Source organism: Dermacentor andersoni, chromosome 3 (assembly GCF_023375885.2).
Source record: "Dermacentor andersoni chromosome 3, qqDerAnde1_hic_scaffold, whole genome shotgun sequence".
NCBI lineage: Eukaryota > Metazoa > Arthropoda > Arachnida > Ixodida > Ixodidae > Dermacentor > Dermacentor andersoni.
Genome location: NC_092816.1, coordinates 74,175,247 through 74,315,810, shown reverse-complemented (window position 1 = coordinate 74,315,810; position 140,564 = coordinate 74,175,247). Strand labels below are relative to the sequence as shown.

The 140,564-nt window shown below is 45.1% G+C and overlaps 2 protein-coding genes and 1 pseudogene across 2 annotated transcripts in view; 1 reads left to right on the top strand and 2 right to left on the bottom strand.

Moving 5' to 3' along the window:
• Positions 1–34,924: 34,924 nt before the first annotated feature.
• On the bottom strand, positions 34,925–83,902 carry LOC126545180 (cytochrome P450 3A41-like). Its single transcript, XM_072287208.1, has 14 exons — positions 83,645–83,902; positions 77,139–77,235; positions 76,165–76,217; positions 69,313–69,409; positions 63,473–63,592; positions 59,080–59,168; positions 55,291–55,433; positions 53,445–53,560; positions 51,988–52,078; positions 48,356–48,513; positions 47,211–47,299; positions 39,048–39,185; positions 38,176–38,338; positions 34,925–35,153 (listed from the first exon to the last, which is right to left on the bottom strand). Exons 1-14 carry the CDS (start codon positions 83,695–83,697, stop codon positions 35,052–35,054), a joined length of 1,509 nt encoding a protein of 502 aa, XP_072143309.1. The 5' UTR covers positions 83,698–83,902; the 3' UTR covers positions 34,925–35,051.
• LOC126521008 (U2 spliceosomal RNA) lies at positions 74,195–74,374 on the top strand (annotated as a pseudogene).
• A 4,062-nt stretch (positions 83,903–87,964) lies between the features above and the next one.
• The window catches only part of LOC126545110 (uncharacterized), an 81,458-nt gene continuing 28,858 nt past the window's right edge, over positions 87,965–140,564 (bottom strand). The window contains exons 14-28 of the mRNA XM_072286842.1: positions 135,747–135,839; positions 134,058–134,203; positions 127,552–127,648; positions 126,590–126,642; positions 124,601–124,697; positions 121,439–121,558; positions 114,367–114,455; positions 110,621–110,766; positions 108,481–108,596; positions 107,717–107,807; positions 101,297–101,454; positions 100,158–100,246; positions 95,972–96,109; positions 95,123–95,285; positions 87,965–88,090 (exon numbers count right to left, since the gene is read on the bottom strand). Of these exons, the coding sequence (XP_072142943.1) occupies positions 87,989–88,090; positions 95,123–95,285; positions 95,972–96,109; positions 100,158–100,246; positions 101,297–101,454; positions 107,717–107,807; positions 108,481–108,596; positions 110,621–110,766; positions 114,367–114,455; positions 121,439–121,558; positions 124,601–124,697; positions 126,590–126,642; positions 127,552–127,648; positions 134,058–134,203; positions 135,747–135,839 (1,698 nt within the window). The 3' untranslated portion in view covers positions 87,965–87,988. The remainder of the gene's footprint in view (positions 88,091–95,122; positions 95,286–95,971; positions 96,110–100,157; positions 100,247–101,296; positions 101,455–107,716; positions 107,808–108,480; positions 108,597–110,620; positions 110,767–114,366; positions 114,456–121,438; positions 121,559–124,600; positions 124,698–126,589; positions 126,643–127,551; positions 127,649–134,057; positions 134,204–135,746; positions 135,840–140,564) is intronic.

The following is a 140,564-nucleotide window of genomic DNA, read 5'->3' as shown; positions in this document are numbered from 1 at the left end:
AAAAGATATCTAGAAGATCAAGAATAAGCATAAGTTCGTCGAATTTATTTCCGCCATAGTATCTGTGGGCACCATGACAGAAGTAGCGTCGAGTATAAACAGCGGGTAACCTAATCCATCGTGTAGACGGCACCCCCGGACTGACCCACCCGGGGGAAATCGGCAGTCGCCTTTTCCTGTCCTCCTCTCTAGTCTTCGTCTTTCTCTCTCGCCTTTTTCATCTTTCCTGTCTTCTCATCACTTCTCCTCACTTCCTAGTTTCCCGGCGGCAAGGGTTAACCTTGTGTAGCTAGCCAGCCTTGGTTATGCTGTATTTGGTTATAGCAGCGATGTACGGCTGGCGTTGGCAGGGTTCCTGTCACGCAGGAACTCCTGTCACGTCCCCCTGTTGGGCTCCATGGTGGGTGGTCGGCATCGCGGCCGAAAACCCTACTGTACTTATGGAAAACGCTTTTCCTAAACTCCCTGATCGCCCTCACAAACGAGGGCGCACCGAAGACCTCTTTCAGTTTTTCGGACGACAAGTCCAGAACTTTCCTAGATACCACGTGATTCACTCGGAAAACCCAGACAAACTAGTGCGCAACATTTCACCGTTCCTTGTTTCGAAGTCTTTAACTGAAGTTTTTGGAACAGGATATAAGGCGTCCAGAGTGACAAGTGGTTATCTTCTCTTGGAGCTCCACGATCAGCAGCAGTACGAGAAACTGCCGAAACTTGTGTCATTTGGGGAGACCCAAGTAACAGTAACCCCGCACCGTACCATGAACACTACCCGTGGCGTTGTCTCGGACGATGACATGCTAGAGCTCACTGAAGCTGAACTCTTGGAGGGCTTCAGCGAACAGAATGTCATAAATGTTAAGCGAATTAAGATGAGGCAAGATGGTAAAGAGATCAAGACGAAACACCTGATACTCACTTTCGGTTCTAGTGTCCTCCCCGAGTCCATCGAGGCCGGTTATATCAAACTCCGTGTTAGGCCATACGTGCCCAATCCTCTTAGATGCTTTAAGTGCCAAAGGTTCGGCCACAGTTCACAGAACTGTCGAGGCCGGCTGACATGTGCCAAGTGCAGTGACAAAGAACATTCTTCCGAAACGTGCCAGAACACCCCACATCGTGTGAACTGTGATGGCGAGCATGCCGCATACTCGCGGTCCTGCCCGTCCTGGAAAAGAGAAAAAGAGATTGTGACAATCAAAGTCAAAGAAAACATATCTTTCAAAGAGGCACGTAGGCGGGTGTCATACCTGTCTAAGAGCAGCTTTGCCGATGTGGCGCGTAAGGGGGCAGCGTCACAACGGCCTCCGGCGGCTGTCCGACCCACAGGCAGTGAGTCGGCAGTTACGCCATCTGCCCCCGCGGCCGTTGCAGCTAGCGCTGCTCCGTCAACACAGCAGAGGGGACCATCGACCCCGAAGGTGGGCGCAGCCGAGGCTGCCCCAACATCCCCGGCCCTTTCCAGCGCTGGCAACAGCCGGCGCAGCCAAATCCCTCAGGGAGCCCCATCGACCTCCGGGCTGGTGGGCGCAGGGGTCTTGCAATCCAAGGCGGGACCTTCCCTGGTAACTTCTCGCTCGCAAGAGCATGTGTCCGGCGCCTCACAAGAGGCAATGGACACTAAACATGTCCTCAAGCCGCAACAAACGCCTAAGGAGCGGCGAGGCTCCCTCGAACGCTCCAGAAAGGGCAGAACTCCCGTTACAGGGCCTCGAAAGAAATCTGTAACCTAAGGCATCACCTCCGTTTCCGTAAACACAGCACAAATTTTTCTTTAAATATGGATACACAAATCATCCAATGGAATGTCAGAGGTCTTCTCGAGAATCTCGATGATGTGCAAGAACTCATCCATAAACACAATCCAAAAGTGCTGTGTTTACAGGAAACACACTTAAAATCAAAACACACAAACTTTCTCCGACCGTATGTCAAGTTCCGCAAACATCGCGATGATGCTGTCGTATCATCAGGCGGTGTTGCCATTTTTATTCATAAAGGTATCTCCTGTCAGCGTTTACAGCTACAAGCGCCCCTTGAAGCAGTGGTGGTTCGAGCTGTTCTCCTAAACAAACTCATCACCATTAGCTCTCTTTACATACCCCCACATTACAAATTAACGAAACATGAATTCCAATCCTTTATAGATCAATTGCCAGAACCTTATGTTGTTCTTGGCGATTTCAATGCGCACAGCTCCCTGTGGGGAGACTCTCGTATAGATGCGCGAGGTCGTCTTATTGAACAGTTCCTTTTTTCCTCTGGTGTGTGCCTTCTGAATAAGAAGAAACCCACATATTACTGTCTTGCGAACAACTCCTTTTCTTCAATTGATCTGAGCTTAGTTTCCCCGTCCATACTGCCTGAATTCGAATGGTAAGTTACGAAAAATCCTTACGGAAGCGACCATTTCCCCATACTATTAAGAACACTTAAAGAAGACGAATATCCACCACAGGCTCCTAGGTGGAAGATTGAGACAGCAGACTGGGAGAAATTCCGAAACTTAACTAGTATATCATGGGATGACATGTCCTCGTTAGGAATTGATGCTGCCGTGGAATATTTTACAGCCTTCATAATAGATGCCGCAACTAAATGTATATCACAAGTAAATGGATTGGCCTGCAAACGGCGTGTCCCGTGGTGGAACGACGATTGTCGGATCGCTCGTAAGAAACAAAACAAAGCGTGGGGGTTGCTACGCGCCTCCCCCACTGCGGAGAATCTTATCAATTTTAAAAAAGTAAAATCCCAAGGCAGGCGAACCCGCCGACAGGCCTGAAGAGAGAGTTGGCAGAAGTTTTTATCTGGTATCAACTCCTATACAGATGAGGCCAAAGTCTGGAACAGGGTTAATAGGATAAAAGGGCGACAAACATATTCAATTCCTTTGGTGAACACACAAGGTGAAACACTTAAAGATCAGGCAGACTCACTTGGAGAACACTTTGAACGCGTGTCGAGTTCAAACCATTATTCGCAATCCTTTTTGAAATACAAACAAATAGAAGAATGTAAGCCAATAACACGAAAATCCAGACAAAATGAACCTTATAACCGGCCGTTCAGTATTGCTGAGTTGAGAGCTGCCTTGACCGCATGCAAAAGCTCTGCACCGGGACCTGATAGAGTCAAGTACGAAATGATCAGAAACTTACACACTGACACCAAACTTACACTACTCACGCTTTTCAACGCTATTTGGGCTACGGGATACCTCCCATCCACATGGAAAGATGCGATTGTGCTCCCTGTTCTTAAGCAGGGTAAAGACCCTTCCTTGGCGGCAAGTTACCGTCCGATAGCTCTTACAAATTGTCTTTGTAAGCTTTTTGAAAAAATGGTTAACCGCAGACTTGTGCATTTCCTTGAATTCAACAATATCCTCGATCCCTTTCAGTGTGGCTTCAGAGAAGGGCGGTCCACAACGGATCACCTTGTGCGCATTGAGGGAAGCATTCGCGACGCCTTTCTACATAAAGAATATTTCCTGTCCGTATTCCTCGATATGGAGAAGGCGTACGACACTACGTGGCGCTATGGAATCTTGAGAGACTTGTCGGGAATTGGCATCCGTGGCAATATGCTCGTCCTAATAGAAAGCTATTTGTCCAACCGTACATTCCGCGTCAAAGTCGGCAATGTATTGTCGTGACCTTTTATCCAGGAAACTGGTGTACCTCAAGGAGGTGTACTTAGCTGCACGCTCTTCGTCGTGAAAATAAACACCCTTCGTGCTTTATTACCGCCAGCCATTTTTTATTCTGTTTACGTAGACGACATACAGATAGGCTTCAAATCCTGCAACCTTACTGTATGTGAGAGGCAAGTTCAACAGGGCTTGAACAAAGTGTCCAAATGGGCAGAAGAAAACGGATTTAAAGTTAACCCCAAAAAAAGTTCTTGTGTGCTTTTCACAAGAAAGAGAGGGCTCATTGCAGAACCCAGTATCGAAATGTATGGTCAGCGAATTCCTGTGAACAAAGAACACAAGTTCTTAGGCATCATACTTGATTCGAAATTAACCTTTATTCCACACATAAACTACCTCAAGGTCAAATGCTTATAAACAATGAACTTACTCAAGGTGTTATCCCACACAACATGGGGCAGCGACAGGAAATGTTTAATGAATCTTTACAAGAGCCTCATCCGATTACGGTTGGACTACGGTGCCGTGATCTATCATTCTGCACCCCCGAGCGCGCTAAAGATGCTAGATCCGGTCCACCATCTAGGAATCCGACTGGCCACAGGAGCTTTCAGAACAAGTCCTATTGAAAGCATATATGCAGAATCAAATGAGTGGTCACTTCATCTGCAGGGAACATTCATCAGCCAAACATATTTTTTGAAAGTCCACTCTAATCCTCAGCATCCGTGTTTTAATACCATTAACGATACGACATCCCTTCCCTCCGTAAGACTGCCTTTCTCGCTGCGTGTGAGGGAGCTTAGTGACGAAATGGGTGTCTCAATCCTCGAGCTTCGCCCAATGCAACCAGCCAAGCTGCTACCTCCTTGGGAGTGGCAGCTAATAGAATGCGATATATCCTTCATGCAAGTTACAAAACACGCTCCAGAGATTGAAATCCAAATGAATTTCCGGGAAATCCAGCAGGAGACATCACCTTACTAGCAAACTACAGGCCCATATCTATCTTGCCGTGTTTCAGTAAAGTGATAGAAAAACTATTAGCACAGCGCCTATCTAATTACTTGGACAAGTTCCAATTATTAACACCAAGACAGTTTGGTTTTCGTGCTGGATATTCTACTAACCTAGCTTTAATCACCCTCACTGACAAGATAAAAGCGGAAATTGATGGGGGCAGATTCGTAGGATCTGTATTTATCGATTACTCGAAGGCATTCGATTCCATTAATCACAATTTTCTCTTTACTAAACTCAGCGCATATGGCATAACAGGTCCATCTTTGGAACTACTGCGGAGCTATTTATACGACAGACAGCAACAGGTTTGCATTTCAGGAGTGCTGTCTGACATAAAAATAATTAATACTGGCGTACCACAGGGGTCCATACTCGGTCCCCTCTTATTTCTAATCTTCATTAATGATTTCCCCAACTGCCTAACTTCTACAGAATGTCTTTTGTACGCGGACGACACCACTATTTACACCTCACATAACGACATCTTTACGCTAACCGAGCTTTTAAATGATGAACTACATAATGTCAGTAGTTGGTGCAAAAAAAAAAATAAATTGCTGATTAACCCTCAGAAAACAAAGTTTGTGGTTTTTAGTTCACACAGTAAATCTCGACATAACCTTCTACCACTGTACATAGCTTCTCACCCAATATTACCATCTAATGAGTGCTCATTTTTAGGTGTTCAATTAGACCCCTTTCTAATGTTTAATTTGCATGTCAGCTTCATAAAAAAGAAAGCTGCCTATGGTATCAGGGTGCTTTTAAAGGCCAGACAGTACTTTCAAAAGCACACTCTCCTAACATTGTATTATGCCTTCATTTATAGCCATTTAAATTACTGTATCAGTTCTTGGGGTCTTACATATCGCTGTCATATAGCTCCCTTGCAGCACATCCAAAATAACGCTGTCCGTATCATCGCTTCAGCTCCTTATAACGCTCATGTTACCCCCATCTTCACTGAGTTAAGTATCCTCACTATAAATAAAATTATCTGGTACAACCACAGCATCGTTATTTACCGCCTTCTTCAAAACCCACAATTACATTATGTCATTGGCAGGAATAGTCTTGCTAATCCTAACAATACCAGGTTCTCTTTACAAAATAACCTTTTACTTCCAAAATCACGCAGCAACTATGGCAAACTAACTGTTGGTTTTGCTAGTGTGAAAATGTGGAATAATTTACCTACTCACGTGAAATCCTCACCTACATTATCGTCATACCAACGTTCACTGAGAGCTTATATTAATACCCTGTAAACTGCATCTATTCTTTGAAGTATGTTTATGTTGCTTATTATGTAATTTGTTTTATGTTGTGATGTGTTGCCATAGGTTTTATTACTTTAACACTGTATAAATTGTGTAATCCATTCTTTGTTTATAACCGCAACTGACGCCTTTTTATTTATATATTATTATGTAACTAAGAACAAGAGGTCCCGCTGCAGTTTATAACTGTGGGACCTCTTTCTGTATAACTTCTACTGCATATATGTACTACTAATGAATGAAGCAATAAAACTTGAAACTTGAAAACTTGAAACATACTCCTGCACGGAGTTCTACACAGACGCATCAAAGTCACACGACGGGGTGTCCTATGCAGCCGTCGGTCCATCCTTCTCGGAATCCGACGTACTGCATCCGGAAACTAGTATCTTTACGGCTGAGGCTTACGCACTGCTGACGGTCGCAAAGCATATAAATAAATCAAAACTCCAGAAATCAGTTATATATATACGGACTCCCTTAGTGTTGTGAAGGCCTTGATGTCTTTCTGTAGCCACAAAAATCCGGTAATTAATGAACTCTACTCCGTACTGTGCAAAGCATATATAACTAACCAACATGTGATTATATGCTGGGTGCCTGGACATAGGGGCATTGAGGGAAACGTACTAGCGGACCAGATGGCCACATCCATTACATTGCATGCAGTTAGTCCTACTGCTTCGGTCCCTGTCACAGACCTGAAGCCTTTCTTAAGAAGAAAACTGCGAAACCACTGGCAACGTATGTGGGACGCCGAAGTAAATAATAAACTGCACGTAATAAAGCCACAGTTAGGTTCTTGGCCCTGCGTAACAAAATCACGGCGAACAGATGTCCTATTCTGTCGCCTCAGAATAGGACACACGTTTGGCACGCATAACTTTCTACTCACTGGAAATGATCCTCCAACCTGTGGTAGATGCGGGGAGAGGCTGACCGTCCTCCACGTTCTTCTGGAGTGTCGGGCAGCCGAATCTGAAAGAAGGAAACATTTTTCCCTAGCATACCGGCAGCACATCCCCCTACATCCCGTAATGCTACTCGGCCCAGAACCTTTATTTGATGCCAACGCAGTCCTAAGTTTTCTGAGAGATGTTGTCTTGCATGTTTTTAACCCCACATGTTCGTAGTGGGTCCTCTCTTCAGAGGATGCCGCTGCGATAGCTCTTTAGTATAGCACATGCCTCTAGGCCCTTGTGTTTCAAGGGCTCTGACGAGGCAGCAGTGCTCCAAGTAATTTTACCATCCTATATATTTTTTTATTTTGCATCATTTTCCTACGATGGATTTTAATGTTCATAGTATTCGTCATTAGTCATCGCCATAATTTTATAGCACGTAGATTTTACGCACTTTACAGCGACTATTTTTAGGCCACTTTACAGCCAAGTCACATCTTCCATAATACATCGTCAACATTAACACTTGTCATGGCGCTCTTTGGCCAAACCTGGCCCTTGCGCCACTAAACACAACACATCATCATCAACCTAATCCATCACGTCCAGGTCCGCGTCACAGGTAACATGTAGCACAGGCAATTTTTCAGATTCGCGCATCAGGATCATTCCCTGTGACACTTTCATTCTTTTACTCGTCTCAGCTGTCGAGCTTTACGAAGTAGTCGATTATTCTCAACACACAGGTGCTGATTGATATACACAGAATTAGTCACTTCAAAGCCCAGGCTACCAGTGTTTTAGTTAGCCTTTCGTGCAGCAGAGAGGACTATGTCTCCTGCAGACCTAGTCGATAACTTTATGATGACAGTAGGTTTATTCTTACATGTACCACACCAATTTCCTTGTCGGTGATGCTTGTGCCTATGCATGTGGCAATTTGTCCAACCATCTTTCTCAGTTGTTCGCTCAATCGATTTCCACTGTTCTTCGACTGTTAATCTACTGCTATCTCATCTTCTCCTGCTGCTTTTCCCAATAGAACTGCAATAACAGCGTATGTGCTGGGAAAACGCACAATATGTGTTCCAGCCTCTCAGGCGTCAGGCACTGTTCACTATCAAAGCTGTGCAAGAAAGAAAGCGTTTGAGAGACGACTGGTGATAACCGATGCATTTCCACATAAAAGTATGGTACCTACTAAGCAAAATTTAGGGATTTTGCACCCCTTCAGACACAGTGAAACATACTCATTTCTGAGGATTAGCCAGTAATGAGCACAGTGCCCCCCGCTCCCACCTCCGGCACAAACCCAAGGACTAAATAAAATACAACAAATCAAGGAATCTTTCCATGAAATATAATTCACTTTTATATTAAGAAACATCGGTCCGTTTTAGAGAGATATCTGTCTGCCGGCATTAAGTACTGCTGCTGCTGCTGCTGCTGCTTCTTCTTCTTTTTCTTCGTCTTCTGCTACTGCTACTGAAGCAGTGGCACAGACCTAGGGGCGAAATCAAAAGAGAACAAAGTATATGCAGAAACCTTTGAATTCGTCAATCTATTACAATAACAGATTGGTGTGCTTCGGAGATGGATGTTGAGAGACATTATATGTTCCATGTTTTATGTCGAAAGTTAATATTCGTATTAATTAACGTAATTATTCTCGCATACTTGCTCAGCATAAAAGGGCCACATAAGCCACTTAGTTGGCAGTTTCATATAATATTCGCCTATATATCGAAATATATCCACCGAGGTAGCGACCGACCCAACAGAAAAGTAGGGAAATAATGTAGAGATACCCGGAAAAGTAAAGAAATAAAGCTTCTCTTCAAAAAAATGTATGAGTAGACAGCATGCATGAGCAACCATCAAATTACGTACTCTATCTGAGAAATAAAATTGTAGTGCGGAGCAGGGCTTCCTGATCGAGCATATTGCATCTCCATGCCTCTGATGCGGAGCTGTATATGTAATGTTTTCGCTTACGGCAGTTACGCAGCGTTCCTCTGAAAAGCTACGCCTACACACTCAACATAACCGAAAAAAGCACCAGAAACGGTACAGGGCAAGTACGACAGGGGTGTTGAAATATCCCTCGCTTTCGTAGTTTTCACCAATTTGTTCGTTCGCATATCGTATAAGGCTTTCACGCGCGACAGGAGCTGCTCTTCTGTACGTATTACTTTAAAACAACATATGCCACCGTATTCATCGTTTCTCGCAGTTAGCTGAGAGGTATCGAGGAAATCTGTGGGAACCGGCGTCCGTAGACCGAGAAGAACCATCAAGCGAATCGTTCTTATTTGTGTGTTGACATAGCTCTTGGTCGCGGGGGTTTCTTCTCGCTGACAAATATCTGTTCGAGGCGGATTCACCTGGAAAACACGCTTCAAGATGAATTTCCTCTTGTGTCATCTGAGGCATTACCACCATCGTCCTGCTGAGAATTATCTGCTTCATTGTAGGGTAAGCCTGCATGAACTTCGCGGCTGTCACGGCGAGAACTGCTGCGATCTCGATGCACTTCTTAAAATGTGGCATGCTTGTAAATAGGTGAAACACAAGAGTGCCAGAATCATGAAGTGCCAGACGTCATAATGAGAGGTTTGTAAGCGATTTCTGGCATATTACTTTGCATCTTAAGCCTCTGAACAAAGGTTGCCTTATCGATTAGCAATGAAAGACGAGTTCAAAAGTATGTAAAAGTGCCTGTCTGCATTGATAGCAACGCTCACCTTTTTACTTTGGGCCTCATGAATAAATTCCAGTGACAGGTTTTCAATCAAGATTGCCGCCTGTCCCAATCTGTCATGAATTCCGCAACGTTCATTTCTGGTGCCTCAAGCCTTGCAAGTCAATCACGCAGTAGCGAAAGCGAGAAAACTTATTTTCCCTTATTTAACTACAGACTCAAGTTCGCTCATCTTAAACGTAAATGCTGGCTGCGTACTTGCTGTTATGCCACTGTCATGAAAGGTTTTAAAAACGTTTTCTGAATATTTGAAGGCAGCTGTTGTTATTCCAAATGACACCAAGAAACCGAGCATGATGCGACCAACACTCGGAAATCTCATTGTCAACGCGCACAACGTTCTCGCATACCCTATTTGATGTACCAGACTGCTGAGGTGCTTCTTGTATAATATAGTATCATCCATTTTAAAGACGAAAGTGCCTGCTTCGGGCGCATCTGTGTAGGTTCATGAACTTGATTTAGTTTACGAAAACCTGTCCAAGCTTTCGCACTTTCTTTATCAGAATCCTATACTGCACCATAAATAGGCTAGTCGTCTTTGTTTAACTGCCCCAAATTTTTAAAGTTAGACCAATTGAAATCCTTGTGGCATTATTTTATGATTCGAATGTTTAGTCGTAACCACTAGATATGGAGTGAGTCGAGCAGTCTTATGCGTAATTAGCAAACCTAGGTTAATTACCTTTATAACCGATATAGGGTGGCTAAAGTAAACTAATAGTTTGGAACCTGCACTTGACATTATCTTTCTCAGCGCAAAAATTTTTGCTAAACGAGCTCGTGTAAGAACTACTCGAAGAAATATTTTGCATGGAAACGCTCTCTGAAAGCGTAACTGACGCGGAAAAAGAACGGCTATATGTCGACCTCACCCTCACTGCAGTGAGCCTTTCGTGATGTTACCAATGTCGTCAGTGACATGGCTCCGTGAGCAGGTTCCTTCAGGCCATCCCACTTTCCCTTTTTTTTTGTTCACTTTGTTATTTCGAAGGCAAGCAGTTTAAATGTAATGCAGACATAGCCGCAAGCGTGTGCCATCGAAAGCAAGGTGCCCCTCAGAAAGGATGCATGATCGAATGATGGTTTAGATTTAGTTCGTCACTGGCATCAAGACATTGCGCTGCCTCCGAGGGAAGGAACATAAAGGTGAACGGCTAGGCAGCTTCTCGCGTGGCCGTGCGATGGAGGAAGGAAAAAGAACAGTGCATTACGTCACGGAGCCAGCCTTGGCAAGCGACAGCTCCGTGAAGCCCATACATTTGCCCAGTGGTGGCCGAACATGTGACACCTTGCATCGAGATTACGGGACAAGAATCGAGATTTGTTGAGACGTTTGGTCCCCCGTAGCTATGCCAGTAGTTTATATTCGAGGCGGGATTTTTCCGCTGCCCTGCAGTGGCTCTGCCTGCAGAGCGGGAACACAAACCAACCGCGCACTTTGGCGTTCGGTGACATGTTGGGCCGCCAGGTGTGGCCTCAATCACGTTTCACGATGCGCGCTTCTAACGTTCTCCTTCCACCATGGCCGTGCCTATGGTGACGGTGCCATCGTGATGATTTCAAGGGAGGTCATATTGACGTCACAGGCGCTCTGTCTTTTCGCGTCCGTTTCCCTTTCTGGTAGGGAGAGTGCTACAATTCGGTGTAATTTGTTGTCTCATGGTTTTATGTGAGGTGTCCCAGCTAACATAAGCGAAGCGCTTAAGGAGAAAAAAAAAGATCACGAAAACGCAATACAAGGTAAAACTTTGAAATTTATGATATTGAATCGTCAGAGTGCTGGTGATCGAACACAGTAGTTCTTATAACCGTATCTTGCAAGATGATGCGTCAATCTAATTTTTTTTTCACCGAACAGCTTGGCTAACGTTAGCTAGGAACCACGGTGCATAGGCTTAAATAACCTCTATCTCATTTGTCTGCGAGAGTAGGTGTAAGCAAGGAAGTGGTCTCTCTCTCTTTCTCTCACAGACGCACATGCACACAGTACACATGCACAGATAAGCTTCCGCACACAGACATGCACACACGTGTTAACACGAATGATGCACATTCGCACACATACACATTCACACTCGTCCATGCATGCATCTGTGTGCGTGTGTGTGTGCACGCACACACACATACACTAACGCACACGTACGAACGCGGTGGTATAAAGGTTATAAACAGGGATAAAGCGCTTCAGAAAGGCTGTCCAATGTTTCGATAGGAGGACTTATCTTAATCAAAGGCGGCCTCGTCATCCTCGGCATGGTAGTTTTAAAGGGTTAGTACAGTGACGTCACATGCAGTTGTCGGTGGCGGCTGGTTGTAAAGGGAGAGACTTCAAAGAGAACCCTTTAAAACTAACATGCCGAGGATGACGAGGCTGCCTTTGACGAAGATATAGGTCCTGCTATGGAAACGTTGGCCAGCCTTTCTGAGGCATCTTATCCCTGTTTATAACCTTTATACCACAGTGTGCTATTCCATCTTTCAGCCCCTTTCTTGATTTTGGACGTGCGAACGGAGGTACACACAAATGCAAGCACGCGCACGCGCCCATGCGCATCCTCACACATGCATACATTCACTCACTCGCGTGCATCAACATGCAAATACGAAGGCACACGCGCACACAAGCATGCGCACGCGCGCTCAAGGCGTGCGCACGCATCACTCTCACTTCCCCCCGCCCCCATCGGCGGCCTCTGAAGCACGTACGCGAGCAGACTGAATGACACTCGTTCAGCCATTACTGTTCCAAACTAGCTGTAATGACTTGCTTTACCGTGGAATTTGGCAATTCAATGGGCCCTCTGCCGGGAGGTTGCACAATGATTTGCTCCTGTCGTGTGACTAAGTGTCTTAAGCGTATATGTTGCAAGAATTGGGAGTACCATCTCGGCCTTCTTAGTCGAAAGGGTTTGAAACTCTGGCGATATGTTCCGAAAATTACAAAAATTCTGCACATTCAGTTACGCTGATGCGTTTCGATGAAGTTCCACTGAATACCGAAGGAGCAATGCCAGAAGTTCTTGAGTGTGAAAACAACTCGCATAAAAGCAGTAATTCTGGATAATGTTCATACCTGCGCTAATTACTAACTTTTCGTTTCTTTCTACGAGTGAGGTGTTCTCCTTGATATCCCGGCGCTAATATTAGCAAAAGGCAGAGTTGCTCATTGAATCAACCTCGGAGGACAATGAATAGATAGTTCCAATACTTTGCTAATCCAGCACCAATAGTTTAATAGTGCACTGTCAATGTGCCCAATGCTAAACTTCCGTTAGAAAAAGCTTGTCCTCGCTTTTATGGAAAGAAACTTCGTTAACTCATAAGGATGGTGAAACGTGGCGATATAGGTCTCATATAATATATGAATGGTCTCCATAAGATTGTATAATTATTCGACGGCAGAGCACGAGGGATACAAAAGTAAATTTTCTCATGTTAGGATATTTCACACAGTGCAGCAGTCAATATTCGACCGCGAATGCCGCGAATGCAACGATAGAAGGGTGTGTTATCCGCGACGACGTGCCCCCATCCTACCACTTTTCTCCTAGATGCTCTGCGCGAAATTTGGCTCCATTTTTATTACTGATTCGTTCACTCAATCTGCTGCACACGAATAACCGTAGTACCAACAGCAGCCTGTCATCATGAGATCTATATTCCGTGGTAGAGTTATAGAAAGCCACTTGTATCAGAGAGGTTATGTTAGACAAAAACCGGCGTATTCTTCCCCGGTTCCTTGCTTTGCTTTACTTCGTAATGTGAACTATCATGTCGGGGGTGTAATTCCAGCCTTTGCGGCCGCCTTCCGATGGGGGCGGAATGCAAACGCGCTCCTTTACCATGCATTGGACGCATGCTAAGTCTCTCTACGTAGACAAAATTACTCCATAAACCCCCATTCAGGCGTCCCTCTTTAAGAAACGTGCAGTTTGTGAGTGGTAAACCCCACAATTTAATTTTGTTTCGCTTGAACTTGAGGGAAGCTTCAAAAAGCAATCGGGAAATCGGAGTGATTTCTTAGATCCTGCCAAGGCGTAGTCGACTAACCTGTCCGAGCATGGTATTTGCTTATTCATTTACTTGCTTATTCATTTCGTCGCCTTTGTTATATGTCGACTGAACAGAATATAGGCGACCAAGCGTCTTTATTTCTTTTCAGCTAAAACTATATGAAACAAGCGAAAAACAAAGCCAGTGAAGCACGTAGAAAATTACGTGTTTTATTTAGGCAGAAATAAGAAGCCGGCTAACCAACTCAAGTACAGTTCACTTTAATTTTGCCACTTCATATCGAAACGAGCTGGAATTTCCCAGTATGGTTTCACACGATGCGCTTCGTCGAAACCAAAACAATTGTGAGTGTAGTTGTTCTACGGGCAAGAAATTCTGCACTATATAGAGGCACACCTTTTTACTACAAAAGTTCCAGAGCGTTGATTCAACAGGAGATATTCGGGAATGGTTCACAGAAAAATAATTATCGAAGGTCTATAGTAGGGTGGTTGCTGAGAAGATTTTCGTTGTGCCCACAAGAGTGCGGCTTGGAGAAAAACACAAGTTATTATATTTTGTTTCAGACTGGTCAGACTTCAACGCTTTTGCTGTGTAATGCCCAGCCAAATTTTGTTCGATGAACTCTCGAAACCCTTCCTATCACTTACCCTTGCCTATGCTCCGGTTCTTACATTCGGCACAGGCCCCATAGTCTACCTTGTCAGTTCTGCAGTTTTCGGTACGTCTTTGCATGGTGCAGCACTGTATTATGAAACACTACTGATATGAAATCGAGTACCTCAGATGTTTTTTAGCATGGTTTCCATCATTATGATAACTATAGTGGCTCCTCACACAGCGGTTTTCACTGTGGGTACTCCAACATATCTTGGCAATTACCCCACACAAAGCCGAAAGACTCGTTCGTGTCATGGGTCCTCCCATGCAGGTACTTGCTCAGAGCCCAGTTGCTTATATGTGTTCGCGATGCACTCGTAAAACTTAGCAAAACCGTTCGGACCTTCCATAAAAGCAAGAAATTACGAAGTGCGCTAGTGCAATAGTAATACCCAATGGCAAATAACCAATGACCAATTATGAACAATTTACATACGAGCTTCCCTCTGCGTGGCGAAATGTGCCAAACACCCTGCACTGTTTCAGCAAAAATTGAAAAATTCCACAAAAAACACTATTTTTGTTTAATATTATCATCATTCCTCCTCAATTGTAGCGTAAATAAGGAAAACGGAAATGAGAGCGGGCGCACGGACAACTTCCAACACTAGGGTGCCGAACGTGTTAACCGTGTGGTGCTTTCCAGTCACTGCTATAAATTCTATAAAAAACAAAAGGCACCTAGCAAGAAGGAATCCGGATGATTTCTCTTTTTCAGTACGTACCAGGGTCTGACACCGACTCTCGTTGTCGCTGATCCAGGTGTGCTGCATGACATTATTGTCAAGGACTTCAATTCGTTCGTAAACAAGTCGGTGAGCGAGAAATTGGGCACTGTGCTTCACTGGAATAAAGGACTTGCCACCTGCAGCGCATCGCATTGCCCAGGTTGCGATTACGTCGGTTCTTTCGATACAAAAGAGCCCTCAATCTTTCCGTCTATCCCTCGCTCTCAGCGTATAAATTACATGTAACTAATTGCATTAAGCATCAAAAACAGTCTAATTCCGTAGATTACTTTGTGCTATATGACCGAATACACAATATTTCAGTAAAAGAATGCCAACCGTGGTCTGTCGTAGTAAAAATAAATGAATAAAAGATATATATATATATATATATATAGATCTTTGTGTGTGCGTGTGCGTGTGTGCGTGTGTGTGTGGTAGTTACCGTGAGAAAAGCAAAACAGCGAATCGAGAAAATAATGTTTTATTGGGCGAACTTGTGCCCACAAACCCAAGTTACACTCAAAGGACAGCAGTAGCCACGAACACGATCGATGGTCGTCGAAATCTGATCAGCGGGTCAAGCGCGTCGGCTCTTATATATCAGTCGTCGAATGTTCCAGAGTAATCTCCGGGACCCGCGTGTATTCCACAAAGTTCTACACTATTTGCGTCCCGCATGCATGCCATCAGATTACACAAGGTTCGGAGACTGATAGCGGATGGAACTGTCGATAACATTCCAGAAACTACCGATACAGGCAGGCGCGTCCTGCGCTGTGCGATAACATTTGCTAGGCGGTGAAACGTGGTCGCCCGATAAAGATTAAGTTACACCCCTCCTAAAAAGCGTCGACCTGATGCTGCATACAAAACAAACGAAATAAATAAATAAAAACACCCTTAGCAAAGAAATAAGAAAATAAGGAAGTACGACAGCGCGCGTAAAATGGCTTAAGACGCGCCACGTGGACCACTTGAGATCGTGCGCGGCGCAGCTGTGAATGCGAAATGCCGTCTGTCACGACCTAATAGTTCAGTTCGCCAATACGTCGGATTATCTTGTAGGGTGCGAAATAGCCTCACGATAGTTTCGCACTTCACACGATCACCGCGCTGGTACTCGACGTAGCGTCGTCGGAGATTGTAGTGTCGGCTGTCGGTAGGCTACTGGTTCTTCATCCCTAGACGGGCAAGCCGTCGGGCTTCGGCACGCTGGCGATAGGTGGCAATGTCGAGACTCTCCTCGTCGGTGACGTGCGGCAGCATAGCATCGAGGGTCGTCGTCGGGCTCCTGCCGTAAACCAGCTTCAACGGCTTGATCTGTGTTGTTTCTTGTACCGCCGTGTTGTAAGCGAACGTTACGTACGGCAGGACGGCATGCCTGGTCTTGTGTTCGACGTCGACGTACATTGCTAGTATGTCGGCGAGGGTCTTATTCAGGCGCTCCGTAAGACCATTCGTCTGTGAGTGGTGGGCAGTTGTCCTCCTGTGTTTTGTCTGACTGCAGTGCAGAATGGCTTGGGTGAGCTCCGCTGTAAAGGCTCCACTCTATCGGTGATGAGGCTCCGCTCCGCTTTGTCGGTGATGACTTCTGGGGCGCCATGTCGCAGGAGGATGTTGTCGACGAAGAGTTTCGCCACTTCGGCTGCGCTACCTTTCGGCAGAGCTTTCGTTTCAGAGAAGCGGGTGAGGTGGTGCGTCGCCACGACGATCCACTTATTTTCGGATGTTGACGTCGATAGGGTCCCAACAAGTCTATCCCGATCTGCTGAAAGGGTCGGCAAGGAGGCTCGATCTGCTGTAGTAATCCCGCTGGCATTGTCGGTGGTGTCTTGCGTCGCTGACAGTCTAGGCATGTCTTGACGTAACGGGCTACGTCGGTGATCAGGCACGGCCAGTAATACCTTTCCTGTATCCTCGATAGCGTCCGGGAGAATGCGAGGTGCCCAGTGGTTGGATCGCCATGCAAGGCGTGCAATACTTCTGGACGCAGCGCTGAGTGAACAACAAGAAGGTAGTTGGCGCGGACTTGTGAAAAGTTCGTTACTATGCAGGGCGTGCAGTACTCCTGGAAGCAGCGCTGAGGGAACAACAAGAAGGTAGTTGGCGCGGACTGGTGAGACGTTCTTTAATAGAAGGTTGTTTTGAAGTGCGAACGAAGACAATGCTCACTTAAATGTCCTTGGGACAACGTCGGTGCGCCCTTCCAAATACCCGACGAGGTTTTTAGCTCTGGGCTTTTTAGCTCTGGTTGTTGTTCAGCCAAGTCTTCTGCGCTTATTGTTCCAACGAAGGCATTGTCATCTTCGCCATCTTGCGTCGGCGGGTCAATGGGGGGCATGATAGACAATCGCCATCAGAGGGTTTTCGTCCGGACTTGTAGGTTCCAGTGATGACGTATTCTTGTTGTCTGAGGCTCCACTGCGCCAGCCGTATTGAAGGATCCTTTAAATTCCCTAGCTAATACAACGCGTGATGGTCGCCGACGACTCTGAATGGCCTGCCACATAGGTAAGGGAGAAACTTTGCTGTAGCCCAAACGATGGCAAGGTATTCCTTTTTGGTCGTAGAATAATTGCGTTCCGCTTTTGACAGCGTCCGGCTAGCGTAAGCTATCACCCGTTGAAGTCCGTTTTTCCTCTAGACTAGAACGGCACCGAGGCCTAGGCTACTGGCGTCAGTATAGATCTCTATATCGGCGTGCTCGTCGAAGTGCGCAAGTACTGGTGGCAACTGCATGCGTCGTTTGAGTTCTTCAAATGCGTCTGCCTGCGGCGATCCCACTTGAACTCGACATCACATTTAATTGGATGTATCAGCGGCTCAGCGATGCCTGAAAAGTTCTTGACAAAACGCCTGTATAGTTGGCCCAACGAATCTACGCACTGCCTTCTTTTCGATGGGCTACTGGAACTTTGCGATGGCGGCTGTCTTCTGTGGGTCTGGGTGGACTCCAGATTTGCTGATGACGTCGCCCAGGAACAGAAGGTCATCGCAAGTGAAGCGGCACTTTTCCGGCTTCCGAGTGAGCCCTGATGACTTGATGACCTTCAGTACTCTCGTAAGCCGCCTAAGGTGATCGTGAAAATTTCCGGCGAAGACGATGACGTCATCCAAGTAAACAAGGCAGGTCTGCCACTTCAACCCTGCTAACACCGTGTCCTGGACGTGCTGCAAGGTTGCAGGCGCCGAACATAGTCCGAATGGCATGACCTTGAACTCGTAGAGGCCGCATGGCGTGATGAAGGCGGTCTTTTCGCGACCTCTCTTGTCGGCTTCTATTTTCCAGTAGCCAGACTTCAGATCTATCGACGAGAAATATTTAGCGTTGCAGAGTCGATCCAATGCGTCGTCTATCCCTGGGAGGGGGTATACATCTTTCTTATTTATCTTGTTCAGTCGACAATAATGACGCGAAAACGTAGGCTTTCGTCCTTTTTCTTCACTGAGGTGACATAAGATGGAATGATATGGTATGGCAAAACTTTATTGAAGTCCTGCAGATCGTGAGTCTTCACGAAGCGGGCCGGTCCTACGTGGGAAACGGAAGGCCGAGCCTCTCGGCCGCATCATGGGCCTGCTGGACAGCCCAGAGTTGGTCAGCCAGAAGATGGCTGTGGAGAACCGCCTCCCACCTGGCCGAGCTGTTATCGAAGATAGAGCGTGACCGGGCACACAGCCAGGGCATGTGGTCAAGCGTGGCTATTTCTCCACAATCGTGGCAGGTAGCATTGGCGTAAGTATCGGGATAGATTTTATGTAAGAGCGACGGATTCGGATACGTATTCGTTTGTAGTAGACGGAGCGTTAATGATTGAGCTCTGTTGAGCTGCGGATGAGGAACAGAGTAGGTTCTACAGCTGAGACAGTAGTGTTTAGTAATCTCGTTTTAGGTGGAGGGCGTGTCCCTGTTCTCTGGGGAGTCGGCTTCCGATTGGTCGAGGATAGTGTGGTGGGCAAGTTCACGCGCAACCCTGTGAGCAGACTCGTTGAGGTTGCGAGGAGCACCCTTTATCTGACCCTAATGTGCCTGAAACCAATAAATGAAGTGGTGCGTGATTGCCTTGCCTCCAAAAAGTCTGAGGGCCTGTTTGGGAACGGTGCCTTTTTCAACTGCTGTGATAGCAGATCTTGAATCACTATAGATGACATCCCGTGAGCTATCCAGCAGGGCTAGTGCAATAGCCATTTGTTCAGCTATTTCGGAGCCCCTCGACCGAAGCGAGGTAACATTGGTGATTCCTTGCCAACCATCGACAGTGACGATGGTAAACGCCCGACATCCCTTAAAAGAAGCGGCATCCACAAAGCTAACCTGTCGCTGATCATTGTGTATTTGCCTAAGAAGGTTGGCCGATGCCCACGGACTTTTATATGGCTGGATGATGTCGCCGCACAGCATTTTGTCGACTTGTTGTGTTATAGCTTCACGTTCTCTCGTCGAAACTCGTTAAGGGCTCTGGTGGAGTGGTCCAGCACACTCTTCGGTTATTATGCGATGCTTTGCCACTGGTGTCTGTCGAATCCTCGATGACGTCGAAAAGCAGTCTTTGTATGGTGAAAGCAGACTTCTTCGCTGTTGCTGCTTAATCACTGGGAGACTTGGATTTATGCCGAAGTTTGGTTCGCGAACTACAGTCGTCGGGGTATATGTGGCGGAATCCGAGAGGACAAACGCATTGCTGGTTTCCAGAATTTCCTCGATGTATGCGATCGTCGTGCCCTTGTTGATGTGCTTGAACAGACAGGGTTGAAACTCTTATAGACAAAATCGAGACTCACATAGGCCTTCGCCCAGGCATGGAAATGATGCCCAGCATGGGCCCTACAGTCATTCACCCTAGCCTTATCTCAGGTAACGCACAAGTACAGCACCACGATGGCCAGCCCCACTAACGAGCTCGTGGTGTGGCAGTGGAACTGTCGGGGCTTCACTAAGAAGCAACCTCTGCTGCAAGAATACGTCCGGCACGCGCAACCCAAAGTTGACGTCATAATAATACAAGAAACAGTAGGTACCGTACCAAAGCTTCCAGTTTACACTGCGCATGCCTCGCCGATTCCCGTTTATCGCGGACTTGCAATTTTAATCCGGAAAGCGATAGTAGCGCAAGAACACAGCGTAAGCGGCACACATGCGGAAAACATGCTTGTAGAGCTCCTTCCCAATAGAACACGGAACCACAGTGTATTTCTCCTCAACGTATATAGTAATCCGGCTCACTCACGGGCTCGTTTCCTCTCTCTGTTCCGAGGGGCACTTGCCTTGGCGGGCGCAAGCCCATTTCTGGTGGGGGGAGACTTTAACGCCTCGAACTAGCCCTTGGACTATGGCTACACTACCGCCAAAGGTCGACGTCTGTGGCAGGACCTGCATGATGCCGAATTAACTCTTATTACGGATCCCATGGCGCCGACCCGCACGGGCACATCTACGGCACGGGACACGACACCAGACCTGATGGTGGTCCGTAACATCTCTCAAGCAACGTGGTGCAATACCTTTGAAGATCTCGGTAGTGACCACATGATCATAAAAACACGAATTCCTCAGGCGGGTACACCCCCTTTTCCTAAGCTATTCAAATGGACGGACTGGGACAAATTGCGAAAGCAGCGAGTTGAACAGAGAGGTGAGGAGAACATCGATGATATCGAGGCATGGATGGAGACGCTCAACGACGACATGAACAAGGCGACGCAGATGCTCGCACCCGAAGTCCAGGTTGACAAGATCGACAGCCGACTAGCCCACCTCTGGGAAGCCAAGACGTCACTACACGCAAGATGGAAGAAGCAAAGGCACAACCGAAAGCTTCGTAAGAAGATCGCACATATCAATCGCCAGCTGGAAGAACATTGCCGGACATTAAGCCCCCAACAGTGGTATGACATCTGCAACGCAGTCGATGGGCAGTTCCACAATGGCAGCACGTGGCGTCTCCTTCGTTACCTCTTGGGGGAAACGCAGAGCAAGTCTGCTCAGCGAGCAAACCTGCAACGACTTTTACTCAAGGAACAGGCTACCACGAGCGATCACCAGCTCGTGACACGCCTGCTAGCCAAGTACTTGCCTCAACGACGAATTTCACGAATCAGAGATCCGCGCAGCTCTCCACGACCTTAATGGCAAATCAGTACCTGGTCCCGACAAGGTTGCGAACAAGAATCTACGAAACCTCGTTGATGCCTTGATAATCGCTCTTACGGCATACATCAACAAATGCTGGCGAGCAGGTTGCATTCCAGAGGCGTGGAAACCTCTATGCAGTCCTGATACCGATGCCAGGCAAGCCGTCCAGCCTCGATCACTTGCGGCCCATTTCCCTCACATCCTGCGTTGGCAAGGTGATGGAGCACGCGTTCCTTTCCCGCATCAACCACCACCGCGAGGACACTGGAGCCTACACACCCACTATGGTGGGCTTCCGGTCACACCTCTCCACTCAAGACGTGACCAGCCCTACCACTAGATTATCAATGACCCAACTAGTGGCAACCGAGCCATCCTCGGTCTAGATCTGGAAAAGGCATTTGAGAATTTATCACATGCAGCAATCCTGAGCCGCATAAACAAGCTCAACTTGGGGAGCGAAGCTACTACATCAGATACTTCCTGCCGCGCCGCACAGTCATCCTCGCGGTCGGCAGCATGACATTCGACGAACATGCACTAGGAAGCACCTGCAGTCCTGAAGGGTCGGTCATATCCTCGCTCCTTTTCAACCTCGTGATGCTGGGTCTCCCGGCCTACCTCGACGAGATCGATGGCCTCCATCACGCCTTATATGCAGATGACATCACCCTGTGGGTCAACAAGGGCAGTGGCGGTCAGACTGAATGCACTTTACAAGCAGCGCTCTATGCAGTCGAAACCTGCCTCCAAGACACAGGTCTCCGACTATCTCCACTCAAATCGGAGCTGCTCGTCTACCGCCCGCGCCGCCGGCCCAAGCCTACAGCCGAATCGCGCCAATGTGACGATATAATCCTCCATACGCAAGACGGCTCCTGCATTCCCCGAGTCCCGAAGATACGCATCCTAGGCATGCATATAACAGCCAACGGGTCAAACATAGAAGCTATTCACAAAATCGAAGGCAAGGTTACAGCGGCTACCCGCCTCATCAAACGCATTACAAACAAGCACAAGGACATGAAGGAGGACAGTGTCATGCACCTAATACACTTTTTCGCAATCAGTCACATCACTTATGTGACTGCCTTCTACAACTGGAATGTCAACGAAAGGGAGAAAATCAACACCCTTATACGCAAGACTTACAGATAGCCCTTGGCCTACCGGAGTCCACAAGCACTTGATGAAATGCACGCATCCACGCTTGAGGAAATCGTGGATGCGCAAAGAGCTTGTCAACTCGAACGCATGTCTCTGACAGCCACGGGCCGGTACATACTGCAGAAACTCGGCTTCAACTACCACTTCCAACACGGTCAGAAACAGGTAATTCCGCCCGACCTCAGCCACACGCTGATTGTCGCCCCTATCTCTCGAAATATGCACCCCAAATTTAATCGGGGCCGACGCCAGGCCCTTGCCAAGGCACTGCTGCGCTCCTTGGGTGGAAAGAGGACTACGCGCTTTGTAGACGCCGCAGAATACACACGAGAACACCGGTTCACGGCGGTAGTCGTAGACGTTAGCTCCCAGCTTACGCACGCGTGTAGTGTCGCAACGGAATACCCCGAAACAGCGGAAGAGGTAGCGATTGCGCTTGCGCTTGCGCTTACCGACCCCTCTGCGAGGTAGTCTTTAGCGACTCACAATCCGCAGTGCGCAAGTACGCGCGGGGGCGCATTTCCTCTGAAGCTCTCCAGATTCTAAGGAAAGCTGGTCGACAGCGCTTTGATAGCACCGTGATCATGTGGTTTCCAGCGCACGTCGCCACCCCCACCGCTGAGGGCCCCACTAACTTGAACGAGGTGGCCCACCGCTCTGCGCGAGCACTGACCCGCCGCGCAGAATCGGAGACCGCTTCTTCGAGTTCGGAACTCCTGGTTCAAAACACACGAGAACGCTTGGTCAGGTACAATGACATCACCAAGCACTACTAGCTAGGCAGGTGGTTGCTGCCTCCACCTCACCCTATGCTGAAACGTCGCCAGGCAGTCGTCTGGCGACAATTGCAAACACTAACCTTCCCCAGTCCAGTGCGATTGCAGCACATTTTCACCGCGCGATACCCGACTGCTCTTTGCAAATTATGTCAGGAAACTAGAGCAACGCTGTCGTGCATGTTGTGGGACTGTCGTGTTACATCAGCTACAATGGCAGTAGCTCCGGAGGCTCTTGCGTCGAAGTGGGCTGCCGCTCTGCGCAGGTCCAACCTCAAGACACAAGAGTGGGCTGTCCAGCAAGCCCGAGAGGCGGCGACGAGGCAAGGCCTCGAAGTGCCCTCATGGGAGACCTGAGCCCGGGTCGTCAAATTTGCCGGATTCAAAATAAAGTTGTTTCCATCCATCCAACCATCCATCTTGAACTCCTGACTGAAGTTTTCAGCAACACTTTCGTTTTTCTTCCGTGCAGTCGAGCAATCCCTCTTGCGACACAAATTTTATGGTCGAGTATAGACGTTGGTTGCCGTCGATGACGCCCTCTACGTCTGCAGGTGTTTTGGTGCGGACGGAAAGGACAATGCTGGAGGGGGGCGGGATGCTGACTTGATTTTCGAGCACACTCAAGGCGTGGTGACTACTTCAGCTTTCCGGCGGTATCGCTTTATCTTCCGACAGCGTTATCGACTTCGACTTCAGGTTGATGATTGTGCCGTGTTGGTTCAGGAAGTCCATGCCGAGAATGACGTCTCATGAACACTGTTGGAGGATAACGAAGGTGGCAGGAATGGTCCGGTCTTGAACTGTAATTCTTGCGGTGCAGATTCCAGTCGGCGTTTTTGGGTGTCCTCCAGTGGTTCGAATTTGAGGGCCTTCCCATGCAGTCTTAACCTTCTTCAACTCGGCTGTGATGGGTCCACTTATGACGGCGTAGTCGGCTCCTGTGTCCGCTAAGGCGGTGACTGCGTGGCCGTCGAGAAACACGTCGAGATCGGTGGTTCTTTGTCTTGCGTTGCAGTTAGGGCTTGGCGTCGGATCAGGGCTGCCTCATGTTGAACTGAAGCTGGAACCTCGCGTAGTCAAGTCGTCTTTCGTCGGTGTATTCTTGATTTTATTGCTTCGTCGGTATAGCGGCGTCTCATCGATATATCGTCGAGATCGTCTTTTCGGCGTCTTCGTTGGCGGCGGAGCATCTTCGTCAGTTCGACGAACAGCAACCGCACCTCTATCGGTTGCTGCCTTTAGTTTTCCGGATATGGGCTCACGGACGGGCCCCGGGCTGGGCCGGTGTATGGTCGGCGCTGCGGCGACAGGTAGCGGCCCTGTGACGGCGAACGGGATGGTCGTCGAGGTTTCCACTGAGTGGCAGCGAGGTAGTCGGCGATATCGCGAGGTCATTCGCCAATCTGTGGTCGCGGTCCCGTCTCGCGGTAAGGGCATCGGCGGTAGATGGGCGCGGCTTCTCCGCATTGATCGCAAAGCGGAGGGGGTAGTCGGGGGCGCGCCAAACGTCAGTCTTCCTTGGAATGCTGGGTGGGGTGATGGGTTGGCGTGCTGGCGGAGGGAATGGTGATGGATGACGGAACTGTGTCTTCACTGGGCCTTGCCGTGGGCGGGGAGAGGGAAAGTGACGGTGGGCTACAGCGGCGTACGTCAACGCTTGCGGCTGAGGCTGTGGGGATTTAGAGGCTACTACTCCATGTTGTTGTTCGAGCTCCTCACATACGACGTCAGCAATCGGAGCCACTTGAAGCTGTGATGAAGGAAAAAGCTTCTATAGCTCCTTTCGCACGACCGCTCGCATAGTCTCGCGTAGGTCGTCGGTGGCCAGTGACGGATCTCCGGTGTAGTTTGTTAAGTGCGTGTGGTGGTTGAATTGCCGGTTCCGCATTTCCAGCGTCTTCTCGATGCTGATGGCCTTGAGAAAAAACTCGTTGACGGTCTTCGGTGGACTTCGTACCATTCCGGCGAAAAGTTCCTTCTTCCCATCACGCATGAGTAGGCGGACTTTCTTCTCCTCGGACATTTCCAGGTAGGCGTGGCGGAATAGGCGGCTCATTTCTTCGGTAAAGATAGCAACATTCTCGTTTGGTAGCTGCACTCGGGTTTCTAGCATAGCTTCGGCCTTTTCCTTCCCCACGACGCTCGTAAAGGCCCGCAAAAACCGTTACGGAATAGGTCCCATCTTGTCAAGGTTGACTCTCGGTTCTCAAACCACGCTCTGGCGGCGTCTTCTAAGGTGAAATATACGTGGCGCAGCTTGTCGTCGGAGTCCCAGTTGTTGAAAGTCGCGATTAGTTCGTAGGTCTCCAGCCAGGATTGCAGGTCTTCAGTATCTGATCCATGGAAGGTTGGTGGGTCCCGAGGTTGTTGCAGGAGAATGGGGAATGCTTGGGCAGCCATTGGGGTTGTTTTGGCCACAATCTTCTTGGTCGTTTCATGTAGAAGTCCCTGTTCTGGGGGCAGCTGCTGCAGTCGGCTGCTTGCTCGATGATATGGGACGACGTTGGTTTTGTCTTTGTGGTCGGGGCTTGGTGAATGACGCAACTAGCGTTCTATTGGGCGAACTTGTGCCCACAAAAGGAAGTTACACTCAAAGGACACCAATAGCGGCGAACAGAATCGCCGGTCATCGAAATTTGATGAACGGGTCAAGCGCGTCGGCTTTTGTACATCAGTGGTCGAATGGTCCAGAGCAATCGCCGAGACCCACGTGTCTTCCAGAATGTTCTACACTATTCGCGTCGCGCATACATGCAATCAGAATACACATGCTTCGGTGACCAGAAGCGGATGGAACCATCGATAACATTCCCAAAACTTCTGATACATACAAATGATTTGCTCTGGCCCTTTGGGCTAGCAGCTCGTTGTCTTGTTGCTGTGAGTGCCCTCTCCAATACCAACCATAATGCAGGTTTGGTGAGCTGAACACCAATTTCACGATATGCATTTTTGTACCTTTAACGGCAGTGGTCACGAACCGTGCGGGGAAGTCAGATAATTTGAACGACGCATGGAGACTGCATTCACCATGCCTCTGTTACTAGCAAAGTCAATCGGACCAGGACGAACTTTTCTTCAACTGCGAGACTTCCTAAAAAACTGTATGGGTTTCCTTTGTAGCTTCACGCAGCAATTCGGGTGGATGTCAGTTTTTGCGGGTACACTTGCCGGTATCTGCTGCTTCGGAATTCTTTAAGCAAGAAGCTTGCACAGTGGCTATAGAAATTAGATCAGTGAAAGCATTCTACAGAAAGAATGAAAGAAAAGCTTTTCTTAAGAACCTATGTAGCCTTTGCAAGATGGAATGCAAAATGTCAGGCGCTTACATCGATGACAGAGAAAATATTAAATGTGAGTTACAAAAGTATGACGTCCTGCTCTACACAGATGAGCCAGTTCGACCTCGAAACCGGCGTGCACCGTACCCCGAGCAGCGTAAATTTATGAGCGACATGACGCTATCTTCAAAATAAATCCGGAAATATAATCCAACGATAATCTTGCAATATATACTAATGACATAGTTTCACAGTTTGAAAGCTACTCAATGTGTTTTTAGTGCCCATCCCAAAAGTCACAACGGGAAGGCCTTAGACTGTTTTGTGTTTCTTCTAAAACATTTACAGGATTATGAGTGTACATTCGTCAGTACCATCAGTGGTACCCTTACGATCCAAGAAAAATCCGGACACCTAGTCATGTCTTGTGAGTTGTGAATGCGAGACAGTAATGTCCAATTGAACGCCGCGGAGCGATCGTTCGAACTCCTCGCGGGCAAGCGAGTGCGTTGAGACGCTTGGCCAACGCTTCCTATAGACAGCACAAGGCCAGTGCACTTCAAGCCATGACATCATTCTCCCTTGCCCGATCGCCATATAATCTAATCGGGATGCATCCGAGTAAGCCGCGGTGATTTTGACGTTACTGTTTTCGTCATGCCGGGCTTGGCAATGAAAATTTCAGTCCAAGTAGCATGATGCCATAAAGCAGAGTGCACATGCCAGCTGTATAGGAGGCGCTGGTTTAGCCCAATGGGTAAGGCACTCGGCTTCTGAGCATAGGGTCGTAGATTCGAAACTAATTACTGCCAGCGTCTTTCTTTCCAGTTTCCTTGGTGTTTTTGAACACTCATTTCTTTGCAGCGATTACTGATGGTAAAATAGAACGCAGACGAGAGCTTGCGCAGCGAATGGGCGCGCGTACAACACATGTTTCCGAGAGCAAGGTTGAGGTGGCCTCGCGGCGACGCCCCCTTTCGTCACGCAACAGGTGGCGCGGCAGCAGGTGTTCCATTTCGCCAGCTCTGCTCTGTCGAGGCGGGCACGTGACGTGGAGTCGCAGAAAAAGAGAACTTAGGTGTCGTTTCGCTGCTACAGGTGCCGTATTCTTCACTCAAAGGGCCAATTAACACTTTCGCATCAAAATTAAGCTAGCTGTCAATAACTTGCCTTTGTGGAAAACACCCGGTGCCGATGGACTTGCAAATTAATTTTACAAAGCTTTTAAAGAGACCACCAGTCCCATATTATTGGATATTCTCACTAAAAATTTAGAGGTGGACGCCTTTCCGCAGTCTGTTTGCAAAAACCTTACAGTAATAACTCCAAAAATTCAGACAAGGACAAACTGCGTTGCCTTGAAAGCTACAGACCAATCACAATGTCAAACGTTGACTACATAATGTTTGCGAAAGGTTTATCTAATAGAATTCAATTTGTGATGTGAATTCTCATTGGCTACCATCAAACGTGCGGAATTAGGGGTCGATCTACTCAAACCAACATGCATATAGCGCGTAAATTTCATCAATCACTTTACACTATCACTGAGAAGGTTGCAATGCTTCATGTAACCTTGCTAAGGCTTTTGATCGTGTCAGTCATTCCTATTTATCGTTTCTTCTGGTACAAGCCAAGGTTGGCTCCGCTGTGCTTAAAAACGTTAGGCTTTGCTATACCCATTGTTCTACGCCCTTAGGTATTAATGGTCATCTTTCTGAACCCGTTTCTATTTGCTATTTTGTAAAACAACGGTGTCAGATGTCGACATTACTCATCGCTCTTTATCTAGAACCACTATACCTAACGTACTGCAGTCGAGTTGCATCCATGGCTTTAACAAACTGGATAATGACGTAAAAGTGTTAGCTTACACCGTTTACCTAGCGCTCTTCTGCACGGATAACCTCAGTGTTGAAAATGTTGTAGCTAATAGACAAATTTAGCCGCGTGTCAGGAGTTCGTATGAAGTTTAGGCCTAAGGTTTGGCTCACGGTGTTATAAGCCAGAACAATTTACAGGCATTACCTGAACTGACGTTCCGCAAAGTATCTTAGCATGCCGCTGGATACATACAAGGGCGCAGTATCGGAATGAACAGGTTTAGACCCTGGAAAGTTACGCTCAGAGTTTCATTGGACACCGACTTCCTATTTCCTTAAGAGCTTGAGCATGTAGTAAGTTTTTGACAACAAAAATTTACTACGCATTGCAAGTTGTTATTTCCGCAAAGTTTTCACCGAATTTCGCTACTTTCTTATGGTATTCAACTTCTCAGCTCATGAGGCGGGAAAATACTTTTTAGGCCAGTTAATGGGTTGTCCCAGTTAGTGTCCTAGTTAGGCCAGTTAGTGGGCTGTCCTGGGTTTTGCGCTGAATTTTCCACCTTCAAAATAGCGTGGATGGGCTTGTACTTTTGTCTCCACTTTTTCTCTTCGTTTCCCTGCATTTCTGGGAGCTGCCGCCCCCTCCTTGCGGCAATGGATGAAGAGATCTCCGAGGACTTTCCTGATGCGCAGCCGTCAGGTCGGATAGCGTCCAGGAAACGTGGAAGTGCGTCAAGCGATACAGACAGCGAGGCCACTGAGTTATGTTTGGACAGCTATGACTCGTAGGACGATGACTTACATGTCGTGATGAGTAGATCAACAAAAAGAAGACTACTACAAGCATCTTCCTCACCAAGTGCTTCTACCGTGGAGAATGCACCGCTGCGCTGGCCGCACACTGTGCTCTTTATGCCTGTGGACCCGGCGACCAAATTGCGGTTCCTCAACAGGCAGGTCCTGTCTTCGTTACTCGAAAGAATCGCACCAAATGAGATTAAAGAGGTGTGAATAACCTCGCGTAAAATGCCCTGGCAGTTGATGTGCTACATCGCAGCGCCCTTGAATGCCTACGTAATATAACTGATATCGACAATATAAAGGTGCGATAAATGATCCCTACAGGCGGCGATGGTACTGCGGGCGTCATTTATGACGCCGACGTTGCCATGCGGAATGCTGACTTGCCCATACTGGTCAAGCCAACAATAGAAGGCACATTCATTAGAAGAATTTTCAGACGGGGAAACACGCGCTGTGTGAAGATTTTGTTTGAAGGAGACAGCCTTCCTGCCCACGTCAAGGTAGGACGTGTCCGCCATCCAGTACGACCATTCATACCAAAGCCCCTCCAGTGTTTTAAGTGTTGCAAGAATGGTCACGTAAAGGGTGTCTGCGTGAACAACGTTGTGTGCCCGCGGTGCTCCGAGTCTCATTCAGAAGACGCCTGTAGCACATACGTTCTAAAGTGCCCTAACGGCAGTGGTCCTCACAAGGTATCATCAAAGGATTGCCAGCGGGGACGGAATTCGCGATCCTAAAACGAGTGGTGCGGGACAATTCAATGCATAAAGGGGCTGCTGCCTCTGTTCGGCGACGTCGGCATCCACACCGAGAATGTCCACGAAATTCTGCAACTGCAGATAGGAACACGCCATCTTCCGTCAGAAGGATTGCCGCATCAACGCCTAGTGCGCCCAAGACAGACACATGGAAAGCAAACAAAGCGGAAAGACTCGCCCGTCCTGAAGAATGACCTGAGCTACCCAGGGCACAACTCGCTGCTAAGTTGCCTCAAAACGTACCGACTTCGATGGCTTCGGCAACTGCTGAAGCGACGCTGGCTGATGATCTCCAGGTCGTCAACATACTGCGGTCGCTCATGAATGCCATTCTCGTTATACTTACCAACATGAAATCTTCGTCTGTGCAAAGCGCGCTACAGGTGCTGGACACTTTGACTAAAGTACTTGCAGCTTTTGGTTAGAATCATGGTTCTCCAGAAGCTGTCCTTTCGTGACGAAGTCCGGAACACGTTGATATTGCATTGGAACGCCAGAGGACTTAAGTCACGCATGTCGGACTTTCCACAGTTTGTGTTCATGGATAAGTTCCCCATCATCGTCATCTGCAAGCCCCTATCAGATAACATCAGACTGTCCGGGTACGAGTGTTTCATGTCCGCCACCCACGGAGAATGCAGCAACATCATCGCATTCATACGACCTGATCTTACGTATGTCCATCATCCAGTGCCACCTGACCAAGAAAGCCAGTACGTATGTCTGATAGTGAAGAAAGGCAAGGTCACTTTCACAGTAGCTGGAGCCTACACATCGCCCTCAAGTCGGCTGGACTGCGAGCGGTCACGACGAATTACGACAGCGACTCCACAGCCTTTGCTGATGACTGGAGATTTTAATGCCCACCACCATCTCTGGGGACGTTTAAGATAAACTCGAGAGGCAGAATATTAGTCATTTGCCTCCGAACAAGAATTCTGCTTGTTAAATGATGGAAGCCCCATGGAACTACCCACTGGAACTACCTGCGTGGAACTACCTACTGTAGCTGCCTTGGCCTCACCTTTGTTTCACGCTCCTTCACTAGAAAGGTCAGGTGGTTTCCGGATATTGAAACGTGGGTAAGTGACCACCTACCCACTTAGGATTGAAGGGCTGATGGGCTCCAAGTTGACCGGCGTCACGCAATGTATCGACTGGCCAATGTACAAATCAATTGTCGAAGACGGCTGTCGTGATGACTTGTCCTCTAGCCTAGAGGACATCATAAAGGGTGCCCTAGAGGCTGCCATACAATCGCTTCCAAGAACGTATACACGCACCGAATACGAAGTTGAGCTGGAGAAGCTTCGTGCAGTTCGTCGCCGTGCAGAGCAAAGATACAGGCACACGAAGTCTGGAAATGACTTGAGGTTGGCCAGAATAACTCAAAAGAAAATTCAGCATCGCATGGACAAACTTGCATCGCAAAGATGGATGCCATTCTGCGAGTCTTTGGATCCACAGAAACCTTTGTCCTAGATATGGAGAACTGTTCTTGGTCTCCGTGGACCCCCTCAGCAGCGCCACCCTTTTAAGTCCTTAGCCGTTCACCAACAATGCAGCGAGATTGACGTCGCTGAAGATTTCTGCAGGAGGATCGCGGGCGAAACTAGTTCCGCTGGAACATACACGCTCCATCACTCACCAATTTCACGTGACCGCCACATGGACATTCCTTTCTTCATGGACGAACTCGAAGCTGCACTTCCCTTGTGCAAGCGTTAATCCTCACCAGGACCCGACGGTATAACCTACCGTGCCCTATGTAATCTTGGTGAAGAGGCTCGGAAAATGCTCCTGCTCTTGTTCAACAGCTCCTGGCAGACAGGTACGGTTCCCCAGGAATGGAAGACCAGTTGCCTGATTCTGCTGCTCAAACCTAGCAAGTGCCTGTAGACATTGCATCATACCGACCAATTGCTCTTGCTAGTTGCATCGAAAAACTAATGGAGAGGATGGTTCTAGCACGGCTAGAATGGTACCTCAAACATTGCCAGGTGCATCCAGATGCAGTGGCCGATTTCCGGCGTGGCCGTTCTTCCATAGAAAACGTTATTTTTTCTGCCAAAATTATCTGCTGCCCTGTTTTTGGATGTTAAAGGAGCGTGCGATAACGCAACGCACGAAGCTATTTTCAACGCGTTAGAGGCAGTAGGACTTGGCGGCAAAGTTTATTTCTGGATAAGTAGCTATCTATATAAGAGATCATTTTTCGTACTTACTGAGGATGGCCCGACCTCCCAGCATTACAGTAACTGTGGGGTGCCTCAGGGCGGAGTACTGAGCCCAACGCTCTTCAGTGTAACACTCATTGGACTCGCCGACATCCTGCCATGCACCGTTAGGCTCTCCATCTATGCCGACGACATTCGTATTTCGACGTCGAGTGTGGCGCGACTGCAGCTTCGCGCGCGGCTTCAGAAGGCAGCCACTTTAACATCATCCTACCTTCGAGAACAAGGACTTCATATATCATGTGAATAGTGTGCAGTGGGGGCGTTTACCAGGAAATCAATGTCTCCATACGTGCTATCCGTAGACGGACAGCTGATCTCGTACAGCACGAGTCACAAATTTTTGGGGGTGGTCATTGGCAAAAATCTCTCCTGGACCCCTCATGTGAATTATGCGAAAAAATGCCTGACAGGAATATGCCATATGTTTAGGTTCCTTGCAGAAAAGACCTGGGGAGTGCCAATACACTCTATGCTGCAACTGTACAGGGTCCTCTTTATTGGATTCTTGGCGGTACAGCCTACCGGTCGTCTCCAACACCTGCAGAACTAACCTGAATATAATCCAAACCATCCAAGCCCAAGCCCTCAAGGTATGTCTTGGTCTACCGCGGAGTGCGTCAACGACTGAAGTTATTGCAGTCGCTCAAGATTCCACTATTAGAACGCACATTAGCACTGAAACAATGCGTGTGCACATAAGACACTTCGCCCTGACCCCTACCCACCACCTAGCAAGTCTCCTAGTAGATAGGCCCCACACGACATTCAATGCGACTGTCTTCGCGCACCGTGCCTCTCTCAGGTCAGGTTACGCACCTGCAGCAAGACCTTCCATTCCTCCGTGGTGCGTGCTCCGTACTCACGTAAACTTCACAATCCCAGGACGTCAGAAAAAGTCAGACTTGCCGTCATCAGCCCTCAAGCAACTAACTTTACTTCTCTTGTACGAGAAATGCAGCGACTGCACACACGTCTATACTGATGGATCAACTACATCAACCAGTTCTGGTGGCATTGTAGTTATACCAACAATGAGAATAACCCAGCGGTTCAAGACTTGCCATGCGATTACGTCTACAGCTGCAGAGCTCGCGGCTCTCCGTGACGCGCTTAATGTGATAAATGCTGAAAGTCCTAGAAAATGGGCAGTCTTTTGCGATTTAAGGCCAGCCTTGCAACGCGTGCAGTCGTTTCCCCGACATGGAACTCACGATCGGCTCACGTGAGAAATCGTGGAACTTGTCCATCACTTAAAAACTTTTTGTGCGCAGACAGACAGGGACAAAGAAGAGGAGCAACACAAGGACGAGTGCTCTAGCAACCATCCTAACGACATCAGTCCTTGTGTTGCTCCTCTTCTTTGTCCCTGTCTGTTTGCCCACAAAAAGTTTTGAAGTAATGAATCTGTTCCAACTAGGCTGGCTCGCAGTTATGCTTCAGTTCATTGTCCATCACTTAAGAGAAAAAGGCCATGATATCTCTTTTCAATGGATACCAGGAAATTGCGGTATCATAGGAAATGATGACGCACGTGAGGCAGCTCGGACGTCAAACCAAAAAGACCGCTGCGACCCTATTCCTCTCTCCAAGACCGACGCCGCGAGACAACTTCGCAGTCTAGCTCGCACGATCTCCTTAGCAGAGTGGAATACCGCACATACACAGCGCACAAGACTGCACAGACTAAACCTATCACTGCAACTCAGATCTCCGGCCGGTCTGCTTTCTTTCTTAGTGCGAACTCAGAACTAATATCGTATCATCAGCTAACAGGTCCCTAAGATTCATGAAGCATCCTCTTCGTCATGAAGCCCAACAGGTGAAACTTCTGGCATATAAACCACTTAGAAGAAAACTTGAGTGCGCCATTCCAATATGGAATCCACCTCAGAGATAACTAACGAATGCACTCGAATCAACTCAAAGCCATGCCATCCTTCGTTCATAATGCATATTCATACTCCATCAGCATTTCATTTCTGAATATTTTTTCCAGCCTCAAAAGTTTAGAATTTCGTCCCTGCATCACCAGGCTTTGCATGCTGCACAACATAATTCACCATCCACTAAATCAGGCGCCTTATATTGTGCATCGCACCCACATGTCACACTGCACTGCGCATCTATTTCAGATTACTCGGCCCTTTTCCCGCAGGGCAATATTTCAGGATCCTTCTTCCCACGACCAATTGTCGACTGTTGCCGTTCCCCATGAAGTCACATGCGCATCGGCTTTTTTTGATGCCATCACCACTCATATCCAAAGGCGACAACCTCTACTGTTTTTATCTGTCAAATATGTAACCCCACTCCTCTGGTAATATTTATTTAAATACCCTTTGAAGGGGGTCTTTAAGGAAAATAAACTGAAGACGGGAAGTAAGAATCAATCATGGCTGATAATAAAAGTACATTGGAAGAAACCTACAAGGGTGCAATCGGAGTGGCTGAGATCTGACACCGTATTGAATAAAAGCAATTATTAAGCAACAGCGCTGTGATAAGAGACAAGGTAGGCACGTATCCAGGAGCCAGACATAATGCTATTTGGTCTGGGTGCCCCTGCAGATGTTCTGATTTCTGTTAAAATACACATTTGGGTGATATAATTTGTTATATTTTGATATAAGGTCATTATAAAACATCACAGGTGCCAGATGCATTGATAACTGAACATTTGTCAATATTCTAAAAGTATAACATCCAAAGATGTCATTGAAATACGTTCAGGCAGTGAGAAGAACCTACGAAAGGCGTGCATCAATTTCTCAAGGGAAATTTGTAAACTACACGCAAGATAGAATCAGTTTGGACTAGCCGAGAGCAAGTGCTCACAAAATGAATTTCTTAGAAGCGAAACGTACGTGCCAACAATGTCGACACACTTGAAATGAGTCAAATGTATTGTGTCCTTTCCTGTGCAAAAGGAAGATCCATTGTTTACTAATTGAACTTCGATTGCATGCGTACATTTCTTTTCTCTGAGTCAAAGTGGTTCTGTCGCAGCTTACGTGAGATAAATCTTACATTATTAACAAACATCGTTAGCAAATTTCTGACGAGGCACTGCCCGAAGATACAAGCCCCCGTCGAAGAAAGGAAGAAGGTGTCCCGCCAGGAACTTTAGCGGCACCTGTTAAATGCAAAAAAAACACAAAAGTTTGAGCTGTCAACCAAGTGAATTTCACTTTAAGTCAGAGTTGTCGACGAGTAAGAAAGTTCTTATTAGACTAGGAGCCCTTTAGAAGCGCGAAGGTTTGAGACGCCAATGAAAACTTCATTCTGTAGCTGGACGGTCCTCGCAAACTTTCCCGTTCCAATTTCTTTACCGCGCTTCAAGAAATGAAACAAATTATTTGTTTGTGTTGCAGTCTGCATTTCGTTTCTGAAACTTTTTTAAACTTCAGGCCTGCACCCGGATCTCCATATTAACACACACTCGACTACTGATAACACTAACACAGTTGAAACAAATTTCTGTATATGATAGAAATGTTTGAACAATTGGTTGTGCATGCCTTCGCGTTAACAAATGCAAAAAAAATCACTAAACGTGCACCACTACTTGGCAAAACAAAATTTTCGTAGCCGTCACTAACGAATGCTACTGGGCTAAGCCGGAGTCCTGGATTGGCGGACATGTAGCACTGTAAGTTAACAGCTCGCATCACTCGACGCCAATGATTTCTTGGAGCGTATAAACAGCCACGCCAACGCAAACCATGATGCGGAAGAATAGAGGCCTGAGATCTGGATCAGTAATTGAGAAGGTTCTCGGTGTGCGTCTGCAGGTTGATACTAAGATGAGGACACAGCCCATAAGCCACAAAAATCAGATTCGCACATGACGCAGATCTAAATGTCCCAAATACGCTTTGGCCCATATTTTTTCAACATGTGGCCACAATAATATTTAGCAAGCAGGGTTTAATGTCAGTTTTTATGACAGTGTACAGGTTTGCACAAATCCGGTAGGCAACAATTACGCAGTGCCTAAGCGCGCATAAAGAAACACTTTCTATTAATGAAATAGAAGAAAGGCATCTTGTTACATCTGGCTTGAGATATTATTGCTTTTAATGTTCTTTCTTTCAATACGTTGGGTCGTGCATGTTTGGGTGCGACAAAAATATCAAATTTCGAGTTCTGTAGATCACGTCTGATGAAGCTAAATTCTGATATAATGAACATTATTTCACGCTTCCATTAAGTCCTGTATACATGAAAGCTTCGGAAGGAGGATAAACTATGTTAGTGTCATTCAGATTTGAAGCTGCTCTACCAAGCAGCCAAGTGCATTTGTATGCACTAATACAACTTAGAAAATACTAATACGGTCAAAAATGCTACCCTGAAGTTATCTTTTTTTGTTGTGGTGCATGGTCGTAGTAGTCATAGGAACGTGCTATGCATTTACGGTCTGATGAATAACACAAGGTCTTCCAAAACTTTTACGACACCCTCATAAACAATTGTGGTTTTAATGCGTAACAGCTAATGATTTGAATTACCTATCACTTAGTAGGCTGTCCTGGCAAGGTGGGGAGGTTGTCTGTTCATGGTCGTTTATGGTTGAATCAGGACACCGGGTGTTGCTAGGTATCTTCCTGATATATACATATATGCTGTTGCTCGATCCACTAACATTAGACCTTCTTTATTGTAACATTCACTTTTTCTTTGTCGTAAAGATCGCGCACACATGAAGCGCCTAACGCGCCAAGCATCTGAACAGTTGGCTTGCACTAGGAAAAGTTATAAGAGAGTTTTATATATATTTTCAGGCAATAGATCAAGGGCTCATGCCAAGCTCAGGGGCTCATGTCTGAAAACAGAATAAAACACCCCTAAGAATTGCCCTTGTGCAAGGCAGCGCTTGAGACGCTTCATGCGTTAAGCGCGTCGCATCGCAACAAAGCAGCTGACGTTAAAGAGAAAAAATATGACACTTTCACTATATTGGCCAAGCAATTAGGGCGGTAGGATTATGTTAGAATATTACACGAAATGCATGACTCGTACCTGGAGTGGCAGTATGAATTGAAGCAAAAGTAAGCTAAGTAAAAACTTGCTGTTGTGCTAGGAATCCTCTGAGTCTTGTCATCGGACAATTTCATTTCTGATAATTAATTAAAGCCAACGTTTTTCTTATTGACTTTAGTTTCAAGTGTCGCTCCTGGAACGGTGCCGGAGGTAGCGCACAGCTGCGCCAATAAAATTACGTCATTTTTAGGTTTGAGCACTGTGTCTGTTTGCCGCTTAAAATATTTAAGTGTGTCGGAGATTTCTTTATTCACATTTCTTTGGGGACTGCCATTCTCAAAATTCATATGATTAACTGTGTCAGGAATGTAAAACTTTGTATGGGAAACTTTAGTGACAGAGTGGCGTGGCAGTATAACCCGCGTATACCGCATGTCATGTAGCCTGGCATGGCATACGGCATACATATACTTAAATATATACGGATCCTTGCGGCGACTCCGACTATGACGGCAGATATTCACTCGGAGTGTTCATAAAATATCTATCGAATTAAATAGTTATGAGAACCGTTTAACGGCTGGCTTCTTGGCCGACCCCCCGTATTGGGTAGATAGCGAGCAAGCAAGCCTTCGTGCCCGAAAATTGCTGCGCTTCTCTCATCATACTGTTATTCTGTGGCGCGATTGTACTAGATCACGCACGTCGTGTCTTGGGATTCAACATGTTTTAGCGATGATTAAGCGTAACCCTTGTTTTACAATGTTTATCATGTTTACTGTTGGACGTGTTCGTCACTAAAATCTGCAGCGCATGTTTTTTTGTAGTTCGCTTTGCATTGGTTAGAAAGATATCAACCCAAGCTTGATTCTGCCATATTTTTATGCATTAGCATAAAGAGTGTCGAAGTGTGAAAAAAGTGTATGTGCGCGTGTGTATAAATATGAAGGTGGTCTTCTGCGCATCACCCTCAGTTGCACTTCGCTTCCCGAAGAAGCTGGATGTGTGTCGAGTGAACTCCTGAACAAGATTACTCGATATAAAGAACACGGTTACAATCATGAACCGAACAGGTGCGACATATTCCTGACGCATTTCCCTCGCATTTAACGCTGAATCTCGGCTGAATCTTTCGTGAAATATACCGTGAAATCTTTCGTAAATATACTTACCGATGTTTCTGGGCAAACCTCAAACTTAACCTGCTTAAGCAGACAAGCTAGAGTTGTCTTCGCTTGGACCAAGCCGAGACGCTTGCCGATGCAATCACGTGGTCCGGCCCCAAACGGCAGATACGTGAAAGGCCTCAAGGCGTCCTTGTTTTCCGGCATGAACCTAGTGACAGGTGTAGAGTAGAATGAGTAGAGGAGGTCAATTGCAGTTACGCCGGAAGATAACACTGTGCGCCATACAAGCATGGTGGTGATTAAGAACACCGGCACCACTGAACAGTCTGGCAACGAACTATGAAACAACAGAAAGCATAGAAAAGAACAAACTTCGTTTGAGCTTACTTTGTCTCCTATCGTGTCCGGAAAAGTCAGGGGGCAAAAATGAACTTAGCACTTGTGGTTACTACTGAATGAGCTATGCATGAAGCATGCATTAGCTATCAAGCGGAGTCTTTCATCACCATGCTTCGCGATTAATTTTAGTTTTGTCGAGCTATGGCAATCAGTACGGCCACTAATTGCCAATATTTACACGTAGGTAACGCTAGCCAGTAGTACGCAGGTAACACTAGCCAGAAGTAAAAAGAGTCATACGAGTTGCCCGTACAAGCTCGCTGTAACACCGTCGTCTCATTGACTCACTACATTGCTTTGTTAAACCCATCTTTATTTTCGCATGTTGGGGACATAAGAGTTTGAATGCCACGGGCACTTTTACGTAACATATCACGCAATGTGGACACCTTTCATTCTTATTTACGTCGGTGTGCATTGAGCTTTGCAATCTTGATGGTAGGTTGGGACCAAGAAGATTGGGGACTTTTAGATCTAAGCATTCGTATTGTTTGCCTTTCCTTAAATTGACAACACACCTCTCTGGATTGAACTTCTCCGGTTCAGGAAAATACTCCGGATCATGGTGGATTCCGGCCATGGGAATGTCGACGCACATGCCCGGCTTGAAGTGGATTCCAGCCACCGTAGTTTCCTCTGTACAAAGCCTCATATTTCTGCAATGTCCAGATACAAAAATACCGTAACAGATTACTATGGACCTATTTGTTATTATTATGAAAAATTTTCTCAGACTACTTGAACATAATTTTCGATGGGAAATGCTATTTTATTGAACGGGGAGGCAGGTGTAGAAGAGACGCGCACAAAAGGAACGAGAAAGACATCACTAACGTAGGCCATTTTCGCGAAACACTAATTGCCACCATTAAATGATGTGTACCTCGTATTTCACGCAAGTTTGTTTGATATACTTCTTCAACTACATGCATTTTTCTTTTGATTTTATGACAACGTTCGGTAACAACTAACCTAAAGCTTTCAGTTCTGATGTGGACAATTGTCCAACTGGTCCAGTACTCTGCACATCACTTGTCTCTGGGCACTAGATCGCGGGAAGACACATATAATGTGTGTGAGCGTCTCTTCGCTGTTGCATGTGTCACACGTGGGGCTGTTGGCCATTCCAATAAGGAAAGCGTATGAGTTAGTTGCGGCAACGCCTAACTACAGACGGCACAGCACCGTCTGTTCACGTTGTGGTAACCCAGGCGGGAGGTGCATCTGTATGTCCAGAGACAATGAACGCAAACGACACATGGTGTAAACGGTCGAGTCCCACAGGGGCAAAGTACAATCACGGGACATCAATCGCAGTCCAGCCGCAGCGTCTATTCGCGAAAGCGGAAGGAAGACTCGTTGACCACTTTCATGCGCAGATTGGGCGGCTTTGTCGGCGTGGTCGTTTCCATTGATGTTACAATGTACTGGCAGTTATTGAAAGATTATGTTGTGTCCCTTGTCATGGCTGTGATGATATTTGTGTCGAATTTCTGAGGCGACTTGTTCATTGGGTCCGTGGCGCATTGGGCTTTGTATGCACTGAAGGGCGGCCTTCGAGTCACTAAAGACAGTCCATTGTTGCGGTGGTTCCTGCTTGATGAAATCAAGTGCAGCATGGAGTGCTCCGAGTTTTGCACCCGTCGATGCACATGAACGCGTGAACTTTTTAATTTGACTTTCTCAGATTTTGCGGGGATGAAAACTGCAGCAGCAGAGCTGTTAAGTTTCACCGAACCATATGTGTAGACATGCTGGCGGAATCTGTGACATTGTGAATGTGTTCCAAAGTTGCTTGTTTCAAAGATCGCAAAGGCACTCCGGCTTTGTTTCTGATGCCTGGAATTGTCAACTGCACTTGCGGCCGGTGCACACACCACAACAGGTCGCATAATCATGTACCCGGCGTAAATTGTGATGGCAAGTAGGACTGATGTCTTGCAATACTTTTGGCAAAAGTTAAATGTGGCCTTTTTGTTGGCAGGCAAGCGAGATGGTGGGAGGGAATCCGAGTCAGGGGTCGGATGTGTGCTCTCAGGACATCCGTATCGATGTAGACTGTCAAAGTAACGTCTCTGGAAATGGCCAATGTCGCAATCGATGGTGCAGTTTTTGAGAGAGCGAGACAAGTTCTGAGTGCTTGTGCTTGCCGGCTCCGGAGTTTGCGGATATTTGTAATGCAAGTATTTCCTAGTACAGGTAAGCTGTACAGCAGAAAGCCTGAAAACAGTGCTTTACACAGTTGCAACATTGATGGTACTGTTGCGCCCCAGGACTTCCCGCTGAGGAATGTAAGAAGGTCCACAATGGCGGCCAAACGCTTTGTCATGTACGAGACGTGAGGGCTCCAAGACAAGTCTCTATCAGTGCTCACGCCAAGAAATCGGTGCGTTCGTTTAATCGTATAGTTTGGTCATTAATCCGCAAAGCATACGGGACAATCGATTTGCGAGTAAAAGCAACGAGTGCACATTTCTCAGCTGAAAGCTCCAGGCCTTGCCTTCTGAGATATGTTGACACAGCCGTTGAAGCTTTCTGAAGTCGCGCGCGTACTTGTACAGGTGTCACTCCTGAAGCCCATATGCAAATGTCGTCTTGATATACTGAGAGCTGAACGGTTTGAGGTAACGTATCAGCGAGACAAATGAGCACCAGGTTGAAAAGGGTGGGGCTGTGTGCTCCCCCTTGCGGTACACCACGACTGGTATAGCTAGATGGCGTTCGCCCGTCTTCAGTCAAAATAAAGAAAGATCTTCCATTCAAATAGTTGTGTATCCAGCGGAAGGTGCATCCACCAATCCCTAAAGCTTCTAACGCGTCCAGAATTGCATGATGATCTACATTGTCGTACGCACCTTTAACATCAAGGAATAAGGCCGCAGTGATTCGTTTCAGAAGTTTCTGGTGTTGTACGTATGTTACAAGGTCGATACGGCCATCTATTGACGAGCGTCCGCGTCGAAAACCAGCCATTATCTCTGGATAGACGTTATAAACTTCCAAGTACCATTCCAACCGTGTCAGGATCATTCTCTCCATTGTCTTGCCGACACAGCTGACCAGTTCCATTGGATGGTAAGATGACAATTCCAATGGAGATTTGCCAGCCTCGAGGAGTGGAACAAGGCAACAGGATTTCCACGTGGTAGGGACCACGCCGTCCCGCCATGATGCGTTGTATAGGCCAAGAAGTGCATCTCTGGCCTCTTGACCAAGGTTTGCAAGCGCAGAGTATGGGATGCGATCGGGTCCTGGTGACGAAGATCGCCTGCACCCAGCAAGTGCGGCCTCCAGTTCTTCGATGGAGAAAGGCGCGTCCATGCGAGGATCCCGGGTGCAAGGGGGAACAATAGCAATAGGTGCGCAAGGTGAATACCTGAACGCCGGACCCGTGATCCCTACGAAGTAATCTTTGGCTACGTCGACTTATGAGGGTCCTTGATGGAGGGCTTAAGATTTAAAAGGACGGCGCTGTTGAGGAGCTGTTAGAAGTGCGCGGATTGTTCTGCAGACAACCGACAGAGGTTTACGCGGATCTAGAGACTCACAAAATTATTTCCAGTGTTGATTTTGCAGTACAGCAAGGCGACGCAGAACTTTCTTTTGAATGCGTCCCGCCCCTCTAAGGTCACAGACCGATTTCTTCCGTCTGTACCGTCGCTCCGCTCTGCGGCGGATTGCATGGAGGCTTTGTATTTCTGCATCAAAATCTGTGTATTTCTCCAGGGGACGAAATGAACGCATAGCATCCTGCATAGTCTTGGCAACCTCAAATTCTAATGTGGACGAAAAGCCTTCGTGGCATGCGTCTTCCATAAGTGATTTAAACATGGGCCAATCTATTGTTTGTTTAAAATTTGATGGAGCGAATTTCGTTAGGCCTTTTATCTTCAGGTAGATAGGAATATGCTCGCTTCCGTGGGTGTCTTATCTGTGAACCAATAGACGCAGTGAATGAGGCATCGAGAAACAAAAGCAAAGTCTAAACAACTACTGTACGTCTCGCCGCGCAGAAACGCTCGACTGCCATCATTTAGACAGCAAAGTTGATGGTGGCAAGCAAAGGAAACAAGGTTTCTTCCTTTGGAGTTTACCTTGTTGCTTCCTCAAAATGAATGATGCGCGTTGAAGTCCCCAACAACAACCCATGGACCAGGAGTCGCATCTATATAGTCACTCAGTCTCTGCCTATCGAAACGACTTGATGGCGAAGGGTAAGCGCCCACTAATGTACACGTAAGTTTGTTTTTCCACGGTCAAACAGACATACTGATTACTGTCATCTCGCCTCACTGTATTAACAACGTAGGTCAGTTCACACCGTATGTATATGATAACTTTGCTAATGTCATTACAAGTCGATGACACGTAAGGTTCATAGCCTGAGATCCGGACGGGTTTCTGTAGGTTCGGCTCACAGACAATATTTTGTAGAACTTTCCATCTGTAATGCTTCACAAGGAAGCGCCCTGGGGGTATCACAAATAAATAAATTAAAAATAAATAAATAAATATGAACACCGGCTTTTGTGCTGTGTATCTTTATTCAGTGTGCGCGTATCATTCCGCCGTCTTTCTGTACGATACATTTTACCAACTTGCGCAGCTTTCTGTAGTGGTAAGCTACTTTATCTTATCATAATACTTGATGCAGCCACGTTGTGAATGACATCTACTTGTGAAATGGACAGAAAGTTTTGCTTTCAATTTCATTTTTCTCTCCGGTGTTATGCCTCTGGTAGCCATCAGGCCAGGCATCATGCAGGCATAGGGATGAGTTCGTACTGGAGTAGGAGCGAAAGAAAAAGGTTTATTTACGTATTGAAACAAGTAGCCAAATTCTAGTCAGCGCCCTCTCAGTGCCACTAGAGAGGTCCTTTTTAAGCCGTTCTTCTTGCTATAGTTCCCTACACAAGGGAATTCGATGACCTTGTTGTGGCCTATCAGAGGTGTCGTACAGTTCACAGAACTCCGCCTCTGATGTCCAACCTTCAAAGCAAGGACGAGACAATTTGGAAACAGATTTCGTTTGCACTTCTTTGACGAAACAGTTCACGCTCGTTATCGCCTCAACGGAAGGTGACGGACGCTGTCGTTTCTAAGTAAAGCCGTTTGTTCGGCCGTCACAGTGCGTGTCGGGCACTGCTGTCACCGTCTGGGCGGCGCTCACGCCTCGGGGGAGACACCCAAAGAGTGTGCACTGCCAATTTGGGGTGCTTGTTTTCCCGTCACACTCGGTGACGGGCACAGCTGTCACCGTCTTGGCGGCACTGCTTCCTCGGGAGAAACGTCCAAACAATGCACCATGCCTATTCGTTGCGCAACACTGGAGGACATGCAATTATTCGTGATTTCTATGGCCATATACTTGTAACTATCCTATCACTGTTTAAGTTGAACTGTTGTTGTTAGTCTGATCAGGAGAAACATGAAATAACATGCAAACAATAATGAATATATGAAACAAATAGTTCTATGTATCTATAGTCTATATCAAACGTGATGTAATGTAATGTTTATTGCATAATGTAAAAAAAATTATACATGAATGCTAAGTAAAACAGGCATCAATCTATTCCTAAAGGATTACGCGGGTTACTGCAGCCTGTCCAAAGCGTCGTAGACGTCGGGAAGAGGGTAGGTATTCTGGTGAGCGTTATTATTTAGCGTACGATATATTATTTCGCCAAATCATACTCAGCCATCCTTTTGGTTACGTGCGCGACCAAAGAGGTTGTTGGAAGCATAAATTATGTTGTGGACCGGCGAACAAGAAATTATATCTTCATTCAATTATCTTTGACTACGAGGAAGAATCAAGGCAGAGGCTGCGACGTTTGATATGGGAACTGCCGGTTTCAATATGGTGCGCAACCACAGATGTCCAGCCTTAGGCGTGGGAGTAGACGTCGAAGTGGCTAATGCTTGCAGCATTGAAGATAGCAAAGCTCTGACGCTGGTAGAAGTCTCATTACAGATGCTGGTAGCCTGAAAAGGTGACGAAGTGTCGATGCACGGAGGCGCGGTTGAAATCATCTCCAGCTCCGGGAGATGTAAAAACACTGGTATCTTCAGCAAGAACGTTTGTTCCCACCCGCAGCAGCTGAGGCTAATTTTGAGGGTTCAAGACGATAAGAACACGACTGTGGGAAGTATGGTTCAGGCTGCAAGAAATGTCCACGAGGAAATGGCTCGCGTGGGTTAAGCAACAACCACGGCAACTCCGTCGATGATGCCGTTAGAAGCTCATGATTATATTGGTCTTAGTCTTACACTAGCGAATACAAGGAAGAAGACGCGGACGTACGTGGCGTATTAGAAGCATCGGTGAGATGCTGCTGTGAAGCACAATGGGGACGGAAATTTTCTGATTTCTTTAGGCTATACTTGGATTGGTATGAAGTGAAGAGAGGTGTGGTGCCGGTGATACAAAGCCAGCGGTCGCAACATTATTTTTGAGGCAGAATGAGTGGAAGATACGACGAAGGATAATTGACGAATATCTGTGGCGAAGATGCTGAGCTCGGTGTAGTAGCGCATGCCGTCATTGAAAGCACCAGCAGCACACTGTCCGATAGTAAAGATTAGAGCGCTATTCGCGCCGTGAAGCACAGGTCCGAACCCGGGCATGATAAACTTTGCCCACTTCATTACAAATCGCAGGCACAGCGAAGCCTAGGCCGATTGGTTCATCTGCTGGGATATCTGCAGCACACATGGAAAGAGAATTGGCCCGGTTGATGGCAGGTACTGACGTAGATAAAAAGAAAACAGTTTAACAAACAAAAACAAAAATAAATATTTATTTTTCCCAATCGACGGTCAATTGCTGGACAGCGTGGTGGCGCGATGGCGTGACGAACAACTGCGGTAAGGTGAAATAGCGCGACGTACCGAAGTGCACAAACGAAGTGTCACATCTACTGCATGGAGTAACTGCAGGCTGAATGAGGAGGGAAATGGTGACCAGCTACAGCGCCAAGACGATGAGCATAATCTCATCCTTCTTCCTGTCGACGCCTGGGACAGAATTGTAAGATGTATGCACGAAGGCCTTGCTGACTAGGCTGTATCCACGCTGTGGGTGGTAGGGACGCTAATTATGTTCCTGAAAGTTCCCGCGTACGGTATTGAGAATCATCGCTTGGAGATCAGCATCATACACCAGAATTCGAGACTTACAGACGCCACGTTGAGTCGAATAGCTTGTATTTTTCCCTGGCGTTGAAACGAGGAGCTCCTATCGCAACCAGTTTTATCGGAGTTTTAACAACAAGCGCGTTAAAGGAAATGTATTCAATGGACCTCAAGATAAGAAGGGTGCGTTCTACCTCCATCAAGCTGTTGTCGTCTCAGCAAAATAGGTCAAGCAGGTCTTCAGTGTGTGGCAAAAAAGACTCGCCCAAAAGTTAAACACGAGTTTTCGACTTATTAATGAGCTCAAAGCGGCCAGAGGCTGTAGAGAGCATTTGGCGTAAATACTAAGTAAATGCAGGTCAGCGCATCAAGTCAGGCAGACCCGTCGTTAAGAAACCACAGCTTCGCTACGCCAGTGAGAGAGAAAGTGACATCTTGTATCGACTGAGGCTCGTTCGACTGAATGAAGGCACTTGCTCAGTTTCAGCCATAGAGCCATTCACCAGTGATGTGGCCATGAAGGACGGCAAAACATTCAATATCATTGTGAGGATGGGTGAAGGGCAGCAGGTTGCGTTGGCAACTCTAGGGGCGCCTTGGCATGTGCATAAAATCAGGTCTGTAGTTGAAGGGCGCGACCGGCGATTCGAAAGGAGCTCCAACGAGGAGAAGAGCGCAAGAGGACTGCAGAATTAAGGAGCATTTCCACCACTTTTGTTACGTAGGCCGAGCCAACCATTTATTTGAGCCGGAGGAGAAGTTTGAGCTATTCATGATTATCTACAATGATAGGTTCAAAAGCTTACAAAGCACTTACAAGGCAGCACATACCTGCTTAATGCGATAATATTATTGTGGGATTTCATCCACTTTGGAGGTAATCTATCACCTAACATCAAATGTGGGCCGGTACCGATGGGAAACCAGTTTAACACGGCGTCTCATAATGCAAGCTATCAAGGGTAAAGAAATCGAGAATCTGGCCCGTGACGCACATGCCAGACATTTGAAAGAACGACTCTCGCGCGAGAGAAGCATGCGTGTGATTGTAGCATATTGACTAGAGCATTAGACAGCTGTGCTGAAATACATTGGTTCGGTCACATCATCCGTAACATATTTCTTTCTAGCATTATAGGGGGACTTGACTCACTTTCGAGGTGTGTTGAGCGTACGCAAGCACAACACATTGTGTACAACATCGCAAGTTTCTGATCGACACAAGGTATTAAAACGTTACTTTGATAAATGAATGTGAGCAAAGTCCCCTGTGATGCAGAGGCGCACCGCTGTCGAGACGGCACAATCATCACAATCTAAGCACGCATGTATTTCAATACTTAGGGAGAAGAGCTAAGGTTTGGCCTATACTTAGAAAATTAGTCAGTTTTCCGCTGAGCCACCTTTGTTGTGCTATGTCGGGAGCTCTTATACTTGGCACACATTACCATAATAACGTGCTATCTTCATGCGTTGTTTTGTGCAGAGAGTCATCAAATGAAACTGACAGACACAGTATAGCATCGCGTTGTCATGGCGCTCACATTGGATCGGGAGTGCAAAGCCTCATTGCCTCCTTGAAGCAAGCATCGAGATACGGCATCTCCTGCAGAGCATCGTATGTGAGTTCCCCCTGAAAGAAAAAAAAAGAAGTATATTAGTCGTTACCCTCTAAGTTCCAAAGTCAGTAGATTTAAGGCAGTGAGAGCAGGCGCTTTTCGCCTGTTCTCCGTATGTTTCATTTTCTGAACTCTGTAAGTATCCTAACCGGAATCCATTGCACAAAGGTATTTGAGGGTGCTTGTAGTTCTAGTCATCATAATGGACACCAAAGGTATAAGCGCGTAGGCATGAAAAGTTACGAGCTTCCTCTTTGACACTTCTGCAACGCCAGAAACAAATGATGTTTTCCCGAATTTGGGAGCGCGTGCAGTCAAGTTAACCCTCAAAAAGAGAAGAGCAAAATATAATTACGAATGGCTGATACTTGTAGGGCAGACAGACAATGACAATAAAGAGCGCAAGAAAGCATACAGTTACAATGATGAATGGGGCATCACAATGCTGGAGTGGGCGAAGGCTTTGGTTGGTCAGACTCCATTTTGAACCATTTGGATTTTTAAACACGCACCCTCGTCCATGGACGCAAACATTTTGGCATTTCACCTTATAAGAATGCGACGGTGAAGGTCTAGATATGAACCCGCCAACACTTGTTTGGTGGCAAAGCGTCAGAGCCATGAGGCAATGCGCAACTATTAACGGCGTTACTCATACAGAAGACGAAGATGTTTCGCCGAGCTCCTCACTCGTGTCAAGATTGTCAAGTTCCGCACGCATAAGTGCATTACCTCTGCTTACACGCGGTTCTTCGTGGAACGGCTGCACGGGCTGAACGCAGTACTCCAGCTACTGTTTAATAGGGCCCCATAAAAGCCTGATCAAAATGCCTGACAAGATACCCATTTAAAATAGAATTTTGGGCTGGTGCATCCAAAATTCACATTAGGCTTCGCTTATCGGAATAAGATGTTAAGAAGTAAAAACTTACTTCACGATCAACGCCACTTAATTAAAAGCTAAGACAGCGTCATTCGATAACTTTCAGCAATTATCCCTTTTATAGAAGTGCAGCCGTGTATGCAGTACATGATTTATGCAAGCAAACAGCAATGTATTCGTTTCATACCTTTGTGAGCACCTTGTCTATTTCTGCAATGACCCTGTCTTGACAATCAGGATTAAGAGCCAGGTAGTATGTGGTAACGCTGAGGGCCATCGTGACGCTCTCTACTCCAGCAACGAAGAATCCTATCCCTTGGGCTGTTATCTCTTCAAGTGACATTTCTGAAAAATGTGTTTACAAAAGCTTTGGACGTTTCTTTCTTTTACAATACCAGAAACAACTTTGTAGCGTTACAAGATTGAATAACCCAAAAAATAAGTGGAGGAATGTCACACTGCTCGTGACTGTGCAACTGTTCTAGGATAAAGTCAGTATTTAAGTATCTTTTTCTTAGAGAAAACAGCCGCCAGCAATTCTTCCCAACTGTGCTACCTTTTTCTAGTGTTGTGAGGACAAACTCATTTTGGAGGTCGGCTGCAATATTTCCCTCAATACAGTCAAGCAAAAACAATAACCGGTGTGTCGTGTAAAAAAAACACTCATGTCTCCTTCCGCAATCCTAGCGACTCAATATTATGTTGGTACATTAAAAAGATCGTCAGTCAGCACTTCTACATTTACTTCAATCCAACCGTACTGTCTTCGCTTTAGCACGTCCAGTTCTCTCGCATATTATTCACTGCAGGGATCCCAGAAAGAAAGCAGGATACTTAATTTTAGAAAGCCAGTGCCCAACCACTCCGTACATATGTTCAACCTGCGCAGTTGAAACGTGCAGCCACGGTGTTATTACTGGGTTGATTCCGACGATTAATTACACGACGGCTTGGTAGGCTGCGGGATCCTCGGTACGCAGTTGCTGCTTGCGCACGGTTGCACGAGCTTCTTGTGACCGGGTTACAGCATCGACACGGCGTAGACGAGTTCGTTCCCCGTTTTGCTCGCGGCATTGCTGATCGAAAGCTGCCTGCTGCTCAGGAGTACGTATGACTCGTGGCCTACCCATTTCAGAGCCGGAGAGAAACTGCTGCGAGTGCGCTTGGCTGCGACGGAGAGGAACGACGTCACTACTGGCGGAGCCAATCGCGCGCCTCTCTCTCTCTCTTTTTTTTTTTTTGTCACGCATGCGCATGGGGTTGCGTCGGAGGAATTTTCGGCGTACGGGCGATGGATGGACGGACGGACGAATCGGCTAGCTATATACAGCTTCGCTGCAGTAGAATAGCTGTAAGGTAGTTCTTTACCACAAGAATCATGCGATTTAAGTTGTCTCGTTAAGAACCACAACTTATATATTGCTGAAGAAACAAGAACAATACAGGCGAAAATCAGGCTAGATTGCTGCTGAGTGTTAAACTGAGGTACTGTCTTTATAGCGCTTCCAGTAAATGAAGCTTATTCAATCAGTATGTATTCTGACTTGGGATTTCCTTCGTTACACGTAACAACACAATATTAGTTATTTCGCTTCTGTATTCCCATAAGCACACCGTTCACTAGTGCCCTTCAAATCTTGTTGTAAAATTGTGTGATCACTAACTATCGAGATATCTTTGAAGATAACGCAATTATCGGCTATATTCGTTTACGTACAGCACCATTGATAACATAGGCCAAACCACCTGCATATAAATTAAAAACATCAGTGGCCTCAGTGTACTTTCGCGAGGCACACGAAACATAAAATCATACAGTCGCGAAGGTTGATTCGAAATTTCCACTGTGAGTTGTTTCGGAGCTTTAGGTACTGATTCAATGAATAATGTGAAATGCTGCCTATGTAGCCTGATTTGTACTTTACCTTGTCATGCATGGAAAACGTTGTTTGATGCATTGAAGCAGAAAGGTAACTGGAACAAGAATGCATTTCGGCAGACACTGTGAAAAATAATATCTCGGAACCGGTGCTGTCCAGAGGATCTGTTCCAAGGGGATACGCGGTGCGAACTCTGTTCGTAGATTGAAATATCCGGCGTGACGTAATTAATTTAAAAGCTAATTAGAGTAATTACGTTAATCATTAAATTGAACATTCACGTAGAAGTAATGGCCGCCTCATCGAGTAATTTAGATCAAGGGCTAGAGTTGTGCTTTCTGCCATAGGCAGTCTTTAAACCTTTCGCGCAGCTAAAGAACACCCTTTAAATATTTGTACTTGTTGGATCTGCATTTTTTTACACAATATTAAACCGCATAAACACAACTCCTTCTTTAGTTGAAAGGGAAAACTGCCATCCACCCGAGTTGCAGCCCGAGGCTGTAAAGGAAAAAATATGTCTATTTCATGTACTTTGCTTCACCTTGGGGCCTTCCACAGAATTAATTTGCCATCCTTTAGCTACCGTTGAGATTTCGCGCACCTGCCTCTGGCGTTTCCCAAGGCACACTTGCTAGACTTTGAAGGGCGCTCTGAAAACGTTCACCGCAGCGTTCCGCAAAGTCCCTAACAACAGTGAATACATCGTCATAAGTTTTCTTTTTGATTTTAGAACATGCTCTATAGACTGTTGAAAAACATCCGAACTTCCGAGTGTTCGCCAGAATACGAGTAAATTAGATGTCTGGTGACGTACGTACCTCCTTTATAGGTTCTGCTTCAGATCAACAAAAATGGGAATAGCAGTGTTTTTTATGTGTATTAGAAGCCGTTTAACTTTATGTTTAGTCTAAGTGATGTGGTGAGCTTGTTAAGGGTTAACTTACCCTTTGTGGGTTATAAGTGCGTGTAACCAACACAAAAAAAGTTGTTCGCAAAATTTCCGTACGTTCTAAATTGCACTGAAGTTTAGCTAACCGGAAAAGCGGTGGCAATAAAGCATTTAAGTTAAGAGTTTATTTTTCAAATTGTTTATGCCACTCTCTGCTCGCATAACACCATCGCTTGAGTGAAGGAAGCTCCTCTAACAAACTAGAACGCAGGGCAAACCACTACGCACGTGCTACACAATCGTTCCCTGAGTTCACCTGAATTTACCTTTCATTTGTATTTGCCCAATGGGAATCATCTAGCCTAAGAATAACTTTTGGGGGGCTACGGCCGTCAACTCTCCATGTTCTTTTTTTTCATTCCTATGCACTTATTAAAATACTGGCCGCTGTCACAGGCACCTGTTATCTCTCCGCTCCTATGTGCGGAACTAAATTACAGAAACCTGATGTCGCCAAAGCAGGGGGGACAACTATCGGGAAGATATCTGCATTACCGAAAAAAATACCACTCTGTTTTGTAGCATATGTCGGCATTGAAGAAAATGTGGGCTCAAAGGACGGAACACCCACAGAGATGACGCATACAACACTTTCACGCTCTTTCTGCATCACCGCAAGGCCTAGTAAATCTAAAGAGGAATCGTGCTAAAATGTTGCACTTGCGAAAGAATACCTGAAACCAGTACCACTGCGCGGAAACTTTGTGCCCCGCGTTTCGCAGCCCATCTCATTCACTTGACTTTAAAAACATTTCATACGGGCAATGCATAAGCATTTAGAACTTATATCTATAGCACGTGTTGGGGTTAACCACATGTTTGTAGAGTGTATGCAAAGCGTAAAGCTGTGGGAGACAGTACGAGCACCGCAGTCTCTGTATGCTGGGATTTCTGAAAACAGACTGCATGTAATTCGAGGACGGGGGTTTCTCGGTGTCTTTCCACCAATATCACTACGAACATTATCGTCAGGCAGACAACGCTTACTCCTAGTGTCAGCATTCTCGGCTTTATTTGCTGCGTTATCTTCCCAGTTGTAGTCAGCATTCATAAACACCTGAAGGAAGTCGTCTTCTTCCTGCAAACCAAGAAATTGAAGACGTGAGGGAGCAACCCAATGCGGTAAATTCTACTTCAGTAGTCTAAAGAAACAGTGGTTTACCACACTGGTAAATTTATGCAGTTGAAACGACTCAGCAAAACAGTTAAGGTTCCAGTTTTTGTTCTCCAGCCGGCGCGAGCTTTTGAATGGTCCTACGATATGTTTTAGCAAAGTGTCTTCGACATAAGATAGCGCTGCCACACAAATGTCGTCCAGAGACAAAACGTTTTCCGAAGCAACAGTTACCCTATATACAAAGTGAAGCAGTTCGTAGCCTTGCTATTATGCACCATCACAGTGTTTGGAAGATCTCGAATATTCTGCGAAAGCAGCACTTGTGATCTCTTACGATCTCACTCGGCAAAGCAATACAAATATTTTGTGACTACTGGCCGAGCTGGACATTCAACCTGGTATCATTCATCATGAGCTTTGTGGCCCAGTGAATTATGAGGTTTTGCAATAGGCGAGCCGAAATAAGAAGCTTCATAAATTTATCAAGAGAAGTCTTGCGAAGCTGAAATTTATTCCTCTGGATTGTTACTGCGTTATTCATTTGAAACGCCATTTGTTGGTTAAAGTATCGTCATCGCGTGGCTTGAAATGATGCTCCCGCTCTACACTAGAAATACTGCACCGAAATATGTACCATGTGGCTGCGAGGAACCACGTAGCTGACATGTTACTGACACGAATCTAATTACTTGAAGGGTCCATTTAGCACGTTCAAATGGTTTCAAGGGTGTTGTCAACACTACATCCGCGCGCAAGTTTCATGAGACTGCGCGCGTATTTACAAAAAGAAAGTTCGTAGCATAGAATTGTCTGCCAGAGAAAATTACAGCCAGTCCTGATGCTGAACATATTGTGACGGGAAGGAAGGAAAGAAGCGTATATCTATATACAGATGGCTTTTAATTGTAGAGCTAACATGCGCAGAGCAGCGAAAAAACCTAAACTCTGCTTTGTCGTATCCAAGGCCACCATCAGCGTGCTCTTCTTCCCACATTACAAACTGTGACAATATCATTCGCGAAGGCGGCTGGCCATTGGGAAACAGCACTTCCGAACGGAAAGCTTAGTGAACTCTGCCTTTTATCTCTGCACGCGTAATAGGCACGTTTCTCTTCGTGTCATTTGGATCGGGCCTTGAGGGCTTCGTTTAAGCTCCCAGTGGATTACACATTCCATTTCTTTTAACTAATGTTGAGGGTGCCCCAATCATGCATACGTTCACTAAAATTTCAGATTTCTGTCAGAACTGCGTTGCTCATATGTAGGGCGAAAGTGCACAAAGTTGAAAGCACTAAGAAAACTAGTGTCCACTAGTTTGGCACTTTACCTTGTTTTTTGACTTCCTTTCTTCAATCAAGTGCGAGACAAATGCCTTGAATACATCAGTACTTGACTTAGGGGGATAATCAGGTTGCAGAACCTTGTACACAGTCGGCATAAGAACTGGAAGAGGTCAAGCACAATGTGCAGCATTTTTATTCATTCTTTTGACGATGCAGTATGCGCAGGTATATTGTGCAGGCTCCAATATTTTTGTGTTGCCAGAAAGTACATGATGGTGGCGCAGTAAGTATGCAATTCTATTAACGGGTGAGTAAGCGCCCTTCCGGTATAAGCTTCTCAAGCAGGCATCCACACAGTTAAGCTACATGAGAAATCTGAGTTTTTTATACGAATCCTTTGTGACGGAACGTTCATTGTCGCTCCTAAGGGCCGTTCCTCTAGCAAAAAAATATTGCGATTGCCTCTTCGACAGCCAGAAAATAAGAGGCCAGTAGGTATTTTGTGATTCTAAACAAGTGTATTGTGCCGCCTAACAGCGCGAACTGTAGACTTAAGCTCAGAGCAACGTCTAAGAGAACAACTTCTGGTGGCGAAGCTTTCAAAGTGGAGATTGTGTCCGCTGGAATAGAGCGATGAGAGAGAGAGAGAAAGCTCTTTATTGAAAATCTATTTATGGCCGTTTCTTACACTTACCTGCGGTGTTTGGGCATCGTAAACTGTAAGGCATGCTAGAGACATTGTTTCAAAGTAAAATAAACATTTATTGGTGTACAAAACCAGGTCTGTAATATTTCTCAACTTCGAATTTAAATCTGCAGCCAAGTTTGAGTTCTGGAGTGTCTGGTTCCGAAGTGAAGATCGCAGTGTCCCAGTCACGGTGGTTCTGGGAGAAAGGTGTCTCATGACCTCGCAAAGTGGGTTTGGAAAGCAATAGCCACTCGGATAATTGAGCCAGGAGCACACCAGTAGCGATAACCTTCCAGAAATTATGCGCTTTTGAACTCTTGCTTCAGTAAGATGCGAATTAGCAAAGATTCAAGTTCGGCATGTTAAGAGACGTGGATATTTTTACCGCTGTGAGAGAATAACTAGTGCTTTCAATTTCCACTATATCTTGGTTGGTAAAGAAAGAGCTACGGTTTTTTTCTACACGAAAATAAACAGCCATTTATAGACTGAAATGCAAACCTCGCCACTTAATGGTGCCGCCTTCAAAACAACACTTCATGACAACACTGATTTTGTAGACGAGACACACTGCTATAAGTGGTGCAGAGGTAAACAAAGACACGAGCTAATGAAAATGTGCCCACAAAGATACAGGGACTCACATGAAATCTCCCACACTTAAAATAGAAATAAGAACTATCCAATATAGGAACCTGTGGTTTGTGGCACAATGTAAAGCAATTCAAAAAGGTTTTTGTTGACTTTTTCTAACCTTTTCTGTTATTTCAGGTGCTGAATAGCAGCCGCAAATGTCAACATCTTAAAAAAAAGACCGATTTGTGGTGTGGCATGCGGAAACGAAGTCACCGATTCTGTACAATGAAATTTTCGACGTAAATTTCTACAGAAAACATGAGATCTTCTGAGTTGATTAATATTGATGCCACAAAGTACAGGTATCATTGTAACATAGTTTTTTATTTCATTGTGAAATCAGGGAGGTTTGGAGTAGACACCCCGCAAATTGCTATTCGATCGTCTTCAGATCACACTCGCATCATGACGCCATTGTGCCGGTGAGAATCAGAACCACATAGCTCCTACAACCGGAAAACGTGCTAAAATAGTTATTTGTTTGTGAGGCAACTATAATTACATTGATACTGATCCGGTGATGCATGCACGTGTTTCCTCGTGTCAAAGAAATCCCAAATACTCACATAACATTATGATTCTCCATCCACTGGAACCCATGTGAATGGCTTCAATACATTTCATAAGGGGATGATTCTTGTCATTGCTGTCGATGTCGACACTATAGTTCAACGCAGCTGTAATTTCTAGCGCCGTGTTGCTTGCAAGTCTGCAAAAGAAAGTTCTCATTCCTTTTTCTTTTTTTTTTTTGAGACATTCAGCACCGTTGAATGTCTCGAATTTGTTTTGGCAACTCACTTTTTCACTAATGCGCATGGTCATTCTCCTTATATGAGATCCTTTTGAGTAACAGCAGCATCAAATATTGCGGGTAACAGTTGTTACATAAGCTAATGTGGCGACGCTCGACTCTGTCACGTCTTCAGATGTCTTCCTTACATAGCTCCCTTCTCTTTTTATGCGGCTTCCCGGCAATACACAAGTGTCGAAGTCAGAGTATGTTGTGGTTGCGCAGAAGTATGAGATGGCACGAGTGTTCCGATGCTAACATTATCGGACGGCGTGTATTATAAGGTTACTATACTAATTTACAAAAAAAGCTGAACGAAAAAATTACAACGGGAAGGTGCCGCCATGTTGCTGCGACCCATTTGGCAACGCTACAGATATTCAAAATGTTATACAAAAACAAGAAATAATGCGCAGGTCATGCGTATGAACAAAGTAGAAAGATTATACCGTTTATTTTTCAGAGATTTTGCATGGCAATTCAGAAAAATTTGATACAAAATTTACGGTGCGTGAACGGCTATGTTTGCAGGCGCTTGACATAGACGGCGCCACCCTACACAGGCAGGTTCAGGATCACGTTAATTGCGTGTCTCACCTCAATAGCATCTCGTGGTGTGCGCCTGCTCGCTTGCACAGAGTTTGCGTTTGCTTTAAGTTCATTTCAACACGGTCAGCAACATTGTGGTTGCCGGTTTGCGGTTGCCGCAAGTCGACAACCAACGCGTTCACCGTATACTTGGTTATTTTCGTGACCTGCAGTGTTTCATTGTCGTTATTCACAATCAATGCAACGTGACCTTATGACACGTAAGATTGTTCGATGCTAAGTGTTTCGTCAAGAACGGCAATGTAAACGAGTGACGAACGATATTACTTTGTTTTTATAAGCTACAAATAACTTCAAAGCAAAGCATGTTTCAAGCATGGAGTGCGGCATCAACACATCTATCGCAATCGACACATTCACCAATTCGTACGAAATATATCATAATAACATCGCAGCATAACCGGTTACTGGGATAAAAACAAAAGCGGGTACATTCCAAGGAAAGACAGTAATCCTGATTTATTAAAGCGGCTGAAAGCGCAAACCAATTTCCATCCCCGCCTTCCAGAAAGTACACTCTATGGCAATGCTCGTAGATGATTTGGACTACGCCGAACGAGCCGAGAAGAAAGAGTATGCGATATTTACATGTCTTCTTAAGCTTCAGCGAAATTTGCGCGCCATTACAACAGTCATTCACGGCGATAAATGCAAATATAGCTACTCGCTGCGCCAAAGCGGTGTCTTGCTCTTACTTAGTAAACAGAGGCAGTGAAGGCAAGTGATGGAGCAACACCACGTGATCAAACATGGCGGCGCCTACGAGAACTCAGCGGAAAGGTTGTATGCGGTACGCGAGAACCGTTTCAATTGCACTTGCTTCGTTGTGTTCAGCTTAAGGACGGTGTCGCGCGTTGAGAAACCCGCGGAGCCTTTTCAATCGGCCGAATGCGCCGCTGTTCGCAACAATGCGCCCGCTAGCGACTTTGCCGCTGCTGGTTTGGTTGCCTGGTTAGTCGAACCAGCCATCGATTCTTCGGCGTGTTCTATTTCTTGCGTAGATCGGCTAGCCTAAATTCTTGTATGGCGGTGCAATAAATGTCCCTTCACTCGTCTACACTGCAATGTGTTGTTGTGTTCCTTGTTCACCGATCGAGATCCCACAATGTATATTTTGTTATTGCAACTATCGAGCTTCCAAACTATGCCAAGTGCTCACGTTCTAAATTTTGCGGATTTTTCTCTTTTGATGGTTCCGGCAGTTCTGTGTGTGTATAGACACAACTAATAAACGGAGTTATAGGCATCGTTGGTAAGTATTGCGGATTTATGCAAGAACAGAATAGAGAGATACGAGACAGAAATCAATCATGATAAATGTTTATTCGACGGCAACCTTTACCAGGCTCTGAACAATGAGGAAATCGTACGATTTCTTAGATATGCAGCAGGCTTTATTGTTATTGTGAATACTAACCCTTCTTTGACACAAGCGAGTGCAATGGGACATACGTTAGATAACACGCAGGAAAACCTTAACCTTTAGTGAAGACTTTCCCTACTGCGCAGCAGGAAGCAAAGGTATCTGGAAAAGCTGCTGAGATTAGCAGCATTGCTAGACTTCAAGATGCTTGAATATTTCTTTCTGCTTATGCGAAGCGTGTATTGCGCACCTTCCCTACGTTTTATATATATCCTTTCTGGATCAAATTATCTTGTTTCTTTCTAGTAGCGCCTGCCCCATTGCCTCTCTTCCGCCATTGTGACGAGCAGACGCTTGTTGAATCCTGGATGTATGAACCAGCTAGCCGAATAAGAGGTTGCCTTAACTTGTGGTAAGGAATGCGCGAGTATAGCCACACAACCTGCAAAAGCTTCACTGAGAAAGCACAGTTTTCGGTAGCATTTACATGGGACATGAATCAACAAACGTTTGCAACTTGTGGTAATAAAATGATCAAAGAAAACGCTAAATGTACGGACAAGCAAGTCAACTGCATTTAGTCAAAGCAAAGTCCTTCCAGAAAACTAAAACCGAAATGCCCAGAATTTGAACAAGACAAAGTTGCATCAGTAGAGCAGAATAATTTCACGTTATCAAAATTAATTATCTGCTGCAGACTGTCAGAAACTTTATGCTGAGTATAATTAGAGCATACAGGAGATATAGGTCTGTAACGGGAAAGTCTATTTGTTCTCAATTACTCAATTCCTTTTTAGCCACGCCACAAAACTGGTCCTTGAATATTTTCTACTGTGCATTGATAGCCGCCACGCTGTGACTTATTAATGGTAATTATTATTATTATTATTATTATTATTATTATTATTATTATTATTTGCTGTGAGAACTAAGATACACACAGAGAGAGGGAAATAGGGAAGGAGCAGGCTGGCAACTGCCCCCGAGAAGAGCGCAAACCTGCCTTCTCTTAGGAAGGGGGCAATAAAAAAGGTAGTTGTAAATAAGGAAAATGGAAGTAAAAAAGAAACAGCAATACGACAGGCCACAAGGAAATACGTAACGCATATGCATATAAAGCAAGTAGGAACAGAATGTCCACGCCGGAACAGAAAATCACTGAGAGAAAAAGACCCAGAACTGAATTTATCGACCTCTCCTGGATGATAATGAAAAGCTCTGAGTACTTACTTCCCTGTTGTAAAATGCTGGTCAGTGCCACATGCAAATCTGTCATTGCCTTCATAATCCTACTGTGACTCTCATCAATCCTAATCTCTTCCCCTATATTGGGAAACAATTTCTATTAGGGAGGAGGAGGAAAACCATTTATTAAAGAAGAAGGAAAGGACAAGCAGGTGTCTGCCTGCTTGTGCGGGAGGTGCCCTTAGTCAGAGCTCCTGTGGCTCTTGCTGTCTCCCGGCCCCGCCGGTTACGAGGGTGAACTGAGCGGCATCTTAGACTGACATGTTCATATGCTGGAGAAACAACTGTCACTGTCTAGGATACACAAACGAAAGTAAAAAGGGCTCAGAGCGTTTGATGCCAACTTACTCATAGAAGTTCACAGGTTTGTTTTTAGTAGCCGCGTCCATGACTCGTGATGTCATCCTTCCGGAAATGGTTCTTACTTTGTTCAAGATCTGGAATTGAAAAAATATGTCTTGAAACAGTATTTAGAATAAAAGCAACATTGCAGTGCCTTTCTTAGAATAATCTTTTTTCTCTGTGCGATATTGTAGGTTGTTCTTCAACTGAGGCCCACAATATGGACAATTTCTCTTGGCGAGAACAGCGCATAAGACGGTGAATATCTTTGAGCATGCTGTCCTCAAACACGCCCTGAATCAGTACATAATATTATAAACTGGCTGTTAGAACCTAGAGTATAATAAAACTTATGCGTATGAATATATTTGTCAAAATTCTCCTTCTCAACAACCCATAATAGCCAGAGCAAATGGGTCTACATGTATATAAGGCAATATGAGGTTTTCTTTAGGTTGTTATGAGATATGCGCACAACAAAGTGAATGAAGTGTCTAAGGATACAGCGGACGTGCACGCGAATATTTATTAGATACCTCGTTCAGTAAGGGTGCGAGTTGGAACGGGTTCATCATTTAGAGCGCGGAAAGACGGTGGCAAGCGCATGTACCCTCCCTTCTGCTTGTCGCCGTCTTTTCGCGTTTTAAACGGTTAATCTATGTAAAGATACGGTGGATCCATCAAGAGAAACCTCATCTGTGAAACCGCACCCCCAAGAGGGTTCACACTACCTTCAGATTTCTTAGAGTACCAACGTGAAGAATTTTAGTGCTCATCCACTCTACTTGCTTCGTTCAGTGCGTGTGTATTAAGATCGCTATGCAAGCATGAATGCAAGCTTCAGCAGCCAACTGGCCAACCTCACCGCTTTTAATAGCTAGAAATACGTACAGAAAGTCTATGCTGACAATAGGCTATGCAGGGCGTCATGCACGAACATTTCAAGTTGTCTCACTTGTTCTAGGTGGCGTTCTGCACTTGTTAGAAAGCATCTACGTGAAGTAGCTCACTTCGATGGCAATTCGTGAGAGCGCAGGATCTCTAGCTCTCTTCACTAACGAAAGAGGCGTCTATAAGTGGCGGTAAGTGGTAACCAATAATTTAAATGTGTTGCACACATGCATCATGCCAGAAAAAAGAACATTTTCTTGCTGGTTTGTATCTAAATGTCTTCGCCCAACACTCAATGACTTGCCGCAGGCGTCATTTGTTGGTTTAGAACAGAAAGACTGGACGATGAAAAAGTTTGACACAAGAGGAGAGAGGCCGATGCAAGATATCCACCTGCCGTGGGGTGACAGATGTGACATAAAGCAAGTTCTTTTTATTCTTTATTCAGTGAGTGCCCCGCTTTGCCAGAAAGGCTTTACAGCAGGGGGGGTTACAGACTTAAATAAAACACTTCTTCATCTATACAGCACACTTGCGTCTCTTGCAGCCGGTTCCAATCTCTGATGGTCATCGCAAAGAAGGAATTGTCAAACATAGTTGTCCTTGCACGGTACTCTTTCACTTTGTGTCGGTGATCATTTCTACTGGATATGTAATTGGGCTGATAAAAGTAGTTATTATAAGCAATTCCAGTGTTACCATGAAAAATACAAAAGAAAAACTTCAACCGCAGTTTTTTTCTGTGTAATGAAAGCAATTCCCAACCCAATTCCGTTTTCATAGCGCTACAGCTGTCTGTGCGCTTCTACCGCCCTAAAACAAACCGCGCAGCTCTATTCCGAATTTTTCAAGTTTATCTATAGACCTGGCCTGCATCGGGTCCCATACAGGGCATGCGTACTCTAAAATCGGCCTAATACAGGTGAGGTAGGCTGTGTTCTTTAAATTCTGGGGTGCCCATCTTAGATTCCGTTGGATAAAGTTAAGAGCCCTTGCTGCTTTACCAACAACATAATCAATATTAGCATTCCATGAGCAATCATGCGATAAAACAACACCAAGATATTTGCATATCGGTTCAGTAGTAATCACATACATATTCAGGTTGTAAGATGTTTCAATTTGTTTCTTTTTTTTGGAAACACGCATGTGCACACACTTTTTGGATTCAACGTCATTTGCCACTTCTGGCACCACCTTGTAATACGATCCAAATCGTCCTGCAAAGAAACGCCGTCACTTGCGACCCTAATCTGCCGATATAAAACACGATCGTCGGCAAATAAACGCATGCGCGATGAAATACCCACAGAAATATCATTAACAAAAATGAGGAATAAGAGCGGCCCAAGGACGGAGCCTTGTGGCACGCCTGACGATACACCAACTTAGGATGAACACCTCCCAAATGAAATGTACACTCACATATTGTGAACGCTGTTTACGGAAATTGGAAACGAAGCCTTAGGTGACTTGGGGCGACGCCCACTTCCGGTTTCCTGCATTGAGTCTTTCCCCTATTGTTGATAAAATTTTCACGAAATATCTTTCTTCTTTTATTAAGCTCATTCTTGATACCTTTTGCACATCAAGATAGAAAGGAAAAATTTCTCTGGGTACTCCAAACACGCCGAAATCAACAAAATGTGTGGCAGGTAGCTCAAAAGTTCGCATCCATGGGTAATGTAGGAATTCAATAAGCACTTGCACGGTGTTCGCGATTGACGTTGCGGCAAAATTTTCACTTTCTACGCTGGCTACACGGCTTTGATACCAATTTCTCAGTTTTGCTTTGCTTTGCTTTCGTTTTCTTAATTTTGGATTTTTTAGCACGGACGATCTTGGTCTGTGGTGGGTAAAGCCTTTTCTCTTGCATTTATCTCACTATGACAGCAAGCATGCAGTGCACCCTGTTGAGACTGGCCTGTGGGTGAATAATTTGTGGTGCGCCGCCTAAGCCACGACGAAAGACGAGACGTTTTAAAGACGCCGGGCCACCCGCAAGCATTGAAAAATGCCTAGGAGGCCGCAGCGCCGAAAAGACGTTAGCGTTTCTGCGCGTATTCTCGCCTACTATCCCGAGGCCCGCATCACTCACTAATGTCTGCGTAGGTTCCAAAGTGCTAGCTCCCTTCAGCGAGCATGTTCAGCGTGTGCATTCGTTCATACTCCTCCTTTTCCGCAAGGAAGGTGCCGGTGGTGTCTGTGTGTGAGCGCCAGTGCCTTTCCCTTTGCTGGGCTAGTGAGAGACAATTCATTGTACTTGCTTCCGTACACCGAGTGGCAACCGCGAGCGTGGAGAGCGTTCAGCTTGACTGTGTGTTGTTCTCCATGAGGGAGCTTCTAGAGCTTACCGCTCAATAACCATGCAATGAAAGGTTCGTCATTGTTACTCGTTGTGTAGATCGTCTTTTGCTCTGCATGAACCCCTCCGTGCTGGTCAAGCTCCCGACCGCCAATCTCACGCTATACCTCCGCGATCCTGGGTGAACCGTCCTTAACAAGTTCTGGCAACTATGGGATCCGACATCAACTGGTAGTCTGCTGAGATGCAACACTGCACCGGGATGGCCTACGCCAAGCCGGATTCTTGACTGCGAACTTTGGTCAACGCGAGGCTATTCTCCACGGAGTTCTACCACGCTTTTGCCAGTGCAGGTAACAAAGCAGGGAGAAGCTGTCCTTGACGCCTACAGTGCGTTAGCGTAAAGACATACAGTACTGTAGTTGAAAAAGCAGCACTCAACTCAGCCATGAATTTGAAGCAGTTGCGCAGACCGGAGTTGCAGGAGTGGCGAAAGAGTTGTGCCTGGATGTGTCTGACACACCGCGCACGGAGATCGCAAGCGCATCCTCGCTACAACTCAATAGGCAGTAGATGCAGAAATGACGGTTTCGACTGGCGAGCGTGAGTCACAGGCGCAGCACGATGATGCGGCTGAGGTCGAAACGACGTACGCTGTTGAACCCAGTGTCATCGCTGTGATTGCAGTAGTTAGAGTGTGTACCAATTAACATGATCCATCAGAGGTACCGCATTGCGAGAACTTTATAACCTCTGCGAAAGAGCGAGGTGTAGGCAATTCACACCGCGAGATGGAGCCTTGAGGCTCCATCTTGATGATGGATCCTGGATGATGAAGATTGGATTGGGGAGTATCGTAATTGTCAGTGCTTTTTTTTTTCTATGAACGCGCCGATCTGCAGTAGCTCAGGCGCGCTACAATGCTGCACGCACAGCAGGAACGCGCACGCACGGGATTCGCGTATTTTGGTGGTTCCGCGTTCTAATAACCCACGTATCTTAACGTCAAACATGCCGAAAGCACTGAGAAACATCAGACGTATTTAAATAAAAAAAAAACTACCGAATGTGTCTTTCGTACCTGTAAACAAATTTGAATGGACAAATCGGAAGTGTCTTAAGCCACAGCTTATACTGAGACATAAGTGTGAGGAAGTATTTGTCTAATGCTTTACCATGTGAGCGATTGCGCTCTATACTTACCGTTTTCAACTTTGCTGCGGTGAGTGCCGGGGTGAAGATGGCTCGCGCTTTCTTCCACTCCTCACCTGACAAGTTAAAGATGGACTTCTTCCAAACATCACTTCCCACGGTCTGTGCTAACTGCATGGAACAGAAGTCGCCATCAAAGTAAAAATTTAAGATTTTCGTCCTTTTCCTTTTGGAACCACCAACGTCTTCTATCAGGCTTTTCGCTAATGTTCTCTACTTATCAGGTCTTTTTTATTCATTTTGCTGGTCTCGGTTCTCAGCTAGACTCCCTCACCAACCTCAATGATACTGCTCCCTCTTGGGCACGCGCTCTAACTCTCCGCAGCGCCTGGTGGGACGCATGTCTGCAGGATGGGTGCGGGGAATTTAAAGACATTGTATTCACTTTTAACGAAGTCACCAAGCATATCAAATGGGCAGGCGGGCTTTTCCGCCTCCGCACAGAAAGCTCTGCTTGTCTCAGGCAATCACGCTCAAAATGTTGCAGACTATCTCAGTCATATCTCAGTTTAGCTTTCCTCAGCATTAGTGGCCCGGATGCCTTCGAGTCTACCTGCCCGGACTGCGGGTCAGTTAGCAGCTTAGAACACATGCTCTGGCGGTGCCCCTCGTTATGAGGACCTAATCAAGTCACCGAGGAGGAGTGGAGCTCTGCCAACAAGAGTTCCTAGTTTCTCCCACAGCTCCAGGCTGTCCAGAGAGCCCATCATGCGGCGGTGAGGCTAGGCCTCCCCGTCTACACGTGGGAGCGGCCCGCAGTGCTGCTCTAAGTGCGGTGCTTCTCAGGACTCCATCAACGTTCTTTGTCTGTCTGTCTGTTGCTCCACCAAACATTTAAAATATGGCTGCGACAGATAGCAGAATTCTAACGCTTCAGCGAAATTACACGATGCCGCGGCCATTAATTTTACGAGAAAATAAAGCGCTTAACTAAATAAATAACCTAATAACACTAATTAATTTGTGAAATAATTACCTTACGGCATGTATTTCAATCTGTGAATTATAGCCGGTGAGTTCGCAAGGTGTATCCACTTGGAGCAAGTTCTCAGGACGACACCAGCTTCTAGATAATAATCGAGGTACCTTTGTGCTTCAATGCATAAAACAAGGTTTTTATGAAGAAGTGGAACAACTGTGCATTATTATCACAAGTTTGTCTGTGCATATCTCGAAGCTTGTGCAATCCTCAGAATTCGTTCCACATCGTTATGCCCTGCAAACGCACTAGTTACAATTCGTAGATTGAAATATTTTCTCTTAGTTAAATAAATAAATATTATTTAGTATAATGATGTGAATTATTCAGATAAGTATTTTTATTTCTCGTAGAAGCAATGGCCGCCTCATCAATGTTTAAGGTTGTGCTATCGGCCACAGGCAATTTCTTTTAAATTTCTTGCAGATAAAAATAATCTAGTAAGTTCGTAATGATATCAGTGTCTACACGCAAAGGCTCTTATCTGGGCCCATCCTTTTAACGCGAAAGCGTTAAAAGGAAGTGGCAGATGGTTTATGGTACTACTCTGCTAAAACTCCCTTCTAAAACGCAGACATATCAATAACGAAGTGACATTTCTGTACGCACTTCGTTTTTGAACATAATGTGCCACTTCACTATTTCGTATTGAAATAACATGTATGAAGACCGGAACACGTAATTTTTTTTAAATCCTTTCAAGTACCCATCTCATGATTTTTCCGTGCTGTCACGGCTACGCTTTTCAGCGTACAAGAAACAAACGCGGTACCCCACTGTTCTTCCTGCTTGATTGGTTTACCAAAATGCATCGGACTGCCAGGTCAACAAGTTCGTAAAAGCATGCAAACTGCCAACAGACAGTCAATTCAAGGAAGGCGAAGGGAACATTAACTGTTTCCTTTAGTTGAAATGTAACAGTACCAAGGAGATGGAAAATGAAATTCAAGGAAAATACCGATTGCCAGGGGTAGGCGTGGCTTCCACATTTGCCGCATTACATGTCCGGTCACCACACACGCGGTGCTTGATAAACATATAAAGTGCTTAAAACGGCTGTGAAGGAAAGCAGTTATATTTATTTTTATTAAACATAATATGCTGGATTCTGTAACAGAACTCATGAGTGCACACAACATTCCTACGTTAGCTGTACGCAGAAAAATAAGCCGACTAAAATTCTTGCGAAATATTTTGTCTGGGAAGCTTGATATACCTGTGTCCTCATATCTAAAGTCTATTGAAAGAACAACATGCCACACTCACAAACACTCTCTACAACAAATATTTGTCAAAAACGAAGTATTCAAACAGTTTTTTTCCCGAGAACAGTTTTGGACTGGAACTGTCTCTGAAGTTGTGCGCGAGAATGTTAACCCATTAGTGTCCAGCGTACTTTTAATAGTACAGCATGCTTGTCATTTGCAAATAATTATAGAAGAAACATACAGTGTTCCTTAATATGCCATTATGCTGAGAAGGGTCCTGCCAAGGCGGTGACATTGTAGTTTTTTGTCAGCTGTACAATTTTTCGACCTATTCTTCGTCAAACATCGAGAATTGCTGAACATTGTAGGTGCTGTTATACATGCACCACTTTTTTTTTCAAGCATAGCAAATGCTTCTCGAAGCTGAAGCTTGTGTGCAAGTTTTAGAAAAGAATGGTTTATATGATGAACGCATGAAATCCCATACACAATGCATATTTATAACGTCGCAAGAAAATGAACGCAGGCGTACTTTGTAAAGTACGCTCGGCCTTTTTGTATGCGAGAGGGGTGTGCTTGTTCGCGAAGCACACACGATGGTTTCTTTATCTGTATTTCGTCAATAATGTTTTTTTTTTGCAGGCTACGAAAACTTCAGAGATGCTTGCAGGTAAAAATATATTAAGGATTCCATCAACATTCCTAATATTCCTCTCGGTTCCTTTCTTGCAGCCGACAAAGATAATCCTGCTCTTATCTTCTTAGTCAATAAAATTGTAAGCAGTGTTACAGTAAATTTTGAGAAATCATGATACTATTTAGATAATTTACAAAGACAGATAAGTTATGTGTGATTTTATTACAAATTTTAATATAGGTTGGAGGAAATAGAAAACAAAAAGGTAACGTGTATTCCTCTGCCGATCAGGATGAGTTATGCAAAAAAAAGTAGGGCAACACACATTGAGGAAGCACACGTGGACCCCAACTCTTGAAAGTTCAGAAAATTCTACTGAAAATGTCACCTAGCAAATCACTGAACAAGAATGTAATGCAAGAGACGACTGTCACTGGAGTAGATGCCACGAGTCTTCTGAATGTTTCAACTACCAGCGAACCAAATCCTGAATGATTTAGTCTTGAATGCCTGAATTCATCGTGAAATATCGCGTCTAGATGTGCATCAATAATGTATTTTCATCGCACGTGCTTCTGCAAGCAAAACCCAAGCTCTCCCCGTTACTTGATGAGGTGAAGTTACAGACTTAAATAGTAAAAACCCCTCCCAGCAAAGAATATGTCTTGCTAAAGTGCTAATTTTGCCAGCAGAGTGTTATGGAAGCTTGCTTAAAGTTTGGCTTGACTCTTCTCTGCAAGTCTTTAAGATAAAGTAAGCTCCAAAATATAGAATATACATTTGATGGACTGCATCAGGTTTTACTCCCCCAAAGGCCCAACGTACTTTATGAAGCACGCCATCGTAGTGTAATAAAGCACAACTCATGAAACTTTGACAATGCAGTAACATTGTGAGAAGACCATCTCGTACTGAAAATCTACAAAAGTTAACTGGTAGTTCTTCCTTATGGCTTAATGGTTTAACCTTGCTGAAACCCTTGAACCGCATTTGTCTTCCTAAATGTTGTGTTAACAAGAATTGTTGTAATATTTGTCCCAAGAGTATTGTTGCAAATGATTTCATCTGTTCTTATTTCTCATTATATTGTGACTCCACTTGTGCTATACTGGCCTGCAGTATTGATAAAGAACTAAATATACGACTGTTCATTGGCCAATTGCCCATTCATAAGTTAATGTACTACGTGACGCCTGCAGTTGGGACGAGGGACAGGGCAGAGCTGTAGTCCTCGATAGGAGGCCTCCGAAAAAGCAGACAGGACATGCGGGAAATGTGGTAAATTTTGAGTTTAGTCTGGTGAAAGCTGTAGCTGTCAAATCTCCATAAGTTTTTATAAGTTTCCCGAATTCCAGCTCGTTCTATGACAATCAGGTGAGTATTGGGTTTTCATGGTGCAAGGGCCAGTTCTTGGAAAATGGCGCCAAATACATGGTACAATGCGTGTATAGTGGTACACGAAGTCAGGGATTTAACATCACCGTAACGCAGACGAAAATCACTCACTGTATAAGTGTGTAAAATGCCTGTGTGCATGAAATAAGACAATAGCAAGTAAGGAGCTCTATGGACATAAAATATATGTTGCGAAGTGATCGTAAAATAAAAATTTAACACTATGCCAGTAGCACTAATGCCACACCCGAGCCCTGGCGCAGAAAAGTCGACAACCACGTGCTCTGAATACTACTATCGCAACAGCAACCTCTGAACAGAAGCTGCGCTACGGATCGCTTGGTTATAGAGCATGCAGTACACGAACGTAACTTCAAAAAAACAACTAAAACTGATTTATTGTCAAAGACTAGGTGATTGAGTAGAAACATTGCTGAATGAAGTGTATTTGCGGATGGTGGAGTAAGCAAAGTACTTTTTCCTATGAGCTTCCTATGGCGACATTCCAGTCACAAGCGGAGCTCAGTCACGTCAAGGACATTTACCACAGATTGGCGGATCATCACCAACCAACAGGTACGAGCGCGTGCCATATTCGTGGCCGTTTCTCCATGGACCCATGGTAGCTTCATTTTGTCGTATTTTCGTTATGGATGGCAAATTTTCTGACTGTTGCTGAATGGCATGCAGCTCATTGGAGATTTCAGTAAGCACATTATAATACGCTTCCCATAAGCACTGCCAATAAATCTTAAGCTTTTTCTGTAAGATAGGTTTCAAATGTATGATAGGGACAAATATAGAGAAGTGAGTGTTTCTTTAGCTTCTGTCTTATTTCGCTATTGTAATTAAGATGCTTATCCCGTTTTCCCCAGATCAAAACTAAGGGGGATGACACGTGGATCCTTCTTTAGGAGCGCTCGTATTTGTGTGCGCTCTGACTCCATAGCTTTTTTTCTTCGTTGCCACAGACAGCTGCCCGCGGGTATAGCCGGTGCTTGCGCGTGGTGGGTGTGGTGCTGGCTGGGTGGAACACCATTGCTCGAGAGGACGTGAGCGTCTGCAGCAGAATTGATGTAGCGCCATTGCTGTTGCCACTGCCGCATGTTCAACATCTGACATCATAGCTGTGTGTGGCGCTGGCTAACACTGTAAGCGTTGTGCTTGTACACATATGCAAATACCTAAGAAAACTGACGAAAATATGGCCACCGTGGTAGCTTAATCGTAAGGCGCAGCACACGTAAAGAGGAATATGATGGTAACAGAAAACAGAACGACCGCGCGTACTGAAGCAGGCGTTCCACGGCAAAGCTCAGATCGTCTCCATTTTAGCTGTAAGCCTGAGTGATGCATGAGATAATTATCTCTTCTTTCATTGAATATGGTCTTCAACGTCAGTGCCCACCTTCCTGAATGCGTCAATGTTACAGTACACACGCACGTTCAAACCTATAGTGTCCGTCGGCCCGTTGCGGACCCATTACGATATGACACCATGCTTCGTCAGGGGAGAGCGTCTTCTTTGAACAACACAATGCATAATTTAGTGCAACTACTTACTTGATTGGCATCGTGGAAGCTTGCTCGACCACGTTCTCGCTATACTTACCGTTCTGTCTGCAAAGTTCTGGAATTTCGCGGTCAGAACCTCCCGCAAGATGTCGGGATCTCCAACCACTAGAGTAGGCACCGTGCCTTGGTAGGAACTGCAGGAAATCCCTTCCTTTCCTTATTCGTGCACGGTATAGTTTGCTAATGATGAATAACATAAGCTTTGGTTACTTGATGAGAAATAGGCTGTACGCAGACCAGCCCGACGGCATTTTCTCGTAATTTGTCAAGTGGTTCATCCGACTTCACCAACTCCTCTCACAACCTGCTCCGACTATTTTTCGGTATCCGCAGGTATTTGCGAGACTGAAGTGCTACTTTCCTGCCCGACAAGTTGGTTCGCATCGACGTTGTAAGGTTCATATAAAACTTTCTATATCGCTTGTTGGTGAATCATTCGTAATACAAATGTTTGTGGCACAATACTGTTGAGCTTCCACGAGATTTGCAAACAAAAACCTGCAAAGGAAACATGTAGAATAGCTAGAGAGGTAGACAGTGTCCAGGAAAATTATCACCGTATGGCATAATCGCTTAAAGAATCACAGACGGTATCCTGCCGTGTCGATATTTTATAAACATCTAGGGCGTTTGCAAGGTTTATTGGTAAATTTTTTTTATTGTTTTGATTGAAATATTTAATGCACGTATCATCTTTACCAAATCTTGGACTCAATTCAGAAATCTTTTTGCTTGTAAGCGATCTTTGACAGTGGTCGGTCGCTTTTGCTAGTAATATATCCAGTACCATCGTTGGCTGCTATTCTCTTTTACGAACAATTCTAACACAAGAACTTTTTGTGGATACGGAAACTGGGGGTGTTATGCAAGATGCCCTTCGTCTCATACACTTCTGAGTTTGCCCGACGACAGTCAGCGTACGAGGCAGGCAAGGCATGAAAGCAGCAGACAATAAGGTGTCCCGATAAGCCGCATGTAACAGCACCAACGCACCATGCGCCTCATTTCAAACACAGAAGACTGGACAATGTTACGCTGCAGCCACGCTTATTTTTATCGACGCGATATCGCAATATCCTGGCTATCACGCTACCGGAGACTAAATGTCATGCTCGAAATAATTTGCTTGATTGTCTTGTTGGCCCTTTCGTACCAGCCATTCGCTGCAGGATGATATCAACACCTATCGACACTAACACGTATGGCACAAGCCGCTAGCGATGTCTTTCTGATGGGTGTTACGGCCGTACGTCTCTCTTATTTCGGGAATTGTCTCTGTCTACCGCTACCAGAAGGTACAGCGCAAAGTGTAGTAAATCGCAAATTATTTAAAGGGCATTCACTGGTCGTCACACACATTTTAAAGTGCTTTTAAACTACCATAAAATGCCTAATAAACGTATATTAGAAAACACATATTCTGTAACATTCTTGCACAGCTAATGCACTGCCTGGAGCAATAATAAATTGAGAGGCACCAACAGTTTGGCTACGCGACTCCTTGTTTTTCGGCCGTCCATAAGATAATGCCCAAATGATGACAAATAGAAATAACCGTTATTTTTTATGAGTTAGAACGATTTCTATGGGTTCCAGGGTGGCATAAGACGCATCCAGACACAGTGGCGACCAGGAAGGGACTGTCTGACCCTTCTTTATTCCTGGGAGCTCCCCTCGCGAGCGCGAGCTCGGCGCTGATCTTTGATGTTTTCTTCGCGCCATTGCGAGAGACACGCACGGACCAAGCATCGTCTGCTATCGCTCGTGACATTTGTGGGTTTTAAGACAAGTCGTCCCGACTAGATATAACGCTAAATATACCACACAACATTCGCGAGAGAAAAAGAGAAATTTGGCAAAACATAAGCAAACTTAAACAACAATCATAATCTAAACTATTCAAAGTATGGTCGTTCCACTTTCACTCATGAAAAGCAAATACAGTCACTGTCACTATTCTGCACCACACTGTAGTGCATCCGCACTGCGTCAGACACATCTGCAGCTTAGTATGACGCACGAGGTTGTTCCATGTCGGCAATAGGGCTCAGGTAGCGATTCAATTTCTCCACAGGCACAATGTCCGTTCCCACGCTATCCGCGAGTTCGATGTCGTTGTTCACGGGAGAGAGTCTGTTCACTATCTTGTGAGGGCCGTTGTAAGGTGTGGTTGATTTAACACCGGAAGCTGTAGCTTCAAAAAACACTAGTAGTCCTGATTGGGACACGAAGTCCTTCCGGCGCTTGTTGAAGTAGCACTTCTTTTTTTCTTGCGTCAGTCCGATTTAAAAAGCCGCAAGCACTCTAGGGTTTTTCACTCTTTCGCGCAATACCACGCCATAACTAGACTCTTCTTCCAGTTCTTCAAGTTCTCCGCGGCTGTAAACAACGTCTAGTGGAAGCACTGGATCTCTGCCATACAGCAAAAAGAATGGAGTTTGGGGAACCGTGTCCTGATGCCCGGTGGCGCAGCGAAGTACAGCATATGGTAGTACACCGCCCCACTTTTTTCCTTTGGCCATAGTCATAGAAATAATTTGCTTGATTGTCTTGTTGACCCTTTCGTACAAGCCATTCGCTGCACGATGATATGCGTAATTGGCAGCATGCATGATGCCGCGATGCTTGAGGTAAGCTTCAGCAGATCGTGCCTTCGGTTGAGTGCCGCCATCTGTAATAATCGTGGCTGGGCATCCGTGCTTCAAGATGATTCTGCGCTCACTGAACTTTTGAACTGTCGTGGCTTCTATATTACTCAAGGGTGTGGCTTCAACGAACTTTCTGGACAAGTCAATGGCAATGTGATATATTTATATCCTTTAGAGCTCTTGAATGGTCCACGATGTCCATTCCAAATGTATGGAAAGTGCTGTGCACTTCTATTGGTTGTAGTAATCCAAAGGCACCGATGTCCACATCTTCATCCTCTCACAAAGGTCACAGTGACTCACATACCGTTTGACATTCGTATAGAGGTTTCGAGAGTAGAACTTGGACATTTGCGCTTCAAATGTTCTTCTGGTGCCATGTGGCCAATGTACCTTCTATCATCCATTTCTTGAAGTGGCTCTGCTTGTCGCTGAAAAGGAAGGCAGAAGAGAAATCGAGTGCTGACCGGACCTTGATCTCTCCTGTACAACACCTCATTGTGCATCCAACATTTAATTTGGGCCTGTTCCTATTGCTTCTTTGTGCCAAACGCGCCATTCAGTAGATCCAGAACTTTAGCGCAGAGTGCGTCCAGACGCTGTTTGTTACTCATGTTGCCGCAGTATCATAGGGATGGAGAGGATACTGGAAAGATTTGGCCTTTTTCTGGAACAATGGGAAGCGTCCTTGAGAGATGATACAGTGCGCTCTGCAGGATTGCTTATTTGTAAGCGATGCGAAAGTCTAACTCCTGTAAGATGAGCGACCAACGGAGAAGACGTTGGTTACCATCCTTGTAGCGCCAAATTCAGCAAAGGGTATGGTGGTAACTGACAACTTGGAATCTGCGACTTATCAAGTGTTGTCGCAACTGTTCCAATGCCCATTTCACTGCAAGGGCCTCTAGCTCCGTCGTAGAGTAACTGAGCTCCGCGCGTTTAAGTGCCTTGTGCTGGTATAATACAGGGCGATATCTTCGCTCTTCATCCTCTTGCAGCAACAGACCTCCTAAGGCCATACGAGATGCATCTGTTTGTAGCTGAACATCAAATTTGGCTTTTGCATGAATAGTTTGAGGGCAGACGGCTGACAGAATTCGCGTTTTGATGTCTCAAAGGCCACATGCTTATCCTCTTCCCAGGAAAAAGCAGAATTCTTCTTTAGAAGGGATCGTAGAGGTGCAGCGCTAACGCTGTAGCTAGGGATAAACTTCCTTAAGTATAACATATGCCCCCTGAGTGACTGGAATTCCTGCGCGATTCGAGGAAGCCGGAACATGTGAACTGCGGCCAGTTTCGATGGGTCAGGACACCATCTTTTGTGACAATATGTCCAAGGTAATTAACAGCAGTGCAAAAGAAGAAACTCTTCTGTGGTTTAGACTTAAAACCTGCTTTCTGGAACCTTGAAAAGATGTCCATCAGGTGCGAAACGTGGTCTTCATACGTCCGACTGAAGACTACGCAATGATCCATGTAGACGAGGGCACTGTCATACTTAATTCCGTCAATGACGGTATTCACAGCTCCTTGACCCCTGAAAGGAGCACCTTTAAGGCCAAACGGCATGCGTAGGATTTCCTAAAGACCCGAAGGTGTAACCAAAGCCGTCATCTGTATGTCTTCTGTATGCATGGCCATCTGATAAAAAATCAGTGCCATTCCACTCTATGAAGGTTGATGACCAGCGAAGCTGTGTAGGCAGGTGGGTCCCTTAATGGCGAACTGTCCATTGCCGAGCGTCAAATGCCGTATGACATAAATGGAAGGTGATGGGCGACTAGTCGCTCCTCCACTATGCGAAACCTCTGAAGATGATGAGGCACCCGGGGGTATACATACCCATGTATTGTTGCAAAATAAGGCACGACACCATTTACTAACGAATCCCGGCACGTAGAACCGCCACGCACGTAACCGCACTCCGAGGGCACATACTGCTTTACCGTAGCCAAGGGGAACGTGCATTGGTCAACGTCCTTCAGTGCAGTAATGGTTATGAGATCACATGAAAACCGCAAGCAGTCACACACAACACAGGCTACACGAAATTGGTTTGCCACAAACTCCATGTGAAACCTGGTCGCTGCTGCGGTGAAATGTTCAAAGTTTGTGGAATCGGGGCCACATGAACGGTTCACATTTCTTCCCGCTTCGCGGTCCTGGCGGGCAGCACGCTTACGGGACTGCCAGCACGGGAGAGCGGAAGGAAAAAAGGAGACGCGCAACCGCTTGGAACACCGACACACAGAAGGTGGTGCCAACGTAGACATAGCCAACGCAGGTCAATGTGTAGTATTCGTCCTTACGAGCTTAATATCTGATGCGGGTTGTATTTGCACCTAAGTTATTAAACTTATCTTTGCAAGTGGACGGCGTGCTTAAAGTCTGCTTCACCTCTGCCGCGGGTCGGCCCGGAATTGCACTATCTTGGCGATCAGCCCACGTACAGGGAGAAATTCTTTATTTACACGGCTCGATAGACGCACATAATCTTTTTCAGAACCTAGCCATATAGAGCTTCGCTGTAAAGCCAGACACCAAGTCCATGAAAGAAAAGTACTTGCTCCCGGTGAGCGCCTGCAGGGCACCTTATATCCTTGGAAAGGGTCAAACAATATATTCAGTCACTACGCTGAGCCGTCGATAAATGACACACATGCCCGTTATCCCGTCTTTCTTCGCTCCCAGCGGTGAAGCCCAAGAGCTCCGAGAAGACCGGGCTACGTTGGCATCGATGAGGTCTTTGATAAAACTCTTGACGAGCTCGCGCAGCACAGGGGACAACCTGTGACGTCGTTGGGAGACAGGTTTTGCATCCCCAGTTGGAATGCAGCATTTCTAAACTTTGCAGGAGCTTATATTCGAAAAATAAGGAGCCACAAGACTCCTCCTTTTTCGGTCGCCCATAAGGTAAAAGTAAGGCAAAAGTAAATAAAGGCAAAAGTAAATAAAGATAAGGCAAAAGGCATAAGGCATAAGGCATAAGGCAAAAGTAAATAAAGATAAGCCAGTAAAACTGCAGGATCTTCAGGGAGGAATTTTATGTTTTCATAGCATTAGATGATTCATCGGAAGGTGTCGCCAGTGCTCGGGAAGATTCTGAACTCTGCCAAACTCAGGCCTTCCTGAAAAGCACCCATTGTCTCTAATTTTCGCCTCACTTTTTATGGCACTCTAGTAAGTTGATCTTATGACAGTAGATCCGTGTGTAAAAGTCCTTTACGCCTTAATAAGGGGCCACCAAGAATCAAGGGCTGAATTTTCAAAGGTTTGAGTTCGTAAGCGCTGTTACCTCTTCATTGGCCGTTGTTAGGATCGGCCTGTAGCTATTTCAGCCCGCTGCACGAGTTCCAATCCAACCGGACGGGACGCACTTCAGAGAACTGCGGATAACCGGCAGCCACGTGGCGCGGGGTCAACTCAGGGGAGTTCTCGAGGGGAGGTAATTGGTGGAACCTCCCCATGAGCTTTTCGAGACACCAGACGATGTGCTACTCGGCCGCGTCACCCGGGACGGCTCAGAGTTCTACGAAGCCCCTCTGACGTCGGCTCCGGACCATTACACCTGTGTGTGTGTGCGGCACGTGTATGTAAGCCCTCATCCGCCTCCAAGTCGATAGCCCTCATCCTTCTCCAAAAGGGCGGGTCATCTTCAATGACGTCGAACTATGACGTCGAACGGAGAGCTTATAAGCAGCGATTGTCGGCTGCTAGTGGGTGCTCGTTGTCGTGCTTGTCAATGTACTAGTGAGCTGTGTGCTCGTTGTCATGCTCGAAATGTACTAGTGAGCTCTGTGCTCGTTGTCATGCTCCAAATGTACTCGTGAGCTGTGTGCTCGTAAGCTGCTTGCTGCATGCTCGTCTTGCCCGCCCCATTTGGGAGTCACGCTAGACTGTCGATGTATCTCATGTTCAACTGTAAATAACATGGAAGTAAATGCTGCTCGCCTAGCCCTGTCGTCCCAAGGTCCTCCCTACAACTTCGACCGCTTCCAATCCCTACACCGTCTTCGCTAATAATACGTTCCACACCACGATTATCCTGCCTCTTCTATTACGAACAGTTTTAACGTAAGAACTTATGTGTGAATACCCCAGAACAGGAAGGGAGGGGGGGCAGATGCCTTTTAAATATAGTTCCTTCCCACGGGAACCTAATCGAAAAAAGCTCCTGTAAGCTATTTCGCACAGTGTCGAAAATGTTAAAAACGAAAACAAAAAGTACAACGTTTACTTACCCGTACACACGACCATATCGATTATAGGAACGGCGGATTACTTCGTTGACTGGCTGCAAGGAAGAAGTAATACAAGGTGATGGTCCCACGTTCATGTGGATGCCGCCAAACAATTTGCAAGGTAACGTTGTCGATTTATTCATAATACCACAACATAACATTCGCACTAGCCATGAAAACCATGAAAACAGACGGAAGTTTTCGGGTGGTCTTGTTCCCTATATTGCATATGTACATTAGTTAATGTGATAGGAACCTGCAATATTTTGTTCTTTCAGTATGACCAACTGGACTTTATTTCCCCACTTGTGTGGGGGCACAGGCTCGTTTGCCATCCCTGCTCGCTTTACGACGTTTTAAACATTACTGCAGTGATTGTCATGAACTTTCTCGTAATTAGTACTTGGATAAACTATGATTAACATGAATAATAGGGCAATTAGAGCACCTTGCAATGAAAGGCAGATTTGCGATTCACAAGCGAGCAAGTGGCGTCTTGGACGCTTGTGTTTTCTGAAATTATTTTTATTGAAGCCAACTGTGTCAAAGTAAGTAACGGGGAAAGCCGCGTACAAAATTTTCCATTGACTTCATCGATCGCTTTATTTCATTTTCAATTATTTTGATTTCATTCCGATAAAATTTTTATTAAGGAAAAATACAATTCGGTTATGTTTTGGAAGCTGCCCTGCGTCTCTTGTTTAAAACCCAGCGCATAATTTTCACATTATTTGCCAGGGTGTTCGTGATATTTGTACAAACACGTACCTTTCGTTTTACAGCTGAACACGTTATGGTAGCTCAGAGATAAAGGTTCCAGAGCAGGTTAATGTTGTCTAAGCTGTTATTTGGGCAACATAAACAATTTTAAGTGGTCTTTGTTTATAGGATACGGTTTTCTTTTTATTAGATGACCATGCGTCACTCCACAAAATGGTGCCCTGGAAAAGGACGCTGCCTGTGACATATCCTACCTTGGTGTAGATGTCGTAGACGAAGCGGAGGTACTGCCAGAAAGTCAGATGTGCTACGCCTCGGCCATTCCAAAATGTGAACGTCCGTCGCATCCACCTGAGAACGAGGCGAAAAATAAGAAAGTGATGTTTGCGTATGTGAGCTGAATGACGCGTGAAATATTATTTCGCCATCCACACTTTCACATGGTACGCCAGAAACGCTTCGTGGTAACTTGCGCTAAAGCATTGCAATGACACGACAGGGGCCACGGCACGAAACCACCATTCAGTGAGCAATGACTTGTGTGCGCATTTCGTGTGCCGGCCATTATGCTTACAACCAAATTTGTCAATGCAGCTACATTGATGCGCCAGTAACTATGAGTGGAAAGGAAAGGACACTATCGGAGAACATTTCAACATCTACTCGCGACCAGCGGATTGCGCGTTGCGTGGTTGACGCAAGGAAATGTGCAAATTTTTTTCTAAAATATTTTTTATACATTGCATATGCAATTATTCACTTTAGAAGTTTGTCTATGCAGGGAACTCCCGAGAAAACGCAGAACTGTTCTTACATTTGCAGAATATTACTTGTTAGCAGCGAATGGAACAACTTGTTATGAAAGCATGTGCATATTTGTAGCCTAGAGTGGCGGAACGTGTATTAATGTGCAAGTCACGCTGCCATTGTTTCTACTGCGTAATATCAAGCGTCTATGTTATGATGCATTCTTAAGTCGCCTACAAATGAAATGCATACAATCTTGGCAAAATTTGCCCCCTTCGGCAGCTATCTTGTCCGACAACAATAATCGCCATCTCTCTTGCCCGCATTTTCTTTCTTTAACGCCGCGAGCCCGGTACTTCCAAGTCACGAACGGCATGCGCGTTATCAGAGTGATATATTATTTTCGACAGGAAACTAGCTAGCGCCGCATTCTCATGAAAGGAAACGCAAGCAAGGCATGATGATTATCGTTGGGGGAGAAATATACGCCCCAAAGGCTGAAGTGTTTTAAGAGTGTAGCGCATGTAGGAAAGAGGCCGTGATAAAAGTCAATTTGCAAGTTTGCGCCATGTGACACCAAGTTCCACGTCGCAAACACCGTAACTGCCAAGCGATACGACGTTTTCTCCCACAGACAAGAATTCATGCCAACGACTTGTTCCATACAGCCATCAGCACCTAAGAACAGACATTTAATTCAATGCCCTTTCAGACTACCATATATGTGACATACTGCACATGCTTGATGCTCGATTACCCAGATAATAGCTTTACAAAGCGTGCATATTGGGGCAAAACCTTGCCGGAAATGCAGGCACACATTTATCAGAATTTCACGCATGCTGCGCTGCATGATGAGAAATAGCACTAATTTCCCGCACTGATCCCTCCGAACTCCAGCATGAACAATGTGCTGCGTGCCACTGTTAGGGGGCTACGCCTGCTACAATATGCTTCGATGCACTTACGTAACTAACTTGAAAAAAGGGGCGCATGATGTCGCTGTCAAATTATATAAGATATCGTAGATTGTAGCAGCAGTTGTTGCAGTAGCGAGGGCAAAGGGGCCCACCAGAAGCACAACTGCCTGCACCATTGTGAACGCTCTCTTCGTGCTCTTCACCGTGGCAGGCAGCATCAGCACCTAAAACCATTGTTACGACGTTCTTCGACATATTTCTTTTGAGTCACAATCGAGCTACTCCTTATCACGGCAGCGTTTTAAGAGGACTGTTTGCCCAGTTTCGTTAAGTGCTGCGTCGCGCCAATCTGTCGACCCCCGTAATCTTATACCACAGTCCGACGAGCTTCAGTGCAAATGTAACCTTTACCCAACGAATTACTTCCCGAAAATGTACCAAATGTCTGAGTTCTTTTATGCAGTCATGATTATTTATGTAACGTTCTGTTTCTGAAAACACATAACTTGATTGGTTTATGTCTACAATTTCCATAAAAAGTAAAAAAAACAACTAGAAGCTGTGTTGACGGCATTTTCCCGTAACTTGTCTTTGGCAGTGGGAGCAACGCAACGTCGGGCTGAACGAGTGTGACTCGACATTGGAGATGTCGATACGACCTCCCATGACGAGAACAGATCGGGATTGGGGGTCAAAGGGTTGAACATTTCCGTCACTTGCATTAGTTCACCCTATAACAGAAGCTGTCGTTTTTTTCTTCCTGCTGACCCATTGTTATATTCAGAATGGACGGCAGCCAACTCACTGACGTAATGCTGCCGGACGCGTCCTTTGGCGCCAGTTACGTTGGGTGATGCAACACAATAAAGAGCACGCCAGTTCTGATTTATTTTGAGGCCGGGACTTGCGAACCAGCGATTCATCGGTGGCTGCACTATTCGGGCTGTATGGCCTTGAGTCGCAATTCCGATGACCTTGTTGTCGCGAAGAGTTACACACAGCTGCTCGGGCGAACCTTCAGCATCTCTCGAGGTCTTGACCCGCAGATTGGGCTTACCCAATGTACAAGTTCTACCTAATGTCCCCTGAAACATGGGCAAACTAAAGTCATTGCAAGTAAACCCCTTTCTTTTAGGCAGAAGGATCCCTCATCAAAACGAGTTTCGCCGCTGGCACATCGTACGGCATGGTCGCATTTATGTTTTCAGTAAGCAACGCACCAGAGACCTTGTCACTGTTTTTTTTAACCTCCCACTGCCAAAAGGCTAGAAAAATTCTGTATCGGTCAAACTGAGTCACTGCTAACTATAAACTCGTTTTCGCAAGCATAAAAATTATAAATAAGGCCCTACTGCGTTACGTCAAGTTTTGTATTGTTGAAAGTTGCGCACGGAGGACTTCCCTTTAGGCCCATAAGTGAGTTCGAACATCACGCTTTCCGCAAGGGACCTTCGCCGGAAAAGAGATACCCGTTTGCTTTGTGTCACCACGCTTGAACATCTTTTCTGTCGATGTCCCCTAGTCCAAAGGGCTTTGAAGCACCCGTGCGTCCGCGGCGATGTCTGCAGCCAATGCTCGCTCTCTTTTAACGACTTTCATAGATAATCCAGCGGATTTAGAAAGCAATTCGCGTACTTTGAGAATCATTTGCGACGGTTCCTGCACAAGTTATTTGTGCTGTCAAGGTACGTTTCAGTGACACCATTTGCTGCGATGACTTGTGTGGCCACCCTTTGTTGACGCTGGCATATTACATGCAGTAACAATATTGATGCCTCATTTGGCATTGCCTACCCAAAACACCTTTAATACTCACCTTGCTTTGCGAACCCTGCCGAACTATCATGACCGTAGTTGCTCATGCATTAAAAAATCAATTATGTGCCCAACAGTGGAACCCACGTCCCTCAGCATAACAGCCCAATGCTCTAACAAACATTAGGCCACAATCGCGCGTGCACTTCTACTGTGCCAAGAACTAGCTCTTTGAGAGTATCACCGCGTGCGTCACATTGTGATGCACAGTGACACTGTAGCACATTAGCGCGCCCCAATTTCCATTGCTTCAAAGACGAAGAAATGGGCACTTTTATAACCTCTAATTACCTGCTTCACAAAAGCTTCTGTTTTCCGGAGTGAGAAATGTTCGTATAATTTGCATATTTTTTGTCTGATTTGATACTTGTGTAACGGCGCATCGTCATTCTTGCGCTTTATGTCTATATTTTCTTTGTGCTTTGAGACGCAACCCATGTACAAAAGCTAGAATCATTTTGGTTTATGGGTCTTATTATCCCAGAGCAATATAAATACAGCTAGGGTCACCCTATAGTACCAGTTCCAAAGTATTTACCACCTTACTTCCCTAACATGGAGCTAGGTCCCACTTTCTGGTGGTCTTTGTCCGTCACTACAATCGTGATAACCATCGTAGTCAGGTATCAAACAACATTACTTCCTCAACGGGATATTAATCGCTTGTATTTCGTTTTCTTTCAAAGCCAAGCTTTCTTTTCCTCTTTCTTGGGCGTTCCCGCGTCTCCTACTGCTAATGCTGCTACTGCTAGCATAGGCCAGCATCGACATGACGTCATTATGCCCTCGTTCTCACACAGTCGTGGAGATACATTCGTTGTCAATCTAGCGTCAATTACCTTTACACTCATGCCATCGTCTTCACGTCGTCGTCGTAGTACCGTTGTCATGCCTGGTGCGTAATGGCCCCACCCTTGGGCAATTGGCTAGCAGCGGGCATAGTGCAAACATCAGATATAATGCGTATTGCGACGGCCTTTAGTGGCAAGAGATGCACGTAACGTGCCGGCGTGAGAACTAACACCAACACGCCGTCATTGTCATGCCGTCACGGTTATTATGTCGCCTTTGTGCCATGGACACCATTCCTTAGTGTCTGTAGCATCGTCATATTTCTACCGTCTTCAGCCATCGACGTCACTGCGTCGTAACCGGTTCATCGCCATGCCATTGTTGTCTGCTTCGTCTTCATAGATTCACCGTCATGCGGTCGTCGTCGTTCCATGATCTGCATAAAGTTGTTGTCGTTCCAACATCGTCCTACCGTAGTCCACATATGATGCAATTCTTTTAGCATCGACATCTCATTGTTGTCATACCATTTCCATCATCCCATCGTCACGCTTTCGTCGTCATGCCGTCGACATCAGGCAAGTATCGATATCACGTTGTCGTTACGCTGCCGTCGTCATGCTACTGTCAGCATTATAGCGTCGTCATGCCGCTGTGGTCGTTCCATCTGCTTTTATTTACTGTCGTCATGTGATCGGCATCACTTCACTGTCACTGGCTTTAAAAAGCAGCGTGTGACAGCCCGAACAAATTCATAAAATACGCCATTTGAGCATTCGAGGCTTTGTTTGTTGCGGAAAAAGGAGGCCGCTGTGTATACCAGTCGAAATGAGGGAGGTTAAGATCGCGTCTTAGAACAATATTGCTTCCCTTATGCTCTGGAAAACACTTCACTCTAGCTTGATACTGGTCTACAAAAGAAAGCACACTGTCAGATTACTCCTTTAAAAAGTGTCAGCTGGCACCAGACCACCTCACATGAACTACGGGTTATCTGGATTTCACCGGAAGCAATGTGATGGTCAACGAGAACACACGACCCCTCCGTGCGCATCTGCGGAATCATTTTCAGCCTATGACTACAGATTGACAGCCAATGAGTACAGATAGTTTAACCTTGCGAATAATAATGTCAAGGTCACCTGTTTTGTTGCTAATGCTTCGGCAATTAACAATAAGAGACAGTTTCGTGTGATGCATAATTTCTTCTGCACTACTTTACTAGTGCAATCGTCATACATATATGCTACAAGACATCATGGCAAATATGAAATCAGTTGTCATTGTAACCCATGGCTAAATTGCTCAAAAGCTTCTTTTTTTCGTCTAACGTTTCCTGAGCAATCTTCTGACATAGTGATGCCCTCAGTTTTTCTGCAATCCTCAGGAAAGCCTGCCTTTCTTAAATGGTGCAAAATTTACCCCTACATGTGTACTTTTTCTACAAGGCTTAAGTTTACCAATCCGATGATCTCTTTCGAGTGATTTAGGGCAGATGCCAAGTAGTTTAGCACAAAGGTTCAACACCAGCTTCTTAAACACAGACCATGGTTCGTGAGCGTCGGAATCTGTTATAGCGTAAGTTCATATCAAATTTAATATTCCAATTCATAACTTCGATGCACACCCAACGAGTAGAATCGGCTTCCCGCATCACTAGTCACCACTTGAATGTGACGACGCATGCTTGAAATTATTAGGTAACATTATATGATAAGGTACCCATTTTTGTAACACAACGTACTCTTTCGCGCGCGCGTATGCTTGTGTGTGTGTGTATGTGAGTCTGTTTTACATAGCCAAATGCTTTATAGGTATTAGGCTTACCTATGCACATTTTTGTTGTTGTTTTTCGTTATGACTGTGATTTTTTCCAGCATAACTCTCATTCACGTGTAGCGACGTTTCGTTTCACGTAGCACACATGTTCAATTGAATGCAACGCCTCATACTCAGATCATGGTATTGGAACGTAACACATAACCAATTTATAGAGGCTTTTATCAGTGTTCAAGTGGCCAGGCAGGCAAACGGCAAAAGCACAGTGAGCTGGGCTCGTGCAGCTCCAACAATAGATGTTGTTGAAGGTATGAAAGCCATTGTCTTATTTAAAGTGATGTTCAGCTTCTCAAATACGCAAAGTTCATAGACACGTTTATGCTGGCCGTAAAAAAAGCACAAAGCATGGAGTCAATTGCTTTTGCAACAACGCCACAAAGGATCAAAACCACCTGTTCAATTCCCTAACGATATCAGCTTGCGGGAAGTGCTTCTAGCGTAGTCAAGGGTTGTATTGCTTTTCCATTCCATGTTTCACTGTCTTCGTCTATCATCACTGGCTCAAACGTCCAGCACCGTTAGCACTCATATCGCCAGCTTGGCGCAAAGGGTAGCAAGAAATGAATAGAAAACTAAATGTACGGTAACAAAATGCGCCGCGACATGACACGTTAGGATAACAAAGATGACAACGAAACTGTACGTACCAAAAAAGAAACGCCGAGAAGAGTGCGAGAAGTGCAACGAATGTGGACAACATGGTATAGGCCTCAAAAACCTTTGAACACTGAAAACGTTCTCGTTGGAAACAGCAAGGTGCTTTCGTGCTCGCACGGATGTTCAAAGGATCAGACTTCGCTTAAGCTTCAATATTTTGCAGTTCACGAGTGCTCTCCGTCCAAGCCACAGCTAAGCATGGGGGCGGCGATGGCAACATACGAAGGAAACGACAAAGGGCGGCGTTCGTATCGCCGTGGCAGCTGATTGAATGTTGCGCTTCTCTCTCCACAGAGCGCCACCGAGATTGCTGCGCAATCCGCCCTTCGCAGGGCGTCAGGAGGGCAACGCTGCTGGGGAAGTGATAGAGGAGCAAATAAGTAAAGAGAGATACAGCAACTGGGCTTCTATGTCTACTTCAATCTTAGCACAAAGCGCATCAGTGTCACTCAGAACCCCGAGGAAGACACAAAAGGAGGAGGAGAAACAAATATCGCGATATTTGTAGTTTAGTGTATAATCATTCATATACATATAGGACTGATCTCACTCCTATTGTGAATGAAAACGGCTTTGTATACAGAAGGGAGCCCACTTGTTATAGGCGCATTTTATGTAATGCACGTAAGTTACTTCCCAAAGAGCATGAGCCTGGAATTTAAAAAAATTCAGAGAATTTGTCGATAACTCCAGCTAGGAGCATTGATAGATGAAGCGATATAGGTCCCTATAGTAAAGATATTTTCAATTATTCAGGCGGTATCCACAATTGCGTTATATAATGAAGCGTCAAAACATCATTCAAGCAACAGCGGATAGCTTAGCTCGTTCTGGGTTTTTCTAAAGATCTTGTCTGCAGTCTAGCCTTGTTGACCCATTACCTAAATATTCACGAATGGCCCATACGGGTGCTAAAAGTGTGCCATATTTGTCGCGTGCAATATTGCAAGAAAAGCTCACAACTATTACAAAGACAGCAGAAAAGGTCAGGGGCTTGCATAGCACAAGCACACAGCGCTAAGCGCAAAAAATTTGTAAAGCCGACATTTAGTGTCTTAGCTGCGTATTAATCAAGGAGTTCTCCCCAATGAATTTTTTATTGCTCGCCTAGGTTCAAATTCTCGAATAGAGAATTGCTCCGCCCAAATTATTCAAATCTGCAATGAATCTTCTTTTTTTATGTTCTTAACAAGGCAGATACGCTAGCGGTCATGCATATCGCATGCATGTGAACAGGTGGTGACCGAAGGTTGCGAGAACTGTTAGATGCACTCTATAAAAAAGAGCATGCTCTTTCTATATATATATATATATATATATATATATATATATATATATATATATATATATATATATATATATATATATATACAGTCACTTATTTTTTAAAGAGAACTGGCGACGCTTAATGAGGACAGCTGGCTTCTTAATAACAAGGTTGGCGGGACCAGGCTATCGAGTGGGCGGGGCTAGCACGCGCATTGTTCACACTTTATGTTAAAACGACTGGAAAGCAATGAATTAGGGTTTGATTTATCCCACATGCGTAATGGACAAATGGTCCAATAGACGGTCACCGGACTCATCTATGCGGATGACATAGGGCTACTAGCGGACAATGCAAGACCTTTACAGACCCTTGCGAATATGTGTGGCAATGCGGCGACAAATCTGGGTCTTAAGTTTGGCACCGAGAAATGGGGAATTATGATCTTTAATGAAGACACCAGTAATTACGTGGTGTCAATTCAACCGCAAGTCATGTCCATAGTTAAGCAACATAAATACCTCGGCGTATACATAAACGAGGTAAACTTTCCTTACTCCCGCACCCATCAGAATAAGCTGAAATTAAAGGGGAAGCGGAATGCTGCAATAAGAAAGCATAGAGCGCTTTGGGTTCACAATAATTATTACTGGTCCATGGACTCTAAAGAGGAGCAATTGTGCCAGCGCTAACATTCGCAAGTACCATTCTGTGTTTCTTATCGGATATCTTGTCGGGGTTGGAAATTAACTAGAGATCGATAGGGCGACTAGCTTTTAGAGCCCACAGCAAATGCACAAATGAGGAAGTGCAGGGTGCCATCGTTTGGGCCTCGTTTGAAGTCAAAGAAACGCAGACCCCTACTAGTTTTGAAGAAACACTCAGGAACATGGATCAAAATAAATGGGCAGCTAAAGGGCACAAGTATCTGTACCTGAAAAGCGTGTGCACGGAATAGAGTAGAAGTAAAAAAAAGTTGGCGACCAAGTACAGTGCAAAAAGTGAAAATGTTAGAGAAGCAGAGACAGTGAATCGAGTGCAAAGAATGGAAACAAAAAGGACGATTGAGAGTTACAAGAATGAGAAGAGAGTAACTCTAACGGAATATTGGTACCATAACACACAAGGAAACGCCTTACTATTTGAGAAGAAAGACGACGGAAACGACGAAGCGTTGACAGGTCAATCTTAAAAGAGGTGTCTGCTTCTCCATATGTTAAGCACCTGGCATTTCTCTGGCATATTGAACCCGGTAACGCAATATCCTTGAAGTCTCCCTTCCAAATATACATTGGCGGATTCCCTCCCCGAATTTCTACTTACACAGGTCGGGTTTCGTTCCCTCCTCTCTCTGCTAGTTTTGTAATAAGGAAGAGGCAATCCATCACCTCCTTCTGTGTCGGCATGAAAAAGAGAATTGAAAATACCTTTTCGAAGACTTGGCTGGGACCTAACTGAACTTGCTTTTCTTTCACTTGGGGCTTCTACCTTAGGATTCAGCCACAGGAACGCTTGCTCCGCTGTCCAAAAAATTACAGAATCCAACTAAGTGCATTCTAAATTCGTTATTTTCCTTCTGTGTACATTTAGGTTAAACATTATTCACTCAAACTCATTTAGTGATTTGAGTTTAATCGATAATTCTACGATATATAGTGTTACGTCCTTATATATTCGCAAATTGAGGAGGAGGAGGAGGAGGAAAGAACTTTACTGTGTGCCCTGCGAGTTGGTGGGGAGGGCCAAAGGCCCCGCCTAGGTGACGGCCAGGAGTTCGTGGGTCCTGGCGGCATCCTCGGCCCGCTGGACGGCCCATAGTTGATCCTCGAGGGTGGGGCTGAGCAGCGCGGCTTCCCAGTGCGTGCGAAGGCTGCTGCTAGAGGCCGCGTTTTCTTTATTGTTATTTATCCCTCGGCATTCCCATAATATATGCTCCAGAGTGGCTCTGGATTCACATGTTTTGCATTTGTCCGTAGGATATACATCCGGGTATGTGATGTGCGAGAGCGCAGGATCCGGATACGTCCTAGTTTGTAACTGCCGCCATGCGACAGACTGCTTTTTGTCAATTTTGTTTCTTCTAATGCACTTCTATTAGCAGCCCGTGATCTACTCTTGCATTAAGTACCTTGTGCAATACATTTCGCTGGGCCTTAGCTGGTGCATTCATAGGTGTCCGATCTCCTCGTATCTTCTTCCGTCTAACCACTCGCGTTTGACAGCAAAGGTGCCTTTGTTGTTTCCTATCACCCATGTGGCTCCTACCCTTTATGGCGGATAGGCCATGAAATGGATAATTTATTCCAATTTATAATGAATCAATTTCCGAGGTCGCGCGAATATGCGACCTCGGAAATTGATTCACTATAAATTGTATAGTGGCAGAGATCGGACACCGCATTGAAAAAAGCAATTATTAAGCAACAAACTGTGTTAAGAGACATGGTGGACGTGTATCCAAAAGCCCGAGATAATTCAATTTCATCTAGGTGCCACTATAGACGTTCCCATTTCTGAGAAAAAAAAACATATTTGGTTGGTTGGATTTACTGATATTCCTGGTAGCTTTTATTATTATTTGATACAGGATTAGTATAGATCATCACAGGTGCCAGTTGCATCAAAAACTGAAGAGCTGTCAATATTATAAAAGTAGTACGTTCAAAGATGTCGCTGAAATGTGTTCAGTTAATGAGAAGAAACTGCTAATTGCGTGCATCAATTTGGCTTGAGAAATTTGTAGACTACACATAACATAGAATCAGCTGGAACTAGCCAAGAAAAAGCTGTCACAAAAAGCACTACTTAGAACCAGAATTCACCTGCCGACGATGTCGAAAGGCTTGGCACGAACATCCTGTAAAATCAAATATTGTGTCCTGTCCCGTGCAAGAGAACGAGCAATCGTTTCGAAATCGAATTTTGATTGCATGCGCACATTTCTGTTCTCGGAGTCGATGTTTACATACCCCCCCCCCCCCCCCTCCCGATCAGCTATTCTTCATTTCTTCTTGACGCTAATAGCAAGCAGTTCTATCGTAGCTTATGTAAAACAAATCCTTTATTATTAACAAACATCCTTTGTGGAGTGATGACGAGGCACTGCGCGAAGATACAATCCCCCGTCGAAAGCAGGAAGAAGTTGTCCCACCTTGAACTTGAGTGGTACCTGTTAAACGCAAGAAAACACAAAAGTTAAGCAGTGAACCGAGCGAATTTCACTTTTAGTCGCAACTGTTGACGGGAGAAAAAGCCGTTATCAGGCCGGCAGCCCTTGAGAAGCGCGAAGGATTAAGACGGCAATGAAAACTACATTGTCAAATTGAAGGGGTCCTCGCAAACTATTACGTTCCAATTTTTTGTAGTGCCTTTCAAGAAAAGAACCCAATTATGTGATTGCTTTGCAATCTTACTGCGTTTTCGAAACTTTTTCTAACTTCAGGTCTGCACGCGGGTTTTTATATTCGAACACAGTAGAGTTAAGATTAACCCTGTTAAAGCAAATTTCTGTATGTGCGAGAAATGTTTGAACATTTGGGTGTGCATCGCTTCCCATAAACAAATGCACGAAAGATCGCTAAATATACACCACTAGTTCGGTAAAACCAAATTTCCGGAGCCGTGTCTAACGAGCGCTACCAGGCTAAACGGGAGTCCTGGACTGGCAGACTTGTAACATGCGACACAGCTCGCAAACCTCGAAGACAAGTGTGTTTTCTGTGAGCCTATAAACAGCTAAGTTAACGCAAACCTTGACGCGGAGACCTCGAGGGCAGACACATGTATGAATATTTGAGAAGGTTCTCGATGTGCCTCTGCAGGCTGATATAGATCAATACAGATAAATTTCACCCAGAAGCCACAAGAACCGTCTTCGTACATGATGCAAATAAAAATGCCCCAAATACAGTTTGGTGCGTTTTTTCTACACCTGGCGACAGTGATTTTCGATCAAGCAGGTGTAATGTCTGGTTTTATGACAGCGCACAGGTTTGCACAGATTCGGCAGCCAACACTTGCGCATTGCCTAAGAGTGCGTAAAGCAACACTTTCTATTACTCAAATACAATGAATTTATCTTGTTTCAAATGGATTGGAATTTTAATTCTTTTAATACGTTGTGTTGTGCGTATTTGGTTGCGACAGATATAGCAGAGTTAAAGTTCTGCAGGTCACTTTTGTTAAAGGTGACTTCTGATATGACGAACATTCTTTCACGGTTCAGAATCAGAATCAAATTTTATTACTACATACGAAGTTATTACAACATGTAATTACAGAAGTAGGTCCCGGAGTCAGAAACTGAATTGGGACCTTCTGTACATGATATATACGAAAGGAAAAGTAAACTTAGTTAACGCCGCGACAGTAATAAATACAACTACAAAAATAAACTAGAATGGCAGCAATATAAAACAGTAGAACATGAATTAAATCAATTAAGCGACATATGGAAACATGAACAAATTGATCAGAAAATTGGCTTGTTTAAACAATTTCATACGTGATTATTAACCATGCTATACACTTCAGTATTAACCAATGAAAATGCAAACGCATGCATTATGCGGCATTACAAAGACAATGTTATGTAAGGCTCGGTTGGTTCAAAAGGAAGTTTTTCAATTCTGTAATAAATGAATGTAGTGTCATTAATTTTAAAACAGATGGTAGCCAGTTCCATAATAAAAAAGCGCTGAAATGAACAGATTGCTTGCCCTATTTGGTTCGAACTTTCGGGTAAATTAGGTTCAATTAAGTTCGCCTGAACGGGAATCTGTAGATGTGAAATAAAAGCATTCGTTACGCAACCTGTTGATCACCTATAGTAAGGTTTCTTCGTTGAAAACAAACTTTTCAAAGTTAAGTCTTTGTTGCCCATGAAATATTTATTTCAGCTTTCGCATACTTAAATATAAAGGGACAGCAATGTCTGAGCAAAGAAAACCAGCTCACCGGGCTGAAAGCTGCGTAGCTGTGCAACATGACAATATGCCACATTGTGAAGTTAAATCGTTAAACCTCATAACACCAATTTTATTCGCGGGCTACCAGTGGTGTTGATTCATTCACATTTTATAAGTGAGACATGCACAAAACATTATTCCGAGCACTTTAGGCTCTGTCGTAGGCACACTTCAAAGAATTGTAATATCTTGTTTTGTTATGCATTAACAAAGTGTTAAGCATGGGATTTACATTACTTAATATTTATCATTCTTGTATATTATCACACGTTTTATGGCTAAAGTCGAAATTGTGCGATCAGCCATCAGTACTTGGTGTTGTCTTTAAAATAATGCAATTATATTCACCAGGCACGTACCCAGGGGGGGGCCCGGGGGGGCCCGGCCCCCCCCCCCCCGAAATCAAGTGGCATACCCCCCCCCCCCCCTCCCCACCCACGCCACCACTCCTCACACATTCCTAAAGCGCCGCCAGATCAATGTTGAGACTTGGCAGCTGTTCATCGGTCAGCATTATGCTGCCTTTTTCACTCCTTTTAGATGGCGGTAGTTATCGGCATCTCTTGTAATGTGAAGGACAGTTTTCTCATAGATTCCGCACCCGCGCAATTACCTCGAGATGCGTTCAGTTGTCACCATCTATTCAACCGTCACGTGCATAGCTGTTGCTTTTGTTAGTTCAACCTTCTTTGTTAAGGCTGATGCTGGGACCAGGAGAGGGACGCGGCTGTTACTCAGCTGGTCTGTACTCTCGTGGAACGAGTTGCGGCCGGAGAAAACGCCAATTGCGTTTAACTTTTCCCTTTGCTTCATTATTTCCTTGAGTTACGGCTCGCCGTGACGCTGGCAGATGCCCGGAACCATATACACGTGATATGGGCTAGATAAGGTGGGAAATAAAATAATGTGAAAGAGCGTCCATCATGAAACCCTGCAACAACCCTTAAACCCATAAGCAAGATGACTGTCGCCCGTTACCTCGTCTGTTTTTCCCTAATTGTATAGCACTTTTCGTGCAAAATTGGCAACTGGAAACAAAAATCGCAAGGAGTTCAGAAATTAAGCGATCTACTAAGGGAGAGAGCCAAGGAAACAACCAAACTGCAAGCAAAAGCGAATAATAAAAAAGTTAACCGTTGTTTATGAGGATATTTATGGATCAACATCTTTTTATTTAAAAAGGAAGTAGAGAAAACGCCGCCGGAAGTGGAGAACAATTACTTCTTTTGAAGGACGCTTCTACAGTTATCGGTCGAACCGCCTCACGTAGCCACTTCTCTGCTGTGCTTATGTGGGTGTTTTTCTAACCTTTTGCGGTGAGCGCAGTACGTCTTGAATCGCAGAGTCCTGCGCTCTGCGCGGTTGTATGGAACTGGCGGCCGCACAGCGTTACGCAATTCGCGGAACTGTCAAAACTGATCAACAAGGCGAAAATAACTGATTTTCGAAACTATAACATGAGAAAGACTGAAGAAGCCGTAAAAAATAAACGCAGCCTGAAATCAGTAAAAAAGAAACCTGGCATAGGACAAACCATGATGTATGCACTAAAGGATAAGAAGGATAATATCATCAGCAATCTCGAAGATGTAGTAAAAGTAGCGGAAAAATTCTAAGCTGACCTGTATACAGTACACAGAGGAGTCACGATACCTCACTTAGAAACAGTAATGAAAAGGATACAGAAACTCTCCTATAACTAGCGATGAGGCTAGAAGGGCCCTGCAAGACATGAAACGATGAAGAGCGGGAGGAGAAGGTGGAATAACAGTCGATTTAATCAAAGATGGAGGCGACACAATACTTGGAAAACTGGCGGCTCTTTATACAAAGTGTCTATGGACTGCAAGGGTCCCAGAAAACTGTAAGAATGCAAACATTATACTAATCCACAAAAAAGGAGACGTTAAAGAATTGAAAAATTATAGGACCATTAGCTTGCTCCCAGTATTAGATAAAATATTTACCAAAATAATCTCCAATAGAATAAGGGCAACACTTGATTTTGTCAACCAAGGGAACAGGCTGGCTTCAGGAAGAGATACTTTACAATGGATCACATCCAATGAATCACATCCAATGGATCACATCCAGGTTATCGCGAAATCTGCAGATTACAATCAGCCTCTCTATATGGCTTATATAGATTACGAAAATGCATTTGATTCAGTAGAGATACCAGCAGTCATAGAGGCACTACGTAATCAAGGAGTACAGAACGCTTACGTAAAAAGCTTGGAAAATATTGTTACATGCGTGTGGTATTTGTTTGTTTGAACGAGGCGCGTGGGCGCCATCACTCCAGAAAGCGGAGGAAGAACGAACTGGGCTCGCGCTGTGAATCTGACTGGTCAGCGCTGCAACCGTTGTTGTAAATATAATCTGTAAATAGTTTGTCGCCTTACTGACTCGTCCTTCGCGTAAGAATATCTCCAGAGGTTCTACAGCTACATTAATTCTACACAAGAAAAGCAGGGAGATACCTATAGAGAAAGGGGTCAGACAGGGAGACACAATTTCTCCAAAGCTATTCACTGCGCGCTTAGAAGAATTCAAGCTATTAAACTTGGAAGGCTTAGGAGTAAAGATGGACGGCAAATATCTCAGCAACCTTCGGTTTGCCGATGACATTGTTCTATTCAACAACAATGCAGACGAGTTAGAACAAATGATTGGAGACCTTAACAGAGAGAGTGTAAGAGTGGAGTTGAACATAAATATGCAGAAGATGAAGATAATGATAAATAGCCGGGCAAAGGAACAAGAGATCAGGATCACCAGTCGGCCACTAGAGACCGTGAAGGAGTACGGTTACCTAGGTCAATTAATCACAGGGAACTCTGATCATGAGAAGGAAATTCATAGAAGAATAAAAATAGGTTGGATCGCATACGGCAGACATTGCCAGCTCCTGACTGGAAGCTTACCATTATTATTGAAAAGTAAGGTGTGCAATCAGTGCATTTTGCCAGTGCTGACATATGCTGACTTGAGAGCAAGTTAAGGACCGCGCAAAGAGCGATCGAACGAAGATTGCTAGGCACAACGTTGAGAGAAAGAGAGCGGTTTGGATCAGAGAGCGAACGGGTATAGACGATATTCCAATTGACATCAAGAGGAGCTGGGCAGGTCATGTAATGCGCCGGTTAGATGACCGTTGGACCATTAGGGTTACAGAATGGGTACCAAGAGAAGGAAAACGCAATCGAGGACGACAAAACGCTAGGTGGAGCGATGAAATTAGGAAATTCGCGGGCGCTAGTTGGAATCGGTTGGGGCAGGACAGGGGTAATTGGAGATCGCAGGGAGAGGCCTTCGTCCTGCGGTGGACATAAAACAGGCTGATGATGATGATGACGATGATGACGACGACGATGATGATGATGATGATGATGATGATGATGATGATGATGATGGTGGTGGTGGTGGAGGTGGTGGGCCCCCCCCGAAAAAAAATCCTGGGTACGTGCCTGATATTCACACCTGTGGTGTGGTTGCCCATAACTGCAACATCTATTCGCTCGAATAAGGCTATAACAGTTAGGCACATGTTGAACGATACATACACACAATGTTCCGACATAAGGTAGATGGGTTTAGAACAACGCTGCAGCCAGTGCAGTATTTATAGCTTGCTGTAAGCTAATGCCAGGCTACACCTGTCTGAGCATAGAGACAGAGAGTGAGGGAGAAGAGGATAACTGAAAGGCAGCCAGGTTAACCAGGACTGAGCCAGGTTGGCGACTCTGCACTAGGTAAAACCAACTCGCCAAAGGAATAGAAAATAGTTGAGTGAATGATTAAGAGGATAAAAGAAAGTCCGGTGGAGACATCACCGACGTAGTAACAGTTTTCTTCTCTATATCACAGACGGTACTCAGTCCGAATCATAGGCAGTTACTAAATCCGGTAGCCCTCAATATCGCAGCAGCGATTATGTGGCCTTTTGTAGCTGCGTCGAACACTCTAGGGTTCCTAACGGACGAAATACCAGATCCCAAGTAGTTCTAACGCAAAGTAGTGTCAGCTGCATCGCAACAATGCAGCTGTCGATAAAGAAAAAACTATCACGCTTTCGCTATAAGGCGAATAGAAGAATGTGATAGCACTTATGTTAGAACATTACACGAAGTGCAAGACTCGTAGCTGTAGTGAGATTATAAAGTGAAGCAAACGTATGCTGACCAAGCAAAAACGAGCTGTTGTGCTGCGGGTCCTCTGTTTGAATACTGCCGGCGGACCATTTCTTTTTCGTATCGGGTACGTTTCCAATGTCTTTCCTGCGTGATCCCAGAGATAATGCACACCCGCGCCAATAGAATTGCATAATTTTCAGGTTTGAGCTGTGTTGTTGTTTCGCACTCTTAATATTTGGGTCTGAGAATATTTAATATAAAACACATGCGATACCGGTGTTTTGTTTCATGAAATTTGTTATTGGCCTGCCATTCTGAAAAATAATTTTGTTATGAATGTAAGACCTCGTATGAGCAACTTTAGGGGCATAATGGTGTGACAACATAAGCCGCATGGCGTGGCATATACCATGGCATGGCACACAGAACATATATACTTAAATTTATACCATTGCGGTGGCTATATAATTTATATCCCAATAAGAAGTTACGGGACGCATTTAACCGCCGCCTTCTTGTTCTTCTTGCGGAGATACCATGATATAAGGAACAAGCAAGCCTTTGTGCCTGGAAATCGCTGCGCATCTCTCATTGTACTGTGGCCCTGTGGCGCGTGTGTACAAGGTCAAGCCCGTCGTGTTTTGCGATTCAACTTGTTTTAATGCTGATTAAAGGTAATCCTTGTTCTTCAATGTACAACATTGTGGCGGAAGCACGCGTTCGTCCCATAAATCAGCTGTGCGTCTCTTTTCGTAATGCGTATTGCACTGTTTACAAGGATATCAACCTGAGGTTGGTTCTGCCGCTTCTTTTTTTTATTGCATGAGCGTAGGAGTGTCAAAGTGTAAAAAAGTGTGTGGGTGTATGTAATATAAATGATGGTAGCCTTCTTCGGACCACCATCAGTTGCACTTCGCTTCTCGAAGAGGGAGGACGTGTGTCAAGTTAGGTCCTGAACAAAACTTCGCAGTGTGGTCAACGCGGTTTCAGTCCATGCATCAGAGACCACAAATAGGTTTAAAATATTGCTCTCCCATATTTTTTTTTCATAATTATGGCTGAATCGCCACTGAATTTTCCTTTAAATATCATACTTACCGGTGTTTCTGGGCACGCCTCAAACTTAACCTGCTGAAGCAGACAAGCTAGAGTTGTCTTCGCTTGGACCAAGCCGAGACGCATGCCGACGCAGTTACGTGGTCCGGCCCCAAACGGCAGGTACGTGAACGGCCTCAAGGCGTCCTTCTTTTCCGGCATGAACCTGTTGGCAAATGTCAAGTACAACGAGCATAAAGATCAGTTGCAGTTGCGCCTGGAGAAAAGCACTGTGTGCCGTCCAAGCACGGGAGGGGGGGGGGGGGAATTGACAACAGCAGCATCACTGAACAGCCTTGCAACGAACTATGAAACACCAGAAAACAAAAAGGAGCACAACAAATCGGATCAAATCGCATCACGAAAAGTCAGCTGCAAAAAAAAAAAAAAAACGCGACTCGTGGTAACTATCACATTAGGTATGTGTGACGCATGCATTCGCTTTTAAGTGGAGTCTATCAGTATTAAGCTGCGCGAATAATTTTCCTTTTGTCGCGCTATGACTCTCAAAATGGCCACTAATTGCCAATATTTATCCGTAGGTAACATTAGCCAGTAGTAAAAAGAGTCATAGGAGTTGCCCGTGCAAGCTCACTGTGACAGCATCTTCTGATTGACTACATTCCTTTTATTCCGACCAGTTTTTTATTTCCACAGGTTGGAGAGAGAACAATTTGAAAACAATGGGCACTTCTACGTAACATATAGCCTGATGAGTCACGTTTCATTCTTATTTGGGTTTGTGCGCACTCAGCTCTCCAATCTTGATAGAAATTTAGAGCTAAGAAGATTGCGGACGTTAAGATCTAAGCATTCATATTATTTGCTTTTTTTTTTACAATGACAACGTACCTGTCTGGATTGAACCTCTCCGGTTCAGGGAAATATTCTGGATCATGGTGGATTCCGGCCAAGGGAATGTCGACGCACATGCCTGGCTTGAAGTGGATTCCAGCCACCATAGTTTCCTCCGTACAAACCCTCATAATTCTGCAATTTCCAGATATAAAAATACGGCAACATATCACTATGGATATATGTGTTGTAATTATCAAACATTTTCTCAGACGATGGGAATATAATTCTCGCTTGGAAATGCTATTTTATTGTACGGAGAGGCAGGCGTACAAAAGACGGGTGCAAAAGGAACGATACAGAGAGACATAGCAGAGAGAGGAAAGGCAGGGAGGTCGACCAGACGACCGCACGGTTTGCCACCCTACATTGGTGCAAGGGAAATTGGCAATATAAAGAGTATGCAATTCTGTGCTCTGGTGTGTGGTAATCTGTGTTTTCTAAATAATTTATTTATTCCATACACTTCAGTAACTCGTCTTGTAGCTGAACTTATTCTTTGATATTATATCTATAAAGAAATCCATGAACAATGTACTGTAATATTTCTTCTTCTTTTTTCTTATTTATTTTGAATTTCCTCCCCGGTCCTCTCAGGAGGTGAACCGGAAGTACTGAACAAGAAACAACAGTGCCACTCATGATGCTCGTGCCAGTAATATAACACAAACGCCGGCGTTTCTTGTCTTCAGCTTCTTCATTTTGTATGTGCGCTTCACAGGATCGCTTTTCTGTCCCATAAACTTTACCAACTTGCTCAGGTTCCTGTTTTTCTAAACTAATTTACCATATCGTTATACATGAGTTAGCCACGTTGTGAATGGCGACCACTTGTGAAATGAGTAGAAAGTTCATGATTTCCACGGCCTTATACTTGTAATATATCCTATGACTGTCTTCGCTAAATTTTTTGTTGTTAGTCTAGTCAGAAAAAAAGCAGGAAATAACATGCAAAAAATAATGGATATCTCACACGAATTATTATGTGTTTTAGAGTCTATATAAAAAATGCGCTTAATATAAAAAGATGTATTCATGCACGCTATGTAAAACGCACATACGGACTGCAGCGTGTCCAATGCGTTGTACACGTGGGGACGAAGGCACCATACATACTACGCCAAAGAGAACTCAGCCATTCTTTTCGTTACGAGGGTGACGAAAAAAGCTGTCAAAAGGATAAATTATTTTGTGCACGGGCGTATCAGAAATGAGGTCTTCATTCAATAATCTTCTACTACGACGAAGAAGCAACGTAGACGCAGCGACGAGTGGCGTGAGAACTGGCAGTTTAAATATGTTGCGCTATCGCAGATGTCCTGCCTTACGCGTGTGAGTAAACGTCGAAGGACCTAATGCTTCAGCGGCGAAGACAGCAAATTTTTCACGCTGGTAGAAGTATTATTAGAGGTGCAAGTAGCCTCACTAGCTGACGAAGAGTAGAAGCACACATGCGCGGACGAAGACGGAGCAGGAGAAGTTGAAGAGATAACAGTTCACTGTTATGTAGAGAAGCAACGTTAGTTCCCGTATGCAGCAGCATAGATTAAATTAGTGTTCAAGGCGGTAAGAAGAGTACTACTGCAGGAAGAACGATTCAGGCTGCAAAAAAATGTCCACGACGAACGGCTCGCGTAGGTTAAGCAAGAACCATGGTGACTCCGTCGACGATGCCGTTAGAAGCAACGGTAAGGTGCTGCTCTGAACCACAATGGGGACGAATATTTTCTTATTTCTTTAGGTTATACTTCGATAGATATGAAGCAGAGAAGGGCGTGGTATTAGGCTTGCTGTCGCAACATTATATTTGAGGCAGAACGGGCGGAAGTTCCGACGCAGAATAATTGACGAATGGTTTTGGTAAGGATGCTGAGCTCGAGAGGGTAGCATATGCTGTCATTGCAAGCACCAAAAGCACACTGCCCGAATTGAAAGATTAGAGTGTTCTTTGCGTCGTGGAGTATAGGTTCAAACACAGGCGTGATTAACCTGGCAGAAATTACAGCAAATTGAAGAGAGAGCGACGCCTGGGCCGATTGGTTCATCTAATGGGACATTGGCGACGCACATGAAAGGAGAATTGGCCGGGTGGATGGCAGGTATTGGCGTAGATCAAAAGAAAACAGTTTCGCGCCAAAAAAATAGGCGTTTATTTTTTCCTAATCGGCATTCAATTGATGAACAGCGTGGGGATCTGTTGTGGTGATAAAGAACTGCGGTAACGCGAAGGAGCCTGGCGTGCCGAAGTGCAAGAACGAAGTGTCACATACTGCATGGAGGAACTGCAGGCTGCGTGACGAGGGAAAGCGTGACCAGTTGCAGCACCAGGACGCCGGCTGGGGTTTTGCTCAAATTGAGCATAATCTCATCGTTGGTCCTGTCGGCGCGTGGGACAGAATTGTAACGTATATCCACGGAGGGCACGCTGACGACGCTGTACCCACGCTGTGGGTGCTACGAACGCTAAGTCAGCGTACGAGAGATTTTGACGAGGTATTGTCATATTGTGATAAGCGGTGGCACTCAGCCACGCCAACCCGTCTAGGTGATTTTGGTAGGCAGGACGGTGTGAGCTATAGATGTGAGCGACAGACGGCCTCCTAATATTATGTTCCTGAAGTTCCTCGCGTCCTATAACCGGCATCATCGCACAGAGATCAGCATCATGCACCAGAATCAGAGACCTACATATGTAACGTTGGGACGAATAGCTTGTATTTCGCTCTGGCGTATAGACGCGCTGGTCCTATTGCAAACAGTTTTATCAAATTCTAGCAAGAATTGTGAAACACGATGGATCCAATGCACCTTAAGATAAGGACACGTTCCACCTCCGTCAAGGTGTTGTTCTCTCACCATCATAGTTCAAGAAGGTCCTGAGTATGTCGCATGAAAGACTCGTCCTGGCAGTTGAACACGAGTTTTCTGCTTTTTAAGCGACTTCAAAGCGCCCAGAGGCTGTAGTGAGTATTTGGCGTCAATACTAAGTAAATGCAGGTTAGTGCGGGAGCTCAGTCGAACTCGTCGTTAAGGGAGCACATCTTCGCTACGCCAGTCAGACAGAAAGCGATATCTTGCACCTCCTGAGGCACGTTCGACTGGTTAAAATCCTTTGCTCTGTTGTAGCCATAAAGTTATCCATCAGTGCTGTAGCAATGGAGGACGGCAAAATGTTGGGGATCACTCTGAGGGGTAGTGATAGAAAGCAAGTTGAGTGGGCGGCGTCACAGCATTGTCAAATCTGTAGAGACTTTCGCCTGTTTCGAACATGAGGTCTGTAGTGGAAGGGCGCAACTGGTGACTCAAATGGAGCTTCAACGAGAAGAGCGCAAGAGGACAGAAAAATGAAGCGCCTCCACCACTTGCGTCGCGTAGGCCAAGCCACCCCTTCAGTTGAGCTGGAGAGGACGTTCGCGGTATTGATGATTATCCGAAGTAACGCTCAAAAGCTTAAATAGAACTTACAATGCATATACGGGTTTAATGCGATAGCATTATAGGGGTATTCCACCTCATTTTGGGGTAATCCATCACCTAAGATTAAATGTGAGCGGGTCCTGTTGGCAAACCAGTTTAAAGCACCATCTAAAAAACGCTATCTGTCAAGTGGAAAGGAAGAGGGAAACTGGCACATGACGCCCGCGCCAGACGTTCCAAAAAACTTATCTGGCACGAGAGAAGCATGCGTGTGATCGTAGCATAATGACTAGAACATCAAGCAGCCGTGCTGACAGACAGTGGTTAGATCACACCATCGGTCACATATTTCTTTGCAGAATTATAGGCGGACATAGCCCAATTTCGAGGTGTGTTGTGCATACGCAAGCGCAACACAGTGTGCCCAAAATCGCAAGTTTGTAAGTGACACAAGGTATTAAAACGACCCTTTGATAAGTCAACGCGGGCAACGTCCCCTGCGACACAAGCGCGTGCCGCTGTGGAGACTTTACAATCATCACAATCTAAGCATACTATCCTATACGTATAGAGACAAGCTAAGGTTTGGTCTATGGTTAGTAAATGTGTTTATCTTTGAGACACCGCTGTTGTTCTATGGCGGGAGCGCTTATACTATGGCACACTTTACCGTAATTACGCGCTCTGTTTCTGTGTTGCTTTGCGCTGAAAGCCATAAAAGCAAACTGTCAGACAAAGTATAGCATCGCGTATTCATGGCGCTTACATCGAATCGGTAGTGCAAAGTCTCAACGCCTCCTTGATACAAGCATCGAGATATGGCATCTCCTGCAGAGCATCGTATGTAAGTTCCCCCTGAAAGAAAATAAAAGAAGCAACTTAATCGTTTACTATCGAAGTTCCAATGTTGGTAGATTTAAGGGAGCGAGAGTGGGTGCTTTTCGCTGTTGCCCATTTATTGCATTTTCTGAACTCTGCAAGCATACTAACCGGAATCCCTTGCTCGGAGGTATTTGACAATGTTTGTAGATAGAGTCATCATAAATCGAAACCAAATGCATAAGCGCGTAGGCCTGAAAAGTTACAAGCTTCCTTTTTTACACTTCTGCAACGCCTGAATCCTCCACAATTTGGGAACGCGTACTGTCAAGATAAGCATCAAAAGGGGAAAATCAAAATGGAGTTACGATTGTCTGATACTTGTCGGACAGACAGACATAATGTCAATAAAGAGCGCAAGGAGAAAATATACAATTTGGATGATGAATGTGGTTTTACAATGCTGAAGTGGGCTGTGGTGGTTCAGACTCCATTTCTAACCATTTGGGTTTTTAAACAAGCACCCACATCCATGCACGCGAACATTTTCGCATTTTCACTTATAAGAATGCGGCGGAAAAGTTGTAGATACGAACCCGCCAACAGTTCTTTGGTGGCAAAACGTCTGTACAGCCATGTAGCAATGCGAACTATTAACTACGTTATTCATACAAACGACGAAGATGTATCGCCGAGATCTTCACTGGTGTCAAGGCTGTCAAATTCCGCACGCAAAAAATACATTACCCCTGTTCACGTGCTGTTCTTGATGTAACAGCTGAATGGGCTAAACGCAGTGCTCCAGCTATTGCTTAATAGGTCCCCATAAAAGCTTCATCAAAATTCGTGACAAAATACCCAGATATAATAGCATTTTGGGCTGGTCCATCCAAAATTCACACTAGGCTTCGCTTATCAGAATGAGATGTTAAGCATTAAAAACTTATTTCCCGATCAACACCACCTAGAAATAAAGGTAGCACAATGTCATTTGATAACTTTCAGCAATTATCCCCTTTATAGATGTATAGCAGCGCCTCTATTACATGACTTATGAAAGTACACATCATCGTATTCATTTCATACCTTTGTGAGCACGTTGTCTATTTCTGCAATGACCCTGTCTTGACAATCAGGATTAAGGGCCAGGTAGTAAGTGGTAAGGCTGAGGGCCATTGAGACACTCTCTACGCCAGCAATGAAGAACACTATCCCCTGGGCTGTTATCTCATCCAGTGACATTTCTGAAAAAAAGAAATACGTGCTTACAACAGCCTTGTACATTTCTTTTTATTTCACAATACCGAAGGCAACTGTTCGGCTAACAAGAATGAAGAACCCAGAAATAAAAGTAAACAGCGCAGAAGCTTATCCTACTACAAGGGATTTTTTACGTCGCCGTCAGCAATCTCTGGAGGAAAACTACAATTCGCCAATCACTATTTTCTAACAAATGCACGTGCAAATACTATGTTCATTTGTCAAACATTTCTAGGAAAAATGCAATCCTTAAATCTGTATCGTCTAGGGAAAGGAGCCGCCAACAAGTGTTCCGAAGCGTGACACGTTTTTCCAGTGTTGTGAGGCCCTACGCATTTTTCATATCTTGTTTTCATATCAGTTCCCGCAATACTGTCGAATAAAAGCGATAGCATGTGTGTAGTGTAAACAAAAACAGCGTATCTTTTTACGCGATCCTAACGACTCAATAATATGTTGCCACGTCAAAAAAGATTTGAAGTGAGCACTTCTGCGCTTATTTAAAACAAACCGTACTGCCTTCTGTTGAACACGCTCTAGTTTTCTTATATATTTTTTTTATTACAAGGGGCCCACAACATCGCGGGATATTTAACCTAATACGTACAATTGTTGTAAGCGAGTTGTTTACCACTAGAATAATCCGATTTAGGTTTTCTCTTAAAAAACCACAGCTTACGTATTGCTGAAGCAGAAAACGATACATCCGGAAATCAGGCTAGATAAGTGCTCAATGTTAAACGAATAGGGACTACATTTTTTCAAATGTAGTCCCTATTCACAAAGCGGGCTCTAAAAAAGAAGTTACTAATTATAGACCTATCTCACTTACTTCGATTTCGTGCAAGATCATGGAACACATAATATATAAGGCTATCATGGAACATCTAACGGACAACACATTGCTTACAAACAGATAACACGGATCTCGCAAGGGGTTTTCATGTGCGACACAACTGATTGAATTTTATGATGACCTAGCGTCTGTAGTTGATTTGGGTGGACAAATAGACTGCATATTTCTGGACTTCCCCAAAGCATTTGATACTGTTTGCCATTCTTTACTACTTAATAAACTTCGAATGTTAAGTATAGATTTAGTGTTTTTAGCTGGATAAAGAACTATTTGTCAAGTCGCCGTCAACGTGTGGTCCGAAATGGTACAAATTTAGATTATCTTGAGGTCACATCGGGCGTCCCGCAAGGATCTGTTCTGGGGCCTCTTCTTTTTCTTATATATATCAATGACATTAACTTAGGTATTGACTCTAACATGCGGCTCTTCGCAGATGACTGAATTGTGTATAGAAAAATCGATAATGAAGATGACGTTCTCAAACTGCAGGCCGACCTAGATCGTACTTGCGAATGGTGCTCAAAGTGGAAAATGAATTTGAATACCGGAAAGTGCGTCCATGTGTGGTTTGCTAAGAAGAAAAAAAGTAATCGATGCCAGCTACAGTCTAATGAATAATAAGTAATAAATCCAAGACTAAACATTTGGGCGTGATGCTGTCGGGCGACTGCTCTTGGTGGGCACACGTGGACTATGTAGTTGGCAATGCGGCAGTTGCTTTGAATTACATGCAAAGAAATTTAAAATGTGCAAATTCTAACCTTAGAAGCACGGCGTACCTAACTTGTATACGACCTATTTTGGAATATGCTTGTACCCTTTGGGACCCGTCACAGATATGTCTTATAAATAAACTAGAAAAAAATACAAAACAGAGCAGCCAGGTTCGTCTCGGGTAAGTACGGGAGGAAGTACAGTTGCACAGCAATGAAAACAGAGCTCAACTGGGAGTCCCTGTCGTCTCGCCGAAAGAAGCTGCGGCTAAAGCATCTGTATGAAATCTATCACAACAAAACTGCAATTGATAGGGAAATCTACATAAAACCACCAAACTATATATCGGCACGCACTGACCACCAGTGCAAAATTAGAGAATACCGGGCTAGGACGGGCCTGTATGCCAATTCTTTTTTTGTAAAAACCATCGCTCAGTGGAATGGACTGTCATGTGAACAGGTGTGCAGTGAGAATCAAGATGCATTCTTTTCATGCTTGTAACCCCCCTGCTGTAACGCTTTCGGGCTAAGCGGGGATATGTCTGAATAATGAATAAAGAAAAGTGCTTTCTTTGGGCTGCTTCAAGTATGTAGAGCTTATTAAATAAGTGTGTATTCTGACTTGCGATCTTCTTCGTTACATGCAACACACTTTTAGGTATATTCGCTTCTGTGTCCCAATAAGCACACCGTTCATCAATACCCTTCAAATTTTGTTGCAGAATTGTGCGATCACCAACCACGAAGATATGTTTAAAGATAACACAATTATCGGCAAATATTCAAATACGTACAACACCATGGATCACATATGCCAAGTCATCTACATAGAAATTAAAAGCATGAGCGCCCCCAATCCTCTTTCTTGGAGACACACGAAAATTAAAACGATACAAAAAAGAAGAATATCATTCAAAATTTCCACTGTCACTTGTTTCGGGGCTTTATGCACTAATCCATTTATTATATGATATTGTATGCTCATGCAGCCTGATTTTTACAATCAGTTCTCATGCGCCACTTCTTCGAACACTTTTAGGAAAATCTACAACAGTACATCAAGCGGACTGGTAACGTAGTGCATGCATATTATTTTGTGTAGCGTCGATACCAGCTGCGTAACTGCTGTCAAGTGTTTTCTAAAACCGTGGCTTTGGCAACAAAATTTTCTGTGTATTTAATAAATCTATGAGGAAACAACTTGATCTAAAGTTTGCAGGATGTGCTTGTAACAGACACAGGCCTGTTTTCAACTGATAAGCGCTCGTTGTTTTCTTCGTTTATTGCGACAGCAATTATATGGACACTCCAACCGAATTTCTGCCGTCGCCGTCGCCGTGAGGTTCCGTATGAAGTTCAAGGCCGATAATATCGTCGCCGCGCGCCGTACGCTCCATGTGCGAGTGAAAGCGTCTGAGGGTGAGCCGGTGATCACGGCTCAATCTCGCGCACGAAAGAGAATAAACGTGAAGAGAGAGAGCGCGTCATTTTCCATAACGCGGCAGGCTCCGAGGGAGATGGGGAGAGGGGTTGAATTCCCCTCCGGCCGGCGCGTGCGCCCGCGAGCGCCCACCCGGACCGCTGTATCTTGAAAGCCATCTGCGACAGGGACATTTAATGTGCGCCGTGGTTAGGGAGGGGGCCGGGCGTTTTACTCGGGGCGGCGCACCTTGCCCGTGCCCCTGTGTCTTGAAAGCCATCTATGATGTGTAGAGAGTCCGCCGGGCGCAAGGGCAACTGACCATCGCGGTTCAATCTCACGCGCTATATATGGAGTAAAATGGCAAGGCAGCGCGGAAGGGAGGGGACGGCTTCGACTCCGACAAGTACGTACTCTGCAAGGCCGCGCTCCGTATCTTGAAAGGGGTCTTCACACGGCTCACACCGGTGTGCACACTGTGTTCTCCCCGCTCGTGCGTTGAAGGGATAAACAAAAGACAGTTTTAGTTTCATGTACGTAAAGGCTTTGCGTACGTAGAGCTCTTACGTGTGAGCAGTGCGCTTGCGCAGAACGCAAAGGGTTTGCTTGAGTCTCACGGACGTTCGTGAGACTCAAAAGTTTGCGTGCGTTCCTTGCGCACGTAGAAAACTCCGCGCACCGTTCTCGCGAGATCTCGAACGAGCGAGAGCACCATTGCAAAATGGCCGCCAAACACGCCGACAAGGTAGCTCCGCGCCTTCGTTTTTCTAAGAACGACTTGGATTTGTTGCGAGACGTAAGGGAGTACAACCCCTTCGAGGACAACATGTGGTATGGCACTTCTAGGCATTGCGAAGCTCCGATCGGCACACGAACACACTTTTACGTGTTTTGCGCGCCAATCCAATTCGACTGGGTTGGCTTTGATTTGTCTTGGATGTCAATGGCTACAGTAGTGTTTATACCTCGCGATAGATGGCGATACATGGTCGCTTTTAGCGTGCGTCGTGTACGTGTACCTAAAAGCGTTTCAGGTGCAGTGCGCGTATGGTACGTAGAGCTTTCGCGTTTGCGTGCGTGAAGTCTCTGCGTACGTGTAACTAAAGCTGTCTAAAGTCACTTCGCTCGCTGCTGCTGCCGCACTTGCTCACACCAGTGTTTTGACATCGACTGTCCGCGCTCATCGAGTGGGATTTGTTCTTGTTTGCTTGTGCGCGCTGACAGCGTGCTTGTGAATTCAGTTGGCAAGCGAATGTTTCCAAGTGTATATGGCCGATAAAACTACTATCCTCACTTCGTATAGCTGTCCACTAACTTGCTATCGCAATCGATGCTTCGCTTTTCAGACGAAGCTGCGACTATTTTTTTTTAATGGGAGTGATACACGCAATGCACCACGCATCTCGTATTTCGCCGCAGATGATAACAAAACGGAAAAGAAATTTTAAAACTGCTCTGTATAGGTTCATCAGCTTTGACCCCCACCACATGACGCTCGCCTACGCGCAACCGCGGCGGATGCTGCGGCTATGCATTAGCCTCTCCACAATGCCTGAACAGATTCTACCGTGTCATTTTTTGGGGACATTCAATAAACACAAACTCGTGTTTCGATTCTTCATGCACTCACACAAAGCTTTGCTATTGATTCCAACTTGTTGGACCTCCTGTATTTTTTACAATAATATTAAGCCTCATAAACACAACTCCTTCTTTAGTTGAAAGAAAAACATTGCCATCCATCCAAGTCGCCGCCCGAGGCTACAAAAGAAACATGATCTGCCTTTCATGCACTTTCCTCCCCCATGGGGGCTTCCACAGAACTGGTTTGCCATTCTCCTTAAGTTACCGTTCAGATTTCGGCTACGAATGCCTCTAGCGCGGCCCGAGCGACCTAGTTGTTACACTTTGATAGACGCTCTGAAAATATACACCGCAGTGTTCCGCAATCTCCCTAACAAGTGGGAATAAGCTGTCACAAGTTTTCTTTCTTGGAATTGGGGCATCATCTTTCATCATCTTTAGACTCTGTTAAAGAAACACCATAACTTTTGAGTGTTGGCAGGAATACGAATGAATTAAAGATCTCGTGATGTACGTGCCTTTTTCTGTAGGTTCCGCTTCAGATAAGCAAAAATAGGAGTAGCAGCGTTTTAATTGTGCTTCGAAGCCGTTGAATCTTGCGTTTAGTCTGAAGGATGTGGTGAGTTAGTTATCCAATGGTGAGCTCACCCTTCGTTGGTCTCTTTTGAGGGGATACAAGGTACAAAAACAAACTTGTTCGCAAAATCTCCGTACGCTCTGAATGACATGGAAGTTTCGCTAACCGGAATAGCAACGGCAATAAATGTTTTAAGGGTTTATTTTCAAATTATTTATGCCACTATGTGTTCATAAAACGTCCTCGCTTGAGTCAAGCGACCTATATTAGCATAAGTAAGAACACAATACAAAGGACAAGACACGTGCTCACCTAACGTTCACTGAGATCGCCTGAATTTACATTCTGATTTGAATTTATTGAGTGGCAATCATCTAGCCGAACCACATTTATTTTGACTCTACTACCGTCAATTCTCGGTGTTCTTTTTTTAATCCGAGGAAGTTCTTAAAATTCTGACAGGTGTCATGGGCACGTGTTGGTTCTCTTCGCCTATGTGAGCTACTAAATGACAGAAAACTGAGGTCGCCATAGCAGACAGGAAATAATTGAAGATATCCGTATTTCGGAAAAAAATCCTGCTCACTTTGGTCACATATTTTGGCACTGAAGAAAATGGAGGGTGAAAGGACAAAGAAAGTAACAGACGGCGCATGCGCCACTTTCACACTCTTTCTGCATGACCGCAAGAAGGTCTACTAACTATGAAGAGGAACCATACTTCAAGGTTACACACTTGCGAAAGAATACATCATAGCTGTCCCACCGTCCGCGACGCTTGTGCTCCGCATTTCACAGCACACATGATCAATATGACGCTACAAACACTTCACACAAACAATGCACATGCATTTATGAATATCTATAGCACGTGCTAGGGTTAAATACATTTTTTCGAGGGCCACGAATATACATTTTTCTGCCATTTAAAGCGTTAAGCTGCAGGTGACAGTAAGAGCACTACAAGTGATATCGCAACCTCTGTGAGCTGGGATTTCTGAAAACAGACTGCATGCCATTCAGGGACGTGGGCTCCTTCGTGCCTTTTCGCCAATATTGCTACGTGCATTCTCGTCAGGCAGACAACGCTTACTCTTAACTTGAGCATTCTCCGCTTTATTTGCAGCGTTCTCTTCCCAGTTGTAGTCAGCGTTCATAAAGACCTGAAGAAAGTCGTCTTCTTGCTGCAAAATAACAAGTTGAAGACGTCAGGGAGCAAATCAGTGCGTTAAATTCTACGTCAAGTGGATAAATAAACGTTCGCTTCCACACTGGTTCCGTCATGCAAATAAAACTACTCAGCAAAGCCTTTCAGCTTCTTGTTTTCGTCCTCCAACCGGCGCCAACCTTTGAACGGTCTTATGATATATTTTAGCAGTCTGTTCACCATAAGATAGCACTGCCACGAATGTCGTCCTTGAAGGGTGTTCTCAACACAGCATTCGCATGCAAGTTTCATTAGACTGCGCCCGTATTTACAAAAAAAAAAAGATAGTACAGCAGAACTGTCTATAAGAGAAAAATTTCAGTGAGTCCTGATGTTGAACATATCATAAGCGGAGGCAGCTGGCTATTGGGAAACAGCCCTTACGAATGGAAAGCTTAGTGAACTCGCCCTTTGATTGGCACGTCAAATGGGACGCGTTCCTCTGCCGGATTCGGGTCATTTGGATCGGGTTATGTGGGCTTCGATAAAGCTCCCAGTGAATTTCCCTTTCCATTTCTTTCAAATAAGCTTGATGGTCCCCGGTCATGAATGCGTTTCTACTTTCAATTAGAATTGTGGTGCTCATAATGTGAACGTGCACAAAGTTTGACGCATTGAAAAAACTAGCGTCTAGCAGTTTGCCACTTTACCTTGTTCTTTGACTTCCTTTCTTCAATCAAGTGCGATACGAAAGACTTGAATACATCAGTGCTGGACTTGGGGGGGTAATCAGGTTGCAGAGCCTTGTACACAGGTGGCATCATAACTGGAAGTCGCATATAATTTCGTTCATAATTTTCATTCGTTCTTTTGACGATATGCGCGGCTATATTGTGCAAGCAATCCAGTGCTTCCAAGTATCGAGTAGGCCCCATAGCTCACCCGCAGCCTCCTATTCGTGCCGACCACTGGCTCTTTGGTCGTCCCAGACGTTATCAACGCAGATAGCCAGCTATGAAACTCCACTTTGGTGGACAGTGCTTCGCTGCGCACAGTTATCACTTCCGTATTTTTTTCGTCTTTATATTTCCCATTTCCCTCGCCCCCAGTGTAGGGTAGCAAACCGGACGCCCGTCCAGTTGACCTCCTTGCCTCTCCTCTCTTTCTAATCTCTCTCTCTCTCTCTCTCCTGAATACTTTTGTATTGCACGAACTTGTGTGTTGGCAGCGCAGTAAGTATGCAATGCCATGAGCAGGTCAGTGAGTGAGCTTCAGCCGTAAACTTCTCAAGCAAGCATCAAAACGGTCAAGGTACTTGAGAAGTCTAAACTTGTTTTTCTATATAAATCTCTAGTGATTGAACGTTCGTTCCCTCCAGAAGAAATATTGCCTTTGGTGAATTCCATGTGCGAATTCGGCAGCCTAAAGTTAAGAGGCCAGGAGGTGTTTTGTGGTTCTCAACAGGAGGTTTGTGCCGCATAACAGCGCGAACTCTAGACTTAGGCTCAGAGCAACGTCTAATAGCATATTACCTCTGGTAGCAACGTTCTCAAAGTGGTGATTGTGTCTATTGCATTATAGCGATGGGGAGAGAGAGAAAGCTGTTTATTAAAAAGCTATTTGTGATAATTTGCTAAGCTCAATTGTGGTGTTTGGGTGTCACAAACTGCCAGGCATGCTGCAGACTTTGTTTCAAAAAAGAAAAATAAACATTTCTTTTTGTACAAGACTAGGCCTGCAATGTTCCTGAAGCTCGAATTCAAACTTGTAATCAAGTTTGAGTTCTGGGGTACCTGGATCCGAAATGAAGGTTTCTGTTTCCTTTGTTACAGTGGTTCTGGGCGGGGGGTGTCTGCTTGAACTTGAAAAGTTGGGTTCGGTAAGCAATGTCTGCTGGAATAATAAAGCCAAGGGCATACCAGCAGCGATAACCTTCAAGAAATCCGGTGCTTTAAGATCCTTTCCTACAGTTAGATGCGAATCAGCAAAGACTCCCGTTCAGCACTTAAAGGGACATGGATATTTTTACCGTCGTATGATAATAACTGGTCGTGCCGTATTCCACTACGTCTTGATCAGTAAATAAATAGCTACTGTTTGATTCTAGGCGAAAGGTAAACTGCCATTTGTGGACTGAAATGCAAACTTCCCAGCTTAATGATGCCGCCTTACGAGACTCGTTCATGTCAACCCTGATTTTCTTGTGAAGGACACTTCTGTAAGTGACGCAGAGTTAAACAAGCACACGACCCACTGAAAATTTGCGCAAAAAGATACACAGTGTCCACATGAAACCTCCCTGATTCCAATATAGAAAAGAAGGACTGAAACAGAAAACTGCGTTCTGTGGCATCGCGTAAAGCAATTAAACAAAGCTTCCTCTTTTTTTTTCAACTTCTTATTTTAGTTCAGGTGCTGAATAAATACCAAAAATGGCAACACCTCAACAGAGAGCCCAGTGCGTGGTGTGGATTGCGTAAATAAAATGACCCATTGCTGTCCAACGAACATTGCGGCATGAATTTTCGACGTGAACTACAAGGCGTTTTGTGTTGATTGAAATGATGCCACGAACTACAGGTATCAATGTATCATAGCGTTTTAATTTAATTTTGAAATCAGTGATGTTTCATGTGGATACTCTGTACATTGCTCTTGGAATGGCTTGACATCATTCTCAAGTCACGAGAATGTTATTGTGCCAGTGCCAATCATCACCACATAGCTCCTACGACCGGAAACCTTGTTAAATATAGCTCTTTGTTTGTGAGTTAACTATAGCTTCATTGATGCAAATCCAGTGATGCATACATCCGCTTTTCTGGCGTCAAAGAAATTCCAAATACTCACATAACATTATGATTCTCCATCCACCTGAACCCATGTAAATAGCTTCAATACATTTCATAAGGGGATGATTCTTGTCACTATTGCTGTCGATGTCGGCGCTATAGTTCAAGGCAGCTGTGATGTCAAGCGCCGTGTTGTTAGCAAGCCTGCAAAGGAAATTGTTTGTTCCTGTTTTTAGAGCTGAATATTTTGCATTGCTGAATGTCTCAAAATTGGTATGCCAACGCACTTTTCCAATAATGCGTATGGTCATTCTCCTTCATATGAGCTCTTCTTGAGTTGCAACAGCATCGAATATTGCGGGTCACAACCGTCACATACGGTAATGTTGTCCAGACGCTCGAGTCTCTCGCGTTCCCAGATGTGTTCTCCACAGAGCTCGCGTCTGCTTTCTTCCGGCTTCCCGGTAAAGCACAAGCGGCGAAATCAGATGCTGTTACATTTGCGCAGAAGTACGAGAGATGGCAGGAGTGCTCCGATGCTAACATCATCGGACGGCGTGGATCACAGCGTTAGTATACTGACTTTACAAAAAAAAAAAAAGCTGAGCAAAAAAAGTTACAAGGGCAAAGGCGCAGCCATGTTGCTACGCCTTATTTTCGCAACACTAAAGACATTCAACATGCTATGCAAAAGCAAGCATTAATGCGTTGGCCATCAGCATGGGCAACGTGTAAAGATCTTTGCGTATACTTTTCAGAAAGTTTGGCTGGCTATTTAGAACATTTTCACGTAAAGCTTACGGTACGTAAAAGAATGCGTTTGCAGGTAGCTCACATAGGCGGCACGACCGTACTAAGGGAGGCTCGGGATCACGTTGATTGTGCGTCTCGTCTAAATAGCATCTCGACTGCGGCTGCGCGCTTGCATTGAGTAGAAACATGGCGGCGCCCCTGCGGTTGCTGCAAATCGGCAACGAACTAGTTCGCCCTAAAATGATATTCGTGACTTGCAGTGCGTCGTTGTGGGTTCCTCACCGCCAGTACAATGTGACAATATGACATGTAAGAATGTTCGATGCTGAATGTTTCATCATAAGCCCAAACGTAAACTAACAAATGATATTGCGTTATTTTTCTAAACTACTACATAACTTCAAAACCTGGATGGTTCAAGCTCGGAGTGCAGCATCAACAAATATAGCGGAATTGACACAATAATGAATTCACACAAAATGAATCATAATGACGTCGTAGCATCACCGGTAACTGTGCCAAAAATATAAAAATGTGTGCATTCCATGTAATTGTGAATAAAGAAAAAGCACGATAAAGAATGAGAGTAATCTCGATTTATTACAGCGGCTGGAAGTGCATAGCGCATTATCTTGGAAAACATCCTGAGCCCTGCCTTATAGTAAATGCGCCATACGGCGATGCTCGTATAGCATTTGGACTAGGATTAAGGAGCTGAGAAGAATGAATATGCGACATTTCATGTCCTCTGGCAACAAATGCAGATATAGCGGCTTGATGCGCCAAATAGGTATCGTGCGCTGCCTTTGTAAACAAAGGCAGCGGAGGCATGCTGAGGCAAGTAATGGACGTTGAACCACGTGATGTCTACACTGCTGTGTTTTGTTGTTTTCTTTGTTACCCCTATCGAAACCCCACAATATGCGTTTTGTTTTGGCAGCTATAAAGAATCTTACCTATATAAGTGCTCACGTTCTAAACTCTGCTTATTTTCCTTTTTTTATGGCTCTAGCGATTACGTGTTGGTACAGACATAACTAATAAATGGTATCATAGGCATGACTGCTAAATATTGCGGACTTGAAAGAGCGCACACATTGTGTCAGAACGGAATAGAGAGAGATAAGAGCCAGGCTTTAATCTTGGGGAAAGTTTATTCGACCGTAAACTAAATAAGTCTCTTGACAACGAGAAAGTCGTACGATTTCTTAGATATATACAGGGTTTGATTGTTACTGTATATACTAACCCTTCTTTGTCGCAAGCAAGTACAGTGGAACATAAGTTATATATTGAAACAAATTAGATATATTAGCCTCAAGTCAAGAACTTCCTAGCAAAAGGATACATAGCTTTTGGCTAACATGCATTTCAGTGCGCGACGTATCTACTTGACGCGTACTCTCCCCTTGTTCTAACCGAACGGTTGCATTTTGATGCCGCGCATAACAAGGTTGTCAAACATGCCCCGGGTGCCTCAGAAGTGCCTCAAATTAGTGCTAATGAATCCCTGTGGTGAGTTGGTGCGATCTAGTTTTAGTAAACACATTGCGGGTATTCAGTCAGCTGGTACTTCCTGCTCAATGTTGGTAGCTGTGTCAGATCTTCGAAAATTTGAAGGGTAAGTAGCAACGATAGCCAATGCTCAAATATGAAAAGCGTGATGTGGTTCTGTACGGGCGTAAGGTGATACACAACATAAAAATACCTGACAGTAGCATGTACAACGTACCCATTGCCTTTTCAGGAAAATAATGGCAGCAATCTTTCTACAAACTCAATGCCAAAGCTTGCGCAGCAGGGAACAAGAGCTTCTGGAAAAGCTGCTGAGGTCAGCAGCCTTACTATATCGCGAGATGTCAGAATATTTCTTTCTGATTATATGCGCGGTGTGCATTGCGTGCGTTCCCTAAGTTTTATCTTTTATAATTTTTTTTTCTTGCGAGCAGCTCCTGCCCCACTGCCTCTCTTCCACACTTGTGAGGACTAGGCGCTTGTGGAATCCTGTATGTATGAAACAGCTAGCCCAATAAAAGGTTGCCTTAGCTTGTATTAGGGTATGCGCGATTATAGCCACACAACCTGCAAAAAGCTTCACTGAGAAATCATCGTTTCACGGCAGCATGTAGTTTGGACATCAATCAAAAAACATTTGCAACTGATCTTAAGAAAGTGATCAATATACACGCTAAATGTACAGACAATAATATCAACTGCTGCTTATCCTTTTTTTGTCAAGGCAAAGTTCTTCCAGAATACCTAAACCAAAGTGCCCAAAATTTAAACAAGGCAAAGTTACATCAGTTGAGCAGAATACTTTCACATAATAGAAATAAATTTTCTGCAGCAGACTGTTAGAAACTCTATGCTGATTGTGATTAGAGCATGCGGGAGATATTTTAATGGTTCTCCGTCATTCAGTTCCTTTTTGACCACGCCTGTATACTGATCCCTGAATATTTGCTACTGTGCGTACATAGCTTCGACGCTGTGACTTATTGATGGTAATTATTATCATTATTTGATATGATAACATACATACACAAAGAGAGAGGGGTATAAGGAAGGAGCAGGCTGGCAACTGCCACCGAGAAAAGCACAAAGGCTGACTTCTCTTTCGAAAGGGTAAGATAGAAAAGGAAGTTCAAATATGGAGAAGGGAAGTAAAGCACAAAGAAACAATAAGATTGCATGCCGCGAGCAAGTAGAAACAGAAGATACACGCAGGAACAGACGATCATCGTGAGAAAAAGCATCCAGAGCTGAACTTATCGAACTCTACTGGATGATATTGGAAAGCTTGAACTTAGTACTTATTGCCTCTTGTCAAAATGCTTGCCAGTACCTCATGCAAACCTGCCCTTGCCTGCGCGTCCCTACTCTGACTCTTGACAACCCCATTCTCTTCCCGTGTATTGCGAAACAATTACTCTAGGGCCGAAATTCGAAGCATCTTTGACCGGTACGTTCACATGCTGGAAAAACAAATATATCTGTCTAGGATACAAAGAAGAAAGTAGGAAGAGCTCAGAGCGTTTGATGCCAACTCACTCAAAGAAGTCCACTGGCTTGTTTTTAGTAGCTGCGTCCATGATCCGTGATGTCATCCTTCCAGAAATAGTTTTTACTTTAGTCACGATCTGGAATTCGAACATTTGGCTTGAAACAGTATTCAGAATGAAGGCAACATTGCGCTGTCTTTCTTAGAATAAACTTCTCTTTTTCTCGGTGCGATATTGTAAGTTGTTCTTCAACTGAGACGTACAAAATATCATATTTCTCTTCGCCCCAACACTGCAAAAAACAAACAATATCTTTAAGCATGCTGTCCTTAAACGTGCACTGCAAAAGCAAATAATATTATAAACTGGCTGTTAGCAGCTTAAGCACAACAAAACATATGCGCAGTAATATATTTATAGAAAGAACGCAAATTTTATTTCACAACAACCCATAATAGCCAGAGCAAATCGGTATACGTATAAACAACGCAATACCAGGCTTCTAGATTGCTTTGAAATTTGCCCAGAATATACTGAATTAAGTGTCTAATACGCCTGACATACATGCGAACATTTATTAAAGATTTTTTTTTTAAATAAGGATGGAAAACTATGCGAGTTGGAACAGTTTCATCGTTTGTAGCGCGAAAAGACGGTGGCAAGCGCTCGTGCCGTCCCTTCTTCTGCTTGCCTCCGTCTTTCAGCGTCGTAAACAACCATCCTCTTTAGGGATACGGCGAATCCGTAAGGAGAAACCTTCTCCGTGAAGCCGCACCCCAGGAGACTTCACACTGCCTTCAGATTGGTTAGAATACCAGTCTGAAGAATTCCAGTACTCGTCCAGTCTACTTGTTTCGTGCTGTGTCAGTGTTTATTAAGTCTTCGCTGCAAGCATGAATGTGAGCTCCAGCAACCAACTAGCCCAACTCACTGCTTTGGTTTGTCAGGAATACGTACAGAAACTCTATGCTGGTTATATGCTTCACTGGGCGTCGTTATAGACGAACATCTTGCAGTCATCTCCCACGTACTAGGTGGCGTTGTACACCCATTAAAAACCCACCATTGATCATTAGGCCCCACCATCGTGGGGTCTTCTTTCTCCTTCTTTTTAGAAGGACATTAGGCACTATAATAGCAAGAGCTTGGTGGCGCAACCCACCGCCCCGTTCCAAAGGGGACGCTCATAACATCCATCCATCCATCCATCCATCCATCCATCCATCCATCCATCCATCCATCCAGAGAACCTACGTGCAGTCTATATGGCAGTCGATGGCAGTAAACGCCAGCGTGGAATCTATAATATAGCTCGCTTCACTAACGAAAGAAGCTTCTATAAGTGTCGGTGACCGTCAAATATGCTATCGTTAAAAAGCTAGAATAGAATGTACGTAAAGCAACTTAAGAACTGGCCTTCAGACACACCGAAATCGACTAAATTATGCAGCAGGTACATCAAAAGTTTGATCCAATGTTTAATGTTGCAAGTACAGGTGTACGGTGTTCGCGGTTGACCTTGCGCCAAAATTTGCACTTCCTACGACGACTACACGGGTTGGATACCAAGTCTTAACTTTAGTTCTGCTCCTTCTTTTTCCTTGTTTTACATTTTTTTTTGTCGATGGCGCTGTTTGTTTAAAGTACATGATTATAACTTTTTCCGTAACATACATCTCACAATGACCAGATGACAGCAAGCTGTGCGCCCTAACTAAAAATTGACAGGCACATCTATTGGACCGTCGGGCAGTGCGTTGAAGTATACATTTCTTGCGCTCTTCTACCAGTACGTTTATTCCGCTCTTCTTACATGTCCTAGTCTCTAGCACACGTAAAAACATTGAAGAACGGCAGATTGAGCGAGAAGTGGTTTTACAACGTGTTTACAAGTAGCGCTAGCGACACAGGACACAGAAAAGAGGTAAGGACACACACGGCACTGAACCTCTCCGCGTGACCGCGCACGCCACTATGGCGCCATCTCCTAGCGCGCAGCCGCTGCGGAACGCGTCTCGCGGGGCACTCCGTTTTCCTCCTCATCCTTTCGCCATACTCTCCTCCTCTACTTTTCTCCTCATGCTTCCGCTGTGCCCTTCTTCACTCTCCTCCGCGCGCTCTCTTCGCTATCGCCTTTTCTCTATGCTATTGCTGTCGTTCATCTTCCGCTGCGCTACGCGTTCGCTCTCTTTTTTATCCTTCGGTGGGCTCATTCACCGTGTGTGTTCACTCCTCTTTTCTGTGTCCTGTTTCGCTAGCGCTGTTTTTAAACATTATGCAGAAGCGTTGCAATTGTGGAGGGCGATGACAGCACCGCTGCACAATAAATTTAAGCGCATCACCCAACAATTGCATAGAGGTGGTAGTCGGACAGTATAAAGAGGAAGACCGCTTACTGTCATCTTGCTTTTGTCAGACGTAAATTAGTGGTGAAAATGGGTCTCGCACCGTGAGGCAAACTACCACTGAGGAAAAAGAGTCTGGATTTTGTTTCCATTATCCAGCGAACACAGTGTGTATAGCAATAGGCTATTGTACCACAACGCTAATAGAGCCGGCAACTTCGATCCACTTTTGTACTCATAATATAACCATCGACTGCAACCATTTAATGTATGCGCCGCATTATTACTGTCTATATAGGTTTTCTCACGGCCAATCCTTTTGCAATTTACGTAATCTGTATACTCACTCCCAATGCATCACGTATTGAACATCTACAGCGACTTCTAAACGTGCTGTTGATAGAAAAGTGAGCCCTCTACCACGCTGGCACTGAATGCCATCGAAGTGAGCTACTGCACGTCGGTTCTCCGTCAGGCTTGCGCAGAACCCCAAATACAACATTCACAACTTGCAATACGAAGCAGTATCAAACTAGAAGTGCGTATGCTTTTCAACCTATGCAGAAGCGTGACACCTCATAGGCGCCGTATACACGCGCTATCGATTTCCAAGTGCCTTTAGTGGTCTGCATAGCGGTATGATAATATCACTTGACTCTTCCGTAGAAGTTTCGATAAGGAACTCTTGTGAGCGACAAGGCAGCGGCTACTACAAGAGTCACTCGCAGCTGTACCCGAAACAAACTGAAGGCGACGAAGTAGGGTCAGCAAAGCTACGAATTGCTCGGTGAAGAGTTGAGCTTCGCTGCTTTGTGTTAGTTTAGATTTCTGTTAATTTCTGCAGCGCAGTTCTGACTACGACATGTTCTTAATTGCAAAGTATACGAACAGATGCATTGCGGACGCATTTCAACCAATCACTGAGGCGGATAAGTAGCACAATCTATTTGCATTATTAGTCCACGTGCGAGACGTACATGTTATTGCACTGCATCGCAGGGCAGCGAATGGAATGCGTTTTGGAGCACAGCACTTAGGCCCCTTTTCCTGTGTTGCTCGCCAGCCTCGGCGTCGGCGTAATCAACAGAATGAACGAGCCCACTGAAGGATGAAAAAAGACAGCGCAGGCGCAGCAGAACATGAAAGACGGCGATAGGATAGCGAAGAGAGCGCGAGGAGGATAGTAGACGACGAGGGCACAGCGGAAGCACGAAGAGAAAAGCGGAGAAAGAGAGCACGGCGAACGGGTGAGGAGGGAAGTGGAGCGCCGCGCGACACCCGCTCCACAGCGCCGACCTGCTACGAGATGGCGCCATAGTAGCGTGCGCCGTCACACTGTCGCCGATGACGTCATTATAAAGGCATGCGGTGAGCGCGTCTAACCGTACCATATATGTAAACAAAGCGTTGACGTGGCCTTCGGATCGTCGGCGCATGCGCTACTTCGACTGCGCCGCCGCCATCGGAAAATGCACGCCATGCGATCTGCGCGTTCCCGTGTTCAGGCTTTCTTTCGGAATAACGAGCGACACAACCGGTGAAAGGGCTTCGTCTGCCGCTGCTGCTAAACGAATTACTGAGCACAGGCTCAGCGCCGCCGACGTCTCAATATTGCTACACGATTGTGGTATATATTTGTTTTAGCTAACGATTTGAGTGAGTGAAGCGTCGCCGGTCGTGCTCGTCAAAAAAAAAAAAAAAAAAAAAGATGGCACGTGGCGTTTCTGCGTTGATTACCGCCACCTCAACCGAATCACTAAAACGGACGTTTACCCTTTACCACGAATCGACGGCGCTCTTGATTGGCTTCACGGTTCCAAATTCTTTTCGCCCAACGACCCTCGATCTGGTTGTTGGCACATTTCCGTCGATGAACAACACCAAGAAAAGACCGCTTTCATCACTCCAGATGGCCTCTACCAATTCAAGGTTATGCCGTTCGGTTTATGCAATGCCCCCGCCCCGTTCGAACGGATGATGGACTCTGCTTCAAGGTTTGAAATGGTCAACTTGCCTTTGTTACCTCGAGGACACCCTTGTGTTTCTTCTTACATTTGAGAGGTACTTTAAGCGCGTCGCAGCTATCCTTGACGTCTTCCGCAAGGCTGGGCTCCAATTAACCTCATCGAAGTGCCACTTCGAGCGCCGAGAGATTACAGTGCTAGGCGATCTCCTCGATGCTTCTGGAGTACAACCCGACGGAGAGAAGGATCGAGCAGTAACGGCTTTTCATGTACCTCAGACTGTCAAAGACGTCCGGAGTTTTGTGGGGCTCTGTTATTATTTCCGACGGTTCGTGAAAGATTTCGCAGCAATCGCTCGGCCACTCACTGAACTTCTGAAGAAGGACGTGCCTTTTACGTGGGTTTCCCCTCAGGCTGCCGCATTTTCACTCCTTATCACAATTCTCACCAATCCACCGGTATTGGCCCACTTTGACCCGTCCGCACCTACAGAGGTGCGAACCGATGCTAGTGGTTATGGAATCGTCGCCGTCTTATCCCAACGCCAACACGGACACGACGGTGTTATAGCCTACGCTAGCCGACTCCTGACAACTGCAGAGAGCAACTATACGCTTACCGAGCGCGAATGTCTTACTGTCGTCTGGGCTGTTTCAAAGTTCCGCTCATATGTATATGGCAAGCCCTTCTCAGTAATCACAGACCATCATGTGCTCTGTTGGCTTTCGTCGTTCAAGGATCCCACTGGCCGGCTCGGTCGATCGGCCCTCCGAATACTAGAATATCCCTACACAGTGACTTACAAGTCGGGATGCCAACACCAGGACGCAGATTGCCTCTCTCGCTAGCCAGTCGAAGACGTGACCTCTACGTCTGATACTGACATTGGCGCCCGTGTTCTCTCCGTTTTTCCACTGCTCCATGTCGCCGATGAGCAGCGCCGTGACCCGTCCTTGCGTATCATCACTTACCGCCTGGAATCGTCACTTGCCGACAGTTCCCTTCGCTTATTCACACTTCAAGATGTCGTACTCTACCGCCACCGCGTTCCCCCCGACGGCACTGCATTACTCATTGTGATCCCTAAACACCTTCGCTCGGCTGTTCTCCACGATGTTCGCGACCTCCCCACTGCCGGTCACCTGGGTGTGTCACGAACCTACGACCGGATCCGCCGACACTTCTTTTCGCCAGGGCTTGCTCGCTCCGTTCGAAGATACGTGGCTGTGTGTTAGAAATGCCAGCGACGCAAGACACTATCGACGCTCCCTGCTGGGTACTTTTAACCACTCGTCATTCTCGCGGAACCATTCTTCCGAGTTGGTTCGGACTTACTTGGCCCTTTTCCTCTTTCTACCTCTGGGAACAGGTGGATCGCTGTGGCCACGGATAACGCCACGCGCTACGCCATTACCCGAGCGCTTCCTACAAGCTGTGCCACAGATGTCGCCGATTTTTTTCTACGCGAAGTGATTTTATTACATGGAGCTCTGCGATAACTTCTCACAGACCGTGGCCGGACATTCTTATCAAACGTTATCGCGGACACCCTGCAGTCCAGTGCCACGAGGCACAAGCTATCCACGTCATGCCATCCGCAAACAAATGGCCTCGCGGAGCGTCTCAATCGCACTCTCACAGACATGCTCGCGAAAAGTGTCTCTTCAGACCACACTGACTGGGACCTCACTCTACCATTTGTCACATTTGCTTATAATTCCTCGCGCCAAGACACAGCCGGTTATTCCCCATTTTTCCTTCTGTTCGGCCGAGAACCAGCATTGCCCCTCGACACAACCCTCCCTGTTCACGCGGCACCAACCAGTTAATATGCACTTGACGCCATCACCAGCAGTGCCCACGCAAGGGAAATTGCCCGTGACCGGCTTATGAAATTCCAAGAGAGTCAAAGGCGTTCATACGACCGGCAATACCGAGACGTGCAGTTCTCGCCTGATTCTTTGGTGCTTCTATGGTATCCGTCGCGTCAGGTCGGCCTGTCCGAAAAACTGCCGTCTCGTTACACAGACCCATACCGAGTGCTTCGTGCCGTGACTCCCGTCACCTACGAGATCGCTCCTGACGCCCCATCTGCTTCCCCGTATAGTGATATCGTGCACGTTACACGACAGAAGCAGTGTCACCCTCCCAGTGATGAGATTCAGACGTTCCGGTACGTCGCTTCAGGCGCCGAGTGATTATGCTACACGCTTGTCGTATATGTTTGCTTGAGCAAGGCGCGTGGGTGCAATCACTCCAGAAAAGAGGAGGAAGTACGAACCGGCCCTCGCTGTGATTCTAACCGGTCAGCGCTGCAACCGCTGTTGTAAATATAACCTGTAAATAGTTGCTGGTCTTACTGACTCGTCCTTCGCGGAACGATATATCGTGAATTCAAAAGGCCTAAACAGCTGCGCTCAAATTTCACATTAGGTGAATGCGCGGATCTACGAAGTAGGAGAGGATGCTGCATGCGGCACTTGTTGCAGCACTGATGAACATGCCAATCTGCGCTGACTCAGGCGTGCTCCAATCAGACATGCACAGCAGGAACGCTGACGCATGAGATTTGCGTATTCGGCCGTCCCACGTTTGAATGACCGACGTATCTTAACGTGAAACATTCCGAGCCCAATGAGAAACATCAGACGCACTCCCATAATAAAGACTACCAAATCTGTCTTGTGCACCAGTGAACAAACTTGTAGGCATACATCGGAAGTGCCTTGAGCCACAACCTCACCTGAAACATAAGGGTGAAGAAATATTTGTCTAATGCTCTGTCATACGGATGATTGCATTTTATACTCACCGTTTTCAACCTTGTTGCAGTGAGTGCCGGGGTGAAAATTGTCCGCGCCTTCTTCCACTCCTCACCTGACAGGTTCAAGATGGACTTCTTCCAAACATCACTTCCCACGGTCTGAGATAACTGCAGCGAATAAAAGCCGCCATCAAAGTAAAATGAAATATTTTCTTGCTTTTCCGTTTTTAGCTTGCCATGTCGTCTTTTAAGCTTTTCGTTAATGTTCTCGACTTCATCAGGTTTCTTTTTTAACTGCACCAAACTTTTCAAAAATGCCTGTGGCAGATAGCACAATTCTCACCCTTGACACGATGCAGCGGCGATTACTTCTACAAGAAATAAAAATGTTTAACTCAATAATTAACATAACAGTCATTAAGTTATAAGTTAACTATACTATGGTGCACATTTCAATGTATTAATTATAGCCAGTCAGTTCGCAAAGCGTATCCACTTGGAACCAGTCCTCACGACTATACCTGTTCCGAAATATGAATTTTCAATGTCTCCCACCAAATGCATTGGCGTTGTCGTTAATTTTGTGCCTCAATTTATAAAACAGCGTTTTCATAAAGGAGTGAGTGGAAGAACAGTACATTTTATCACAAATTTGACTGCGCATATCTTTAAACCGGCGTAATCATCACAATTGGTTCCAAGTCGATATGCCCAGCAAACTCACTAGCTAGAATTCGTAGATTGAAATATGCGCCGTGCGATAATTCATGAAATGGTAATTTGTGCAATTAAGTTGATTATTCAACTAGGCATTCTGCTTTCTTATAGAAGCAATGGCCGCCTCATCAAGGGTTAGAACTGTGCTGCCTGCGAGAGGCAATTTTTAAAATTTGGGGCAGCTAAAGAAATACCCTATACAGCTGTGAATTACATTTGGGTGTACGCAAAAAGGCTCTTATCTGGTTACGTCTTTATTAGTTTTGTAATATAATACGCAAGAGCGTGTCACGTTTATAATGCAGATGGAAGCTGACGCGAGTTGCTTTCTTTAGAGAGTTTTAGGATATCATTACCCTATTTCAACACGGCTGATTCTTGGGCTAGTTGGTATGGTTTGCTCATAGCGGCAAAGCCTTTAGCGCAATTCAAAGATACAGGGACGTGACAAAGACACAGGACAGCGCTAACTTTCAACGGACGTTTATTGAAACACAGAGGCTAAGCGAAGAAGGTATGAATGATACAAAAGATACAAAAATACAAAAGATAAGTCACTCTACGCATGCGCACGCCACTGCTGTCCAGGAACGCGATTTCCTTCTCAAAACGATTACCTGACTGTGTACTAACACAGCCTGCTCCCTTCTTTCGAATCAGCCGGGCTTCGATTATTTCACGCTTGCCGCGGTCTTTGCTTCTGGCCTCTACTGTGCATGCGCCGAACATTGGCTTGCACGTTTTGCTGGGACAATCATGGCCATGTTCAGAAAGGTTCCCGTCACTTGGTTTTGCCACATTTCGCTTGTGTTCTGCAAGCCTTTCACTGAGGCATCTGTCAGTTTGCCCTATGTATACCCGACCACAAGTTAACGGAATACGGTAAACTACCCCTCGCGAGCACTCCACAAACTTATTTCTATGCTTCACTTTACATCCCCTGGATCTTTTGTCGGTCAGCGACTTAGTCAATGGGAGGGAACACCAAACATGTACCTCTCTACCATCCCCCCTCAAAGAAACAGAGAGAGAAAGGAAAACGAAAAAGCAGGAGGTTAACTTGCCCACCTCCAAATGTGTGTATTAGTAGGCGGCCTGCCCAGCAGTCGCCTCACCCTCCCCATTCCGTGTCAATGTTTGGCCCTTCTGCCCATCCCCCCCTACGAAAAAAATTTCTGGCTACGCCACTCATACCGGTTGCTATGGCTGCAGATATGTGGGATTTAGCGAACTCCGGTATAAGTTTATCATAACGCTCCGCCATATACCGTGTTTGTGCAACATGGCAGCAACCAGGCAGCCCGCTTCGATCTTGCTTCGCCCCTGAAACTTGCTCTCTTTCGTGACAGGAAGCCACATATTGTAAAATTGGCCATTGTCTGATCTAATCTCACGCCAACGATGAGGTATAAGCCCTCTTTCGTCGTTATTAATGAGATCGGTAGTTTGTTTTGACAATGCTAGGCCTAACGGTAAGCCATCAACGTCTGAAAGTCTGTCGATTTCCATCTAGCAGATGTTGCGATTACTGTGCAGCGTTGATTGACGGTAAATGGTGTGGCGCCATCTGTTATGTCGAAGTCGACGCATTTTTCCACGTGATTGGCCTCCGAGATTGGGCGGCGACTGCGCGCGTCACCCCTCTATGTTTAGCAGCATGTCTATCACCGTCAAAACAAACAACCGTTCTCAGTAATTACCATAAAAGAGCACGTATACTTTGTCCTCGCCGTGAGATTAGACTAAGGCATGGGCAGTTTTACCATTTATTCCTTGCTGCCACAAGGGAGAGTAGTGTCGCGGGTGAATTAGGATCAAAGCCGGCAGGCTTGCAATGTAGGAGTGCAAGTAAGGTATACGGTGGATCCATCTTCATATAACATGAATTCGAGGCAGTGCGCGGATCGGGTGATCCGCGACACAGTTTATTGATTTATCGCACTTTATTGCAACAGAACCAACGTGACGCCACTGCTGCTGTCACTGCAGCATGTTCAACATCTGACGTCATAGCTTTGTGTAGCGCTGGTTAACACTGTAAGGGTTGTTCTTGTACACATGCACAAATACGTAGGAAAGCTGACGGGAAGATGGCGCTGCGGTAGCTTAATGATAAGGCGCACCACGCGTAAAGCGGGATATGATGGTAACAGAAAATAACAGAGCGACCAAGCGTACTGAGCAGGCGTTCCACAGCACAACTCATATCCTCTCTCTTTTTAGTGTAAGCCTGGATCACACTAGGAATAATATTCTCTTTTTTTTTTTTTCAGGAGGGTCTTCAACGCCAGTGCCCACATTCCTAAAAAAGCACAGTCCGCACGCACGCTCTGGCCTAGTGTGCGTTGGCCCGTTGCGGACGTACTACGATACAGCACACTGCAGCGTCAGTGGGCAGCTTCTTCTGTGAACAACAAAATTCTTAGTTCAGTGCAACTATTAACTTGCTTGGCATCGTGGAAACTTATTCGACCTCTTTCTCACTATACTTACCGATCTGTCTGAAAAGTTCTTGAATTTTGCGGTCAGGACCTCCCGCAATATGTCTGGATCTCCAACCGATAGAGTAGGCACCGTGCCTTGGTAAGAACTGCAAAAATAACCCTTTCTTTTTCTTACTCATGCACAGCACACTTTGATAATGGTGAATAAAATAAGCTTTGTTTACTCGGTGAGAAGTCGAATGTACGCAGACCAAGCCCGACGGCGTTTGCTCGTAATTTGTCAAGTGGTTCATCCGACCTCACCAACTTCAATGACAACCTGCTCCGACGTCCTCTGGGCACCCACTACCGTTTGCAAAAACTCAACTGCTGCTTTCGTGCCCGACAAGGTGTTTCGCATGGACATTGTAACGTTCATATAAACATCGCTATTCCACTTCTTGATGAAATTCTATTGTAATAGAAGTGCTTGTGACACAATAATGTTGAGTTTTCACGAGATTTGCAAGCAAAAACCTCCAAGCGACACATGTAGTTATATATTTAGAGAGACATAAGGTCACCATCAAAATTACGACAGTATGGCATAATCGGTTAAAAAATCACAGGCGGTGTCCTGCTGTGTAGATACTTGATAAACGTCTATGGTGTTTGCAAAGTGCTGTCGTCAATTAATTTTTTTTATTATTTCGATCACTTTTTTAATGGACATATCATCTAAAAACACCTGAGACCGAATTCGCAAAGCTTTTCCTTCGTAAGTAGTCTTTGGCAGTGCTCGGTCGCCTTCGCTTATAAGTCCAGGATCTACATTGTCTTGTATTCCATCTTACGAACATTTCTAACGTATGAGCTTTTCCGGATACGGACCCTGAGAGTGCTATGCAGGGTGCCCCCATTTACACTCTCTCCTGAGTTTGCCCGACGGCAGTCAGTGAACAAAGCGCTGAACACGTGAAAGCAGCAGACAAAGGAGTGTCGAGATAAAGCCATGTGTGTCAGCACGAGAGCACCCTGCGTCCACCGCTTGATCATTTCTAACACAGAAGACTCGGCAATGTTACGCGACAGCTTCACTTATTGTTCTCAGCGCAATATGGCAATATCGCAATACCGTAACTGTCCCGTTATCTATCTTTATGCAAGGTGCGCTATCTACACGCACGGTGCCAGCCGCTAGCCATACCTTCCTGGGGCGCGTTACGGGCGTGTCTCCTCTTTGGGACATTATGTCTGCATCTACCCTTCGCTCACGGTACAACGCCAAATATAGTATATTGCAAATTCTTTGAAAGCACGTTCACTGGATATCTTGTACATTTCAAAGTTCTTGTAAACTGCCATAAAATTCGTAATAACAGTACATCAGAAAACATTTATTCTATAACTTTCTTGCAGAGGCAATGCACTGGGTGGAGGAATAATGAAATGAAAGAAGGCACCAACGGTCTGACCACGTCAGTTCTTCCTTTTCCGTCGCCCATAAGGTAACGCCCAGGGGACGATAACTCGCGAATGAATCTAGATAAGCTAATAAAACTGCAGGCGTCTCGAGGGAGGAATTTTATACCTTGATACTATTCGCTCATTCACCTCTTCGCTCGCGAAGATCTCGAACTTTGCCAAACTCGGGCCTTCCGCCATAGCACCCGCGGTCGCTAATTTTCGCCCCACTTTTTTATGGTGGTCTAGTAAGTTAATCACCTGACAGGAGATCCGTGTGTAATATTCATTTACACCTTAATAAGGGGCCACCAAAAATCAAAGACTGAAGTGACAAAAAGATTTTCGTTCGTAAGTACTGTTACGTCTTCATTGGCCGACTTTGCTAATAATGCGTCCGACGTCACGATTACCTGGCCCCTTCTGCTACTAACAGTTTTAACTTAAGTGATTTGTAAACACCCCCGAACAGGAAGGGGGTGGCGCGGGGAGGGGGGCGCAACACAACAACCTAATCAAACAAACCTCCCGGAAACTATTTAGCACAGTGACGACAACGTTACAATCGATAAAAAACAGCATAACGTTTACTTACCCGTACACACGACCATATTTATTATAAGAACGGCGTATTACTTCGTTCACTGGCTGCAAGGAAGAAGTAATACAAGGTGATGTTCCCACGCTAATGTGGATGAAGCCAAACAATTTGCAGGGCAAGGTTGTAGATTTATTCGCCACACCAGAATATAACCTCGGCACTAGCTGCATGCAGCATGAAAAAAGAGTGAAGTTCTTGAGTCGTTCTTGTTCCCTAGATAGCATATTTTTTTCTACTTAAGAACCTAGAATACCGCCTTCTTTAGTATGATTAACAGGCACTTTATTTCCTGACTTGTGTAGGGGCATCGGTTTGGTTGCCATACCTGGTAGCTATAAATAGTTTTGACAATTACTGCAGCTAATTGTCGTAAACTTGCTCGTAATTGGTATTTGAACAAACTATGTATAATATTAATATTTGGGTAATTGGAATGCCTTTCAATGAAAGGCTCATTTGTGATTGGAAGGCGAGCAAGCTGAAGTCTTGGACGTTTGTGGATTTTAAAATTATTTTTGTTCAAGCCAACCCTCGTCATTGTAAGTAACGAATAAAGTCACGTATAAAATTTTCAATGTACCGCATCTGTTGCTCACTTGATTTTCAATGCTAAATATTGCGTTCTCTTAAAACCTTTCTTATTACTGAAAACTAGAATCATGTTATCGTTTAGAAACTGTTCTGCGCCACCTATCTACAGCCCGGCGCACAATATCCACATTTCTGATTTTCATACGAACATGTAACTTGCTTTTTAAAGCTGGATACGATACGGTAGCTCAGACCTAGGAGTTCCAGAGCAGTTTAATGTTGTCTAAATTGAGTTTTAGGTAACATAAGCAGTTTTGACGTGGGGTTAAGTTATTGAATATTCAAGACTTTTTCCAAAAATATAACCAAGCGTCACTCCGCAAAATGACACCCCGTGAAAGGACACTGCCTTTTAGATATCCTACCTTGGTGTAGATGTCGTAGGCGAAGCGCATGTACTGCCAGAAAGTGAGATATGCTACTCCTTTTCCATTCCAAAATGTGAACGTCCGTCGCACCCACCTAAGAATGAGGCGAAAAATGAGAAAATAATGTTTACTTACGTGAGTTGCATGGCACGTGAACTATTGTTTCCGCCGTCCAAGCCTTTACGTGGTACAACAGTAACGCTTCGTGGTGACGGACGCTAAAGCATTGCAAAAGCAGGAGAGGAGGAACGACACGAAACCAACATTCTCTGAGCACCGCCTGTATACTTCTGTGCACATTACTTGACCGCCATTAGGGTTACAATCGAATTTGTCAACGTAGGTCCATCGACTCACCGGAAACATTGGGTGGAAAGGCAGGGACACTATCGCGAGAATATTTCAACAGCTACTCGCGACGTCTGTGCCACGTTGTTTGGGTCGCGCAAGATAATGTTGTGAAAAATTTGTTCTCAAATGCTTTTCCTTTAATTGCATCTACAGTTATCCGCTTTAAGTATTTGTCCATGCAAGGAACTGCCGGGAAAACATCAAAGTGTTCTGAAAGCTGCAGTATATTGCTTGTTGGCAGAGACTGGAATAATTTCTTGTGGAAGCATGTGTATGTTTTTCTTTAGCCTAGAGGGGCGGAATGTGTTTTAAATGTGACTTGCCATCCGGGTCCTGCGACAGTGAATGTCCAGTGGAGCTGATGCTAAACCACCATTACAAATGTTGAGAGGGGGGGGGGGGTATACAATGGTTTATTGATGGTTCGGGTGTTTGTTTTAAATTGGTTCCTTATTGAAACGTATGCTGTTCTGTCTGTTGTATGTGCGGTTTGAACACATGTATGCACTGTTAGATTCACTTTGCTCAGCGCTTGTAGCCTCGGCCCAAGGGAGTATGAGCAATTGCATTTGTTGTTTTCTTACGGAGGTGTTGCTCAGTAAAAACATTTATTAAGTGTCCTGTGGATCGATGACCCGGGCTCAGGTTTCCCACATCGGTACGTCCAGGCCTTGCCTAGTCGTCGCCCAGGTTTGGTCAGCGAGGGGTATGAGCCATTACATTTTTGCTTGTTTTGTGTTTTACTTGTTTTAAGATATTTCTTTATTGAGACATACTCTCTTCTCTACGTTCTATGTGTGATTTCAATGAATGTATACAATATCAGCTTCACTTTCCTCGGTGCTTGTAGCCTCTCTATTAGGAGGGGGATGAGCCATCGCATTTTCGCTTGCTAAGGGGGGTACGAGCCATTACTGATAATTTTTGCTCACAGATGGACAAGAAAAATGCCGACGACCGAGAGGCTAACAGCTTCGCTGTAATATGCAAGTGATATTGTTTTTGTTTCTAGTGCGTAATACGAAACAGCAATGCTATGTTGTATCCTTATGTCGCGTGTAAATGAAGAGCATAGCACAGGTAGCAAGGGGGCCGTAACAAATAAATAAATAAATACATAAATAAATAACTAAATAAATAAATAAACAAACAAATCTGTGTTTTTGTGCCGTGCGAGAGCAAGTTCGACGTCGCAAAGAACACGATCACTGCCAAGCGATGCGAGTTTTTCTCAAACAGAGAATTATTCACGTCAACGACTTGTTCCATACAGTCATCAGCACCAGAGGGCAGACATTTATTTCCATGCACGTTCAGACAACTACATATGTAAGTCATACGACAAATGTTTGCTGCTCCGTAACCCAGAATGGGGTTGCAGAGTCTCTCCGTCGGGGCGAAACCTTCCCGAAAATCCAGGAAGACGTTTATCAGCGCTCTACGCATGCTGTGCTGCGTGATTACAAATAGCCCCGGTTGCCTGCATTGATTCCTCCGAACTCCAACGTCAACATTTCGTTGTACGCCACTGTTGCAGGGATACAGCTGCAACACAATGCTTCGATGCAGTAGCGTGGCAGGCTTCAACACAGCGGTGCCTGATGTCACTGTGAAGTTATATAACTGGCTGTAGATTGTAGCAGCAGTTGCTGCAGTGGTGATGGAGAAGGGGCCCATCAGAAGCACAGCTGCCTGTACCATAGCGAACGCTATCTACCCCGTCCTATTCACCATGGCGGGCGGAATCGACACCTAAAACCAGTGTTACAGCTCTCTGAAACCTTTTTTTTTTTTTCTCTTACGGCACAATCGAGGTGCTCCTTATCACGGCATGCGTTTTGAGAGGCCTGTTTGCCTCACATTCCTCAAGTGCTGTGTCGCACCTACATGTCGACCCGGCGTATTCTTATACCCCAATATAACGAGTCTCGGTGTAAACCTAAGTTTTTAACCAATGAATTATTTATGCAAAAATGTACGCAATGTCATAATGTTTTTACGTAGTCATCATCCTTGATGTATCATTCTGATTCCGAAAATACATTACTTGATTGGCTTCTGGCTATAATTTTCACAAAAGTAAGAAAAGAAACGGTAAAAGCTGCTTTTGATGGCAGCTTTCCTTTAATGCCGACCGTAATTCGTCTTTGGCAGCACAACGTCCGGCTGAACGAGCGTGACTCGTCATAGGAGATATTGGTACAACCTCCTATTACTAGAAAAGCTCGAGATTGGGCGTTAAAGGTCTCATCATTTCTATCACTTTCATTACTTCTCCCTTTGAGCGAAGCTGTCATTGTTTGGTTGTTTTTTTGCTGCCCCATTGTTGTGATTAAAATGGACTGCAGCCAACTTGCCGACGTCCTGATGCCGCAGGCACTCATTGGGTGCCAGTCTAGCAATGTGGTGCGACAATCCTTGGTGACGCAACACAATGAAGACGGCGCCGATTATAATTTATTTTGATTTCGGGACTCACAATGCGCTACATGATTCAACGGCGACTGCATCATTCTGGCCGTCTGGCCTTGAATCGAAATGCCAATAACCTACTTGTCGCCTAGGTTGCAGACAACGGTAGCCACTCTGGCGAAGCTTCAGCGTCCCTCGTGGCCTTGACCACAATTTTGAGCTTACCCGGTGTACACTGCGTGTCTAATACCACCTTACACATGGGCGAACTAAATCCATTGGAAGTAAATTCCTTTTTGTTCAGCTGAAAGATCCCTCATGAAAACGAGTTTCGCCGCAAGGTACATGGTACGCAGTGGAATATTTAATATGTTTTCAGCAAGCAACACAGCAAAGTACATGTCGCTGTTTCTTCACTAATTCCCGGAGTGAGTTTAATTGAGAGCATGATATCCAGTCTACCCGCCAGAAAAACGTAAAATATACGACTTTATCAGGCGGGTTCAAAAACAGTGTGTGACAGCCCGAACGAATTTATAAAAGATGCCATTTGAGCCATTCAAGGTTTTGTTGTAGCGGAAAAAGGAGGCCGCTGGTACCATTCCAAATGAGGGAGGTTAATATCACCTGCTAGACAATATAATCGGTATCAATTGTTTTCCATACCTATATCATCATCATCATCATCATCATCATTATCGTCGTCGTCGTCGTCGTCGTCGTCGTCGTCGTCATCATCATCATCATCATCCTATTTTATGTCCACTGCAGGACGAAGGCCTCTCCCTGCGATCTCCAATTACCCCTGTCCTGCGCCAATCGATTGCAACTAACGCCCTCAAATTTCCTAATTTCATCGCCCCACCTAATCTTCTGCCGTACTCGACGGCGCTTTCCTTCTCTTGGCACCCATTCTGTAACCCTAATGGGGCAACAATTATCTAACCTGCGCCATTTTTTCCTCCTAGTGTGAATTGAAATATCGGCTATACCCGTTTGCTCTCTGATTTAAAGCCGCTCTCCTTCGGCCTCTTAACGTTATGCCTATCATTCGTCGTTCCATCGCTCTTTGAGCGGTCCTTAACTTGTTCTCAAGCTTCTTGGTGAGTCTCCGATTCTCTGTCCCATATGTCAGCACCGATAAATTGCACTGTTTGTACACTTTCCTTTTCAATGATAATGGTAAGCTTCCATTCAGGAGCTGACAATGTCTGCCGTATGCGATTCAACCCATTTTTATTCTTCTATCAATTTCCATTCATGATCAGGGTTACCTGAGATTAATTCACCTAGGTAAGCGTACTCCTTCACAGACTAGAGGCTGACTGGTGACCCTAAACTCTTGTTTTCTTGCCCGACTATTCATCATTATCTTTGTCTTCTGCATATTAATCTTCAACCCCACTCTTACACTCACTCTGTTAAAATCCTCAATTATTTGTTGTAACTCGTCTGCAGTTTTGCTGAATAGAAAAATATTGCCGGCAAACCGAAGGTTGCTGAGATATTCACCGTCGATCGTTACTCTTAAGGCTTCCTAGTTTAAAAACATGAATACTTGTTCCAAGCAGGCAGTGAACAGCATTGAAGAAATTGTGTGTCCTTGCCTGAGCCCTTTCTTTATAAGTATCTTCCTACTTTTATTGTGTTGAATTGAGGTCGTTGTGAAATCTCTGTAGTTAATTTTCCAAGATATTTACGTAAGCGGTCTGTACTCCTTTATTACGTAATGCCTCTCTGAGTACTGGTATGTCCACGAAATCAAATGCATTTTCGTAATCTATGACAGCCATACAGGGAAGCTCATTGTACTCTGCGGATTTCTCGATTACCTGAAAAATGACATGGATGTGATCGATTGTAGAGTGCCGCTTCCTGAAGCCATCCTCTTCCCTTGGTTGGTTAAAGTCCAGTGTTGCCATTATTGTATTGCAAATAATCTTGGTGACTATTTTGTATAATACTGAAAGTAAGCTAATGGGCCTATATTTTTTCCATTGTTTGACGTCTTCCTTAATGTGGATTAGTATAATGTTTGCATTCTTCCACTTTTTTGGGACCCTAACAGTTGATAGACCTTTCTTATAGAGATCCGCTGGTTTCATATTTATCAGCTCTGAAGAAAACGTCACTCAAGCATGATGTCGATCGATAAGAAGAGCACACTGTCCGATTTTTACTTCAACAAAAACTTACGCCTGGCACCACAGCGCCTCACATAACCTGTGTGCTATCTCGATTTCATCTGAAGCAATTTGATGGTCAAGGAGAAAACACACGCCCCCTCCGGGTGTATTTGCGAAATCATCTTCTACCTATGACTCTACACCGGACGACAGATGGTTCAACCATGCCAATAGAACTGTCAAAGCCGCCTGTTTCATTTCTAATGCTTCGGCAATTACCATTAAGAAAGGAGATGGCTTTCCAAGATGCATCGTTCTGTCATTTGTCCTGCACTACTTTACTTATGGAATCGTCATACATATATTTGACATCATTTAAATTCAAGACATCATGTTAAAGATGAAATCGCGTGTGTCTGTGTGACCCATGGCGAGATTCCAAAAAAAATTTTTTTTTCGTTTACGGTTTTCTGAACAGTCTTCCGACATAGTGATGCCAGATGGCCTCAGTTTTCCTGCATTGATCAGGTCAGCCTGCCCTTCGTTAAATGATGGAACATTTACTATTAGATCTTCTATTTTACTGCTACGCTGGACTTTGCCAATTCAGTAGGCTCTTTCGACTGATTTGGGGCAGCTGTCAAGTTGTGCAGCACAAAGGTTCGACACCAGCTTTTCAGACACAGACCATGGCTTGTGAGAGTCAAAACCTGTTATACTGTAAGTTCATATCTGCTTCGCGTATCAATAGTCACCATTGAACATCAGGAAGCATAATCAATTCTAACAGAAATCTGATTCACATGCATTTACGCTGCATATAACATATCACATATTCTAATTTTAATTTTTGTAAGTACTTCCTGTAACCACTCCCCTCTCTAGTGTCAGTAGACCTGAGTAGCAGTCTTGGCGTCCGAAAACTCATATTTATATATATATATATATATATATATATATATATATATATATATATATATATATATATATATATATATATACAGCAGTGTATTATAAATATCGTCAGGTGGTGAAAGTTAACCCATGGTCTCCCACTATATATGACGTGCCTCATAATCAGATCATGGTTTTGGAACGCAACACATATGCAGTTTCTGCGGATCTTTGTCAGTGTTAACGTAGCCAGATACTCAAACATCAAGAGCACGGTGAGCCGGGGTCGTCCAGCTCCAAGAATAAATATTTCTTGTAAACGGGTGTATAAGTCACTGTCTTACTTAAAGAGATGTTGAACCACTCAGATACGCAAGGGTCACTGATGCTCTTATGCTGGCGATACAAGACACCAAGTATGGTAGCAATGATTATTTCAATAACGCCAAGAACAATTCAAACCATCTGTTTAAATCGCGGAAGATGTAAACTTGCGGTAAGCGTTTATAAGAAAAGCAAATGCAGTATTCTTTTTACATTTCATCTTTCATTCTCTTCACAAATTGTCACTGGCTCAAATGCCCGGCGTCGTTACCACTGATATTTGCAGCTCCGCCGGAAGGGCGGCAAGAAATTAATGGAAAATGATATGTATCTTTGCAAAATGCGGTGGGGCATTACGCCTTCAGATAACGAAGATAACAACGAAAGTGTACGTACCAAAAGATAAGCGTCAATAAGAGCGCGAGAAGTGCGACGAGTGCGGAGAACATGGCATGGGCCTCCAAAACCTTCGAAAGCCGAAGAAGTTCTCGTTGGAAACACAACGGCGAAATTCGGGTATCCCAAATCTCTCCTTGCACGTACTCTCAGCCAACTGCCGTGCTCGAACGGACGCTGAAGTGATCAGACTTCGTTTAAGCTTCAATCTGTTGCGGCTCGCGAGTGCTCTCTGTCCATGGGGGCGTCGATGACAATATACGAAGGATGCGGCAAAGGGTGGCGTTCGTATCGCCGTGGCAACAGATTGAAGGTTACGCTTCTCTCTCCATACAGCGCCGGCGAGCCTGCTGCGCAATACGCCCTTCGCAGGGTGTTAGGAACGCAACGCCGCGCGAGACTGGAGAGAGGAACAAATAAGCAGAGAGAGATATAGGAACTGGCCATCTATATCTGCTTCAATTTCAACACCAAGTGGATCAGTTTGATCGATAAGCCCATGAAAGACAAAAAAAAAAGGAGGAGGTGAAACAAATCTGGTGATATATGTAGTTCTGTGTATGATATGTACATATAGGGACAATTTCGCATCTATTGGGAACGAAATCAGCTTTCTATACACAAAAGAGCTCGCTTCTCGTGGGCAGACTTTATTTAATCCAGTACAACGTGGTGGCAAGCTATTTCCCAAATAGTTCACTACCTAAATAATCTGAGCCTCGAGCAATGTCTTCAGAGGATTTGTCGAAAACTGCAGCTCGGGGGATTGTTAGGTAAAGGAATAAAGGTCCCTATAGTAAAGAATGAATTAGTCCGGTGTTATCTACAACTGCGCCACATAATTAGGAATCAAAACATCATTCAAGCCACAGTAGACAGCCTGGTTCCTCTTGCGTTTTTCTAAAGATCTGGTCCGCAATATAGCCTTGTTGATTCATGACCTAAACCTTCACGAATGCTCCATGAAGGTGCTAAAAGTGCGCCATATTTACCATGCGCAACTTTTAGAGAACAGCTCATAACTATTACAAAGGTAGCGGAAAACGTCAGGGGCTTGTATAGAACAAGCACACAGCGCTAAGCGCAAACAATTTGTGAAGCAGACATTTAATTTCTTTCCTAGATTCTGACCTAGATTTATAAGCACGAACAGAGAATTATTCTGCCCAAATCATTTTAATTTGCCATCAAAAAATTTTTTTTTCTTTTTCGTTTCTTGAGACTGCAGATACGTGCTTCCGGGCATGCATATCGCATGCTGTGATTCTGGGCAAGAGCGGAGAGCGAATATTGCGAGAACTGCTCAAAGCTCTCTATATAAAAAAAGACAGCGCAAGCTCGCGTTTGCGGCGCATGAGTCTCCTTGTATTCTACACAGATAGGTTCTTTTGACACACACTCCTCATGACCATATCAAAGCAAAGAAAATCACTTAAGGGTGTTTCGAGGTGCGAAGTATTGCAAACGGTCAATCGGACATATATATATTCACGTTTCTCATGCCCTCCTTTCATTAAACAGAGGGAGAGTTGATTCTGTAGGTCGTGCCGTCACTGAGGCGTTTGTTTTTCGCGGCATCAAAATGAATGCACAGTAAAGCGCTCCAATTTGCCTAGCAAGAACTTCTTTTCAGTAAGCAAGGATAAACCTCGCTTTTTGTGCGAGACACACTCGAGATCATCCTGAAACGTTGTTTGCCGAGGGCTGACGGGTCACTGGCCGCAGAAGCAATGGACCGTCGAAAAAAGGAGACACTTGTGCAGGTTTCAACTTCAGCGGAATCTGTTGAGCAGAAGAAAGCACAAAATTTAGTGTAGTCAACAGGCATTCAAAAGCGTTGTCTTTGACAAATATCAAAACTAGTTTTAGACTGCGATTCATTGAGATTTAAAAGAGAACCAAAATAGCCTTAATGCTGCATCGAAGTGGTGTAACGTTGGGGGGATGAAACTTAATGACAAGGAAACTCAATTCCTGCGCAGAAATGATAAAAATAATCCCTGAATACGAATATCACACACGGGGCACTCCTTTAGTCGAAACCGACAGTATTATGGATCTAGATATTACGATCGCAAGCCGACTAACCTGGTCCATGCACACTGATTTACCCAGTGCATCTGCGGCTCGCAAGCTCGGTCTTTTGAATCCTTGACTAAATAATCTTCTTAAGTTACTAGCCTCATATTATAATCAGGTCACTGCTAAATTATGCATGTGTGGTGCGGAACCCTTGCACAAGAAAAGACGTCGACAATCTTGAAAAAAAAATCTAACTACTTGTATTTATCTTTATATTCATCAGGAATACGCGGTGTCTTTCCCCTGGCAACTTCATGCGAACTAATGATAGTGTTACGATCAACACACACAGAAATCTGGTCAGACAAAAGTTTGTTTGCCAGCTATGATATCATGATCTTTGGCTAAATCCCTTATCTTATCTGTAACCGTTCTCAACTGGGAATACACATTACAATTCGCACAGTTTAACCTACATCTGCAACCACGAATAAATTACAAGTATTCCCTTTTCACCAGAACAATAACAGATTAGAATCACTTTTCAAATGGCATATTTTTGTCCCACAATAGTATTATATTTTCCGTTGAAGCGACCAACCGCATATTCCCGCGCAGTTATTTGCGTACCAGTTGACGTTGGTACTTTTTTTCTTTTCGGTGATTGTTATTATGTGTTATAGTATTATTGAACATTACCATGCACTAAATATTCGTTATCAGCATACATTGTTTCCACTCCTGCTTGGGCTATGCAAAAGTTGGCCCCAATATTTCATTGTACGGACCCATGAGGTCGCTTTCGCCGTTGGTGCCACCACCGTCGTGCTGTCTCGGCATCAAGTGCGCGGAAGGTTAGAAGGTCTCTAGTGACCTGAAAGACGTGCAATGCCTTAAACTGCACAAATTTTATCAGAACGTATCTCACGATGACTGATAAAAAAAAATAAAGTGTAGCATTTACATGCAAGAAACACGATGCTATTGTGAGGCACGCCGTACTGTGGGAGTCCGGAACAATTTTGACCACCTGGGGTTCTGCCTACTCGCATCCGCAAACATCACATGCAGGACTATCAGCCATTCCAATTAGTGCTGAGTAACCATTCATGAAGGCAACTCCAAGCCACAACCGACGCAGAAGAGACGCTTCGCGTCGGTGCAGACCGGCCGCAGGTCTGACTTGAAGTGACGGGTTTAGTCTGTGCAGTCTTGTGCGCCTTGTATGTGCGGTATTCCACTCTGCTAAGGAGTTCGTGCGAGCTAGACTGGGAAGCTGTCTCGCGGCGTCGGTCCTTGAGAGAGGAAAGGGGACGCAGCTGTTATCTTGGTTTGACGTCCGAGCTGCCTTATCTGCGACAGGAGAACACTGACCACTTATTGTGCCATTGTCCCCAATTTCAAGCACAAAAGCAATATTTGTCCAACACATTGAGGAAATTAGGTGATCGTCCTCTGAGTGAACAGACAGTACTGGAGCACCGTCCCCACCAATCATGGGCCCAGAGGGCAGTGAAGGCACTTTTGTGCTTTCTCAGAATGTCCGGTTTGCGCGAGCAGCTTTAACTCAAGTAATGTCCATACACATATCTACACCTTCTCTCTCCCTTCTCTCTCTTCCCCCAGCGCAGGGTAGCCAACCAGACTCTTAACTTGTTAACATGCGTGCCTTCCTATATTCCCTCTCTCTCTCTCTCTGGGGTTCTCTAACGAGCACCTAAATGAAGGCACGCAAGTGTTACTGTATTTTCGCCCCCATGGAAATATGACCGACACAGCCGCGAACGACTCCGCGACCAAGCTCAGAAGCAGAATGCCATAATCACTACGCTACCGCGGCGGTTGCATTGACTGTCCACGTTACTGCAGCTAGCATTCAAGAATTGTAGCGGCACAAAGTATCTCTGGAGACACCTTTATTTGCGCGAAGATATTGTGATTTCTATTGCTTCGGGTTCGTTAGCAACAGCACATATGAGCGGTTCGTTCTTCTACGTATATATCATTTATTTTCATTCTCAGCTAGGACCCCTTCCCACCACCTGGCAAGCCTCACTGCTTAAAGGCCCTACTCGACATTTAGCGCTACTACTAGAGCACATCGTGCCTCGTTTACTTCAGGTTACGCACCTGCGTACAAGCCAGTGTTTTCTCAGTGGTGTTTGAGCCGTTCAGAAGTACATATAATGATTTCAGGACTACAGGAGAAGTCAGATCTACCGGCCCCTGCTCTAAAACAACTGAGCTTACTCCTCTTGCATGAATAGTACAGCAACCACGTGCACATCTATAACGATGGTTCGACTACGTCGTCCAGTTATGGTGGTGCGCTGGTTATACCAACGCGAGGAATAACACTGTGGTTCAAGACATCTCATGTAACGACCTCAACGATGGCAGAACTAATGGCTCTGCTTCGTGCACTGGAATTCATTGATTCTGAAATAACTAGAAAATGGGCTGTGTTCCCTGACTCAAAAGCGGCATTACAGTGCGTGCAGTCAGTTCTCCGACGCGGATGTCATGAACAGCTGACATACGAAATCGTCACCATCACGTCCAGCAAAAAGGCCAAGAGGTTGTCTTTCAATGGGTACTTGGCCATTGTGGAACCAGTGGCAATGATTCCACCGATAACCCTGCTCTCACACCACATCAAGAGCATAGCGTTCCTATTCCGCTTGCCAGGGCAGCCGCCGCAAGGCTGCTTCGACACCTGGCACGCAGTCTCTCACTGACCGAGTGGAACTCACCAAACTTAAGACTTAAACGACTGCATCGATTAAACCCCTCACTGCAACTCCGACCTCCATTCGGACTTCTTCGACGTGAAGCTACGTTTCTCTGTCGCCTTTGCTTAGGAGTTGCCTTCACAAAGGCATACTCTACATTAATTTGAGTGACCGACAGTGCAGCGTGCAAGGTCTGCGGCACCGAAGAAAATATCGACCACCGGCTGTGCCACTGTCCACGATATGCCCCAGAAACACAAGAACTTGCTCTCTCCAAAAACTGGACAATCGGTCGCTTTTTGTACAGGTGCTGCTGGAACACCTCCCCCACCGCTCGTCGGTCCATAAAGCGGTGAAGGTAGTTTTGTGCTTCTTGAGAACAACTGGCTTGTGTGAAGGTCTGCGACTATTAGTGCAATTACTATTAGACCACACGCGTCATCGAACTCAACGCTAATTTCCTTCTTTCCTTCTCTCTTCTCTCTCCTTGTCATCTTTGTTTTCCGCTTTCCCATTCCCCCGGTGTAGGGTAGGCAACCGGACTTTATTCTGGCTAACCTCCTTGCCTTCTGCTTTTCTCTTTCCTTCCTTCATTGTTAGCAAGGCGAGTGCGAATTCACACTTTTATCCGTAAATTACTGCCTTGCGACGCGCCTCTAGTTCAGAACGTCTGATAGCGCTGATATGCACGGTTTAAGCTTGTAAATGTATGGGGGATTTCTATAGACGTGCCCATCCTGTACCTCTTCTACACAATCTCTCTCTATCTCTCTCTCTCTCTCTCTATTTAGTGGCTACATAGCATCGAACTGTTGTGTTGAGGGTTCCGGGTTTGAAACCAACCGTTGGACATATACTTTAATTATTTTCTTGTTTTTATTTCGCGCGAGAACGCGAGGTTTCAGGGTAGCTATATCAGCAGCAGCTTGCCAAAGTGGAGGCAAATAGGCTAAGAATGCTAACCGCATTAAAAGCGAATAATCCAAATGAACAGGCACATCACGCCACTAAATCGACTCTGCAGCAGAGCCCTAGATCAACGTTCTGCCTTGCCCTGCTGGCATGAACGTTGTGCGCAAAAACGCTGGCTTTTCTGCTGCAAGGCTGCGTGCGCAACACCCCCGTGGCGCATACTGTGGTCTGAGCGGATTGGGCAGCGCACTTCGAGCTACAAACGGTGACGGTTTTCAAGCTGCCTTTTCTCGTGCACCGTTGAAGGGGAACCACGCGCCGATGGCGGCGCTCTTCATCACGCTAGCGTAAAGTTACTCTATATGGCTCCTGCAGGGAGCCAGCCATATACACTAACTCTACATTAGCGTAGAAAGCCTTCCACACCTATACGCATTGCTTGAGCCTGTGTGCGGGGAGTAGAGGTATGGGGGGGGGGGGGGGGGTAAAGCCTGTGCACGCCAGCGTTGTGAGGCACCCAGTAGTTGTGAGGGCGTTGTTTCTTTTGCGCAGCCGCAGGTTCCTCGTCGCACTAGGATGTCGCCCCTGTGCGTTCTTAAAACATTGTCTCAGGAGATTGAGTTCAAGGCTAAACTTTGCTATCTCTTTCAGTGCTTCGTATTTTTGGGCGAAACTGATTCTTATTCAGATAGCAATCATGCGGATGCTCGAGGCGCATTTGAGTCGTCGGTGTATCCGCGGCCGTTTCCACTGACCATGTCGTGAGTTTCCGCTCGATTGCACATGAAAAAGAACAATAAAACAAAGTGAGCGCAGCATCAGTGACATTCCCAATCACCTC

Bases quoted from the DNA above. Each gene is read 5' to 3' on its own strand.
- LOC126545180 (XM_072287208.1), bottom strand. From the start codon at position 83,697: ATGTTGTCCACATTCGTTGCACTTCTCGCACTCTTCTCGGCGTTTCTT. The intron at 76,218-77,138 runs GTAGGATATGTC...TCTTCCTTGCAG, and splicing joins TCTACGACATCTACACCAAG to CCAGTCAACGAAGTAATCCG. The intron at 55,434-59,079 runs GTAAGTTGGCAT...TTTCTTTTGCAG, and splicing joins AAACCTGTGAACTTCTATGA to ACTTGCAAGCAACACGGCGC.